Source organism: Hibiscus syriacus, unplaced genomic scaffold, assembly GCF_006381635.1.
Source record: "Hibiscus syriacus cultivar Baekdansim isolate YM2019G1 unplaced genomic scaffold, ASM638163v2 tig00004075_pilon, whole genome shotgun sequence".
In the NCBI taxonomy this organism is placed as follows: domain Eukaryota; kingdom Viridiplantae; phylum Streptophyta; class Magnoliopsida; order Malvales; family Malvaceae; genus Hibiscus; species Hibiscus syriacus.
In genome coordinates this window covers 331,704-475,882 of record NW_024061999.1, presented here as the reverse complement: position 1 = coordinate 475,882, position 144,179 = coordinate 331,704, and the positions used below count along the sequence as shown (strand labels likewise).

The 144,179-nt window shown below is 33.7% G+C and overlaps 1 protein-coding gene, 2 non-coding genes and 2 pseudogenes across 3 annotated transcripts; 4 read left to right on the top strand and 1 right to left on the bottom strand.

Annotated features, from left to right (window-relative positions):
* LOC120190295 overlaps positions 1-1,048 on the top strand; it is a 1,206-nt pseudogene extending 158 nt beyond the window's left edge.
* A 40,729-nt stretch (positions 1,049-41,777) lies between these two features.
* Positions 41,778-41,884, top strand: LOC120190327. The gene has a single exon (XR_005522610.1). It is a non-coding gene; the product is annotated as a small nucleolar RNA R71 (small nucleolar RNA).
* A 17,082-nt stretch (positions 41,885-58,966) lies between these two features.
* LOC120190321 lies at positions 58,967-59,072 on the bottom strand. Its single transcript, XR_005522609.1, has one exon. It is a non-coding gene; the product is annotated as a small nucleolar RNA R71 (small nucleolar RNA).
* A 6,720-nt stretch (positions 59,073-65,792) lies between these two features.
* On the top strand, positions 65,793-131,780 carry LOC120190285 (annotated as a pseudogene).
* Positions 131,781-135,572: 3,792 nt separating this feature from the next.
* LOC120190275 (LOB domain-containing protein 12-like) lies at positions 135,573-136,741 on the top strand. The gene is made up of 2 exons (XM_039193377.1): positions 135,573-135,728; positions 136,478-136,741. Exons 1-2 carry the CDS (start codon positions 135,573-135,575, stop codon positions 136,739-136,741), a joined length of 420 nt encoding a protein of 139 aa, XP_039049308.1.
* The last annotated feature ends 7,438 nt before the right edge of the window (positions 136,742-144,179 follow it).

The following is a 144,179-nucleotide window of genomic DNA, read 5'->3' as shown; positions in this document are numbered from 1 at the left end:
TTCTTTCAACAACTTCTACTCCATCATTATTTAATTTCTTCGCATGATAAATTTGGAAATGGAAATGCATGATTTGGTATATCTTATATTTATTAATCTATTCTGTTTTGTTTTGGTTTTAAAATATAGGGTAAAGAACACAATGACCCTGATTATAGGGTGATATTTTATTAAGTCTCCAAATTATTAAAAGTCATAAACTTTTCCTTTGACTATAGAGTCTTTCTTTGTTGAGTTCTCTGACTATTAAAAGTTACAAAATGAATATATGACTATTCATACGTTCCAAACTCGTTCTTTTCTGTTAAAATATTGATGATCGTTTGAGCTGAACATTAACCTAATGACTGATATATGAACAAATCATATTTTTAATGATGTCTACTGGCACAACCGTTGGTTTCAAGCATTGGCTTGACGACATAATATTTCAAGCACTAGCTTAATGGCTTAATGCAAACAAAGTATCGACCTACAAAATACATCTTAAACAATTATGGGATCAGATTTTATCATTTACCAATGATCAGGTTAGCTTTCATTTGAAACGACCACCAATATTTTAACGAAAAATGACGAGTTTGGAACATATTAATAGTAGGGTGACTATTTTGTAGCTTTTAATAGTTGGGAAACCATTTCGTAACTTTCAATAGTTAGAGGACTCAAAAAACAACACCCAATAACTGAGGGACCATTTTATACTTTACCCAAATATATGATGCATAATATGTTATTTACATGCAGGAGCTGGCGGTTGAGATGAGAGCGGATGCTGTAAGTAGCCTAGTTTATGAAGAAAATGCAAGAGTGAGGGATCCAGTATATGGATGTCTGTGGGACATATCCTACCTTCAAAACGAAATATCACAGTTGCAAATGCAGTTAGCGGTGGCTCACACGGAGATGCTTTGCGTTCAGATGCAACAAGAATCGGCTTTATTTCATCTCTCCATACCTCGACTTTGATTCTTCTTCTTCTACTACTAGCAATGTAACCCAAGATCCATATGCTCTCAACAGAGAGTCTCTTTGGACTTCAAACTAATGGTTTCTTTTTCCTTTATCAAATGAACTACTACACTTCCCCCTCCTTAAACGCCCTAGAACACACGAAACAAGGACACTTGGTCAATGCCCTTTTTCTTCTACTTAAAATAAAGTCGAGTAATGCAAATAAAAGCAATATACGTTAACGTTCTATTGACAATACGATTACCGACTTGAAGTTTTTACTCAGTTATACTATCTTTTTTTTTCTATTTAAAAGAATAGAACATGCATTTTTGTGCCCCATTATAATTAACAATTCAACATTTTAATTTCAAGGGTAAATTACACCATCCTTCACTGAGTTATACTCTATATCCTAGTTTGCTCTCTGTACTTTAAAGTTTTTTAATTTACTCACTGAACTTTCACTACAAGCAATTTCTATTGTTTCAGCAAAATTATTTATCATTAGAAGTACTAAATTTGTCAAGATATATTTATTTTAACCAATTTTATTTGTTACCATGTTTGTTAGAACAACCTTGTCATGTAAAGTATATCGTGACCAAATCGTGTTTGTTACCATTTTATATTATTTATTATAACAATCAAATTTCGTTACTATAATTAACTTATCATGATAAAACATTTGTCAATATCAAATAACTATTTCTTCATGAGAAGTACATCTTTTCATAATTAACTTATATTTTAACATCAAATATAAAATGTTTTTATGACGAAAATATATTGCGAGAAAAAAATATTTTCTCACTGTTTTTATTTTGTCACTAAATGTAACTTATAAAGATAAAATATTTGTTGAAATAAAATATATATCTAATCACAAAAAGTAAATTTTGTCACAATCAACTTAAATTATAACAAAAAGACATGTTACAACAAAATTTTTGTTCTTATTAGTTTTATTTTGTCACTAAATATTTCTTATAATTTTTTTGACTAAATAAATCTGTTACAATTCGTTATCGTGAAAGAATATATTGTTTCATAATTTGTTATATATAGAAATTAACATTTGTTATAAAAAGTTTTTATTTTTGAGAAAATATTGCGATGAAACAAATTTGACATAATTATTTATTTTGACTAAATTTATTATGACATTGTGACTAGATAAATATGCTACTATTTATTATTGTGAAAAAGTATTATTTGTCATAAATTTTTATATTGAGAAATTAATATATGTTATTAATTACTATTTTGATTAAATAATTTTTTCATCATTTATTATTTTGAGAAAAATAGTGTAACTAAATAAATTTGACATAATTTCTTATTTTGACTTTAATATATTATTACGAAATTTGTTACAATTTAGTTACAAATAATTGTTACTATGACTATATAATTTTTTTCATACTTAGTTATTTTTTGAAAATATCTTGATTAAATAAATTTGACATAATTTCTTATTTTGATTTTATTTAATATGTTGTTATGATTAAATCTGTTATAATTTATTATTATGAAAAATATTATTTTCATAATTTTTTATATTAAAAAAATTAATATTCATTTTAAATCTTATAATAACAAAACTAATATTAAATATTTATAAATCTTATAATAATAAAGCTAGCATTTTTTTTGAAAAGAAGGCAGAGCCTTTACAACTTAAAGAGAAGCATTTGCAATGCCCCTAAAATCACTTTGAAGAGCAAGCTAAACAAAGTCAGGAGCAGGAGAAAGCCACGTTTGAGTTTCAGAGGGTCTTTCCAAATTTTGCAAGGGCGTCTGCCGCCATGTTAGAATCATGCCGGATGAGTTTTAGTTCAACAACCCATCCTCCATTCTGAAGCGAATCAATTGCACGGACAAGCGAAATGGGACTGGTATTCGCCGTAGGGTAAGTCACCATTAAAAAGACATCACTGCTATCAATTTAGCAAAGGATTTTTTCGAAACCTTAAGACTAAACAAACTTGAGACCCTCGAATAATCCCCAGAGTTCAGCCTGAGCTATTGTAGTGGAGCCGAGAGGTTTGGAGAATCCACCAAGCCAATTACCGAGGTGGACTCGAATAAGACCTCCGGCTGAACCGGAGGAGGTTGAAGGGTCGACAGCACCGTCAGAGTTAAGCGCAATCCAGCTGATTGGTGGAGCAATCCAAGTTGAATCATCGAGGCACAAGTCATTGGAGGCACGGGGATTATTATAAATATTAGCCCAGTGAAGACACGAGTAAAAAATATTATCGTGCGAAATGCTGGAGCCGCTGAAGATGCGAGCATTCCTACGCTTCCATACTATTCCAAGGTATGTTCGTAGGGCTAATGGATTTAAGATTGGTAAGGATCCATTCAGTAAGAGGCAAGTTGAAGAAGTCACGTATAAAAAATGAAAAAGGTTACTACATAACTAGTGTTAGGAGTGATCATGGTACTGAATTTGAAAATCTTAGATTTTTTGATTTTTTTAATTCAAATGGTATTAGTCATATTTTCAGCACCTAGAATCCCTCAACAAAATGGAGTTGTTGAGAGGAAAAATTGAACTTTAGAAGAAATGGTTAGAACCATGCTTTGTGAAAACAATTTGCCAAAATATTTTTGGGCGAAAGCCACAAATACCGATTGTTTTGTTATAAATCGTGTAATGATTAGGCCTATTTTGAAGAAAACTCCATATGAACTTTTCAAAAATAAAAAACCTAACATTATCTATTTTCATCCTTTTGGATGTAAATGTTTTGTTTTAAACAATGGTAAAGAAAATCTTGGCAAATTTGATGCTAAAAGTGATGAATGAATTTTTCTGGGTTATTCCTTAAATTCTAAAGCTTATCAAGTATTTAATAAAAGAACTTTGGTGGTACAAGAGTCTATACATGTTGTTTTCGATGATAATCCCCTTCCAAGGAAGAATTCTCGTGTTGATGATGACATATGTATTGTAAAAGAAAATGACGTTAGACATGACGTTGGAGAACCATCATCAAAGGAAGAAATGAAAGATGAGGAAATTCAAGATGTTCTCGAGAATCCAACCATTGAATAAAGGGAAGTCTCATACCCAAGATAATACAACTATGTCGAGGATGGTGAAATAATAGGTGATCCATCAAAAGGGGTAACAACTCGATCTTCTCTTAGAAATATATGTAATTATGTTTCATTTATCTCATGCATTGAGCCTAAGAATATTAAAGAAGTATTAAATGATGAACATTGGATTATGGCTATGCAAGAAGAGTTAAATCATTTTGAGAGAAGTAAAGTATGGACATTAGTTGAAAGGCCTAGTAATAAATCTACTGTAGGTACTAGATGGGTATTTAGGAATAAGCTTGATGAAAGTGGTAATATAGTGAGGAACAATGCTTGACTTGTTTCTCAAGGCTATACTCAAGAAGAGGACATAGATTATGATGAAACATACACTTCCATAGCTAGGATGGAAGCAATTAGAATGTTATTAGCATTTGTATGTTTCAATGAATTTAAATTATATCAAATGGATGTTAAAAGTTCATTTTTAGATGGTTTTATAAAATAAGAAGTGTATGTGGAACAACCTCCTGGTTTTGAAGATTCAAAATTTCCATATCATATTTTTAAATTGACAAGATCGCTTTATGGTTTAAAACAAGCTCCTAGAGCTTGGTATGAAAGATTGTCAAACTTTTTAATTGAAAAATGTTTTTCAAAAGGGGAGGTTGACACTATATTGTTTTTAAAGAGAAAAGGTAAAGATTTATTAGTAGTTCAAATTTATGTTGATGATATAATATTTGGTTCTACTAATGATGCTCTTTGCCAAGAATTTTCTAAGCTAATGCAGAGTGAATTCGAGATGAGCATGATGGGGGAGCTCTCATTTTTCTTGGGACTCCAAATCAAGCAAAGAAAAGATGGAATCTTCATCAATCAATCAAAGTACATCAAGGATATGATCAAGAAATTTGGATTGGAAAATGGGAAACCTTATGCCACTCCAATGAGCTCATCAACAAAGCTTGACAAAGATGAAGAAGGTAAATGTGTGGACGTTAAATTATATAGGTCAATGATTGGTTCTTTGCTATATCTAACCGCAAGTAGACAAGACATAATGTTTAGTGTTTGCTTATGTGCTAGATTTCAATCATGCCCTAAAGAATCACACTTACTAGCCGTTAAGAGAATCTTTATATACCTTAAGGACACTTCTAGTTTAGGACTTTGGTATCCTAGAGACTCTAGCTTTAGCTTGCATGCCTTATCTGATGCGGATTATGGAGGATGCAAAAGAGATAGGAAAAGCACATCTAGTACTTGCCAATTCCTAGGAAATATGTTGATTTCATGGTTTTCAAAGAAACAAAATTGTGTTGTATTATCTACCACTGAAGTGGAATACATTTCTGCCGGTAGTTATTTTACACAAGTTTTATGGATGAAACAACAACTTTTATATTATGGAATTGAAGTTAGTACCATACCTATCAAGTGTGACAATACTAGTGCTATTTGTCTTACTAAAAATCCAATCCAACACTCTATTATACATCATTTCATTAGAGATCATGTCACAAAAGAAGATATAGTTTTAGAATATGTAGATACTTTGCATCAATTAGCGGATATTTTTACAAAACCTTTAGATAAAGAAAGATTTTGGACACTTAGGAGAGAATTAAGTTTGACCAACCTATCTTCACTTAGTATTTAAAATAATTTTAGCTCTTTTAAATTAAAATTGAAAAATGCTTGTAAAAATAATATTTTTGATTGCATTCTTTGCTAATAGTTAGGGGGAGTTTATGATCTTTTAGTGAAAATTAATTATATGTTCAAATAAAATTTAAGGATAGTCTTATTTGATTGGACATTGTTAATTTTCGATCTTTGAGTTTCCAATACCACCAGAACTAATTAATTTAACATTTTAAGTGTTAAAACGGATTTTAATATTTTTTTGCTTTGTGCTTCGATACACTATGAAAGTGTACCGATGCATCCCTTGAATATGCATCGATACACTATGAAGGTGCACCGATGCATTCCTTGAATATGCATCGATACACTATGAAGGTGCACCGATGCATTCCTTGAATATGCATCGATACACTATGAATGTACACCGATGCATTCCTTGAATGTGCATCAATACACTATGTAGTGCATTGATACACTTGTCGAGTTTTTGGAATTAAATCCCTAAAATCTTCATTTTTTTTCAAAACCCCCAATCTCTAAACATTCCTGCCGTTCCTCCTCTTCACAGCCCAAATCTCCACTTTTGCTCAAAATCAACAAAATCTAGTCGGAATCCAACTGTTATTCAACTTCTATACTTGTTGGAATCATCAAATTCGTTCAAAACCATCACATTCCTCTCAAATTCGAAAATCTTCAAGGTATTTTTCTAAAAACTACTATTTTATTAATCTTGAACTTAAGACTAGTTTTTATTAGTTCTAGGTTGAACTATATATTGGGCATTGATTATATGATGTTTCTAAACTAGATTCTACAGCTAATTTTATAAAAAATACACAATTTTTCAATTTTTTTTATAAATTTCGAAATAAAAAAAATTGTTTTAATTTAATTGTTGTTTTTGATTTAATTATGTTGTTTTCATGAAAACTATACGTATTATGATTTTTCAAACATTATTTTCAAAATAGTTTTCAAAAATTGCCCATAGGATTTATTTTAGAGAACCTTGAAATATTGAGGACTCATTTGAGTTTTGGGATTGATATTGTTTCATACATATGTCTAAATGACCTTGGAATAGGATTTAATTTTTCAAAAATTAGTTCATATTTTCTATTCTAATGCTGTGTGTGTCCAAAATGAGCGTCGAACTGCAACCATAGGAATTCGATCCTATCTTCTATGTCAATTCATTTATTTTGATTCCGATACTATCACAAACACCTTTGGACTAGACAATGACAGTTTAGATAACGAGAAAGAGATTGTGGCTACACCCTATATAGCTAAGGATAGTGTAAGTGCCTTAAGAACTCATCATGAGCGATTCCTTCACTTGATGATCTCTCGGTGGTTTACACCATCCAGAGGTGGGTACTCCTCCCTTAGAGTCTTAGATTTATGGTGGATACATTGTATCCAACATAACAAGAAAATAAATTTTCCACAGATATTTTCAGCGAATTAGTGACACCGTAAACGTTGTCCCATCCAAAAATGTCAAAACTTTAGTTTACGGTTGTCTCCTTAGTAATTTGTTTATCAAACTCGGGCTTAGGGTCACGGTTGATATTCCAATCCCTTTCCAAAACCAAATAAATCTCACATCTTTAAATAAATCGAGATGGATGGAGGACAAGGGTCAATGGGTTTGATCCATCGAGAAAACATCGAGAGCTAGCTCTTCGCGAGCTCCTCCGGCACCGGCTGCGGATGATAATCCTGAACTTCAACAAATTATACAAGATATTGATGATCGCGTACCCGAGGAAGAGCCGATACAACAAGAGAGTTTGATGCCTCCATACTTTAGTTCATTCATGGAGACATTGGTTAATAACATTATTGTATGTAGACCCTGAGCCAACCACTCTTCAATTATTAAAGAGATGAAGAGTGTGTAATAATACTATTATCTTTAGCTTATAGTTGCCACTGATTTTATTTTTTATTATAATTGTTTACGGTCATATTTTATTTTAAAATAAAGTTGAATGTTGGAAAGAGCTGGGGGTTTTCAGTCTTTTGCTTAGGTTCGGTGCATCGTGAAACAAATAAAACAGATGCTTAAAATCAAGGGATATTCGTTTTCCTGGTGGTGAAACAAATGATGTTTCAACATGATATGCAACTTCAACATGATGCTCCTCTCCAAACCTTTACCGTCGAACAGACTAAGGACGCATTTGATGTAGAAAGAAACATCATCGAGCTTCTTTTAACTGTGTTATCCATATCACCACAACAAGATACTCTTAAGGATTATTTGACAACCACGCTTGTCCAACAATGTCGACAGTCCTAATCCATTATTCTCAGAATCATCGATATTGTTGGAGAAAATGAGGCCCTACTTTTCGAAGCTTTGAATGTGAACGATGAGATACAGAAAGCTCTCTCAAAGTATGAAGAATTGAAGATACCCAAGAATGGTAAATTAACAGAAGCTGCGGCAAAGCAGAGATTGATCGAAGTTTGGATTTGGGATGAGCAACATGAGGCCGTTCAAGCGATGTATTTTGGGTCCCGGGTGATGACCGAAAATGATGGACGATGCGGTGGTCACGACGATCGGTGATGGGCTGGTAGTGAATGCCGTGAAGACAAGATGTGTGGTTCACTAGAGTTAGCAAATGGAGATAGAAGCGATAATGTCTCTTAGACCTCCATGGTGGATTCTTTATCAAGCTTGGATATCTATCCTGATGATGTGGTGGGAATAATAGGTTAGAAGCATTTCTGGAAAAGAGAACAATTATCAATCATACATATGGAGTTGATACGTGGGAGAAGGAAAAGCATTCTAATGGATTTTATTAAAACTACGTAGTTTAGAGGTGTATGGAAAAGGAGGGGCAAATCATGGCTTTAGTTCTCCATTGTTGGTAAGATTCTGACTTTGTCCTCCAGTCTTAGTATAATTTCAACCAAACTTTTATAGTTTAGATTAATTCGTTTTAGCCTTGATTTTAGTAATTAATTATTTTGGTGGTACCATTAGTTTACAATTTTACCAATTGAATCCCCAAATTATTATTTAGATTCTAATAAATTAATTTTCATGGCGAGGGAAATTATTTGGATACGAGTTAATAATTTTGATGGCCTGGATCGTGAGGAAATTATTGGAAGTTGAATTAAAGATCGAGGGCATTCAAATGGAATTTAAATGGTCGATCAATATGACATGAAAATCGAGGTAATACTTTACTACCTCTTTATGCTTTATGGAACATGTTGATATCGGTAAATGCATGAATAAGATAATGTTGATCACTTTTGTGGAGTTGAATAATTTATACACTTGATATGAATGTGGTAGAAATTATGCAACTGAATACGGATCGAATGACTAAGATAAGAGATTGATAATTGTTAGAATTAAATTACAAGTTTGTGATTGGTGATAAAGAAATCAACTTTGGATTTGTAACTTATATTTTATATCATCAAGGGTTAAATGTTAAAGGTACTTGGATGAAAAATTATGAGAATACTCCGATATGGTAAAATTATGAAATTACCCTTATGTTGGAAAATGATAAGAATTATCCCTGGAAGTTAGTTAATAACCCTGAAAAGACATATTGATCCGATATAACTACTGATGTGCATAAGAAATGTTAGTTTTATTTGGAAATTATGGATAACGGTTCCTAGGAGAGTTTGTGAAGGAATCATTTCAAAATCAAAGAATGTTCGGGAAAGCAATCGATCATAGGATCTCTAAATTATAATTATTTTTGTTAAGAGCTAATATTGAAATTATCTAGTTAAAAAATTACGAAAATGCCCTTGAGAGATAAAATACTCTGAATTGACCCTGAATGAGAGAGTACTTTGAGGATTGTACTTAACTCGATTAAGTACGAATTAAATTGTTAAGATCCTGTCTTTGTACAGAAAAATTTTAATATTCCGTTTGTAAATTCTGAGAAGACACTTGACCCGAAAATATTCGAATAAGGAGTAAATACTTGAAGAGTAATTTATCGGAGGTATTCTGCTGACAGAATTATTCGAAAGGACTGAAGTAAATGATAAGATTGAATTAAATAATAAGACCAGATGGAAGGAAATGATTAAAATATTCTAGAATTATAAAATGACCAAATTACCCCTGGAGTGGAAATGACTCAAGAATGTCACCAAGCTCAGGAATGAATGGATATACTCAAGCTTTGAAATGAATAGAAAAATGTTAAGCACCAAAATGACCAAAATGCCCTATTGACTAGAATAGGTAAATGTCATGGATTAATTAAGAAATCCAAATAAACATGGATGTTGTGCTACCAGTAAAAGTTGTGGAATGCAACTTAAGTGATCAACCAACGTTAGTACTATATCATTACCTGAATGATATAAGTATCACTTGAATGTTTGTTCATCTTCTTAAATTTGGATCAATGATAATTCTGGAAGTACTTGGCGCAGCTCAACTCTAGAGCGCATACAATACTAATAAGTGGGTAGTCGTTAGTCAAATCAACCATGAATACCAGAATAAATTTATTATATGAATAAATTGAAATGAAATGAAGTACAACATGTATTTGAAATTCAGAAACGTCTGAATTATTTTGGAAAATTTTAAAGTAATCGGGATAGACTTGCTTACCAAACGAACTAAGTAACATCAATGACTAAGGATTAAATTGGTGATTTGATGGGTTTGGAAACACTGTTGAACTTACATGATGAATTGTCATTATGGGTTACGAGCCATGGATCAAGTACGTCAGTATTTCCTGATATTGTTGAAACGTGGAAATGAAATAAAGACCGTTGAAGATTTATTCAGTGATGATTATGGGGATGATCTATGGATCTGCATTATGGTATTAAAGAGTGAATACACTGGAAGGATAATGAATTGACTTGTTGACATGCATCAGTTTGAGAGTTGTGTAACTCGAGTTGTTTGATAATATGATCGATAGTCGTAGATTGTAAATAACTTGAATCTTCGATTCTATATTTCATCTAAAATCACTTCGGTCATGTTTGAAAACAAAAACAAGTAACGTAGATGGAAAAGATTCTGAATATCTCATTTGGTTCAATTGGGCTAAAATCCTATGAATTTAAACTATATTCCTGAATACCCCTGATTGTTTGGGTAATGGGATCACTCGCAGTAAATTTGAATTTAGAATTATTATGTATAAAGGTTCCTGAACGTTTTCCTAAAGCACACGAAAATATAATGGGATTCTAATGTATCAACCTTAAATGTCTGGCTAGATCGGTTAGTAATCGATTCTCCTCAATAGGACCTTGTTCCTGGAATTCGATCAAATTTCATAAGTTTCATGTTATCCAAAATGATAACTATAATGGCCTCTGAAAATACTTGGATTCTCTAGTGTGTTCCCTAATTATTACTGAATTGTTTATTGGTTTTAATATGAGGTACACTGAGTTCTTTGGTTACTGTTTTATTGATGCACCAATTTAATGTGATGATTTATGGAATTTGTGTCACGGTGCAATTGAACTTTTGGATTGAATTACAATAGTATAGCTCTGATCAAGCTAATAAACAGAATGGGCCTAATGTGACTCTTGGGGCCCCAAGATACATTAGGTTGGCTTCCCTTGCTGTGTGCTTAGGGTAAGCTATATGGACTTGGACTTATGGGCTTAAGGATACAAGCTATAAAGCTTATCCTTAGGTTGGCTTTCTTTTTGCTGTGTGCTTAGAGTAAGCTATATGGAAAATAGTTTTGGAAATTACTGATGGTGTACAAGAAAAGAGTTTAAACTATGATTTTCAAAAGTTAAATTTCATTATGATTTTATGAGATTTACTGAACTATCATTTGATAAGTGTACCTATTATGATTTTATTATACTGTTTGAACACACTAGACATCCTATTCGATCTCCTGAAAATGTCATACTTTGAAAGGTTTCTTATGAACTGAGATTCATGGCTTCTACTCGATGAATTTATAAGGGAACCCCATATTATTCTGCAAGCTGGTATACGTATGATTCAATAAGGAAATTATATGGCTTTCCATTTATCTACATGTCATGTAGCATCATCTGGTAGTTCTGTATTACTGAGCTTTCCAAAGCTCACTCTATTACTCACATTTTCAGGTTAAAAGAATTGTACCAGTGCATCTATTGACTTCAGTAAGGGAGTTCTTCCAGTGTTGTTGCAGAGTATGGTACATGTGATTAGGGGGCATGTAATGTATTTTGATTTATATACGAGTTTGGAAATCTGTTTTATTTTCCGCCATTTTTTTTACAGTGGGTCACTCCGGTGGCCCTAATATGACTTCCCAGATTGGATCGGGCTACCCGCATCGGTCTGGGGGGTTACATGGGTACTCCTCCCTTAGAATCTTAGATTTATGGTGGATACATTGTATCCAACATAACAAGAAAATAAATTTGCCACAGATAATTTTCAGCGAATTAGTATATACCGTAAACGTTGTCCCATCCAAAAATGTCAAAACTTTAGTTTACGGTTGTCTCCTTAGTAATTTTTTATCAAACTCGGGCTTAGGGTCACGGTTGATATTCCAATCCCTCTCCAAAACCAAATAAATCTCACATCTTTAAATAAATCGAGATGGATGGAGGACAAGGGTTAATGGGTTTGATCCATCAAGAGCTAGCTCTTTGCGAGCTCCTCTGGCACCGGCTGCGGATGATGATCCTGAGCTTCAACAAATTATACAAGATATTGATGATCACGTACCCGAGGAAGAGCCGACACAACAAGAGAGTTTGATGCCTCCATACTTTAGTTTATTCATGGAGACATTGGATATGAGGTTTACGTCATTAGAGTCCCACTTGACTGCTATGGGGACTCAATTAGAGAAAAAACAAGAGATTCGAGCTAACCGTGAAGTAATAGATAATCGATTCAATTCTATGAACGATAGACTCGATGCGCTTACACGAGATGTGGCTAATATATGGGCACATCTATCTCCTCCGATCCTCCTACGGATGCTTAAACTTTGCTTGCTAGTTTTCTTATCTTGAAGCATAATGGATCCTAACATTGTTTTAAAACATTTTGATGTTTTTGGATTAATATAGATGTTTGGATGTTTGAACTTGAATGCTTATATTTATATATTTGGTTTGGTTGAATTTTTTAATTTGAGCTTAATGTTTATTAGTTTTTGCATCATTTACATATTAGTTGAAATATATCCAATTTACCATCTCACATTTGTTTATGAATATTTATTTATGGAACTAATGACTAATCTTTCTCATGATTGTGATCTTAGCATCTTAAGCTTTATATAAATATCAATTGGCTAATTTTCAAAAACCTTGTTTAAAAATGTTTTTAGAGTCTTTTTGATTTAACAAAAAGGGGGAGAATATAGTAAGGGGGAGTAATTTTCAAAATTGATTTCAAAGATGATTTTCAAAGAAAATCTTAAAAATTATTGAAATGTTTTGTTATATCAAAAAAGGGAGATTGTTGAAAACATTTTGATGTTTCGATATAACAAATTAAGTGTTATTGAATTTTAACAAATTAAGTGTTATTGAATTTTAAGATTTTATAATCATTTTAAAATATATTCGATTAAATTATTCGAATACCAAAATATTACTCCAAGCTTTTCAAAGGTCAATTTCAAACCTTACTAAAGTGTAAAATTGTGTTTCAAACTTAAAATATTTTTAAAACAAATTTTGCAAAGTATTTCGAACCAAAATGAGCTAAAAATCAATTTTATAAATGGATGTACTGATGAACTATTTGGTGTATCGATGCACAACCTAATTCGAATGCATTTTGTGTACCGATGCACAGCCATGAATCGATGCTCTTCCTTTTTTACTTTCTCGCAAAGAGGAGTCAATATTTTAGTTTTGTCCTTCTTGACTTTCTCACGAAGAGAAGTTTTTTTTATGTGGTCTTTTTTGACATTCTCGTAGAGATGAGTCGACTTTTCAGTAGCATCATTCCTCAACTTGATTTTTTCATATAAAGAAGTCAATCTTTCTGTAATGTTGTCTTCAATCCTGACTCTCTTAGGATTTGTATGCTAGAAAGTTCACTTTGGTCTTTCTTGAGATAGTTTCCCTAGAAACCTCGACCTCATCTTCCATAAGACTATGGAAATTAACCTTATCTATTTTTGGATTGGTTTTCGAAATTTCTATTTTTTTTTCTCAAAGACCTTTTCTCTTTCTCAAAATATTAATGATAAAAAAATTGCATCACTACATTCGTTATTCATATATGTTGCACTTTCAAGATGAATGATTTATAGGTTCTTCAAGAAAACTACATATTTATAACAAGTAGAGTCATCAACAAATTCAAAATCCTAAGAAGAGGGATGTTCAAATGACACTCGAGCCAAGGCAGATTGCCATATTTGATGGCACAAGAGAATTTGATTTTCAAAGATTCTCTCAAATTCTAAAACCCCCAGATTTTTCTTCCTGAAGAGCAGCGAAGCAAATCAAGTTCAATTCAATCTTTCCTAAGAGCAGCGAAGTGGATCAAAATATTTCTCGAGTCTGATATTCCCTAAAGAGTAGCATAGTAGATTATTCTTCTTTCAGATTTGGCCTTCTTGAAGATCAGTGAAGCAAATAAAGTTTGATTCAATGTTCCCTGAAGAGCAGTGAAGTGGATCAAATATTCTCGAGCCTGATCTCCCCTAAAGAGTAGCAAAGCATATTCTTCTTCTTTCAGATTTCGTATTCCTAAAGAGCAATGAAGCAAATCAAGTTCAATTAAATCTTTCTTGAAGAGCAGAGAAGAGGATCAAAGATTTCTCGAGTCTGATCTCCTCTAAAGAGAAGTGGAGCATATTCTTCTTCTTTCAGATTTGGTCTTCCTGAAGAGCAACGAAAAATTTCAATCTCGATTCAATTTTCCCTGAGAACAGTGGAATGAGTCAATGTTTATCGATCTAATTTTCCCTGGAGAAATAGTGGAACAAATCTCTTATTAGATTTCAAAGCATGGAGTCGACTGGACAAAAGCTCATTGTCTCTTCGTCTTTGCCCTATTCTTGTTCACACAAGAATAAGTAAAGAGGGGCAGCTGTCGATAGTGGTTTTCACCTCGATTGTTTTTTAGTATTATTATTATTATTACCAATTTATATTTATACTATTTATATTATTTTATGTACGTTCAAATACAAACAAAAATTGGACACGTTTACAAAGGGGCCAATCGATCCAAACTCGAATCCCAAATGAGCCATCCGACCCAATGACAACTGATCCACGCCCAAACCAACCAATTACAAATGGGCCAAGCCCTAGCCCAACATATCAACTAGGGTTTCAAACCCTAGTGTGTCCAACAGCCACCTCCAGTGGGGGAAGAGTCACGTTGTCGCCCCGTTCCGATCATTTTCTCCCACCGATTCCAGCCGACATTCAAACTACACCATCGTCATCATTTTAGCTAATAGTGATAACCAAATCAACAAGTCAAGAAAATCAATTAAACTCCATTAAAATACCATCGATCCTAGCATCAACCAAACACGCAAAGAAGGACCATAAATCAAGCATGGAAATAAAACCGAAAGAGAAGGGAGGGATTTGATTCATATTCGATATGGAAAAAAAGAGAAAAACATGAAGAAGAAAAAACAACAAAAAAAAAGGAAAGAGAGAAATGCTTTACCTTTAGTTCGAGAACATCACCGACATTAAAAACAAAGTGAATTGACCTTCGAAGATTTTTCCTTTTTTGTTGTTTTAGGTTATAGTTTAAGGAGCTTAGGGTAAAAAGAAGGAGTTTGGGGGTGGTGTTTAGGGTATTTTTGGGGAAGGTTTGCCCCTCGTTTGGACTATTTACAATGGTGGCACAGTGGTTTATGAGTACAAATGGGTTTTTTAACTTAAACAAAAAAATGAAATAGTGAGTGAATGGGGAGAGGGTCGGCCGCATAGAAGAAAAATGAGAGAGATAAATGGCCAAAAGCCTATAATAGGGTATTTGTGGGCCCCTAAAATGACTTTGTTTTGGGGGGGTTAGGGTTTCACCAGTTTTGTGCATGGGTAAACCACATGGAGGGTCATTTTGGGTTTGAGAAATTTTAATTTAGTCACTAAACAAGAGTTTTCAATTTTATGTTTTAAGCTCTTTATTTTCCTGGATTTATGTTTTAGTCATTGTATGTGTAGTTGATATTGTTTGGGTAAATTATTTGAAAGAGGCTTTGAATATGTGAAATTGTAAATATTATGAATGTTTCTGATTTTGCCCTATGTTCAGTGCGTGTTACATTTTGGTCACCATAAGCTATTCACTTTTGATTGTTTTAATTTCCAGCATATAATATTGAATTATTTCATTTTGGTCCCCAAACATATGTGTTTATTACACTGTCAGTGCTTGTAATATTTGATTCTTGTATTATCTGCTTTGTTAATTAGTTAATTTGAAATAGTTTTCATACTCTCTTTTTAGTTTTATAGTTTAATCCCTAAAGTTATCATATTTATTATTTTAATCCATAATTTACATCTTTGTAAAATTCTTGCTAATTGAAATATTTTCAAATATTATTTTATACGAGGAATTTATGGAAACACCCCTTAACTGATAAGGAGTGTGTCTTTAAGAATTGCTCGAATAAAATAATATCTTTTATTTTTAAATGAATTTGTTTATTTATCTATTTTATATATTTGTTGTATCTAAAAAATTAGGGTAATATTATTTTGTACGAGGAATTCATAAAAATACCCCCTTAACTAACTAGGAATGTATTTTCGAGGATTGTTTGTACAAAATAATATCCCTTTTAATTTTCCTAAAAGGATCAGAACTTAAATGTATATTCAAGTTTGCCAATTTCAACATTCAAATGACGTATAATTGCTTAAGTATCGATTTAGGCCACTTTGGGGGTTTTAATCCTTCCCCACGCGTAATCGTCTCCCAAACTTTTTTTTAAAACGAGTTTCTAGTTAAACGTGGATCACTTTTTATCTTTTAAAATTATTTTTCTTAAAATTATTTTAAAAAGTATTTTTAGGTATTCGACCGATCTAGCCCAAAGGTCGATGGCGACTCCAAATATACATATTTTTACATTTATTTTAAAACCCAACATTTTCCAAGATTAAGTTTGATCGCTCTCGCCATAGCCATAAAAAGCTTAAGGACCGTTCTGACAATACTAAAAAGATTTACTTGATCTAACCCATAATGTCTATTAATTTTATGCAAATATGAGCCGTCGATTTTATAAAAAAGAGTGCATATCTAAAATTACAATAAAATTAAACGTAAATCAAACATAATTAGGACATTTCCTAACTATTGACATAAAAACTAGCTATTTTTTTTATCATAAATGGACCATAAAAGGAAAATGTTAAAAACTCATCAAAAATATAAATAAGAATAAATCTAATTATATCAACAAACGAACCATAACATGAGATCAAACTATTGAAAAACATAAAAAATCGCAAATCAGAATTGAGCAGCGTGAGAAAACTATCTTCGTACACAAATTATGTATCCAAATCAAGTTCAAGGGTCCAACACTAGAAAGACAAGTATGAGAACAAATAAGAGTTATCTTGATCAGTCGAGGAAACACCAAATCTAACCATCGGGAAAATTAAATTAACATAGATAACGACCAAAATGACCGATAAAGAAAACTAAAATTTTGTCAAAAGATAAACAAAAACATGCCATAAAGGTAGATGAAAGTCTGCCATAAAAATGAAGTTATTAAACATTAAAAAGAAAAATAAAGAAAAAATCAATGAATTTTGGTAATTGATAATAGCATTAAGGCTAGTGTTACCCTCAACCAACAAAGATTAAGATGAAAAAAGACTAATGAAAAAAGGAAAAAAAGAAAACTAAGTATAATATCAGAATTTCACCTGACTTACTGTTTTTCAATGCCCGAACATTTTTATTGAAGTTGATTTTGATGCCCGAGTTATCGATCAACTTACAATGAATTTTTTAACAGACTTCAATTATTTCCAAGTGAAGATTTCTTCTTGAAATAGAGTTGACTTTTTGTTAACTTTCCAACTATTTTGAAACACCTCAATAGGATATCAAGAACTCAATATATGTTTATTTTAGTGGATACAGTGTGTCAAATAATGAATATTAATCTAGTACAGAAATTTTAATTTATTACAAATTAATTATTTTATTAATTATTTTTAATTAAATTCAACTTTCATTACTCAGTTAAGTAACTTGATTTAGGTAATTTGGGATCTTATTTTTTATTTTAAAATATATTTTCTTTTAAATGTGTGCATCTAGTATTAATATAAAATATATTAGAAATTTTCTTATTAGAATTTTTTGGAGACCATGGATAACAACTCTTATGCAATAAAAGTGAGAGATAAAGAGAGAGAGAGAGAGATCCTAAATATTGTAATTTGGAAGATCCACAAAATAAAAAAATATTTTTTCTTAAATGTAATTCTTTTTATTCTTGTTTCTTTGGTCAATTTCAACATTTATTTTTTTAAAAACTCTATTGAAAGAGAGAAAATCAATGGGAAAAGAAAATACTTTCGAATATAGTTTTTAAACCTTACATTTCTTGAGGTTCGTTACTAAAAATTAATAATTTTTTTATTGCTTGCATGCTTGTTGTCTTGGTCGATCTCGACCATGATTTTGTTAGAAAACTTTATCGAAAAGAGAAACCCAATGAGTAATAAAAATGGTTTCAAATAAAACTTCATAAGATCTAACACTCCTTTATGATTCCCGACCAAAGCCAGTGGCGACTCTTGAATGAAGAAATAACTTTTTAAACCAAAAATTGGAAGAAATAAAACGAATTGTTATTTTTAATTTGAAATTTGTATTTATTTAAATGACTCGATGACCCAATCAAGATATTTCTTGGATTTGAGTGTTTTCACATAGGTAGAGAATAATATTTCAACCATTTATCGCTTTTGTTATGAGTATTCAATTTAATTTTATCTTAACAAATTTATTTCAATTTCTCATAAATTAAAATTTTAATATTATTTTTTTTTTAACTCTTTTTTCTTTTTTTGCTTCATCATCCACTTTCTTAATTTATTTTGTTTTTTCTTCATGATTGGGAATGGAAGCGGAGTGGTGAACGTTCTCGAAGTTGAAGAGTCAAACCTAGAGAGCTCTAGAGTCAATCAAAGAATGAGAGAAAAAGAGTGGATGATATCGGCGATAATTAGGGTTAAGGGATTTTAAGTTTGTTGGAAAATTGAACAAAAGAAGAAAAATAAAGACAATTAATATAAAATAAACATACTGAAATAAAATAAAGATAATGAATGTAATAAGATGGGAATAACTTAGCTAAAATTAGGATTTTGGTGGTGATGGACGATAATGGTGAGTTGACGATGACGATGATGGTGATTGATAGATAGCTGTCCTACAAACCCTCATAGCCGTAATTAACTAGGCAAAGTCGAGAATTGGCTCTAAGTAGCCCTTGTAATTATAATGAAGAGACAAACCAAAATGTTAAGATCTCTCTCATGAAAAACTTGAAAGAACTTGATGATGACGAATGGTTCGAAGGCACAAGACAACCAACACTTACAACAACAAACTCCCGTTGTATTATTGATCAAAGAAATCTAATTTGCAATGGTGAATGGAGCCTTCTTTATATAGAGTGAGGAGTTTTATGAATCTAGGTAACTACTAAATAAAAATTAATAATAAACTAAGGATAATGTTGTGATTCTATTGTAATTCCTAATAAAATAATAATAAACTAAGGATAATGTTGTGATTCTATTGTAATTCTTAATAAAATAATAATAAACTAAAGAAAATGTTTTTAAATCTATCTTAATTCCTAATAAAATAATAAATCTAATCCTAAAAGATAATGTATAATCCTATATTAAGTTATATTACAAATAATCAATAAAAATTAATAATAAACTAAGGATAATGTTGTGATTCTATTGTGATTCCATGTGTTGTCTTCACTAAAAATAAGTATATCTTGGTTCTCGATATCAGATTGATGTGACTTTAGAACCTTTGGAATGATAAGAGATAGTCGATTGTATATATAAAAGACACGTGGACAAAATATCACCTAAATCCCATTTTAAAAGTCATCGTAAATATCATGTTATTTTGGTCTTATTTTCCTGGGCTTGGTCTTCCATATTCCTATGGATTTGAGCTCAAATTTTTTTCTTCTAATAGGTTCGAGTATAATCATTAGTCCAAAGTAGAATACATTGTCATCATTATAGATTCTAGTATATGTATCATTCCACCTCCCCTTAAAAGGATTCGTTAATGAATCTAAAAATCCAAGAGAAAAATAATTAGATGTGTTGAAAAGAAAGCTTGTAAAAATACTTACTTGGATCAATGTTATGTGTCTTTATGTGCTTTAGTAGAGGTTTCTTCCTTGTTTAAACAAATTTGTTGTTATATTGAAATCCTCTTTTGCATACAAGTCTTGTGCTCCGGTGATAAGGGGTAATTCAACATGGCGTTGTCCACAATTGGATTTTTTGTTATTGATTGATATGTTCTCTCAATGGTTTTACTCATGTGTTACTAGAAAAAGTGTTTAAAAACCATGTCAAGAGGTTTATTAAAGTAATATATGAAGCATCCTAAGTGTGGTTTAGGAACTAATAATTCTCGTGATGAGCTTTGTAGACTACATAACTTGTTCAATTGAAAAGGAAACACATCTACAAAATAGAACCCTTTAAAAGCAGTTGTAAAAGAATGGTGACCGCTTGTGAATGTATATGCTAAGGCAAGCAAATCTATGCAAGTATACATAATTGATGCAAGTAATATTGTAGTAAGTAGAGTTATCGTCTCCTCATGAATTGGTGGGAATTATTGATGTTTTTCTATAGCTAGAACTAGATGTCACGAGCTAGTCTAGAAATTCTTGTCGAAACAGAAAACAATTAGTATCGAAGGATATAAATAATGGAAAAATACTATCTATGCAATAAATATTATGAAGTATAGTGTGCAGAAAAGTTTGGTCGAGGCAAGGAAAATTTGAAAAAGTAAACAAATAAAAATTGTGAAGGAAAATAAAAGTGTTGAGTTCAATATATTTAGAAAAACCTCACACAATCAGACTTCTTACAGAGCACTTAGGTTGGTTTTTTATGGCGGGAGGTTATTCTATGTGTTGAATGACTTAGTGTGTATGCTTAGGTTGTCTGACAAGATTACTAGAGTATTCAAGAATGGTTGCTACAACAATATTACTCGGCATAAACTACAACTCTTTGTTTGTCAAACTGTTGTTGTGGCAATACCTCTTAGTGTAAACTGTAGTCACTGCCTATCCTACTCAAGTAATTACCTCTTTTAGTCGAATTAAACCCTCTCCTTATCTCTAAGGTCGATTAGAACCTCACCATCACAGATCAGCTTCGTTGTTCAGGTATATCTACCCTAACTCTCTCGATATTAGGCATATATTCCTAGAAGAATGGCAATCTCTCGACACCTATTGTCTAGGAATATTTTACCGAGGCACCATGAATCTTCAAAAGCACTTATAGTGCCAAGGCAAAATATTAAAATAATAAACAAAACAACAATAAGCATAAGCAAACTTCTTCATTCAATAACATCCAAATAATGTTTCATCAAAACAATAACCAACACCAAGTAAAGTGATAACTCCATAAAAAGACAATTTATAGTCTTTTCACTTAAGTTATTTCTTGTCTAAACAAAGTATGCACAACATTTTAGTTGTATTTAGTTACATTTAGATTATAATTGCTTGTGGTGGATAAGTTTTGCTTCAGCAAGATTTATTTGGTTTAACTGATGCTGCTGAGGAGGAAGGGTTTGTGTGGAGTGTGTATGTAAAGGAAACTCACCCAGGAAGAACATTTCAGTCACGACAACGTAATTCGCAAGGGCCAATGGAATAGAGAAGAACGTGAGGAGAAGATTTATCCTGCCAAGGCAAGGTGTATCTGTAAAGTTTGAAGCGGATATGACGAAATCGCCTATGTCACATGATAGCTAGATGACCTCCTTTACGTGCAAGCAAGCCCTAAATATTATGAAAGCCGCCAGCTGCCTTTCCTTTTTTAGTCTGGACAAATAATAACGGTTATTTAAGGAATCTCCAATCATGCGAAACCCTAGGAGATTCCTCTCTATAAATATCCAACCGTAGCCGCCAAAGAAGAAGGCAAAAAGGAAGATAGAAGAGCTTTATTGAAGGTGTGAGCAAGCAACTGCAATGCTTTCCCACCATTACCAACCAACCCTCCTTGGTGTCCTCCATAGCCAGAATGTAGCAGAGCAGTGGTCAGGTCTCGAGAGAAGCTGATCACCAAGGTAGGCGTGGTGCTGATCAGAATTGTCACGACAGAGCCCCCGGTTTTTAGAGTCGTTATTCCTTTGTTCTTAATTTCTTTACGAAATTAGGGTTGTATTAAACGATGATACTTGGATGACTTTTTGATAGAACCATGATTATCTTGGTGTTAATCTTTCTTTTGCCTAAAAAATTATTTTTTACTTTATGAATGATGAATTATCATGTTGCTCATGACAGTTTTGTTCATTGTTTGAATATTTTACCTTGACACTGTAAGAGCATCGAGAGATTGCCTGGGGCTTTGGTAAAACATGTCTTGGCAATGTAAGAGCATCGAGAGACCCCCTTTTGTGTAGATAGTGATTATTAGATTCGAGAGAATTAAGATAGATCTACGTGAATAATAGAATGAATCCGGGATGGTGATATTCTAACTTGTCTACCTTAGAGATAAGGAGCAGGTTTTAATCGACTAAAAGGGAAAGACGCTAGAGTAGGATAGACAAGGACTATAGTTCATGCTGAGAAGTATTGCTACAACAACAGTCTGACAAACTAAGGGTTGTAGTTAACACTGAGTAGTATTGCCATAGCAACTGTCTAAGAATACTTAGTAATCATGTCGGGCAACTTAAGCAAGTCATAATAATTCAATCTGGACATCAATGCAAAATATTAGCATGAGTTCTCTGTTGTAAGTCTAAATATGTGAGGTTGTTTGCATTATATTTAAATCAACACTTGTCTTTGTTTTGTTTTATTTCAATAGTTTGCATATTTATTTTGTCTCGACCAAACTTTTCTGCAATCATACATTATAGTATTTCATTGTTTTATTAATATTAGATTTTTAGTTTAACAAGATAGTAGGAATTAGCTTGTGACAACTAGTTCTAGTTGTGGAGCAGGTTAAAATCGTAGACCAATCCTTGAGGAGACGATAACTCACTTACAACTAGTTCTAGTTGTCAGGGATTGACAACTGACAAAATTTTTATTTGCTATAACAAGTTTTTCTTGTCACCATATATAGTCTAACGTAGTTTATTATTTTTTTTGTAGTTTTTTTATTATTGCATGGCCCTGAGATTTGCTGGTAAACCATTGGAACCATTCGACCTTGAAGTTGAACAATCGTTCAGACAGAGACGACGTGACCAACAAACCAGAGAACATTTAAACCAACTACAATTACAAGGCAACAACATGAGAAATCATGATGATCCCGATGTGGCAATTATTCTTCAAGTTGCAAGACCAAGAGCAATACGAGATCATTTGAACCCAATTCTTGATGATCTCAATCCAGGCATCGTGGCACCTGAAATACAAGCAACTCATTTTGAGCTTAAACCATGATGTTTAATATGCTAAATTCTATTGGCCAATTTGGTGGTTCACTCAATGAGGATGCTAGACAGCATATTCGTGCTTTCTTGTAGTATACGACTCGTTTCGACAACAAGGAATGTATGAAAATGTGAATAAACTAAAACTTTTCCCTTATTCCCTACACTATAAAGCTAGAGCCTGGCTCAACGGAGTTCCTTTCGGCTCAATGGAGTCATGGGAAGATTTATGCAAGAGTTTCCTACTTCGATATAATCCGCCCAATATAAATACACAGCTTTTCAATGACATTGCAAGTTTTTGCCAAGCAGATGATGAATCAATGTATGAATGTTGGGATAGATATAAAAGTCTACTTCGTAAATATGTTAACCATGAATTTCATAACTAGTCTCAAGTAGTGATGTTTTACAATAGAGTTAATGCACCCACTCGAATGATGTTAGATGCCTCAGAAAACGGCACCTTACTTGATAAATAACCCGAGAATCCTTTGATATCCTCGACAGGATAGCAATTAATTACTATCAATTCCCAAATACAAGGCTGGGAACCAACATAAAAACATATGGAGCATATGAATTAGAGGGTAAGGATTCGGTAGCTGCTCAACTTTCTGCCATAACTAATATGTTGAAAAATTTGCAACGTCCAAATGAGGTAAGAGAAGTCAAGGTGACTAACAATGCATGTATATTTTGTCACGGCAACCATCATGAGAGTGAATGTCTGGAAAACCATGAGTTCACAAATTTGTGGTCAATTACAACTGGAGCAATAATAACCCCTATTCAAACACGTACAATCCTAGTTTGAGACAGCATCAGAACTTTTCATGGATTAATCAAGGGAACAATAACAATAAAGCAGCAAGTTACAATAGGCCACAGTAAAGCAACTCAGACCATCAACATTTTTAGAATCAACATCATCAGTTACCCTGGCAAAACAATAAAGATATATTTTCTTCCTCAAACACTAATTCCAATACTAACTCCTTGGTGTTGTCTTTGTAAAAATTTATGGCCTTGACAAAAGATTTCATGGCCTCAACAAAGACCTTAATAAACGAGCATTCTGCAACAATTAAAAATCAAGGAAACTTGCTACAAAGCCAAGCCACACTTTTGGAAAGCTATAGTTCATCTTTAAGAGCATTGGAGAATCAAGTGGGCCAAATTGCTACGATATTACATTATCGCCCACAAGGAAATCTCCCTAGTGATATTGAAATCACTAAGAATCATGGAAATGAGCAATGCAGTGTACTTACACTAAGGAGTGGAACACAAGTCAACCAAAATGACAAGTTTGGGGGAGAACACCTAAACAGTCCTCGCCATGGCATAACATAACCAGAGGATAGAGATGAAAATGAAGAACATGATGAATCGCACGAAGAGAAGGAAAAGGATGAAGGCTTATTGGTTAAGGCCAGAGATTCCTCAACACCAACAATAGATAATGTGAGAGCTCCACCACCGTTCCCTCAACGATTGAAGAAAAATAATGATGACATCTAATTTAAGAAATTCGTTGATGTTCTGGACCAGTTGTATATCAACGTGCCCTTACTTGAAGCCATCGAGTAAATGCCTTCCTATGCCAAGTTTCTTAAAGATATCATTACAAAAAAAAGGAAGGTATAACATGTTGCCACGACAATAAAAATATGCTCTGCAGTGACCAAACTCCCACAAAAACAAAAAGACCCTGACAGTTTTATAATACCATGTTCAATTGCTGATGACTTTGTAGGACGAGCTCTTGTTGATTTGGGATCAAGTGTAAACTTGATACCAAAGTCCATATTTATGAAACTAGAAGGGTATCACGCTTTTCCAACCATAGTTATCCTACAGCTGGCCGATCGGTCTTATGTGCAGCCCGAGGGCAGAATAGAAGACGTCATGGTAAAGGTGGACAAATTCATATTTCCAGTCGATTTCCTCATATTGGACTGCGAAGCCGATGAAAATGCACCTATCATTCTGGGACGACCCTTTTTAGCCTCTGGAAAATACTTATAGATTGCGAAAGGGGAGAGTTTACAATGCGAGTAGGAGAGCAAAACATCACCATCAATGCATATATCTCCATGAAATATGTGGATTACTCAAAGGAATGCCAATGCATTATTAATCATCACAGAAGCCTTAGAATTAATCTCCAATATCACAAACATCAAAAATCTTTCATCAATCTTTCAAAAGCAATGGTATTTCAGCCTAATGGAGGAAGATGGCTGAAAATATGTTTAACTTCTTGATTATTCTATTTTTTATCCACTAATACACTTGGCTACTATATAATATAATTGAATTCAATAGAAGAAGAGGAAAAGAAAATCCTTGTCCCTAATGGATCTCTAAATCTAGACGAATACAACTCTTGTTCCATGACCCTATGACCGAGATGCAAAAATAATAAAAATTTGGCCCAGACAATTATTTTCAGAAGACGATTATGATAATTATGGCACTGACAATAGAAATCTGAATAAGGCACACAATGGGTTCCCTTAAAATGACACCAAGGCAGAATATGAAGGGCATACAAAGGAACAATCGAGGCTCCTTCATAATAGACCAGGTACGAAATTCAACCTTAGATTTTGATGAAGTTAATTCTTCAGAATCATCTTTACAACATGCACCCAATTTGGAAATTAAAACCTTGCCATCACATTTTAAGTAGGCATACTTACGAATTAATGAAACTTTACCAGTAATAATCTCTGTCAATCTAACATTTGAATAGGAGAAAAATTTGTTGAATGTTTTGTCACATCACAAAAGGCTCTAGGATGGATAATGACAGACTTGAAAGGAATTAGCCCTACTATATGCATGCACAAGATCAATTTAGAAGATAGCTGTAATACTTTGGTAAAACCCCAAAGAAGGCTCAACCCGATCATAAAGAAGGTAGTCATGAAGGAAATTATAAAATGGCTGGATACAGGAGTGATTTATCCTATATCCGAAAGTTCATGGGTCAGCCTGGTGTAGTGTGTACCGAGAAGGGTGGTGTGATCGTGGTTAAAAGCGAACATGATGAGTTCCTCACTACCATAACAGTCATGGAAGGAACATATGTATGGATTATAGGAAGCTTAATAAAGCCAAAAAGAAAGACCATTTCCCCCTCCCTATTATAGACCAAATACTCGATAGGTTACTAGGAAAAGCATTTTATTGCTTTCTCAATGGATACTCAGGATATAATCAAATAGCCATATGGTACCTATGCATTTAGACAAATATCATTTAGGTTGTGTAACACTCCAGCTACCTTCCAAAGATGCGTGATGGCCATCTTTTTAGATATGGTAGAAAAATTTATGGAAAAATTTATGGATGACTTCTCCGTCTCAGGTGACAATTTCAATCGATGCCTCGGTAATTTATCCAAAGTATTGAACGATGTGAAGAAGCAAACCTAGTACTAAATTGGGAGAAATACCATTTTATGGTAACCGAGGGAATAGTGTTGGGTCACAAAATTTCATGTCGAGGCATTGAAGTTGATAAAGCCAAGGTGGAAGTAATTGCAAACCTTCCCCCACCCACCAACGTAAGAGGTGTCCACAGTTTCCTTGGACACGCAGGCTTCTACAAGCGGTTCATAAAAGATTTGAAGGAAAAACGTTCAGCAACACCTATCATTGTCCTACCTGACTGGAACGAACCTTTTGAGCTCATGTGCGATGCTAGTGATTATGCAATTAGAGCAGTGCTAGGGCAATGAAAAAGTAAGATCTTTCATGTTATTTACTATGCAAGCGAAACTCTTAATGATGCACAAGTGAACTATACTACCACTGAAAAAGAGCTCTTAGTAGTAGTATTTTCATTCTATAAGTTTAGGCAATATCTAATAGGCACTAAGGTAAATGTGCATACAGATCATTATGCCATTAAGTATTTGATTAATAAAAAATATGCAAAGCCTAGGCTAATTCGATGGATATTATTACTACAAGAGTTCGATTTAGAGATCAAGGATAGAAAGAGTACAGAAAATCAAGTAGCAGACCATTTGTCTAGACTAGATAACAAATATGATTGTCATGACATAACATAAATTCAAGAGAATTTCCCTGATTAGAATATATTATTTTTCTCGGTTGCGCCATGATATGTTGACATAGTTAACTTTCTTGTTAGTGGTATTGTTCCTCCTAATTTATCTAGCCAGGGCCGAAAGAAGTTTCGACATGATATACGACACTATTACTGGGATGAACTGTTTCTATTCAAGAAATGTGTAGAACAAGTAATTCAAGATGCATTCCAGAAGAAGAGCACAAAGAAATTCTACTTCAATGTCACTTGTCACCTTATGGAGGGCACTTTGGTGGAATGAGAACAACGGCGAAAGTACTTCATTACGAATTCTATTGGTCAGCCTTGTTCAAAGATACGCATGAATTCTATAAGTTATGTGATAGATGCCAACGAATAGGGAACACATCCTTTGGAGATTTCATGGAGATTTCATGGACCCTTTCCCATATCCTTTGGAGATTTATACATTCTTTTGGCAGTGGATTATGTATCAAAGTGGGTTGAAGCCATAGCAACACCTAAAAATGATTCCAAGATGGTGCTAAATTCTTGCAGAAAAACATATTCACACGTTTTGGAACACCACGAGCTATCATTAGTGACGAAAGCACTCATTTTGATAACAAAATGATTGCTAATGCATTGAAATGATATGGAGTGCGACATAAGATCGCTATGACATACCACCCTCAGAATAATGGACAAGCCAAAGTGTCTAACCAGGAAATCAAACAAATCCTTGAGAAGGTGGTCAATCCTAGTCGAAAGGACTGGTTGCCAAAGCTAGATGAAGTACTCTGGGCTTATCGCACATCATTCAAGACACCGCTGGGAATGTCCCCTTTCAATATTGTCTACGGAAAAGAATGTCATCTACCTATGGAACTTAAACATAAAGCCTACTAGGCCATCAAAAAGTTAAACATGGATGATTAGTTTGCTGGAGAAAGAAGACTCTTGGAACTGAACGAGATGGATGAATTCAGAGCACACACATACAAAAATGCCCACCTATACAAAGAGAAAACAAAACGATGGCATGACAGAAAAATATTGCCTAGGAAATTTTATTTTGGACAACAAGTATTGCTCTAAAATTCAGGTCTTAAGTTATTCCCAGGCAAGCTAAAGTCATGATGGTCAGGACCGTTCATCGTGCATCAAGTTCATAACAATAGGGCAATAGACAAAGAACCAAGATGATGGTTCCATTTTTAAGGTGAACGGGCATAGGTTAAAGGAGTAAAAAGGAGTCCCAGTCATGCAAGATATATCAGCATTAAAGGCACATGATGCCCAAGAGTTTGCCTTACTTACTTGAACAAATATTCGTTGCCTAGGTTACGAAAATTTGAATTTTTTACATCAATAAATTAAGTTATTTTATGCACACATTATCAGTTTTTCTTTATTTTATATTTATTCTTTAACTACAGGCATGCACGTACATGTGGCAACATTGAGAGATAGTTCACGCATGAAAGGAGAGAAAACCCTAATACAAGAAGTTTGGGTGGCAGAATTAAAGAGGGAAAGTATTCTTTTTCTCAACTTCACGTCCAATCAAGGATATTGCATTCAATGCAAAAATCATTTCCCCTCGTGTTTTGACCAATTTACCTCAAAGAAACCACCTATTAATTTCCAAAAAAAAAACACCCAAACTCCATCTTCTTCATCGTGCCTCACACTCTCTCTCTACAGCAAGAAAATTTTATTTTCTTTCAACAAAATTTCCCCCATCGCCACCGCTGAACTCACTGCATCAAACAAATATCATGGCCAGGTCAAAGAAAAACCCAACCCCAACACCAAGCTTTGAGCATTTCAAACAGCCGAAGCTGAAGCACGCTTTAAAATCCTCAAAAAATGACAAGTGTATTTGGAAGATTGGTTTGTCTTTACATCAGAGGATGAAGTGCCATTTGGACTGGAGGTCATGGACATGATTCAGAAGCACAAATGGGAGAAGTTTGCTCGCCACCCCAAAGCAGTAGCACCAGCGATGATTAGAGAGTTCTACTCCCATCTCAAAGACCCATCCAACCAACGGTGTATGTCCGAGGGAAGCTCCTTCGATTTTTCCCTTCGTCTCTCAATAAATACTTCAAGTTGGGGAAAGTGGAGGAGCAGTATAAGAAATTTGTGGCTGAAGCAAACCAAGAAACCTATGATGGAGTACTTGAAGATCATTGTTTCGGGTGGCCAAGTTCGAAGGGAATGCTCCAACGAGGAAGAGAATCGATAATCGAGCCCTTAAATCAATCGTTAAGTTATGGAACCATTTTCTCAAGGGTAATCTTATGCTAACGTCTCACAACACAACTGTGCTCGTTAAAAGATTGATGCTTTTACACTCGATAATATACGGGGAAAAGATTAATGTTGGAGAACTCCTCTTCAAGCAAATCCATGAGTGTGCCAAAAGAAAATGGGGTAATTTATTATTTCCTAACTTGATATCTGTTATGTGTAGGAAAAAGAAGGTCCCCAAGGATCCCTTTGAGGATTTCATAAGTCCAAGGAGGGTATCACCAAAGAGAAATTACCCAAGTTGATGAGTTTCGATGACAACGCCCCGCATGAAGGACTGGAGAGGGAAGAAAAATCTGTTACCGTGGCCAAATGGCAGTAGTGGTCCCATACACGCAAAAAACGCGTGATAAAATAGGGTGCCTAGAGGATCACATGGAGATCTTCTTTGAGTACGTCAAGGCACGGACGCGTAACTAAACACCTTTTTCAAGGAGTTGCTCTTGATCACAACTGACAATCTACCGCCTTTCCCCAACATCATTCTCAAACACACTGCTGGTGACAGAACATTCAATACCTCGATATCGAATGTCCCGCAGAAGTCCCCCCAGAAATACCCATAGATGTGCCACCATTGGCCACCCATATCTCGCCTGTACCAAAGGAAGGCTATGGCGACCCAGACGAGTTCCTTAGCTCTTCATCCTTATAAACCTCCGAGAGAACTCATGAGACTCCATCCAACTTCTTCTCTGATGAAGATTTCACTCCGCCCCGAAGTAACCCGAGCAAGGTCCCTTACAGTCCCCTTTCTGTAAAGCAACGCCAACCCTTGAACCAACTCAAAGTCCAGCTCAAGTTCCTGCACAACCGACTCTCGTTGCTGAGCAACCGACTCCCGCTGCTGAGCAACCAACTCCAGCATAAGCCTCGACAATAGTAGCAATAGACTAGGGATCCGAGAGTCCCTCTCCTCCCAAATAATGTCGAACGAGGGTGTCCAGTCCAGCCACACCACCACGGTAAGTTTGTATTTTAGTTTTTTTATTTTTCATTTGTATATAGATTCATGTAGTTTTAGTTCTCATGCATTGAGGACAATGCATCCCTCAAGTTTGGGGGAGGTATTGTGCCATATTTTTCCATACTTTGTTAAAAAGCAATTAATGATACTTAGTTGAAAATTTTGGTTGTCATGACAAAGCATGTTAGGTTTATTGTTTTGAATGGATTAGGGATGCCCAATGATGAATGCATAATTTGATTGCCTAGGTCAGAATTATTGTTAAGACTGTCTAAAGAAGAGAACCATCCCTATGCCTGATTCTTTGAAAATTTTCAAACACGGTTGTAGGTTGTCACTACTTAAGGTATTCAGTAAAATTTTTAGGAAATAACTTTCTGCTTGTCGAGACTTCAAAAATATGTTAATGTTAAGGTGGAACTCCGTAGTGTTTAAAACTTGAAAAATAAAAGGGGAACTCCTCTATGCAAGGGCATAAACAGGAAAACTCCATAAGAAATTACGAGTTACCGAGGTATATGAATGAATGAAAGTAGTCACAGGATGACTCTACCCGACTAGCTTGGGGTGGAATGTATACTCCCTTTCTCCTAGAGTGTGGAATGGTAGGTGTGATGAGCTGACTCCCAAAAAAAGTTGATAAATAACTTGGAGTATAACTAAGCCTGAAAAATAATTTGATGCCTTAACAAACCAGAAACACTTACTTTAAGTTTTCTAATTACCTTCATGCATAGACTGATTACAATCATGCACACACAATAGCATCCTGACTAGGGAAGGGACTTGACTGATATGACTGTCGAACATGTTGAGGCCAAATTTTATTTTTGCTGAGGACTGAAATCTCAAACCATATGATTTTCTTAACACTCCTTTCCCATGACAATTTAAATGTTCTTCTAGCTTTTGTACATTGCTTGAGGATAAGCAATAACTTAAGTTTGGGGGTGTGATAACTCCGTAAAAAGACTGAATTTCTAGTTTTTTCACTTAAGTTATTGCTCGTCTAAACAAAGTATGCACGTCATTTTAGTTGTATTTAGTTGCATTTAGGTTATTTTTGCTTGTGGTGGATAAGTTTTGCTCCATAAAGATTTATTTGGTTTAACTGATGCTGCTGAAAATAAAGGGTTTGTGTGGAGTATGTATGTGCAGGAAACTCACAGAGGAAGAACATTTCAGCCATGATAACTTAATTTGCAAGGGCCAATGGAACAAATAAGAATGAGAGGAGTAGATTTATCTCCTCAAGGCAAGGTTTATCTGTAAAATTTGAAGTGGATATGACAAAACTGCCTATGTCACATGCCAGCTGGATGACCTTCTTCAAGTGCAAATAAGCCCTAAATATTCTGACCGCCACTAACCATCTTTCCTTTTTAGTCTGGAAAAATAATAATGGTCATTTAAGGAATCTTCAATCATGTTAAACCCTAGGAGATTCCTCTCTATAAATATCCAACCGTAGCCGCCAAAAAAGAAGGCAAGGAGGAAGATAAAAGAGCTTTACTGAAGGTGTGAGCGAGAAAATGTAGTTCTTTCCAACCGTTACCAACCTACCCCCATTGGTGTCCTCCATAGCTGGACTATAGCAGAGCGGTGGTCAGGTCTCGAGAGAGGCTTGATCACCAAGGCAAGGCACGGTGTTGATCAGAATTGTCATGACAGAGCCACTGATTTTGGGAGTCGTTCTTTCTTTGTTCTTAATTTCTTTACGTAATTGCGGTTGTAATAAACAATGATACTTGGGTGACTTTTTGATAGCACCATGATTGTCTTACTTGGTATTATTGTTTGTTTTGCCTAGACAATTATTTCCTGCTTTATGAATGATGAATTATGAGTTTGCTCATGACTATTTTGTTAATTGTTTGAATATTTTTTCTTGGCATTTTAAGAGCATCGAGAGATTGCCTGGGGTTTTGATAAAACTTGTCTTGGCAATGTAAGAGCATCGAGAGATCGCCTTTTCTCTAGATAGTGATTCTTAGATTCGAGAGAATTAAGATAGATCTACGTGAACAATAGAATGGATCTTGGATGGTGATATTCTAACTTGTCTACCTTAGAGATAAGGAGTTGGTTTCAATCGACTAAAAGGGATAGACGCTAGAGTAGGATAGAAAATGACTATAGCTCACGCTGAGAGGTATTGATACAACAACAGTCTGACAAACCAAGGGTTCTAGTTAACGCTGAGTAGTATTGACAAAGCAACCGTATAAGAATACTTGGTAATCCTTCGGAAAGCTTAAGCAAGTCATAATAATTCATTCTAGACTTAGAGTAATTGTTGTCAATGCAAAAGATTAGCATGAGTGCTATATGGTAAGTCTTAATATGTGAGGTTGCTTGCATTATATTTAAATCAACACTTATCTTTGTTTGTTTTATTTCAATAGTTTGCATATTTATTTTGTCTCGACCAAACTTTTCTGCAATCATACATTATAGTATTTCCTTGTTTTATTAATATTAGCTTTTTAGTTTGACAAGATAGTAGCAATTAGCTTGTGACAACTAGTTCTAGTTGTGGTGAAGGTTAAAATCATAGACCAATCCCTGAGGAGACGATAACTCACTTACCCTATATTACTTGATTCAATTGTGCATACTTGCACAGAATTGCTTACCTTATCATATACATTTAGAAGTGATCATAAAGCAGTTCATGGTGCGACAAATATCATACAAAAGTTAAACATTCTGTACAAGCCATTTAAGCGAATTAGAAATTAAGAACAAAGGAAGAAACACTCCCAAATAGAGTTGTGCCGTGACATTCTAACCCCTCCACGCTTGCTCCAGTGGCCAGCCTCTCTCGAGGGCCTAGCCACTGCTTCGGCGAAGCCCAGCTATGGAGGACACCATGGACGGCTGAGTAGGGGAACGGTGGAAAATAAGGTGCTGCAGCCACTTATTCCAAACTTAGGGTAAATCCTTTCCTTGATTATCTCTCTTTTGGGCGGCTATAATGTGGTATTTATAGTGGGAGTTTCTAGGGTTTTGCGTACTTGGAAATTTACTAAATACCCTCATAGACTTACCCATTTTACATATGGCATAGCGACTGGAAGTGGTCAATTTTCTTTATGAGGGTGTGATTGTACGTGAGGATGAACTGGGCAAATGACGTCAGCAGTTGTTGAGCCACGTCAGATATGCAAGATAAATCTTGCATTAGCAAGAAAAATATGTTCATCGTTGTCGTCTTCTTATGTTCCGCTAGCCCTGGGAAATAGTTTTGTCTTGGCAAATAAATTCTTCCTTAGTTATTTCATGCATCAACACAGCCAACAAAGAACATTCCTCCTCTACAGCATCAGTTAAGCCAAATAAATCTTGCATAGGCAAAACTTATCCATCACATGCAACTATGACCTAAATGCAACTAAACGCAACTAAAATGCTATGTCAACGACTTTTATACACACAATAACATAAGTAAAAGACAGAAAAACATAGTCTTTTTGCAAAGTTATCAAATTGGTGTATATATCAGAAATCTTTGAGTCATTATGATATACATCTTTGATATGATCATTTCTCGAAATAGTAGTATGCATTTGAGAGGTAAGTGTGTACCTTCGGGATAGTGCATCTTCCACTATATTTTCCTTACCTCTGTCTTTTGACCACTCAAAGAATTTATCGTTATTATGGATGATAACCTTTGATAGAAGCATGATGTATTGCCAAACTTCAAGTGCTTAAACCTTGTCAAAAGAAAATAAGTAGATAAGAATATCATCAAAATAAATAACATCATATTTATGAAGCGGTTCAAATTGTGGGTCAACAATGAGACAACAAAATGACTAAGACCTAGATGGAACATGCCTGATCCAAGAATCCCATTGACTTATTTCCAGAATCGACCGAAATGTTATTTTAAAATAATATTATTAGTTAACCCTCGTATTTAACGATTTAAAAATTCATCAAACAACTGAAAATAAATCAAGTAATAATTAGAATACAAAACAACGAATATCAAATCCAGAATTTAATTTTAAAGTCCAAAAATAAGCTTATGTCCAATACCCAAAATACATAACATGATAAATATTTTCCAAATAAAATACTAATGAAATGGAGAGTAAAAAAAAGGGACTAATGTCATACTATGAAGATAATGAAAATTTTGAAATGTCATAACTCCAAGTACTGGTTCCCCTAACTCGAGTATTTGAAATAGAGAAAATAAGGGGTGTAAGCTAATAAGCTTAGTGTGTCTCTAAAGTGCACAGATAGAAGTCAAAACGTCGACAAATACACTGTGTGATTCAATTATAAATATTCATGATCCGAAGTCAATCAATAATAAATCATAATATGAGTCAAACTGTGATATACATAATTTAAATGTTATGCAAATGCTTATGTAGTCACCCATACTCCTGTCACACCATTGGAAGATTGGGCTCCTCAAAACTATTCTATCTACAATCAAACCATATGAAGTGGGGTCTATAACAAAGGCAGGGGCACAAAATCCAAAATGACATTCAACTCGTCAAGTGAATGCACTGGACATCCCTATCAAAATTCGTCCCAAAATGACATGCAAATGGCGTGCATATCCGAATAGTATTACTGGAAATATTTCATAACCAAATATTCTGAAGTACATATTTTGATTCCAATAGTTCAACACAATCAGATATCCTGAATGCACAACATATGCTTCAATTCGTACAAATCAACATACATCACATGACATTTATTCGAGTCACATTTAACGGAGTAAATTTTCACAATCAAACATGCTTCCAAATAATTTCTCAATCAATCATATAGGAAAGCTATCACTTAATAAAAATATAGCACTGAGCATAGACACACCTCGACAAAAGTAGCTAACATTAGTCGTAACGATTATCACGATCAGCTCGAGCAGTGGATTGACCCAAATCAGTTCCTACATAATAATTAAATAGGTAAATTAATATTCTAAAAAAATGACGGTGCCAAAAGCAACAAAAATTATCAACTAACACACACAGTCTATACGAGTAATAAGGGTCGGATCAAAATTAGCGGGTAATGGTGGAGGGATCGGTAATTTCGATTTAGTTCGATTTATCTTGCATAGATTCAACGTCCGATTAAATTCTCAACTCAACATTTTTTAATTAACGAAACAATTAATCATCGTTTTAATTATTCGATTCGAAACAATGTAACAGACAACGAGGATTTTAGTTCTACCATGGGAGCTATCGGTTTTGCAAAATGGGTTATTCACGAGTTCCATTAAGAAACACTTAAAAGACATGTATTCATTCTTCTTTGTTAACTTGGGTACAAGAATATATGTAGTGGAAACATTAAAACTAGATTTGTCAATATACGTGTATATATACATAAATATTAATGTAAAGCAAATATATTACTTAAGAGGAATGAAAAGGAAATCAAAGATTGAAGTAGGTAGCATATCATAATTCGGCAGATCGTACAAATGCTTTTAAAATCGTACTATATACTACTGTTATTATTAAACAAGTGGATGAATTAAAGATGATGTACAAGGGGATGACTCAACTTACTTTGCTCTAAGCACGAGCCACTTCAGGTGGCTGATAGGTCCCCACACGAATCTGTTTGGTTTTGCAAAATCAAGGAAATAAAAGAAGTGTTTTTGTGAAGTTCTTGAAAAATCGAGCAGCCAAAAAGAACAAGAAAATAAAACGAAATTCTGATTTCTATACGAGTAAAAGGTTATGTGATGCTACGAAAATGCTATAGCATACAACACAAATGTACGCAAAGCAAAGCAAGTAATAAAGTGGAAAATACGAGAGTTCGGATGTCGAACCCACAGAGAGCATATTGTTGTCATTAAGTTTTTAGTATAAAAATGTATCAAGGAAATGAGATGCTAGATAGAATGTAATGAGATCAATTACGGGAAGTATCAGTTCATGATACAACATTCCTGAAAGCAATTGGTCAGCTATCAAATCAAAGGATATGATATTATGACTTCCAAATTTTATGCAAACATGATATACTTAGTTGATGTGATTAGCATTGATTATAACCATTTGAATTACTTTAATAAATTTCATTAATTAAAGATTCAAACTATTAACAATGCTAATCTAACGGTCGCATAATTTTCAGTGTACTTACGCTACTCAGCATCATCAACGTTGTAACACCCCCAAACCGAAATGAATGAGCAGATATGATTCGAATTGTCACATTAGAGCCATCGAAGTGACCCACAATAAAATACCTGAAAAATAAAAATATTACCAAACACAATTTAAAATCGTAAAACCATGCCAGAATAATTACAAAGTTCATTAACATAATAAATAACAAAACAAATCATCGACTCTCATATACAGAAAAAATATAGCCTACATGTCCCCTAATTATACTACTACCGTACTCTACAAGCGATCCCGAAGAAACTCCATTACTGATGTTGATAACTACACAAGATTGATTTTTTAACCTGAAATGGTGAGTAACAGAGTAAGCTTTGGGAAAGCTCATTAATACAGAACTACCATAAGATGCTCAAGGACAAGCATATAAATGGAAAAACATAAAACTAGCTTATTGATCCAGGTATATACATGTTCTTGTGATGAGTTAAGTTCTACTAATATTTCTTTCGTTAATAGACAGAAAGCTCACAGTTCAGAGAAAGAGATTCAGGAGATTCCCACAAAACCATAGTAAATAAAATTGCAATTTAAAATAATAGTAATTTATTTTGTTAAATCATATTTCTAAAAACACAGTAATACCATCCACCCGAACACTCCATATGTAGTTTCCCATAATTGCATCCATAAGGACTTACCCTACACACATTGGGTGTAGGAGCCAACCTAAGGGAACACCTTGGGTCCATAAGGAGTTACCCTAGCCGAAGCGTAGTAACCACCTGAAGGGAGTGCCCCAAGGTCTATAAGGACTTACCCTAAACACAAAGCAAAGAGCCACCCTGTGGAAGTGCCATAGGGTCTAGAAGATCTTACCACTAGGCCCATTAAGCTAAGGAGCCCACCCAAGGAATTACCATCCTGATTGGGGATGAACCTGCATAACTCCATAACAAATCCTAATAGTAACCCCATATAAATAAGATCATACAGATAGTAAACAGTAACCAGTAATTCTAGAGATTAGAAGCCAAATATAATATATATTAGAAAGCAGATATCATACTCATACATTTTATAAACATAGAAACATCTTAGTGCATGGGGAGAACATTAGAGAATTTGGATATTTTTCGGAGGCACTTGGAAATTATCGAGAATAAAAAAACATGAACTTATGTAAAATTGATCGGATTTCATAAATGAGTTTCATATTTAAATAGTTCGATTACTAACGGAGCTAATCATACTTTTAGAGATTGATTCTTCTGGATCATATAGGATTGAACTGTATAAGAAAAATATTCCAGAACATTTACATCAGAATTATTCCAAGATTTCAGATATAACTAGGGTGATTCCATTATTTAGGCCATCAGGGGTATTTCAGACATTTTGATTTCCTTAAGAATTCATAGTAACTTAATCCAATAAGGGTAAAACGATGATTTAAGGTATTCAATATTCATGTCGATTTTCTCAGTATATCGAGTCAACTCAATATGAACAAACCCCATCACTATGATACATGGTAATTATTCGGACTGAGATATCTTACAAATATTTACTTTCTAACACTAACTGTGATAACTGATCTCATCACCTCCAGAGTCCTAGCTAAACAGTTCTTCAAGAACTGAACTAGTATTTTGATGGTAGTTATTCCATTTATGTATTGTAATAATTTTCATGGTGACCAATATGCTTGGGTCGTCTCAATAATCTTTATTGGTCATTACAATATTTAATGCTTTACTGGTACTTTGAAAACTTATCCACAAACATTTCCTTAAGTCCAGATCGTCAAGATATTTGGGTTAATTCAGGACTCGGGGTAATTTTAGTCACTTTCAGACTTGAGGGTATTTCAATCATTTAAGGTCCAAAGGCAATTTGGTTATTTCATTCAATTCTACCCTTAGCATTACTTACGATAAGTTAGTCTTCATGTTGTTTATTCAAGAACCATATTTCTATATCTTTTTACAACACAAGGGTATTTTTCATAATTTCTTATCCAAGTATTATTGGCACTTAACCTTTAAAGAAAATAATCTAAATTTACATATCTTGGAGTCGATTACTAATCCTGAAATTCTTTCTTATCGGAATTCTAATTCCTTTTGCAAGTCATTGAGTCTTATTCAATATACCAACTTTATACCATAATCAATTCGAGTCTTAACCACTTTAATATACTTTTACCATATTTAGTACAAATTTAAGCATATTAATCAGAATTTACATGACTGGACATTTTAAATCATGCATCAGTCAATTACTAAAATGTATCGTAAAGTGTGCATAGGGTAGTAGAGTATTAACTTGGTATTAATTTCACATCCACTGACCAATTAAATTCTATTTGATCACCCTTGAACTTAAATTCAAGATAAAATATTCAAGATAGTCCTCAATCATATCAGAGAAAATGGTCGTCATACAACGGTGGAATGTTGTTGGAGCATTATATAACCCTAATAGCATTCTATGAAAAACAAAAGTGTCATACGGGCATGTAAAAGTTGTTTTCTCTTGATCTCTAGAGCTATAGCAATTTGGTTGTAATCACTATATCCATCCAAAAAATAATAAAAAACATTGACAGCAAGTTAAACTAACATTTGACTTATGAAGGGCAATAGAAAATGGTCTTTCCTCGTTGCTTTATTTAGCTTTTTATAGTCCATACACATCCTTCAACCAGTGGTGGTTCTTATCGGCACTAATTCATTCCTATCATTTGTCGCCACATTAATGTCACCCTTATTTGGAATGCATTGCACATGACTAACCCAATTGTTGTCCAAATTGGGTATATAATCCTAGCATCTAACCATTTCATAATCTCCTTTTGAACTACTTCTTTCATGATTGGATTTAATCTTCGTCATGTTCGATAGAGCTACTATTGGGATCATCCAAAAGAATTTTGTGCATGCAAAATGATGGACTAATGCCTTTTATATCAACAATGCTCCATGAAATAGCTTTCTTATATTGCTTCAACACATCAATAAACTGAGTTTCTTGTGATGATGTAAGTTGTGTTACCGCAATGACGGGCAATGTCTCATTTTTCCAAGATAAGCATATTTTAAATGCTTCGGTGGTTATTCAATAGATGACTTCAATTCTAGAATGATATAATCGTGTACTTGCAAAGGTTCTATGCACTTGAGATACTTTCTACAATATTCGGCTTCTTCATCAATCAGAAATTCTTCAAATGCTTTGAAATCACATAAATGTGTAACTATGCTATAACATTCCTCCAAATACTCATATACAAAAATATCTATCAAGTCAAGTGAAAAACAGTCAACATTTTCATTGATGTAAGAAATATTATTCAAGACATTAAAAGTAATATATTCATCATTCAAATGCATAGTCAATTCTCCCTTTTTAACATTATTCAAATCTCGGCCTATAGCAAGGAACATGAAGCCGAGAATTATTAGAACATCTTTGTCCGCTTCACAATCGAAAATGAAGAAATCCATAGGAAATATAAACTTATCTACTCGAACAAGCATGTTTTCCACAGTGCCACTAGGATGTACAATGGAGTGATCATAAAGTTTTAAAGTAACCATATTGGCCATTGCTTCGCTACTCCCAAATTTCCTAAGATTGACAATGGTATTAGATTTATGCTAGCACCTAAATCACATAATTCTTTACCAACAAATGTGTCACCAATGCTACAAGGAATAGTGAAACTCCTTGGATCCTTAAGTTTTGGTGGCAATTGACTTATAGCCATGGCACTATAGCCTTCAGTAAGAGTGATTGTCTCAAACTCACCAAGTCTTCGTTTCTTCGAAATAACTTCCCTCATGAATTTGATATAATTTGAATTTTGCTCTAAAATATCAATCAATGGAATGTTGACTGTAAGTTGGAGAATTATATTAATGAAAAACTTTGTATTGCTTGTATTTTTTCCCTTTATAAAGTATTGTGGAAAAGGTTGAGGTAATTTTGTTTGATGTTGCTGAGACAATGGAGTCAAATATGCATTAGATGCATCAGGGATTATTGTTGGCAACGAGTCTGTTTTACTGCTCTGCCCCATATTTGTTGCTATAAATTGACTCACATGCGGTTCAGGTCCTGTATCTTTGCTCTTCCCTTTACTATGTTGATGAGGATCTCATTCTTTCTATGTGATTCTTCAACTGAATTGCCAATATGACTTCCACTTTTTGTTGTAATGGCAGTACAATGTTTCTTACCATTTTGCTTAGGATTCTCAGTGTCGCTAGGCAACGATCCTGGCAATCAACTATTTAGAGCATTAACTATTTGTCCCATCTGATTCTCAGTAGCCCTTACTGAGGCAGATTGGCTAGCCATATATTCTTTCATCATGGCTTCAAAAGTTGTCAAGGTTGAAGTTTGGTTTGAAGATTGGCCTTGGTAGTTCTACCTTTGCTTGACTCTGCTGACTGTAATGTAGTGACTAATATTGTTGATGATGTGGATTGGCAACATTCTAACTTCTCCTCGAAAGATTTTGATGATTTCTAAAATTCAGATTGTATATATTTCCAAAAGCATTATCATTCCTTGGATAATTCCTCATAGTAGATAGACTCCATATTTAGAGGGAATTCATCAAAATTGTGATCATCACCGTAGTATACACAAGTAATAAGGGATGCTTCTTTGACTTCATACATTCCTCTTGGATTATGCAATTTTTTCACCATTTCAGTCAATATTGAAATATAAGATGCCATAGAGTTACGAGCTTCTTATACTATTACTACAGCAACGCGCCCACCAAATGTATTACATGTATTAGGGTATTGGAATCATTGGTGGAAATTCTCTAAGAATATCATATTCTTTATTGTATGTTTTATACATCAAAGCTTTGTTTACTGAGGTATCAACCACCATTCGAGTGTGAATACTTAACATATTATAAAACATCTCCATTTGAGTCCAATATGGGAACCCATGCATAGGACACTTTCGCAAAAAATCCTTGAATATTTCCCATACTTCATTCAAGCTTTCATCATCCATATGCTTCAATGAGGTTAAGTTATTTCTATGCTTAGCATTCATATTCGGTGGGTTGAATCGCAACAAAAAATTCTACGCTAATTGATTCCAAGATGCTATAGAACAAGGCGACAATGAACTCAAAAAAGCTCGTGCTTTATCACTAATGCATAGGGAAATAACTTTAGTTTCAGGGCCTCCTCTGAAACACCTTATTGAATAAAATAATTTCAAACCTCCATGACAGCTTAAAAATGGGCTCTAGGATCTTCAACAAAAGAACCTCTATATTGTCACAAAGATTGTAACATTTGGAACATACTTGGCTTTAATTCGAAGTTTGTAGCATTAATAACTGGTCTCACAATGCCCAAATGCAAATCATCCAATGTCGGCACCACATGCTCACGAATAGGGTGATTTCCATCATCTACATTTAATATGGTTTCTCAGCTCCAATGTCATATAGCAACTCATCATTCTCTCCATTCTGTAGTTGGGGGTAAAATACCATTCCCTTGCCTAGCCATACAAGCTTCATGGCGATGTCTGCGAAATGTTTTCTCAACTATGGATCAAACGGCTCTAAGTCGTCGTCACTTCAGGACAAACACTAGTAAAAACAAAGACTAAAAAATATATGAAAGAAAAAAACGCAAGCAATATTAAAAAAATCTAAATCAAACTGATGCTCCTCGACAAAGGTGCCAAAAACTTAATGCTACGAAAATGCTTTAGCATACAACTAAAGTGCACGCATCACAAATAAAGTAGTAAAGTGGAAACTATGAGAGTTTCGGATGTCAAACCCAAAAAGAGCATATTGTTTTCATTAGAGGTTTTAGTAGAAAATGTATCGAGGAAATGAGATGCTAGTTGAAAATAATGAAGTCAATTACGAGAAGTACCAATTCATGCTAAAATATTCTAGAACGCAATTGGTCAGCAATGAAATCAAATGATAAGATATTATAATTTCCAAATTTTATGAAAACATGATATACTTAGTCGATGTGATTAACATTAATTAAAACCACTTGAACAACTTTAATAACTTTCATTAATTAAAGATTCAAACTATTAACAATTCTAATCTAATGGTTGCACATTTTTCAGTGTACCTATGCTACTCAGCAACACCAAATCTCACAAATGTATATATTAATTCGAATGAAAATATTTCCAAATTCAAATAAAAAACACTATATATTTAATTGCAAAATATTTATACTCACAATCATGAATTTTAAAGCTCGTATACTAAATACACGAGTAAAAACAAAATACGAAGTTCATAATAAATATCCAAAAAGCGTTTAATTATTCAAATCACTCCCTTTCTCTATATAACGAATTGAACATGATTTGTTGAGTGCTGAAGCTCCTTAGTAAGCTTTCTTTGTGCTGCAACAATCCCTCGCAAAGGATTTAGACTTCCATACTTGAGAAGAAATAACGTGGAAAATGGTACTTTGGATCTCTCTCATCGTCACACTTTTTGCACCAAAGTACTCCTCTTTTATAGTTGAAGAGAATTCCATTGCCCACTAGGAAAGGTGCATATTTTAGGTATTATCCATCCACATGAAAGCTACCTGAGCCAGTTATCCCCATCCAGAAGGTTCTAGAGGTTAGACGACTGCTGCAGCATTCAATCAATATTTTCTGCAGTGCTACAACATCAGTTAAATAGTTTGCAGCAACAAAAATAAATTTTAACCCTTAACAGCCCACGATGCTCTTATCATGCAAAATGTGCATTAAGTGAATTTAATCCTAATACACTTCTAAATATGCTTTAGTTCAAACTAAACCTATACAATTAAGGATACCAAATAGAACTCTTTTAGAGAGTTATCACTATGGCATAGAAACATTAAAGGCGAGGGTAGCTTTACAAGATAGTAGCGAGATGATTATTACACTGACGACCTTGCTTCATCGATCTGTGATGAGTGAAGAAGAATGGGAGAAAAACAGTATAGGGAAGTAAAAAGGAAAAAGAGAAAAGAGAAAGAAAAGAAGAACATGTGACTGAGACATGAAATAGAGCCATGGAATCGTAACGTAAAAGAAATTGGGAAATTACACACAAACCCCTATACTCTTTAGGGTTTTAAAATGGCCAAAAGATTTTATTCTTTACACAATGGTCATTAAATTATTTTCATTTCAATTTAACAACTAAAATAAATTTCGAGATTCGAATGAAAATTCCTAAATTCTATGGTTTTAAATTTAGGGGAAAATTAGGATGTTACAACTTTTTTGGGTGTAGCCTTTTTGTATCAAATCTAACTCTTTGGTTTCTTTAGGATTTTTTGTCTGATTAGGTATGAAAGAACCTCAAATTAGATTGTTTTAGTGTTGTTTCCCTCTTTCTAGTGGTAATTTTTCAGGTAGATCACTTAACACTTCTCAAAAATATTATAAGAAAATTAAACACACTAGGCAAACTTGTTAGATTAGTAGAAATAAAAAAAGTGGTCATTGAAATGGATAAGGACACACTACTTGTTTTAAAAAAATGTGTCTCTTAATTATTTTGTGCTCACATAAATATTTTGTGATGCTATTTTTTCTCACAACTAGGTTCACTCACCTCCCATGGGTTATTTATTTCGCTTTTATGGGTTGTGACCTCTTTTGCTTTTGCCTCTTCTTTGAAATTCCCAACCTCCTCACAAATAATCTTTTGATCTAGTAGGATATATTTCCAGTAACATCGACTCAAGACTGTAAGTGATATGATCGCCAATAGCAAAGACCCGAAGAAGTATCCAAGTGGCCCGATAACACGAGCAAGGGCTAAGGAGTTTCAAGCAGATATGGAGAGTATGTTTACATCAAGTTTGGAACGTGATGAATGAGGAATAGTAATGGAGGAACACTTTACGTTGCTTATGCATGAATTTGCATGAGAATTTAAAGTTTGCATAACATTCATTGCATTTAATAAGTGTGTTGTTCATTCAAGCATGTGTTGCATTTAAATCATCTGGTTCATTTAAGGAAATAGTTCATTAATTAAACTAGTTCGTTTATTAAATCAACTCTTAATTTTTTTATGCATGTTTTCAATTAAATATTGAATAAAGTTCAACTTTGTGCCTAGGTGCATGAGAGAAGTTGAATGGTTTCATCATATGCAAGAATGCCAGTCAGAATGTCTTCCAACTCTGGATGCGATACACATGTGTTTGGTTCTAGAAATCAATTTGAAATTATTCCTCTATCTCTTATCTTTCCAACGCCTTTTGAATCACCTTAATCCGATATCGGAAGCTTGAGATATGATTGATTTATTGAAGACAATGCAGGCTAGAATTTTGTTACGTGAATTTTATGCATGGATGATTTGGATGAGTTTGAGCCAAGGGAGAGTCTTTTCAACTTCATCCAAGTGACAAGACATTGAACGACTATTAATTCACCCATTCAAGGAATTCAAAACTGATTCTTATCATCTAAATTCAAGGGTTGTTCATATTCTTCAAGGGAGCATGAAATGAATGGTGATTTAACTCACTTGTTAAAACAATTTTCAGCATGGAATGGCAAGAGTCTTCCACCCCTTGGAAGAATTTAAGGCCAAATTCATCTTCAAATTGTCAAGATTCATCCCCAAAATGATCTAGAATATTCAGCCAACCTTTAAGATAAGAAGACAAAGCATTCAAGTGCATTTTATTGCTAAATTGATGAGAATGTTTTCATCTTTTGAGTCTTTTCATATGCTACTTAGAAACACTATAAATATGCACCTTTGGGATCCTTTGTAGACAAACATTTGAATATATAAAACATCTTTGAGAGGTTTCTTTCATTCTTGTTCTCTTGTAGAACTTTATCGTCTTCAAGATAATCTTGTAGTCTTCATCCATTTCATTTTGTTATAGTGTTGGTTCCTAGCTCATGTATAGCTAGTGGGTCACGCTCCATACCCTACCATTTCGATTCCATCTTTTTATATTTTTGGTTCTTAGCTCCAAATAGCTAACGGGTCACAATTTGCTTTAACCTTACAACACTTACCACGACAACACCATTCATACTTCACCATCTATTTTCATTATCACTAAACCACAACAACAATTACTCTTCCATCACGTTCAAACAACTTCCTCATTCTTTCATTCCATCATTTCAATTATTATTTCATATCATTTCGTTTTTATGTTTATATTTATATAATTTTAGAGTTCAAGCTATAATTATGGGTTTCTTACCAGAATCACGATCGGGCATTCACATATATGACACGAAATATATAATCGAGATCATATCATTTGACATCAGAAGTAGCCCATTCAGTAAGCGTATCAATTCAATTTCCCTCTCCCGAGTTAGTACAAAATAAAAAAATAAAAAACAAAAAGAACAGAAAGAAAAAAAAAGTTTACAGAGGGAGAGAGTAATTGCTTTCATATTTAAAGAAAAAAATTTACTTCATCTTTATATTCAATTATTCAATTTTATTAGCTTTACTTACATCTCTTTTCCTTGTAGCCAATTTTCTTTCACTATCCTTACTACCAAGCCACAATTATTTCAGCCGAAGTCCACTAGACCTTGTAACCCTTGAAGAAGTTCCCAAAAGGACTTGAAATCAAAGCGCGAGTGGTAAAACGCAAGAGTGATCATTAAGGGTAAAAGCCATCCCGAGTGAAACACGAGTGGGAGTGACTTTTCTTGAAGTGTTTGGTGAGGTTTTTTTTGTGAGGTTATTTTTTTATTGCTAATTATGTCTCATCATTCGGGAGACAATTCTCAAGTTATAGGTAATATTGAACCAAACCTACAAATGCAAGCCATGGTGCATGAATTGACTAGGATTTTGAGGTAAGAGTTAGAACCTCTCCATGAACGTATTGACCATATTGAAGAGGAACGTACTCAAGGATTCTGAGAGCATGAAGATGCCAATCAAGGAGGAAATGAAGAAGTGGAAAGACCAGAAGAAGATCGTGCATCACAATAAATAATGGGAAATCGAGGTATAAGGCCCCAAAGGTTTCATCCATTAATGGATGATAATCTTGTAAATATCAAGATTTTCATTCCACCTTCCAAGGCAAGACGGATCTCGAGGCTTACCTAGCATGGGAAAAGAATGTAGAGCACATCTTCGAGTGCCATGATTATTCTGGACATAAGAAGCTAAAACTCGCTGCCCTTGACTTTATAGATTATGCACTAATATGGTGGGATCAATTGACATCAAGTAGGAGATGCAATGGAGAACATCCTATCACTACATGGCATGAACTGAAAGCAGTGATGCGAAGGCAATTCATTCCAACCCACTACCATAAGGAGTTATTCAATCATCTTCAAAACCTTTCACAAGGTAACCGAAGTGTTGAAGATTATCACAAAGAGATGAAGTGGCCATGATTCGAGGCAACATCGATGAGGATCGAGAAGCCGCAATGTTTTATCAAAACCTTCAAAATCATTCTTGTGACAGACAATGTTTTAAGTGTTTGGGGTGTGGACACATTGCAAACCAATGTCCAAATAACAACACCATGCTTCTTCGAGACGATGGAGAAGTTGTATCAGAATAAGAAGAGGATGAGAATGAAGACGCTACCATTGATATGGAAGAATTAGAGCATTCATAGAAGGAGAGGTTCTTGTTGTCAAAAGGAGCCTAAACGTGTAATCCAATGGAGGAGATGAACATCGTGAAAATATCTTCCCTACTCACTGCCACGTTGGAGGAAAGGTATGCTTTGTTATTATTGATGGAAGTCGTTGCACTACTGTTGTTAGTACCTTAATGGTAGATACACTTGGCTTGGCAACAACAAAGCATCCACAGCCTTATAAACTGCAATGGCTCAACGATGGAGGAGAACTCAAGGTGACCAAACAAGTTCGAATTGTTTTCTCCATTGGGAGGTACAAAGACAAGGTGTTATGTGATGTCGTTCCAATGCACGCAATCCATTTACTACTTGGAAGGCCTTGGAAATTTGATAGGCAAGTGATCCATGATAGTTATACTAACCGGTATACTTTCAACCATGGGGCAAGGAAGATCACTTTAGCTCCACTTTCACCAAAGCAAATACATGAAGACCAAATTCAATTGAGAGGAAAATTTGAAAGAGAAAAAGAGAGAGACACCAAAATGGAGGTAAAAGCAAAAGAGTGTGATCCAAATGAGGGAAGGAAAATCATCATTGTTTCTAAACTGAGAGAGTTGAAAAAGTGTTTAATGATGGCAAATGAAGCACTTGTGCTCATGTTCAAGGAACATTTTTTGAATACTAATTACCTTGATCAAAATTTGCCTGCTTTTCTTGTGTCTTTATTGCAGGAATTTGATGGCCTATTTCCGGAAGAAATGCCAAGTGGGTTGCCACCTATTCGTGCATAGAACATCAAATATACTTTATTCACAGATTTGTTATTCTAAACCGACCAACTTACCGAAGCAACCCGAAAGAAACTAAGGAATTGCAAAGACAAGTATCTGAGTTAATGAAAAAAGGCTACGTGAGGGAAAGCCTTAGCCCATGTGTCGTGCCGGTTCTACTTGTGCCAAATAAGGATGGAACTTGGCACATGTGTGTGGATTGTCGAGCGGTAAACAAAATTACGGTAAAGTATAGTCACCCTATTCCTCGCTTAGATGACATGTAGATGAGCTTAGTGGTTCTAACCTCTTTTCCAAGATTGATCTTAAGAGTGGTTACCACCAAATACGAATACGGTAAGATGATTAGTGGAAAACAACATTCAAAACGAAGCAAGGTCTTTATGAGTGGTTAGTTATGCCTTTTGGCTTAACTAATGCACCAAGCACATTTATGAGGTTAATGAATCATGTTCTTAGGCCATTCTTGGGTAAGTTTTGTATGGTTTATTTTGATGACATTTTAATATATAGTAAAACCATGGAAGAACATGTTCAACATTTGACGTTAGTTTTACTTGTTTTGAGGAAGGAAAAATTGTTTGCTAATTTACAAAAATATACGTTTTGTACTGACAGAGTTATTTTCCTAGGTTTTGGAGTGAGTTCTGAAGGTTTGTAGGTTGTCAAAGAGAATGTTAAAGCCATTTAAGAATGGTCACGACCAGAAAACATTTCTCAAGGTAGGAGCATCCATGGACTTGCAAATTTTTAATCGAGATTCGTCCCAAACTTCAGCACCATAGCTGCCCACCTAACAAATGTTATTAAGAAGAATTCTAAATTCTTTTGGTGGGAAGATCAAGAGAAGTCCTTTAATAGCATTAAAGATTGTTTAATTTATACCCCTTTACTTGCTCTACCTGATTTTAATTTAACTTTTAAAATTGAATGTTATGCATCAGGTGTAGGAATTGGAGTAGTCTTATCTCAAGGTAGATATCCTATAGCCTATTTTAGTGAGAAATTAAGTGGAGCTACGCTTAACTATTCTACCCATGACAAAGAAATGTATGCTCTTGTGAGGGCAATGGAAACATGGAAACACTACCTTTGGCCTAAGGAGTTCATCATTCCCACCGATGATGGGGTGTTGAAACATATTCGGGGGCAGCATAAACTTAACAAAAGGCATGGCAAATGGGTAAAGTTTCTTGAAATGTTTCCATATGTTATCAAGTAAAAGAAAGGTAAGGAGAATATAGTTGTCGATGTATTGCCACAAAGGTATGTTCTTTTAAACACTTTGGAATCTAAGTTATTGGGTTTCACTTTTATTAAAGACTTATATGTTTCTGACTCTGATTTTGGACAAATTTACACAGAATGTGAGAAAGGGACGATTGATAAATACTTTAAGTGATGGTTTTCTATTCAAGGAAGGGAGACTATGTGTCCCTCAAGGTTCCATGCGAGAATTACTCACTAAGGAAGCCTTTGGAGGAGGATTAATAGGACATTTTAGGATAGCAAAGAATTTGGCTATACTTTAAGAACATCTATATTGGCCCAGAATGAAACGAGATGTGGAAAGGTTATGTTAGCTCTGCATTACTTGCAAGAAGGCCAAATCTAAAGTCATGCCACATGGACTTTACACACTACTACCCATACCGAAATTACCATGGATAGATATTTCAATGGATTTTGTGCTAGGTCTTCCACGCACAAAGAACAACAAAGACTCCATCTTTGAAGTTGTTGATAGATTTTCCAAAATGGCTCATTTCATTCCCTATGACAAAACTAATGATGCCTCACATTTTGCTACTTTGTTTTTCAGGGAAATTTTAAGGCTACATGGTATACCTAGAACTATTATGTCTGATCGGGATGTGAAGTTCTTAAGCAACTTTTGGAGAGCCCTATGGATTAAGATTGGTACTAAGCTACTATTCTCCACCACTTGGCACCCTAAAACGAATGGTCAAACTGAAGTGGTAAATCGAGTACTTTCCATGTTACTTCGATCCATTATTTGGAAGAATTTGAGAACATGGTATGAGAGTTTACCACATGTGGAGTTTGCATACAATCGTTCAATCCATACTACTATGGGGCATATACATTTCGATGTGGTGTATGGGTTCAATATGTTAACACCGATAGACTTGTTACCATTACCCACTAATTAAATTATTAATAAAGATGGACTTAAAAAAGCTGAGTTTGTTAAGAAGCTTCATCAACAAGTGAGGGTAAACATTGAAAAAAGAAATAAGTAATACGACCAACAAGCAAATAAGGGTCGTAAGCAAATTACTTTTGACCAGGGGATTGGATGTGGCTGCACACGAGGAAAAATGTTTCTGGCTCAACAAAAGTCCAAATTAATGCCTCGGGGAGTTGGACCATTCCACAAATTCAAGAAGATCAATGACAATACCTATTAATTAGATCTTCCAGGTGAGTTTAATGTCAGTGCAACCTTTAATGTTTTTGACTTGTCTCCTTATGATGTAGGTGATGATTTGGGGACAAATCGCCTTAAAGAGGGAGGGACTGATATGATCGCCAATAGCAAAGACCTAGAGAAGTACCCAAGTGGCCCCATTACACGAGCAAGGGCTAAGGAGTTTCTAGCGGCCATGGAGAGTATGTTTACATCAAGTTTGGAACGTGATGAAGAAGGAATAATAAGGGAGGAACACTTTACGTTGCTTATACATGAATTTGCATGAGAATTTAAAGTGTGCATAACATTCATTGCATTTAATAAGTGTGTTGTTCATTCAAGCATGCATTGCATTTAAATCATCTGGTTCATTTAGGGAAGTAGTTCATTAATTAAACTAGTTCATTTATTAAATCAAATCTTAATTGTTTCATGCATGTTTTCAATTAAATATTGAATAAAGTTTATCTTTGTGTTTAGGTGCATGAGTGAAGTTGAATGGTTTCATCATATGCATGAATGCCAGTCAGAATGTATTCCAATTCTGGATGCTATACAGATGTGTTTGGTTCTAAAAAACAATTATAAATTATTCCTCTATCTCTTATCTTTCCAACGCCTTTTGAATCACCTTAATCCGATATCGAAAGCTTGAGAAATGATCGATTTATTGAATACAGTGTAGGCTAGAATTTTGTTACAGGAATTTTATGCGTGGATGATTTGGATGAGTTTGAGCCAAGGGAGAGTATTTTCAACTTCATCCAAGTGACAAGCCATTGAAGGACTCTTATTTCACCCATTCCATTCAAAACTGATTGTTATCATCTACATTCAAGGGTTGTTCATATTCTTCAAGGGAGCATGCAAATAATGGTGATTTAATTCACTTGTTAAAACAATTTTCAGCATGGAATAGCAAGAGTCTTCCACACTTTGGACGAAATTAAGGTCAAATTCAGCTTAAAATAGTCTAGACTCATCCCTAAAATGATCTAGAATATTCAGCCAACCTTGAAGATAAGAAGACAAAGCATTCAAGTGCATTTTATTGTTAAATTGATGAGAATGTTTTCACCTTTTGAGTCTTTTCATATGCTACTTAGAAACACTATAAATAGGCACCTTTGGGATCCTTTGTAGACACACATTTCAATATATAAAACATCTTTGAGAGGTTGTTTTCATTTTGTTCTCTTGTTGAACTTTATCGGCTTCAAGATAGTCTTGTAGTCTTCATCCATTTCCTTTTGTTACAACGTTGGTTCCTAGCTCATCTATATCTATTGGGTCACGTTCCATACCCTACCATTTCGATTCCATCTTTTTATATTGTTGGTTATTAGCTCCAAATAGCTATCAGGTCACAATTCGCTTTAACCTTACAACACTTACCACGACAACATCATTCATACTTCACCATCTATTTTCATTATCGTTAAACCATAATAACCTTTACTCTTCCATAACTTTCAAACAACTTCCTTTTCTTTTCATTCCATCATTTCAATTATTATTTCACATGATTTCCTTCTTATGTTTATATTTATGCAATTTCAAGTTCAAGCTATCATTATTGGGTTTCTTACTAGATTCACGATCGGGCATTCACATATATGACTCGAAACACATAATCGAGTCATATCATTTGGCATCAGAGCTAGCTGATTCAATAAGCGTATCAATTCATTTTCTATCTCCCAATTTAGTACAAAATAAAAAAAATCAAAAACAAATAAAAAAGAAAAGAAAAGAAAGAAAAAAAGTTTAAAGATGGAGGGAGTAATTCTTTTCATCTTTAAAGAAAAAATTTACTTCATCTTTATATTCAATTATTCAATTTTGTTACCTTTACTTACCATCTCTTTTCCTTGAAGATAATTTTCTTTTACTATCCTTACTACCAAGCCACAATTGTTTCAGCCGAAGTCCATTAGACCTTGTAAGCCTTGAGGAAGTTCCCAAAAGGACTTGAAATCAAAGCACGAGTGGTAAAAGGCAAGAATGGTCATTAAGGGTAAAAGCCATCCCGAGTGAAACACGAGTGGGAGTGACTTTTCTTGGAGTGTTTGGTGAGGTTTTTTTTTGTGAGGTTATTTTATTATTACTAATTATGTCTCATCATTCGGGAGACAATTCTCAAGTTATAGGTAACGTTGAACCAAACCTACAAATACAAGTCATGGTGTGTGAATTGACTAGGATTTTGAGGGAAGAGTTAGAACCACTCCATGAACGTATTAACCGTATTAAAGAGGAACGTACTCAAGGATTCTGAGAGCAAGAAGATGCCAATCAAGGAGGAAATAAGAAGTGGAAATACCAGAAGAAGATCGTGTATCACAACAAAGAATGGGAAATCGAGGTATAAGGCCCCAAAGGTTTCGTCCATTAATGGATGATAATCTTGTAAATATCAAGATTTCCATTCCACTATTCTAAGAAAAGACAGATCCCGAGGCTTACTAGCATGGGAAAAGAAGGTAGAGCACATATTCGGGTGCCATTATTATTTCGAACTCAAGAAGGTTTAACTCGTTGCCCTTGAGTTTATGGATTATGCAGGAATATGGTGGGATCAATTGACATCAAGTAGGAGACGCAATGGAGAACATCCTATCACTACATGGGATGAAATGAAAGCAGTGAAGCGAAGGTGATTCATTCCAACCCACTAACATTGGGAGTTATTCAACCTTCTTTAAAACCTTTCACAAGGTAACTGAAGTGTTCAATATTATCACAAAGAGATGGAGTGGCCATGATTCAGCCAACATCAATGAGGATCGAGAAGCCATAATGGCAAGATTCCTATCGGGACTTAATTCAGACTATGCAATGTGGTTGAGTTGCAACATTATGTGGAGATGGATGACTTGGTGCATATGTCCATAAAGGTGGAAAAGCAACTCAAAAGCAAGGGCCACATGATCTTATGGGAATGCAACTTCAAATTGGGGTAAAGTTCATACAAGAAGACTCCTCCATTACAATCCCACGAAAGAGGAGACCACCCAAAGGAAGTAAGACCATTACCGAAACTAGCAAGGGTAAGACTACCGTCACTCCAAATCGTTCCCGTGACATATAATGTTTTAAGTGTTTGGGGCGTGGACATATTGCAAGCCAATGTCCAAATCGCAACGCCATGTTTTTTCGAGATGATGGAGAAGTTGTATCGGAACAAGAAGAGGATGAGAATGAAGATGCTACCATTGATATGGAAGAATTACAGCATGCCGTAGAAGGATAGGTTCTTGTTGTCAAAATGAGCCTAAACGTTCAACCCAATAGAGGAGATTAACAATGTGAAAATATATTCCACACTCGCTTCCATGTTGGAGGGAAGGTATGCTTTGTTATTATTGATGGAGGTAGTTGCACTAATGTTGCTAGTACCTTAATGGTAGATACACTTGGCTTGGAAACAATAAAGCATCCACATCCTTATAAACTGCAATGGCTCAACGATGGAGGAGAACTCAAGGTGACCAAGCAAGTTCAAATTGCTTTCTCCATTGGGAAGTACAAATAAGAGGTATTATGTGATGACGTTCCAATGCACGCAGGGCATTTACTACTTGGAAGGCCTTGGCAATTTGATATGCAGGTGATCCATGACGATTATAACAACCATTATACATTCAACCATGGGGCAAGAAATGTCACTTTAGCTCCACTTTCACCAAAGCAAATCATGAAGATCAAATTCAATTGAGAGAAAAATTTGAAAGATCCAAAGGGAGAGAGACCAAAATTGAGGTAAAAGCAAAAGAGTGTGATCAAAATAAGGAAGGAAAATCATCATTCTTTCTAAAGGGAGAGAGTTGAAAAAGTTTTTAATGATGACAAAGAAAGCACTTGTGCTCATGTACAAGGAACATTTTTTGAACAATAATTACTTGATCAAAATTTTTATGCTTTTGTTGTGTCTTTATTGTAGGAATTTGATGACCTATTTCTGGATGAAATACCAAGTGGGTTTAGACCTATTTGTTGTATAGAACATCAAATAGACTTTATTCTTGAATCCGTCATTCCAAACTGAAGCTTACCAAAGCAACCCCGAAGAAACTAAGGAATTGCAAAGTCAAGTATCTGAGTTGATAAAAAAAGGCTATGTGAGGGAAAGCCTTAGCCCATGTGTCGTGTCGCTTCTACTTGTGCTAAACAAGAATGAAACTTGGCGCATGTGTGTGGATTGTCGAGCGGTAAACAAAATTATGGTATAGTATCATCACTCTATTCTTCGCTTATATGACATGTTAGATGAGCTTAGTGGTTCTAGCCTCTTTTCCAAGATTGATCTTAAGAGTGGTTACCACCAAATACGAATGCGGGAAAGTGATGAGTGGAAAACAACATTCAAAATGAAGCAAGGTCTTTATTAGTGGTTGGTTATGCCTTTTGTCTTAACTAATGCACCAAGAACATTTATGAGGTTAATGAATCATGTTCTTAGGCCATTCTTGAGTAAGTTTTGTGTGGTTTATTTTTATGAAATTCTAATACATAGTAAAACCATGGAATAACATGTTCAACATTTGAGGTTAGTTTTACATGTTTTGAGGAAGGAAAAATTGTTTGCTAGTTTACAAAATTGTACATTTTGTACTGAAAGAGTTGTTTTCCTAGGTTTTGTTGTGAGTTCTGATGGTTTGGAGGTTGACAAAGAGAAGGTTAAAGCCATTGAAGAATGGCCACAACCAGCAAGCATTTCTCAAGTTCGGAGCTTCCATGGACTTGCAAGTTTTTATCGGAGATTCATCCCAAACTTCAGCACCATAGCCGCCCCACTAATAAGTGTTATTAAGAAGAATTCTAAATTCTTTTGGGGGGAGATCAAGAGAAGTCCTTTAATAGCATTAAAGAGTTTTAATTCAAGCCCCTTTACTTGCTCTACCTGATTTTAATTTAACTTTTGAAATTGAATGTGATGCATCAGGTGTAGGAATTGGAGTAGTATTGTCTCAAGGTAGACATCCTATAGAATATTTTAGTGAGAAATTAAGTGGAGCTACGCTTAACTATCATACCTACGACAAAGAAATGTATTCTCTTGTGAAGGAAATGGAAACATGACTACACTACCTTTGGCCTAAGGAGTTCATCATTCACACCGATGATGAGGCGTTGAAATATATTCGGGGGCAGCATAAACTCAACAAAAGGCATGTCAAGTGGGTAGATTTTCTTGAAACTTTTTCATATGTTATCAAGTACAAGAAAGGTAAGGATAATATAGTTGTCGATGCATTGCCACGAAGGTATGTTCTTTTAAACACTTTGGAATCTAAGTTGTTGGGTTTTACTTTTATTAAAGACTTATATGTTTCTGACTCTGATTTTGGAGAAATTTACAAAGCATGTGAGAAAGAGACGATTGATAAATACTTTAAGTATGATGGTTTTCTATTCAAGGAAGGGAGACTATGTATCCCTCCCATGCGAGAATTGGTCACTAAGGAAGCCCATAGAGGAGGATTAACAGGACATTTTGGGATAGCAAAGACTTTGATTATACTTCAAGTACATCTATATTTGCCCACAATGAAACGAGAAGTTGAAATGTTCTATGAGCGCTGCATTACTTGCAAGAAGGTCAAATCTAAAGTCATGCCACATGGACTTTACACACTACTACCCATACCGAAAGCACCATGGATGGATATTTCAATGGATTTTGTGCTAGGGCTTCCAATCACAAAAAAATAACAAAGACTCCATCTTTGTAGTAGCTGATAGATTTTCCAAAGTGGCTCATTCCAATACCTGTGACAAAACTAATGATACCTCACATATTGCTACTTTGTTTTTCATGGAAATTTTAAGGCTACATGGTATACCTAGAACTATTGTGTCTAATCGGGATGAAAAGTTCTTAAGCCACTTTTTGAGAGCCCTATGGAGTAAGATTGGTACTATGCTACTATTCTCCACCACTTGCCACCCTCAAACAGATAGAAAAATTGAAGTGGTGAATCGAGTACGTTCCATGTTACTTTGATCCATCATTCTGAAAAATTTGAGAACATGGGAGGAAAGTTTACCACATGTGGAGTTTGCATACAATCGTTCAATCCATACTAGTACGGGGCGTATGCCTTTCGAAGTGGTGTATGGGTTCAATCCGTTAACACCGATAGACTTGTTACCATTACCCACTGATCAAATTGTGGATAAAGATGGACTTAACAAAACTGAGTTTGTTAAGAAGGTTCATCAACAAGTGAGGGAGAACATTGAAAAATGAACTAAGCAGTACGATCAGGAAGAAAATAAAGGTCATAAGCTAATTACTTTTGAGCCAGGGGATTAGGTGTGGCTGCATATGAGGAAAGAAAGGTTTTCGGCTCAACGAAAGTCCAAATTAATGCCTCGGGGAGATGGACTATTCCAAATAGTCAAGAGGATCAATGACAACGCCTATCAATTAATCTTCCAGGTGAGTTTAGTGTCAGTGCAACCTTCAATGTTGCTGACTTGTCTCCCAATAATAGGTTATGATTTGGGGTAAATTGCCTTAATGAGGGAGGGATTGATATGATCGCCAATAGCAAAGACCTGGAGAAGTACCCAAGTGGCCCCATCACACAAGCAAGGGCTAAAGAGTTTCAAGCAGCCATGAGAGTATGTTTACATCAAGTTTGGAATGTTATGAAGGAGGAAAAATAAGGGAGGAACACTTTATGTTTCTTATGCATGAATTTCCATGTGAATTTAAAGTTTGCATAACATTCACTACATTTAATGAGTGTGTTGTTCATTCAAGCATGCATTGCATTTAAATCATCTAGTTCATTTTGGGAAGTAGTTCTTTAATTATACTAGTTCATTTATTAAATCAACTCTTAATTGTTTCATGCATGTTTTTAATTAAATATTGAATAAAGTTCACCTTTGTGTTTAGGTGCATGAGAGAAGTTGAATGGTTTCATCATTTGCAAGAATGCCAGTCAGAATATCTTCCAATTCTGGATGCGATAAATATATTTTTGGTTCTATAAATCAATTGGAAATTATTCTCTATCTCTTATCTTTCCAATGCCTTTTGAATCACCTTATTACGATATCGAAAGCTTGAGATATGATCGATTTATTGAAGACAATGCAGGCTAGAATTTTGTTACGAGAATTTTATTCATGGATGATTTGGATGAGTTTGAGCCAAGGGAGAGTCTTTTCAACTTCATCCATGTGATAAACCATTGAAGGACTCTTAATTCACCCATTCAAGGCATTCAAATCTGATTGTTATCATCTAAATTCAAGGGTTGTTCATATTCTTCAAGGGAGTATGCAATGAATGGTGATTTAATTCACTTGTTAAAACAATTTTCAGCATGAAAAAACAAGAGTCTTCCACCCTTTGGACGAAATTAAGGCCAAATTCAGCTTCAAATTATCTACATTCATCCCCAAAATGATCTAGAATATTCAGCCAACCTTGAAGATAAGAAGACAAAGCATTCAAGTGCATTTTAATTCACTTAAAATTCTTTATGCTTGTAGACTCTAATGAAAACATATTATTCCCTGTGGGTTCGACATCCGTAACATTAGATTGCTACCACTTTATTACTTGGTTTATGATGCGTGCACTTGTGTAATTGCTTTGGAATTTTTGTAGCATTAAGTTTTTAGCATCGTTGTGGCATCAGTTTGATTTAGGGTTTTCTTTATTTTACTTACACTGCTATTTTCTTTTGTAGGAACTTTTTAGTTTTCATTTTTTCTAGTGTATGCCCTGAAGCGACAAACAATTAGAGACATTTGATCCAAAGACTAAAAAGACTTTTAGGAGATGTCATCGTGAAGATGCAAAGAGAAAAACAAATATCGCTAGACGAGGGATTGATATTCTACGTTCGTTGCATAATGGAGAGGTCGGTGCATTACCTGCTGGAAATGGATCGGGACAACCATTTCAAAACATGGATGATCTTGATTGCCCTGTCTGCGAGTATGTTGTACCGACACTAGATGATCTTCATCTGGGAATAGTAAGGCTAGTGATTAATGTGTAAACTTATAATTAAATCTAGTTATGTTTCAAATGTTACAATCTATGAGACAGTATGGAGGATCTATTACTGAAGGTTGTAAGGCTCATTTGAGAGGTTTCATGGAGGTTTGTGACTCAATTATTCGGTAAGGTGTTCTAGAGGCGGCACTGAAGATGAAGTTATTTCCTTATTCGTTGTGTGACCAAGCACGAACTTGTTTGAGTTCACTACCACTAAGTGCAATAACATCCTGGAATCAGTTAGCGCAAAATATTTTGTTACGATTCAACCATATAAATATGAAAGCCAAACTCTGAATGATCTAACTTTATTCAAGCAAATGGAGGATGAAAGCTTGTATAAAGCATGAGAAGGATTCAAGGATTTGCTACAAAAGTGTCCTCTTCATGGGTTTCTGTTGCGTATTGTGAGTACTATAACATTATACGCAAATAATGTGTAAGTATACACGATAGCAAAAGTAATAAAGTAGTGAGTGAGTATCGTCTCCACAGGGATTGGAAGGATATTGAGTGAAGTTTATGCACTATTCTATCTAAGTATTGTTAGTCTTGATATATACAAATATCACGACAAATGAAAAATATATGGTGGTGGATATGAATTAATGGTCTGATGGTTTAGTAAATGGAAATGCAGTGGCAAGAACAGATGTTTAATGTTGAGTATGGTGAAATGTCATGGCAATGAAAAATGGTAAAAACAATAAATAAAAAAATGAAATAAATAGTAGATAATCCTCACGTGACAAGCTTCCAATGGAATGAATGATAGGGATTGATTTAAGGATGCTAAACTTATTCCTCAGGCATATTTAAGCTATCTAATCATTAATTGCTCGAAAGGGCTTTCCTAAAATGTTCTCAAAGCAACCTACAGAATAGGATGCCAAACTCATCGATGTTGGCCATCCAACCCTATTGATAAAGACACCCTTTTTAGTCGTTGAAACCATATCCTAGTCTCTCCCGAGATCTATGGGATTAAGTTATAATATCCCTAGGTCGGTTCAAAGCCCCTTGAAAAGATTATAACCCATTGCTTATGAAGATCTTATCTTGTGGTTCTCTCGAATACTTACAAGTATTTTTAGCTTAGATTTCTCCCAAATACCTAAACTTCATCTAAGAAATGGACATTTCCATGCCTCTTACAATCCTAGATGGTGAAGCATTCATAAGCAAAGCAAATAAAGAGCCAAGATAATCTTAAATATACCATTAAAATAAAGTTTAAACAACCATAAAACCAACCACCACCAAATAAGTTAGTATAAATGGTGGGGTTCGAAATATCCAAACACAAAGTCATGTAAATATTCGTTCCAACAACCCACAAATAAATAGAAAAATATTAGGAAAAATGGAAGTGAGAAGTAGCATTCGACGCACGCCACCGGAGGTCTCCTCGGCCACCACGAACCACTTTAGCTCGCTAGCTCCTTTCGGCACCTAGCTCGCCACTCCTTGGAGCTTTATTAATAGAGGAAATCCCAAGGAAGAAGAAAGGGAAAAGGAAAATAGATATGAGATTTTTTCGCTCTATGCGTCTCCTTTCTTTCACACACACTCTCTCTCTTGTGAGGTGTAATATATAATAAAAATATCTAGGGGTAATGATGAGGTTGTTGGGTGATTGTTAGGTGCAAAATACCCCTCATACCCCTAGAGTCACACCTTGTGTGTGAATCTTATCCTCCAGGCGGTAGTGGTCCCATAGCAGGTGGTTACATCTATCATTTCACGTGCAGAGCCAGCTGTCTCATACAGCTATATTTTTTGTCATTTTCTGCGCCAGAAATACCAAGGCATTTCAATCTGCTTCAGCAACGTGTGATGCCACGGCATTACATCCCAGCTCTCCTATTTTGCTTGTTATTTTCTGCACATCACTAAAAACCACACCTTCATCCTCATATAGCACCTTAATAAAATAAAATAACACAACCACCAAAAATGCAATTATATACAGCTACATACATCTAAAATGACCTATATGTACCCTTAAACAAACAATAACTTAATTCAAAAAGGCCTTATAAATAGTCTTTTTACGGAGTTATCACACACCCAAACTTAAGTTATTGCTTGTCCTCAAGCAATGAATAAAAATTAACACAATCAAAATGTCATGGCAATTTTCATTAAAAAGACAACAAGACAAAAATTGAATTTCAACCCTCAGAAAAATTAACTTCAACATACTAGACATATAAAGAATTCAAGTACTTTTCCCTAGGTCAAGATTCTTTATGGTGTTGTGTGTGCGTGATTGTATCTAATCTATACTTAACAAATTTAGGCAATTTCTAATTGAGTTCCCTAGTTTTGCCATGTCATTTACTCATTCATTAAGCACATTTACACTCCCTTTTCACTTACTACACATTTTTTCTATTTTTTCACTTCTTTTTTTTACGCTGCTACGAAGGGAGTCAGCTCATCACACCTACCATCCCACACTCTAGGTGAAAGGGAGCATACCTTCTACCCCAAAGCTAGTCAGGTAGAGTCATCCCATGACTACTTTCATTCACTCGTATGCGCATGGTTGCCATTTATTAAAGAGAGTTCCAGGCAATGCCACGGCAAAGAGGAGTGTCCCTCTACAGCTATGCATAAGCATTTATTCTTGATTAAACAAAATTCATACATAAGGGAGTTCTTTAACAGTGATTTATCATTTAAGCATAATACCATATTTTAAAGCCAAGGCTAACCAGAGTTCTTTTATAAAAACTTCCTAAGTTCCTTAAGTATAGAGAACATACAAATCGTGTAAGAATAATTCATAAAGCGTCAAGCCCTAGAGTCATTTCTATCATTCTCAACAGTCATTTACATTCAATTTCTTCCCTAAAAAATTCATCATCATCGAGTATCATTAAAACATTTCATCTAACTGTCCTATCATTTAATGATGCCATGGCATAACATTATGTTAATATTATCATGCACATGTTCTACAAAGAACACTACTTAGAACTTGTTGCATATTGTGAGTACTATAAAATTATACGCAAATAATGTGCAAGTATACACAATCGCAAAAGTAATAAAGTGATGAGTTAGTATCGTCTCCACAGGGATTGGAAGGATATTGAGAGAAGTTTATGCACTATTATATCTAAGTATAGTTAGTATTGATATATACAAATGTCACGGCAAATGAAAAATGTATGATGGTGGATATGAATGAATGGTCTGATAGTGTAGTAAATGGAAATGTAGTGGCAAGAACAGATGTTTAATGTTGAGTATGGTGAAATATCCTTAAGCTCATCTTTTTCTTCTTCATCGAGCTTCAAGTACTCATAAGTGCCTACAAAATTGTCGTGGCATGATTCTGCAGCTTCCCTTTGGTCATCAACTCCTTCTAGTGGAGGTTTTTCTTCTGTTGTGCCATTATTTTGCCTGCCATCATTGGGTTTACTCATTAAACCTTCAACTTTATTCTCCAGCGAATGTGAGTCCTCTTGCAATTAAGATTCTTTATACATAATCTTATAGTTGGATTCTTCGAGTGTTTCCCCCCCAAACATAGCATCTTCGTAGATCTGGGTGCCACTCGCTAAGGTGAATGTACTAAATTGCTCACTACTTTTAGCCTTAGTGACTTCAGTATCACTAGGCAATCTGTCTGGTTGGTATTCTTGTATCCCTTGCCAATTTGATTTTCCCATGAGAAATTGGGATGTTGAGTCCATCCATTAAAGCTTCCCACATAGTTGATGGATTTTTTATTGTTCAGGCATTCACATTCATGGTGATTGCCACGTTGGGTCGATACTGAATCTTCAGTTTCTAACTTGAATGTCCTAGATTCCTTTCTTCTAGTTTCAAACCATAAAGAGGGAAATTGGTAATCATGGTTAGTAATTTGATCAAGAATGTCAAAAGCCTCTTCAGGTGATTTGTCAAGTAAAGTGCCATTTGTCCAGGCATCTAGCATCATCCTCGTGGGTGCATTGGCTCCATTGTAGAACATCATGACTTGAGTCCAGTCGTGGAATCCATGGTTGGTACATTTATGAAGCAATTCTTTGTAGCGGTCCCAACACTCATGCATTGGCTCGTCATCAGCTTGGTGAAAAGATGCTATGGCATTCCTAAGATGACTGTTCATATTGGGCGGATTATATCGTAGCAAAAAATTTTGCACAAGTCAACCCAATACCTTATCGAGCCAGAAGGTAATCTATTGAGCCATGCTCTAGCAAGATCTTTCAAAGAGTATGGAAATAACTTCAATTTCAGCACATCTTCATGCACACCTTCTTGTCGAAAGGAGTCACAGACCTCCAAAAATTCTCGAACATGTTGCCTTGCATCCTCATGAGGAGCATCACCAAACTTTCAAATCAAGTCCAACATGTCGAACATAACCGGTTTGAGTTCAAATTGGGTTGCCTGAATCTTGGGAGCTGTAATAGCAGGTTTTAGGTCATCCAAGGTGGGAGCTAAGTAATCTCTAATAGTTTGTGGTCGAGCAGCATTCCCAGCATTTGAAATTGTCGTTGCATTTAGAATTGCAGGATCCTTCACTTGATTTTGAACAACATGAGCCTCAGGTTCAATATGAAATAATGGTTCTTTGGGTCTTTTTCGTGTCATGCGACAATGTAACACCTGAAAAAGGTAAACACAAAAACAAGTAACTATGTACAAAGAAAAGAAATAAAATGGTACAACAACTAAACTCAACATCATCAATTGCCAATCCCCGGCAACGACGCCAAAAACTTGTTACGTATTGTGAGTACTATAAAATTATACGCAAATAATGTGCAAGTATACACAATCGCAAAAGTAATAAAGTGTTGAGTGAGTATCGTCTCCACAGGGATTGGAAGGATATTGAGTGAAATTTATGCACTATTCTATCTAAGTATAGTTAGTCTTGATATATACAAATGTCACGGCAAAAGAAAAATATATGATAGTGGATATGAATGAATGGTCTGATGGTGTAGTGAATGGAAATGCAGTGGCAAGAACATATGTTTAATGTTGAGTATGGTGAAATGTCAAGGCAATGAAAATTGGTAAAAATATAAATAAATAAAAAAATGAAATGAAAAGTAAATAATCCTCACGTGACAAGCTTCCAATGGAATGAATGATAGGGATTGATTTAAGGATGCTAAACTTATTCCTCAGGCATATTTAAGCTATCTAATCCTTACTTTCTATACAGGGCTTTCCTAAAATGTTCTCAAAGGAACCTAACATAATAGGATGCCAAGGTATCTGCTCCCACTCAACGATGTTGGCCAGCCTACCCTATTGATAAAGACACCTTTTTTAGTCGTCGAAATCCTATCCTAGTCTCTCCCGAGATCTAAGGAATTAGGTTATAATATTCCTAGGCCGGTTCAAAGCCTCTTGAAAAGATTATAACTCATTGCTTATAATGATCTTGTCTTGCGGTTCTCTCGAATACTTACAAGAATTTTTAGCTTAGGTTTCTCCCGAATACCTAAACTTCATCTAAGAAATGGACATTTTCATGCCTCTTACAAGCGTAGATGGTGAAGCATTCATAAGCAAAGAAAATAAAGAGCCAAGATAAGCTTAAATATATCATTAAAATAAAGTTTAAACAACCATAAAACCAACCACCACCAAATAAGTTAGTTCATGGTGGGGTCTGAAATATCCATACACAAAGTCATACAAATATTTGTTCCAACAACCCACAAATAAATAAAAAAAATAGTAGCAAAAAGGGAAGTGAGAAGTAGCCTTCGACGCACGCCATCAGAGGTCTCCTCGGCCACCACGAACCACCTTAGCTCGCTAGCTCCTTTTGGTACCTAGCTGCCACTCCTTGGAGATTTATCAATGGAGGAAAACCCAAGGAAGAAGAAAGGGAAAAGGAAAATAAAAATGAGATTTTTCTGCTCTATGCATCTCCTTTTTTTCACAGACTCTGTCTCTTGTGAGGTGTAATATATAATAAAAATATCTAGGGGTAATGATAAGGTTGTTGGGTGATTATTGGATGAAAAATACCCCATACCCCTAGAGTCACACCTTGTGTGTTAATCTTATCCTCCATGCGGTAGTGGTCCCATAGCAGGTGGTTACAGCCATCATTTCACGTGCAGAGCCATCTGGCCTCATACAGCTGTATATTTTTGTCGTTTTTTGCGCCAGAAATGCCAAGGCATTTCAATCTGCTTCAGCAACGTGTGATCCGACGGCATTATTTCCCAACTCTCCTATTTTTCTTGTTATTTTTGTACATCACTAAAAACCACACCTTCCTCCTCATATAGCACCTTAATAAAATAAAATAACACAACCACCAAAAATGCAATTATAGGTAGCTACATACATCTAAAATGACCTATATGTACCCTTAAACAAACAATAACTTAAGTCAAAATGGCATTAAAAATAGTCTTTTTATGGAGTTATCAGTTCCCATATTGGAACCAAATGTAGATGTTTTACAATGGGTTAAACAAACATACTCGTATGGTGGTCGATGGTTCAATGAACGGAGCTTTGTTAGATAAGAAATATAATGAGGCTTATGATATTATGGAGATAATCTTAACAAATAATTGCCAATATTATGGAGAAATATGTTTAGTAGTCGCAACACTACAACAATAGATTCTGAAGCTTTCAATACTATGGCATCTTATACTCCAGTATTGATTGATATGATAAAGAAATATCAAAAACCATGAGGAATGTATGAAGTCAAAGCTGCATCACTCATCACATGTGTTTACTGTGGTGATAATTACAACTTTGATGAATGTCCCCAAAATCTAAAATCTATCTATTATGTGTTGAATTATCAAAGGAATAACAATGCTTTTGGAATCACATATAATGCCAATTTCAGGAATCATCCCAATCTTTCTTGGAGAAGTCAAAATGTTGCTAATATACAGTGACAACATTATCTGCAGTAATAATATAATCAATAGAACTCGATACTGGCACCACAAGTACAACATCTAGTTGCTCAACCACAGCAAAGGAAAACATATCAAGCTCGATCTTCAATCGAAACTTTAATTTTATCATCTTTTAAATCTTTGATGAAAAATATATGGCGAGCCAATTAGCCTTATTAAGTGCTCTAGAGAGATAGATGGGGCAAATGGCTAATGCTCTTAACAATCGGTTGCAAGGAACGTTACATAGCGACACTGATAATCCAAAGCCAAATGGTAAAGAGCATTGCAAGGCCATCACTACAAGGATTGGAATTCATATTGGGGAGCCGGTTGAAGAGTCTAAGAATAATGATATGGATATTCCTAAGCATGGTATAGGAGAAAGTAAGGAAGTTGAGCATGAACCGCCTATGAGTAATACCATATCATAATATGCAGGATAATGTAGTAATTTAGAGACAGTGCTGACAATAATACCTATTATATTTGATGCTCTGTTAACTTAGATGCCCTTCATATACCACTACTAGTTGGAGAAATGTATGAACTATAGGAAATTTAACAAATTGACAAGGAAATACCACTTTCCAATGTCATTCATAGACCATATGCTAGATTGTCTTACCGACAAAGCTTTTTACTATTTTTTTTTATGGATATAGTAGGTACAACCAAATTGATATAGCACTGAAGGAAAAGATAAAACAACTTTCACATGTCCATATGGTATTTTTTCTTTCTAAAGAACACTCTTTGGGTTATACAATGCTTTAATGACATTCCATCGCTACATGATGGTCATATTCACTAATATGATTGAATATTATCTTGAGATATTTATGGATGATTTTTTGGTGCTTGTGAAATATTTTGAGAATTGTTTGAATAACTTGGCTATAGTCTTGAAAAGATGTGAGGAGACCAACTTGATTTTGAATTGGGAAAATGTCATTTATGGTCATAGAAGGTATAGTGCTTGGGCATCGAATTTCCTGCCATGATATTGAGAAATTGCCACCTCCATATAATGTAAAGACAGTTCAAAAGCTTTATTGGTCGTGCTGGTTTTTATAGAATATTTATTAAGGAATTTTCTCAAATAGCTAAGCTATTGTGTTCATTGCTGGAGACAATAGGAAGTTCATTGTTGATGAAGAAGTGTTTAATTCCTTTGAGGCAATCAAGAAGAAGCTAGTGAATACACATGTCATTGTAGCATCAAATTGGAAATTACCCTTTGAGTTAATGTGTGATGCTAGTGACTTTCTTGTAACTGCAGTGCTAGGGCAACGAAAAGATAAAGTGTTTTCACACTATACATTATGCAAGCATAACATTGAATGATGCTCAGCTTAATTATACCACAACTAAAAAAGACATGCTCGCAGTGGTGTTTGCCTATGAATTTTATTCATACATGGTGGCTGATCACTTATCTATGTTATAACCTGGCAGTGAGGATGATAGCATTTTAGTAATTCTATGACTTTCTGGACAAATAACTACTTGTTGCTACAACATTACCATGGTATGTTAATTTTGCAAATTATCTAGTTATTGGAATAATGCCACCCAATCTTAATTATCAAGGCATAAGAAAATTTATGAGAGATGTAAGGCAATACCATTGGGTCGTGTTTATTTAGACAATGCAAACAACGATGTATTCTTGAGTGTGAACAACAAAACATTCTAGAATATTTCAACAGAGCCTCTTACAGAGGTTATTTTGGTGGTACGCATACAACAACAAAAGTGATTTAACGTGGATATTATTGTCCATCACTTTTTAAAGATACCAATAAATTTTTCAAGCATTGTGATCGATGCCAGCAAATGGGTAATATTTCTCGGTGAAATGATATGCCAATGCAACCTATCTTGGAGATTGAACTTTTTTATGTCTAAGGATTATATTTAATGGTCCTTACACATCTTCATATGACAACCTTTTTATTCTAGTTGTCGTTGATTATGTTTCCAAATGGATGGAAGTTGTAACCTTTCCAAATAGTAATGCTAAAGTGGAGTTATGTTTATCAATGATAAAGGATCTCAATTCAATTGAAATCAAGTTGTTAGAGCATTGAACAAATATGGTGTCAAGAATAAGTTAACTACATCATATCATCTTCAGACTAACGGTCAAGCTAAGGTATCCAATAGGGAAATTAACCTAATTCTTGATAAGGTTGTGAATCCTTCTAGAAAACATTGATCTCAACGCCTTGAAGAAGCATTGTGGGATTATAGGACTACTTACAAGACTCTATTAGGGATGTCTCCCTACCATCTTTTGTATGGAAAATTTCATTTACCTGTAGAGTTGGAGCACAAGGCTATGTGGGCATTAAATAAATTGAACTTTAAACTAGATGTTGCAAGTGAAAAAAGAATTCTAGAGCTAAATGAGCTCCAAACACGTCTATGAGATTTCACGCATCAACAAAGACAAGAGAAAGAAATGGCATGATCAACATATTTTTTTAGGATAATTCATCGCTAGACATGAAGTTCTGCTATTTAATTCGCGATTGAAGTTATTTCCTTGGAAGTAGCATTCTTGTTGGTCAGGCCATTTTGAAGTTCTTGACGTTTTCCCTCATTTCGCGGTGTTACTGAAGAATTTAGTGGATGGAAGAACATTTAAATTCAATGGACAATGTCTAATACATTTTTGTTAGCAACAACGCCCTGGAATTGCTTCAATCACACTAAGTGATCATCCTCCTTTTTAATATTTTTACATTATGAATAAGTCAATTTCTTTGACATCTATTTTTCTCAAGTTCTTATTTTTGTTTTATTTTTATAGATTTTTTTTTGTTGCATCCATAATCTTAATCACCCTTTGTCAATATATCTTCCTTGCAAAACTATCTATGGCATAGTGTACATCCAACGTTGTTATTAAAGGTATAGTAGTACTTGGCTGAAAATATCTCCTTTATGGTGAAATTATTGTGATATGTATACTATTTACCCTTTTTAACTTTTTCACCATCCACCTTGGCAAATCATAACCGCCCATTCAAAATATAACTTATCCCTCAACACTTTAATTTTAAATTTTAAAAATTTGTATTCTTTATTCAAGCAACCCATTTTCTCCCATTTACTTTAGTTTTTCTCACTCTCCTTGTATTTCTAAAAATCTTTGATATCCCTCTTCAACATTTTAATCATTTACTCGAGGTGTGCCATGGCACCAATGAAGAAAGTGAGTTCGAAGCTGTCTAACCACACATCCACTCCATCTCCGGCTTTCCTTGTAGTGCATAAAGTTCCTCTGTTAGAAGATGTCACGAGATTTATGGATGAGGAAAAACAACGACGTTATGAAGAAGAATTTTCTGATCGAGAATTTTATGAGCAAGGTTTCAATTTATCTATGGAGGAGGACTCTAAGATTTTTACTACATATCCAAATGATCACACACCGAGGATGGGAAAAATTGTGTGAGCACCCTGATGATATTAAGCAACCAGTGGTTAGGGAATTTTATAGTAACCTTACCGATTACACTAAATGATTGGTGTTTATCCGTGAAAAAAATGGTTCACTGGTGAGCAAAAGCCATCAACACTCTGTTAGGTATCGTTTAAGAGTTCTGCAAGCATTCAACGTTATGGAAAATTAATTGATGAAGGATTAAAGTAAGTGGGTCGAGATATTTTTCTACCCGTGCACTCTTAGACAAGATCAACAACTGGAGTTAAAATTAAAAAGGGACTTTATCTTCATCGAGACACTAGGGTATAGTTTATTTTTCATTGAACATGTTTAATGCCAACTATTTATTTTTTCCATAATTACTAAGGATAGGATTTTGCTTATTCACTCTATTTTATCGGGAGAAAAACTAATGTTGGAAAATTATCTCGGCTAAAATGTTTGCTTGTGCCCGTAAGACTTTAGGCTATCTATATTTTCCATCTTTAATTATTACAATATGCAATCAAGTACAAGTTGTTTCATTGTCTTCTGACCAGATTATAGAGATTCTGAGTTAGATTACCCTCGCTGAAGTGAGAAGAAAGTTATTTTGTGGCATTGTTTTGTTCTTACATTTCATGCATATTTTGCTTGATGGCAAGAAAACATCTAGTTTTAGGGGTGTGACTCTCCAAAAGAGTTATCTTTAGTAGCCTTTTTCACATAGGTTTAGTTTGGACTTGGGCATTTTTAGGAGTATTTAAGGATCATATTTGTTTAATTTTATACATTTCATATATTAGGAATTTTGTGAGTTACCTAGGGTTTAATTTTATTTTTGTTGATGTGAAGTTGTTACACTGATGTCGTGGCATTGCAGGAAATGCTGAGAGGATGTTGCAGCAGCCGATGAATCTCCAAATGGTTATGAGAACTTTTTGGATAGGACAGCTAGCTTAGGCAAGTGTCAATGAGCTAGAAACCACTTGAAACGTGGGAGAATTTTATTGGAGGATGAAAACTTCCTTATAGTTATAAATGGTCGTACTTGCAACCTTGAAAAAATATGATGATTGGAAGCCATTTCAAAGTACCCATTTCTCACGTTTATCCTTTGTACGCCATAGAAGCTTAAGCCCCTTTCCAAGAATTGTTGTAGCATAAGGAGGGCTCGCTGAGAAGCACTGGCAGTTAACAGATCATCATTCCAAGCCTTCTATTGAGATAGGGATTGATTTGGATGCTTTGTAAACTTTATTGATTATATTGTGAATTTATTATTTTATGTTTATTTTTCTACTTCTTTTATGGGCTTGATACTTTATGATTATGAGTAGAAATACTTATGATTACATGTATGGTAATTTCAATTATTTCTATAAATAGATTTGGATGTTTTGTTTTATGCTTGTGATAGCGTTGATGTTGCTGAGTAGCAATGTGTGTTGATAAGCATGTGTCCAATCGATTGGCTTTGTTAATGTTTTGAACCTTTAATTAATGAAATTAATTAGAGAATTTCAAAAGGTCTTAATCAATTCTTATCACATAGATTTAGTGTGCTCTTTTACAAAGGTATGATGTTCACAATATCATTTTTATCGATTGATAGCTAACTTAGTGCTCTTTGAACTGTTGTAGCATGAAATGGTCTCTTTTATTGATTTTATTATTATTTTCTTAACATCTATTCCATAGTCAAATTATTTATTTTTACCAACTCTAATGAAAACATATTACTTCATGTGGCTTCGAAATCCATAGCATTAGCTTACTACCACTTTATTACATGGTTTACGACATAAACACTTGCATAATTGCTATAGTATTTTCGTAGCATCAATGACCATATTCTTTTTATTCAAATATCTCTCATTTGGGACTTTTTAGGGTTTTTGATCATGTTTTTATTATCCACCTTAGGCCTTTTATCCCTTTTTATCGTGATAGAAGATGGGATAGAAGAATAAGTGGAAGGAGTAGAAATACCTTGGTAACTTTCCCCTAGGTGACACTTCCTTTGAAATTGTTATTTAATCGTCATTGTATTCTTGAGTGTCTTCAAGACTTTCAGAGTCATGTACGTCAAGAAGATCAATGATGTTCAGATTCAAGCCAATGATAAATCTTATGACTGTGTCTTAATCTTCTTAATAGATGTTAGCATGATTCATTAGGGATTGCATCTCTTTATAGTAGTCTCCAACATAGCTTCTACCTTGTTGTAGTCTTTGAATTTGCTTCTTAACATCATAGATACAGTGTTTCATGAGAAAATGATCTCTCATAACTAATTTAAGTGCTCCATTATTCAATTACTTACGTTCGATGTTTTTGAATAACTTTTCTTTTTTGTACCACCATGTGAGAGCATATTCTGAAAAATCCATGGTGATCGGTTGTACTTGTTGTTCGGTGGACAATCGTGGTAGGAAAACATGAGATCAACTTTGTTTTCACAATCAATGTAACCATTTGGATCATAAACTCCATTGAGTGATGAAATTCTAAATTTTGGTTTAGTAAACAATTCTAGAATTTTAAGTCGAGGTTGTGTGTGTCTAGCTTGTATTGGATTATGTTGTTCATCTCATACGACTCCTCTTGGCGGATTTTTAGCATTCAAATTTGATTGTTGTTGTCATTCAATGGTGAGAACAACCATTTGTGATTGAACTATTTTGTTTTTGTAGAGATGTAAGTATTATCGTTCTTAAGTTAATAGTATCCACGAATGTAATATCCCAAAATTTTAGCTAGTGACCAAAATATAAATTTTAGAAATTTAGTGGCAAAGTATAAAGTTTAAAAATGTTTAGGGACCAAAGTATACTTTTAAAATGTTATGTATTTTTGCCCCATAAATGAACAATTTATCCCCAAGAATGACATTTACGTGTTACTATGATTTTTCATATGGAGTTTGTGTAAAAGACTATAAAGCGATAAAGTTCAAGAAAAACTCGTATAATCGGATCGAATCAGGTTTTTGAAAATTTTGAAGGATGGTAGTAAAAGGGTAATAATGTTATTTATATATTTTAAATTGGTAGCATTTAATATGGGCCATTAGATTTAAGTTGATTTTTCATGTTAAATCGGGATCGTTTGATAAATTGGTAATTATAAATTCGAGAAAACTACAAGGGTAAAGTTGGAAAATATGAATATATTTGTTCATAATTTGACTTAGGATGATGTAAGAATGATGATATGAAAATGTTTCATGGTAATTATCATAAAATTTTAAGTGTAAAAAGTTCTCTAGACATTAAACTATATTTTTAATTCATGAAATTGTTTATCTACTTTGTCCTTGGTTGTTATCTCCATTAATAATGTGATAAATTTTATTTTTCATTTTCAAGTCAACTTACTTGAATTTTGGATGAAAGCATAAAATAGGAAATGAATGTACATTAAATTCTCTATCATTTGTTACCAATTATTCATGTCTTCCTTGCTTGAATCCTTAATTTTCGGAATAGGGTGGATCAAGGGGAGATTTTATTTTAATATTTCATGGATAAATTTTGATGTAGTTGATGATGTCGAAACATTTCCATGATTGTATGATGATTGAAAACATTTGGAGAATGTTAAATTTAAATTTGGCCAAATTAGGGTTTTGGTATGAAATTGAATTTGGATTGATTTTTACATGGGAATGATGTTTAGAGGTTGAATTCATGCCTTAATCAAAGTGAAAACTATGCCTAAAATCACATGTTAGGCTCAACCATTGAAGGAAAAATAGGGAAAATTTTCACTAAGGCTAGAAATGATGTATGAGTGATTGTACAATCTTTAGAATGTTGTTTGAACCAAATTGGAAGTTTGTAAAGTTAAAGGATTCTATTCGTATTGAAATGGAAATTATTCAAAAGTTGATGTACTAGGTTTGAATGCATTGTTGGAATACTTGAATATGATATTAGGCACTTTAATTGAAGTTAATGGCAAATGACCTTTTTTAATTATTTGGAAATATTGAGATGAATTCTAAAAGAATTCGTTTTAATGGTTGATATGTGAAAATAAAAATGGCATGGGAAACTAATGATCAATATAAATAGTAAATGACTTGAAATGTCATTTTGAAGTATTAAGGTCAACATTGATGTTATAAAATGGAATTAGTATTGAATTGTTATCATAAGAATTTTTAAAAATTTTATTCCTAATACGTGCTTATGTTAGAATGATACTAACATATGCTTTAAATTATGTGTTTGATAAATGATCTTTGTGTAGATTATGATTGAGATCGATATACAAGCAAGCTTAGAGTAAAAGAAAAAGTTCAAAAGTAAACCTAAAATAAATACTAAAGGTTTGATAGCGAGGTGTATAAGGTGAGGGCATTCTTACTTATTTTATAAATATATATGATATGAGGAAGACTTGTGATGAGTCAACCTTGAATGATTTAGAAAGAAAAGGATTTGAATTGTAATATGATTTTTTCATATATACGTATCTATAGATACTTTTGATAAATAAATCATTCATGATTTTTATATAAGTATCAATGTTGATACTTATAAAATATTTTCATGTGGTTTTATTAAATGATATTTGAACAAGATCTAAAATGGCTTTGTGGATGATTTCATGTAACAACCCTAATTTAATTGCTTTTAAATTTGATTTCTATAAGTATTTTGGGGACCAATTTGTAAAAATCTAAAAACTAAAGGACTAGTTTTAAAAGTTTCAAGAAACTCAGGGATTAAGGCTTAAATTTCTCCATCAACAGTCTGTTATGAAAATAAAAAAGAGGGGATAATGTGAGGTTGTTAGGCCTTGAACCCGTGACCTAGGGTATGGTTGGCCATGCCTCTACAATTTATAATAGGCCAATGTTTGGTATTAAAATATTCAAAATATCTTTTTGACTTTTAGATCAGGTTTTAAAACCCAAAATCCATTATTTTTCCAAGAGAAATATGACCTCAATGTTTTGACCTTTATAAAATTATCCCTCCAAGCATATTCTTCACTGACGAGCTCTGGCTATCACTTTTCGGCTAGCGGTGGCATACACCATAACCACCATCAGAACTTTAGCCATTCACGACCTTAGCCCCGACCGGTAACCACTCAAATAATCCATTATTTGTCGTAATTCAGAGGAAATCTTTTTGACAATTTCCATCACTCATCTACGACACCTCCAGTCGTGGTCGTCTTCGTTACCAACACGAGTGTCTGCCCATTACGATCAAAACCCTAGTGGCTGATTGTCAGGGCTCGTCGTCGTTCATCGTAGGGATGCGTATGAAACTTCACTGGAGAACATAACTTCTGCTTCAATTATCATCATTTTTGACTAATTGGGATGTTCGTTTGTCCCATCATTGTTTGTGTTCGAATCCTTATTACAATCCGAACAAAACTCAACCGGTGTTACCCCACCGTTACTGTTTTCTCTTACCATCATTGGGTAAGAACTTCGATGGATTTTTCCATTTATTTTACATTATTTTTAGCTCATTTTTGAGTCAATGTGAGTTTAAAATGGTGTTTAGTAGCATCATGAGTGTTCAGAAAACCATGGCCTTCGTCCTCATCGTCTCACGCGTCTCCACACACCATCGTCACTCGTGGGGCTTCTCGACTAAGAAGGACTTTTTGGAATCTAATCAGGTTGGACCGTTCTAATTAGACTAAACCACGTTGAACTCGAACCGACTCACTAAGTAAACTCAGACTGGCAAGATTGTTGACTTTGACCGAGGTTGAATGTTGACTTTGACCGAAAGTCAAATTGTTCTGAAAAGTCATATTACATGTTTTTTGATGTCTTGGGTCCATATTTTGGGTCAATTTCAATAAATTTGAACCTAGTAAGCTATTTTCATCATTTTATTTGTCGATTTGATTCGTTTAACCCGATTAGGTTTTGTTTATGACATAATTTGTTTTGTTATGTATCTAAGACTTTATGGAATGTCAAATTCAAGATTAGTGCATCAAATGGAGTTTAATTGATAAATAGATATGGTTCAAAATTTGAGGTAATACTCTACTACCTTTCTATGATTTAAGGAACTTGTTAATTATTGGTGAATGCATGAATGAAAATAATTGGTTATTCGATTAGCTTCAGGATCCTTAAATTCTTATAATTTCCGTAAGGACTCTAATACTAAAAGTTCTTAGTTATAAAAGGACGAATATGTCTTTGATACAAAAATATGATATGATTTACCTTAGACAATGGAAATGACATTGAAATGTATATTGGACCAAATATAAGCCCAGAATCATATGTTTAAGTTCTTGATCTATTTGAAAAGGGACTCGGATAACTCTATAAAGGACTAGAAGAATGTTAACAAATAATTCAAGTTCAGTAGTTATTAGATAAAGCCATTAATCCCAGAATTCTTTGATATTGGTATTCCTCGTTAAATAGTTTTAATACAAAAAATACGAGGATAAAAAGAATACAAAATTACCCTTATGAGATAAAAATGACCCGAATTAACCCTAAAGGTAGAAATAACATTGAAAAAGCCATTATTGGTTTGATAAAATTCTGATTCACCTACTGAATACTCGTTCTTTTGTGAAAAATCTATTAACCGATTTTTAACCTCGGTGATGGCAAAGAGCTTAGAATTTTTTATTTTTGACATAATTAGTCGGAGACTAAATTGCTGGAAATGAAGCATACAATTGAATAAGAGAAAATGAATGAATTACCCTTGAGCTTCAAAATTATCAAAATAACTTCAAGTACTAAAATGATCAAAATACCCTTGAACTCTAAAATGGTCGGAATACCTTGAACTCCAAAACCGAAATAACCTAAAGTATTGAAATTAACTAAATATCCTCATAAATTGGAACAAATGAATTCCTTAGATAAACTTTGAGAGTGCCATTAAACTTGAATGTGGTATCATTCCTAAATGTTAATGGCATTGATTAAAATGGTTTGCCTTTTCTTATAACGCTACAGTGCTGGAAAAAAATAAATATCACATGGATACATGTATGTCCCTTCGAGACTCATTCACTGATGATTTGTGATGGTGATTTGTTCAACTATAACATGTCGTTGCTGTTATAGAATAAGAATCTGTAATATATCTATATCTAAATATTTGGAAAATATTATATTGTTGAGATTTGTTTAGTTTGGTGTTCTGAAGGATCGATAAGTCGTTAGAAGTCAATAATACTATAATTTATTATTTTATCCCCATTAGACCAAATTATAAAGCTTTCTTTGGTAGTAAATGACTAAAATGTCCATGATAGGCTGAATAATGGAATTAATCTGGTTATATTCGAGTCTTAGTAAGATTCGATATAATAATTTCCTAAATACCTTTATGGTGTAATGGAATCCTAAACGTTTATGTTATTGCAAATTCTAAAGGCATGATTAAATCTTTTAGTAACCAAACCCCTTTTTGTAAGGATCTCATTTCTAAAATCTGGTCAACTTGTAAAGGGGTGTATTTTTCTTCCTAATAATTACCTAGTGCTTCCAAAAAAATATAGATCCCCTAGTGTCTTACTATGTACGAAGATGTTTTTTACTATTTATAAAAAAAGTATGACTCTGATATCTAAAATAAAAATTCGATCTTTGATCTCTGTTTTCTTATGTATATTATATATGGCCCCTGATCTTTGATATTGCTATTTATTATTTACTATAAATGTTATTATGTGATTTTTATTGGGTACTTATGGATCTATTATGGAGTTCTGCAGATTCAACTCTAATCAAGCTGGTAATTCTCTATAGACCTTAGGCAACCCTTGGGTGGGCTCCTAGGCTCAATGGGCTTGGTGGTAAGACCTTATAGACCCTATGGTACTCCTATAAGGTGTCTTATTTTCTTTATGCTTAGGATAAGTCCTTATGGACCAAATGTACTACCCTAGGTTGGTTCCAACACCCAACGAGCCTAGGGTATGTCCTTATGGATGTAGGTTTGGGGAACTTCATATGGAATGTTCGGTTTGAGGGTATTATTGTGATTTTTAAAATCTGTTTTACTGAAATTAACTAGTACTGCTATTTTTAAACTATGTTTACATTTATTATTGGTTTCTTGGGAACACACTAGACACCTATTCCAATCTCCTGAATTTGTTATGTTGAATGTTTTCTCTAAACTTTAAGATTCTTGTCTATTACCTGAAGAAATATTACCTCAAGAAATATTAGTGGAACCTTAACACGTCACTAGAACCTGCATATGCCAGGATTAATAAGCAAGTTTTATGCCTTGTCATTTATCTGTATGTCTTTCAACATTATCTGGTAGCTCTGTATTAGTGAGCTTCCCAAAGCTCACTGTATAACTCACTATTTCAGGTTAAAGGATTTGATCATGTGCAGTTGCCGACATTATTTTCGAGTTATTTTGGCATCACTTGCAGGGCATGGCACATATAAAACTAGGGGCATATGAGTCATGGTTTTTTATATCAGTGTATGAAACTTGTTTTGATATTTAAATATTATTAAATTCTATTTTTAATATATGAATGATTTTTGAAATTATATTGTTAGTTATAAGTTGAGATTGTTTTATGATTTTAAAATTTTATTAGTTAAAGTTTTATTTATTTAGGGTTTCTAGAGTGTGTCACTTCAGTGGCCCTAATGTGACACCTCAGATCGAATCGGGTCATTTGTATCGGTTTGGGGTGTTACATTTAGTGGTATCATATATTAGGTTGAGTTGAGTCTTCTGGGTAGATCGGCTTATCCATTGTCATAGGATGTCTGGTCAGTACATGCCCCTAGATTATAATTATACTCTTCTGAGTTGGAACTCCGATGTCGAGTCCTCTATCTGTAATAAATATACCTAAGTATTTTATTTGTTAGGGCTCGGTCTTTGCATAAATGAATATCATAAATATTCATCCAGATCCTGTAAAACACACTGCGAGTAACGCGAGAGTTACCTGTTTGAGAACTCATGACCTGACTCTTTATATGAAATTTAATTATGTTATTCAAGCGTTCCATGATGATAAGCTCAAAACCAAACCTTATAAGTGAAGCTTCGAGATTAAGAATTACTACCAAAGTGGATTAAACAACAAGGTAATTTTTCCAAGCGCTGACATGGTGATTCCTTCATAAGTTATGCATCAATGAACTAGGCTGGAGAATTTATTAAATCATTCTTATTTTAATTTTATAAGCTTAGAATTTCATAAATGTTAAGCCAAGTACCTCAACGATATGATCAATAAGAGATTAAAGGAAAACGTTCATGTACTTGGTCAAAATGTAAACTTCGAGGTGATTACGTTATGTCTCAAAGAAAATAATTATGCATGCATGTTGTATTAACGGTGAACAAGTGTTATTCTAATTAAGTATTGGTAATTAAGGTTTGATTGATTCTAGAAAAAGAAATATGCTCACAATCTGGAGTTATGCTAAGGAAGAGTTTTGGATAAGTAAATTCATATTAATGGATAAGAGAAATATGCTCAAAATCTGGAGAAATATGATCATGTAAAAACTACCTGCAAATACTGAAGAATTGATGAAAGCTCCATTTTCGCATTTCTTTGATTTGAGTAAATTTCGAGGACGAAATTTCTTTTAAAGAGTGGAGAATTGTAACACCCCTAATTTAATTGCTTTTAGATCTGATTTATTTATAAGTATTTTGGGGACCAAATCGTAAATCTCTAAAAACTATAAGATAATTTTCAAAAGTTTTAAGAAGATTGGGACTAAATCTTGAATTTCTTCATCACTCATCTTCTATAAAAATAAAAAAGTGGGGAGAAGGGGAGGCCGGTAGGCCTGGAACCAATGACCTAGGGTATGGCTTCCCATGCTTCTACCATATAGGATATGTCACAGTTTGGTATTAAAATATTCAAAATATTTTAGTGACACCCCAAAAAAAATTTTGAAAATAAAATGTACATTTTGAACATTTAGTGGATAAAGTATAAAGTTTAGAAAAATTTAGAGACCAAAAGTGTAATTTCTAAAAGTTTAAGGACCAAAAGTTTAATTTTCAAAAGTTATGTATCTTGGCCCCGTAAATGAATAGTTCACCCCAAGAATAACATTTTGGTGGGAATAAGATTCTTGATCCACAATTTTTGTCGAATGTTAAAAAGTGTTAAAAGTCTGATTAAAATTCGGTAAATCGAATCGAATAGAAATTTGAGAAAATTTGAACGATTTTAAATCAAACTTAGAAATATTATTTCCACATTTTAAAATTGTGGAAAATATTATGGATCATTAGATTTGAGAATTTATTTTCATCTTTAATTTGGATTGTTGGATGAAAATGAGAAGATTGAAATTTTTGGAAAATGCTTGGGTAAAGAGGAAAAGGGTAAATTAATTTGTTTATATTTGACTTTGGGAGATGATAATCAACATGTGACTTGGTATGGATGTAATTATCAAGTTTCATTAACGGAAATGTTGTCATTTCCTATTAAATGAATTTAAAATTCATTTAAGCTTAATATATGACAAAAGTACATGAAATTAACTACAACTTTAAGGACAAATTCATATTCAAAAATCATCCATGGATGAGAACTTCACAAGGTATGGAGAAAAAAATTTATTTTTCATTTTGAAGTAATTTCCTTTGGTTTTTTTATTAAGACATGAAATAAAAAAAATTTTTATTCGAATAACTCTATCATTTGGTACCATTATTGCATGCTAATCTTGCTTGAATGTTAAGTTCCCAAATTTTAGGGTTTATGTTCATGTTAGGGTTTTATGAATTGTTGTTCGATTTTAAGGTTATTGAGAATTTAGAATCATTCCTATGCTTGTTTGATTATCAAAACCTCCTAAAAATGAATTTATAATTTTTGGCCTAAACCCTAAATTAGGTGAAGTTTATGATTTCACAAAGTTATGTTAGTAATTTAATTCTAGAAGATTGGAAATGTTGATTTGAGTTTGATTTCATGCTTGAATCAAATTAAAATCAAGTGAAATCATGAAACCCTAGCCTTAAATCATTCAACCTAAGTATTTTAAATGATGTAAGAAGGATTCTACAAGACTTAGAAAGTTATATGGACCTTTTTGTAATTTTAGGAAAGTTTGGGGACCTATTTGAAAATTATGGAAAATTATGCGATCAATTTGCAATTGTTCAATAGTTGATAGAATATGCTAGAAATCAATGTTAGACTGTTGAAATTGATGTTAGGGAGTGAAATTAGGCCATTTTGGAAAGTTGGTAAAAGTTAAGGATTAAATCAAAAATATGGAAAATTTGGGAACTTAAGTGAAAATATTATGTGAAATTTGGATAGAGTTGGATAAAAAGGAACTTGAATTGTCAATTAGAAGTTTTAAGGTCAAAATTTATGTTGTGACATGGAATTTGTATCGATTGAGCACCGAAATATTATTAGAAATTTATTTTTTAATGTGTGCCTATGATAATAAGATTCTAACATGTGGTTAAATTGTATATATTTTGTAAATGGTGTTCATTTAGATTATGATTGAAATATATTATGATTGAAATAAATATCAAACAATACTAAAGCTATGGAGAAGCTTAAGGATGAATGTGAATTTCGAAGGAAAGTTTGCAAGCTAAGGATACTAGGTTAGTGCATATTTAATTTGTACTTTGTTTTCAAACAAACATTTTCTTGCGATGAGCCAGTGACGGAATTACTATGGAATGAAGTGACTCCTAATGTTGTGTGACTTTGTGATTCATGCATATATGTTCACGTGGTAAGTTAATCGAAATATTGAATAAGCTAAAGGTGCAAGGTAAGGAAATTTGCCTAGAAATTATGGTATAAACAATAAGTTTATAAAATCACCATAAATTATACATAAGTGATTAGTGAATTATTTTTATATCATTCGATTTGTATATCAGTCTAGTTCTGTAAAAAAATAAACGAATACTGATTTTGAGGATTATACAACAAGAAATGAATTTTTAATCGTGGATAGGTCAGAATTAATGCAACAGATTTTGCTCAAAACAGCTTATGTAAGTAAACTTTGAAAAATTACTATAAATTGTACAAATTGAACTAGAAGAAGTGCCTTATATGGTTAGATTTGTATTCAAGTATAGTTAAACGGAATAAATGTTATGATATTAAAATATTTTTAAATATTAATTAATTAGATTTTAAATAAGACAGTTTTATTTAGTTTAAGTAACAAAGCAAACCTACCTTTCATTGCTTGAAATCAATCTTGATTTAGAAGTCAAAATATTATATTTGATTTTTACTAGTTAGCTATTTTATAGTAAATGTTAAATTTTGGAAATTTATAAGGAATTTTGTTGAAAACATTTTGATGTTTCGATATAACAAATTAAGTATAAATGAATTTTAAGATTTTACAAATGATTTTCTAAGTATATTCGCTTTAATTACTCGAATATCAAAATATTACTCCAAGTCTTTCAAAGATCAATTTCAATCCTTACTAAAGTGTAAAATTGTGTTTTAATCTTAAAATATTTTTGAAACAATTTTCACAAAGTATTTCGAACCAAAAACGAGCCTAAAATCAATTTTTCAAAAGAGTGTACCGATGCACCAATCCTTGCATCGATGCACCATTGAATAAATTGAACATCAAATGCATTTTATGCATCGATGCACATACAATGCATCGATGCACTCAGTTTTTATGAAAACATCGAATGCATTTTATGCATCAATGCACATACCATGAATCGATGCACTCAGGCTTGTTTGAAACATCGAATGCACTTCATGCATCTATGCACTCTTAGTGCACCGATGCACTAAGGGTCAAACGGTCGAAATATTTGAATTTTACACATAGTGTACCGATGCACTAGCCTTATGCATCGATGCACCAGATGCTCCCAACTGTTTTATTAATTGTTTTCACACTTAAACGGATCTATTGACTCCACTAATCATCCCCAACATTCAGAATCAATTGAAGGAGTATTTAAATAAGCTTAGAAATCATTGATCAAAAAACAAGAAATAACAAGAATCGAGAATTAAGAGAGAATCAAAGAGAAATTATCAAACCTCAAGTTTGAGCATTTCAAGCCTATTTTTCATTCAATATTCATCTACTTGTACTCAATTGTATTCATTTTTAGTGTTATTTTCTTTGTTCTAGAATTGTGCAAACAATCTACTCTGTGAGGATATCCTTGTAAGCTTGGAAATTTATAATATTCTCTTTGAGAAAGATTGTTCTCAAGAATTAGGGTATATTCTTGAGGGAGTTGTAAGGTTATCTCTTTGGCTTCAAAAGAAAGAACAAATTAGTGAATTTGTTGGAAGATCCTTAGTGTGGATAGCTAAGGTAGTGGACGTAGACTATGGTTGAGAAAGTTGAACCACTCTAAATCATTGTGTAATTACTTTCAATTTTCTGCAAAAGCTTCTACCAAAATTTTAATTGCTAATTCACTCCCCTCTTGGTCGATTTTATCGATCGATTAACTCAACAATTGGTATCGGAGCCTCACTCATTTGAATATTTAATCGCCTATTGAGTCAATTCGGGAAGAGTTACATCGATTATCAAGTCATCAATGGCCTCTACTTCAAACTTCGACTCTAGTCTTGATTCGATGCCCGTCAATAAACCTCCTTTCTTCAATGGAACTAACTATTCCTATTGGAAGAATAGGATGATGTATTTCATTCAAGCAAGTGACATGGGAGCATGGAATGTTGTAGAAGACGGATATATCAAGCCTCTCACTCATCCAAGATTGGGGAGTGAGGGAGAGACAAAAATGTTCCAGCTCAACTCCAAAGCCATCCATATCATATTTTTGCACTTGGACCAGATGAATACGGAAGAGTTTCATCTTGTACAACCGCCAAAGAAATATGGGATAAACTACAAGTCACTCATGAAGGCACGGACAAGGTAAATAAATCTAAAATTAGTCTTCTAACATATAGCTATGAAAATTTTAGGATGAAACCAAATGAAGATATGAAATCTATGACATATAGCTTGAAAAGCTAATCGGTTCCCTCCTCACTCATGAAATGATGCTTGAAGATGAGATGGGCCTCGATAAGATTGAAGAGACACCAAAGGATAAGGATAAGAAGAAGAACATGGGAGTTGCTCTCAAATCAACAAAAGATGAGAGTGATTCGGATGAAGATGACGATGACGAAGAGATGGCATTGTTTGCCAAACAGTTCAGAAAAATGATGAGGCCAAACTGAGGAATAAAATTCAAATGAAATGAAGGCTTCAAGAATGAACCAAAAGAAAAGGACCCGATCATTTGCTATGAATGCAAAACATCGGGGCATGTCAAATATAATTGTCAATATTTGAAGAGAAAGGGTGAATCAAACAATAAGCACAAGGCTCACGTGGCTACATGGAGCAATGAAGGAGGTTCCAATGAAGAGGAACAAGAAATAGCAAACTTGTGCTTGATGGCATTCGGGGAAGATTCTAAGGTAACCTCTAACTCATTTGATTTAGATGATTTATCTTATTATGAGTTATTAGAGGAATATACTGGGTTGGCTTCGGATTATGAGAAATTATTTTTAAAATATAAAAATGATATTTAAAAATTGAAAAATGAAATAATCTCATATCCAAAACCAATAATGATATTGAAAGTAAAATCAAAGATTTACAGATCAAACTAGAATAGTCTGAAAAGAAAAATTCTGATTTGCAAAATTTACTTTCAAGAGTCAATGATGATCATCAAAAGAAAATTGATGATCTTAAAGCTTCTTTTGATAAAGTTGGATCAAAACGTTTTGAAAAAGGAGAAAATTGAAAAACTAACTTTGTTAGAAAAAGTTTTAGAAACTAAATCATAGAGGTCCTCAATGAACCTTAAATAGAAAAATAGTTAGAAGTATATGGGCTCCTAAAGAACTTATTACTACTAAAGATAAGGTTATCCTACACAAATGGATACCTAAGGGGAGTAGGATTTTGGAAACTAATGAATTTGGATCCAAAAGAATTTGGGTACCAAAAATCAAAAATTAATCTATGTTTGTAGGAAAAGGAGCATTGCTACATGGCATGGGAAACAAATTCAAACTCATGGTACCTTGATAGTGGATGCTCAAGACACATGACTGGTGACAAAAGCCGGTTCATAGAGCTCAACGCCAAAAATGGAGGAGAGGTGACTTTTGGTGATAACTCAAAAGGTCACATTGAAGGTATAAGAACTATAGGTAATACCTCTTCCATACAAATTAAGAATGTTTTAATGTGAATGGATAAAAGCATAATCTTTTGAGTATTAGTCAATTGTGCAATAAAGGATTCAATGTCATGTTTGATACTAATGGTTGTAAAGTTATTGATATTGTATCTAATCGGATTATGCTTGTTGTTCATAGAATAGAAAACATATACATGGTGCATTTGGACTATATAGATATGACTAATTTATGCCTAGTTGCTAAGGATGAGCATGATAGTAAGTTATGGCATAGGAGACTATGACATGCTAGTATGAGTGTTTTGCAACGACTAATTCAAGGAGATTTAGTTCGAGGGTTGCCTAAGCTTAAATTTAATAATGAAAAAATATGTGATGCTTGTGCTAAAGGAAAACAAAAACGAATATCTGTTAAATCCATTAATGACGTATCCACTAGTAGAGTATTGCAATTGATCCACTTAGATCTTTTTAGACCATCTAGGACTACTAGCTTGGGTGGAAAACAATATGCATTTGTCTTGGTAGATGACTATTCTAGATATACTTGGGTTTTATTTTTAAGTACTAAAGATGAAGCATTAGAAAAATTCATCACTTTTTTAAAAGTAATCCAAAATGAAAAATGTTACTCTATAACTAGTGTTAGGAGTAATTATGGAACTGAATTTGAAAATCTTGGATTTACTAAACTTTGTAATTCTAATGGTATTAGCCATAATTTTTCATCACCTAAAACCCCTTAACAAAATGGAGTTGTTGAGAGGAAAAATTGAACTTTAGAGGAAATGACTAGAACCATGTTTTGTGAAAATAATTTGCCAAAATATTTTTGGGCGGAAGCCACAAATATCGCTTGTTATGTTGTAAATCGAGTAATGATTAGGCCAATTTTAAAGAAAACTCCATATGAATTTTTCAAAAATAAAAGCCTAACATTAGCTATTTTCATATGTTTGGATGTAAATGTTTTGTTTTAAACATCGATAAAGAAAACCTTGGAAAATTTGATGCTAAAAGTGATGAAGGAATTTTTCTGGGTTATTCCTTAAATTCTAAAGCTGATCAAGTATTTAATAAAAAACTTTAGTTGTAAAAGAGTCTATACATGTTGTTTTCGATGATAATCCCCTTCCAAGGAAGGATTCTTGTGTTGATGATTATATAGGTATTATGCAAGCAAATGACGTTAGACATACGTTGGAGAATCATCATCAAAAGAAGAAACAAAAGATGAGGAAACTCATGATCTTCTCGAGAATCCAATCATTGAAGAAAAGGAAGTATTTTATCCAAGAGAGTACAACTATGTCAAGGATGGTGAAATTATAGGTGATCATCCAAAGGGGTAACTTCCCGATCTTCTCTTGGAAATATTTGTAATTTTGTTGCATTTATTTCATGCATAGAGCCTAAGAACATCAAAGAAGCATTAAATGATGAACATTGGATTATGGCTATGAAAGAAGAATTAAATCAATTTGAGAGAAGTAAAGTATGGACATTAGTTGAAAGGCCTAGTAATAAATCTACTGTAGGTACTAGATGGGTATTTAGGAATAAGCTTGATGAAAGTGGTAATATAGTGAGAAACAAGGCTAGACTTGTTGCTCAAGGGTATACTCAAGAAGAGAGCATAGACTATGATGAAACATACACTCCTGTAGTTAGGATGGAAGCAATTAGAATGTTATTAGCATTTGCATGTTTCAATGAATTTAAACTATATCAAATGGATGTTAAAAGTGCATTTTAAATGTTTTATAAAAGAAGAAGTGTATGTGGAACAACCTCATGGTTTTGAAGATTCAAAATTTCCAACTCATGTTCTTAAATTAACAAAAGCACTTTATGGTTTAAAACAAGCTCCTAGAGCTTGGTATGAAAGATTGTCAAACTTTTTAATTGAAAAAGGTTTTTCAAAAGGGAAGGTTGGCACTACATTGTTTTTAAAGCATAAAGGTAAAGATTTATTAGTAGTTCAAATTTATGTTGATGATATAATATTTGGTTCTACTAATGATGTTCTTTTCCAAGAATTTTCTAAGCTAATGCAAAGTGAATTCAAGATGAGCATGATGGGGGAGCTCTCATTTTTCTTGGGACTCCAAATCAAGCAAAGAAAAGATGGCATCTTCATCAATCAAGCTAAGTATGTCAAAGATATGCTCAAGATGTTTAACTAGAAAATGGGAAACCTCATAACACTCCAATGAGCTCATCAACAAAGCTTGACATAGATGAAGGAGGTAAATGTGTGGATGTTAAATTATATAGGTCAATGATTGGCTCTTTGCTTTATCTAACTGCAAGTAGATCGGACATTATGTTTAGTGTTTGCTTATGTGCTAGATTTCAATCATGCCCTAAGGAATCACATTTACTAGCTGTTAAGAGAATCTTTAGATACCTTAAGGACACTCCTAGTTTAGGACTTTGGTATCCTAGAGACTCTAGCTTTAGATTGCATGCCTTCTCTGATGCGGATTATGAAGGATGCAAATTAGATAGGAAAAGCACCTCCGTTTAGGGTTTTAAACACGGTCGCGGTCGCGTTTTCGGCTATTTCAGATTTACCGTGATTGTGGCCGTCGCGGGCGATATTACGGCTATTGCGGACGCTATTGCGATCGTCGCGGGTAACTCGGACGGCGGCAAAATCGCTATATCACGGTCGAAATTGCGGTCGCATACCGTTTTTTAAAACCCAGCCTCCGGTACTTGTCAATTCCTTGGAAATATGTTGATTTCTTGGTTTTTCAAAGAAAAAAAAATTGTGTTGCATTATCTACCACTGAAGAGGAATACATTTCAGCCGATAGTTGTTGTGCACAAGTTTTATGGATGAAACAACAAATTTTTGATTATGGAATTGAAGTAGGTATCATTCCTATGAAGTGTGACAATACTAGTGCTATTTGTCTCACTAAAAATCCCATCCAACACTCTAGAACTAAACATATTGAAATTAGACATCACTTCATTAGAGACTATGTCGCTATGGAAGATGTAGTTCTAGAATTTGTTGATACTTTGCACTAATTAGCGGATATCTTTACAAAACCTTTAGACAAAGAAAGATTTTGGACACTTAGGAGAGAATTAGGTTTAACTGACCTATCTACACTTAGTGTTTAAATTAATTTTAGCACTTTTAAGAATAAATGAAAAATGCTTATAATAATAATAATATTTTTTGATTGCATTCTTTGCTATTAGTTAGGGGGAGTTTATGATTCTGAGTAAAAATTAATTTTATGTTCAAATGTAGTTTAAGGATTAAATTGATTGATTGAACATGATTAATTTTCAATATATGAGTTGCCAATACCACTAGAGCTAATTAATTTAGCTTTTTGACTGTTTAAAATGGATTTTTTGACATTTTTATGCTTAATGCATCGATACACTATGAAAGTGCATCGATGCATCCCTTTGAATGTGAATCGATACATCATGAAGATGCACTGATGCACTCCTTGAATGTGCATCGATGCACAAGGACATGCATCGATGCATCCATAGGGTTTTTGGATAAAAACCCTATTTCTTCTTCATTTTCTCAAAACTCTATTAAACACTCTTACTGCCGCCGCTCCTCTCCCTCTCTTTACTCTCAAAATTGCTTCAAAACCTTAGTTTTTGATCAGAAATCTTTCATTCTTCAACTCCTAATCCTGCTTTCATCATCAAATCGTGCAAAACAACATCACATTCCTCTCAATCTGAAATTTTCAAGGTAATATTTTAAAACCTCTTTTTAATTGATTTTTGAACTTAGAACTAGTTTTGATTAGTTCTAGGATTAACATTATATCGGGCATTGATTATATTATGATTCTAAACTAGATTTTGCAATCAATTTCGTCAAAAACAAACAACTTTTCAACATTGTCTTTGAATTTTCGAAATAAAAAAATGTTATTTTCAAAAATTATTGTTTTTTATTTAATTGTATTGTTTTCATGAAAACTATATGAATTATGATATTTCTAAATGTTATTTTCAAATAGTTTTCAAAAACATTGCCCATTAGGATTCGGTTTAGAGAACCTTAAACTATTGTGGACTCAATTGAGTTTTTGGTTGATTATTTTGCATACATGTGTTTCAAAATTACAAGTTATATTCCTAATTCCGATTCCTTAAACCATGTCCAACCCAAAACGCCCTAGGTCCTCTTCGAGTCATTCTAACCATCCTCCTAATCCTATTCCTCCTCAACCTCAAAATCCAAATCCGAATAACCAAAACATGACCATTATAAGTTCCTGTTTTAATATGCCTGAGCGGCGTAGAGAAGAACTCTACCATAGGTACATGGATTCCTTCCAATCTTACAAAATCCAGGAAAAATGTATTCCCTTTGTTCAAGCCATGGTAGATATCAACTTTCAATACCTACCGACTCTCAATTCCTGGAAGTTTGATAAACTATTTCACCTTAAACTAATTGTCTATCATCAGTTAGTCCGCATTTTCTACTCTAATGCGACATGTATTCAAAATGAGAGTCAATGTGGGACTATAGGAATTAAATCCTACTTTTAGGACAATATATTCATATTGACTCTGAGTCTATCGCTAGGCAATTTGGGCTAGATGACAATGGTCTATACAAGGAGAAAGAAACTATGGCATATCCCCATATTCCTAATGCTAGTGTTAGTACCTTACGTACTCATCGCGATCATTTTCTACATTTTATGATCTCTTGGTGGTTTCGACCATCCGGAGGTATGTACTCTACTCTTCGTGTCAGGGATTTATGGTGGATGTATTGTATCCAGCATAATAGAAAGATAAATTTGCCATATATTATTTTTAGTGAATTAGTAGATACCATAAATGTTATCCCTTCTAAAAATGTCGAAACTGATGTGAGCACACCAATGCCATCTTCAAAAGATATGGAAGTAAAGCCACAAGGACCAATCACTTGATCAAAAGCCAAACTTTTCAGGGAAGCTCTTACAACCAGATGCATTAAAACCTTTGAATCATTTAGAAATGCATCCCCAAACAATAGATTATATATTATATTTTGTGTTAACATATAATATAATCTATGAACCATATATTTATATGATTATATGTTATATTATTTAGCTTATTATATGCTTTCTTTGTAGGTATATGTTTGGTCACGTCATTGGAGCTGTTTTAAAGCTAGCATTGGAATCATTGAGCTAACGAAACTTGACTAGGACAACTCCGGAACAGCTCAAGGACATTTTGAGATAAAGTTGTCAGCTAACCACTAAGCTCATAGCTCACTTGAGCTGGACTTTTGAGCTAGCTAGAGACCTTTTTTCAGCTGGAGAGTTGCACCATCATCTTCACCACACAGAGCATTACAAATATGGTCTAGGTCGAATTTTTTGAATTCGTACCTTTTTCGCGGAGAGTTGCCAATCCGAGAAGTGACCTTTCACAAGGAGCTGTCCTAAGACTCGTCTTCATGTATTTCATCTATGGCAATCTCATCTTCAGCTCAAACACATGGAAGTAGCTCAAAATAATGAAAGGATGCTTCACACAAATGTGCCCTTTCATAATTAGTTGCTGCCCCATTGATGCCATGTCACCAAGATACAAGATGAAAGCCAAGTCACACCTAGTTGCTGCTCAACTTCACGCCAAGGAGAAGCCACACCATAAGCATCCTATGCCGCCCATGTGAGTGTCTCATGCCAGCCCACACATGTGCTATGCATGTGGATGAAATAGGTGCCAAAATGAAGAGGGTTCTCTCCATTCGGCTAAATCATCATCTTGCTTCACGTTGGTGCCAAGATGAAGAGACAAGGGAACCATTCGGCCAAAGACATCTCCCCTCATCCAAGCATCATCTATTTTCGTTTTTAAGATATGTATCTAGCCGAATAGACACCTAATTATTCGGCCAAACCTATGCAAGCCTATAAATAGGCTTTGGCATTTCATTTGTAACTCAACCATTTGATAATATAAAAACTCTTTGTGAGATTATTCTCTCTTCGAGTTCTTTTTAGAACTATATCGATTAAGCAAGCTTTCATAGTTTGTGGTGTCAAACCCCTTTCCTTGATACTTCTGGTTCCTAGTTTATATAACTAGTGGGTCAAAGTCCTTTCGTACCATCCCTTATAAGACGTATAATAAATGGGTCTTTGCTCCTTTATAGATTGGTTCCTTCTTAGTTTTATAAGATACTACATAAACATCACCATCTTCCATCAACATTTTCACGCCTATAACATCACCATCTTCCATTACCATTGCACGCCTATATCATTACCATCTTCTATCATCATTTCAAGCCTAAATAACCACCAATCCCTTACCATTTATTCATCATTCAATCATCCTTCAATCATCATCAAGGAATTCGTCCATCAACATTATTTGGAGGCCGAATTCATCAATTCTTGAAGGATTCTTCTATAATACTTCCGCAACCATCTTTGATAACATTTCTTTCCATTTCAATTCTTTTCATTTCTATTTTTCCTTTCTTAATTATCCATTTATTTAACAACTTCTTATTCTTTGCGCAGATTACTTTCAATCAAAGTGTAGAATTTGGTGTCTCTCCTAGATCGAAAATAACAAGGTTGCCATCTTCTCCATTATTGAAGAAGTTTGGTTAGCCTTACATCAGAAACTTTAGTTTATGGGTGTTTACCTAGTAATCTTTTTATCAAACTTGGCCTTAGAGTCTCTCTCAAAATCCCATCCCTCTCCAAAACCAAATCAATCTCACCTCGTTAAAGAAAGCTGATTGGAAAAAGGACGAGGAAACTGGCCAATGGGTCTTTCTGTTAGGACCATCGGCGCACCCCATGGTGCAGCGGAAACAAAACTCGACGGTCTCACCAGCGATCCAAGTATGAAAAAATGAAATCGGGAGGAAGAGATGTAATACTTACAGCGGGTTCCTTGAAAAACAGCAAGGAAAGCAGTGAATTCTGGTGGTGTAGATCGGTTCGAATCATAAGTCTCCACGAAATCACGTCTCGGCCTCTACTCAGTTCACCCGATTGAGAGCAATTTTGTTTTCCCCCAAAACAATTTGAGAGAAAGTGGCTGAAGGTTTTGTGTGTGTTCTCCCCAAAACGGTTGCTAGACCTAAAACACCCTTTTATAGCCAAGTTACCCTAGTCATATTAGGGTTTTTATTATTTCAAATTAATTAAATTTATATTTAATTAATTGGAATTTAATAATCCTTTTATATCCAAGTTACCTTATTCATATCAAGGATTTTATTATTTCAAATTAATTAAATCTATATTTAATTAATTGAAATTAAATATTCGGGATTATTAAAATATATATACTTAATTAACTCTAGATATATTTTAGTAACGTACAACAAATTGTACATTTTTGCTCGTTTCAATCTTAGGGTGTGAACCTGTAGGTTCTTGTAACATTAGAAGTAATTATTAGAACAATTCTAATATTACAAACAATGAGTGACATCTAGCAATATATCATTGTCACCTAAGTTACAAGAAAATATGATTCGATATATCATCTTGGTGATTAACTCTTTTATGTATTATATCCTTATGTCCTTTATATCTAGAATAGGCACAAGTCTTGGAATAGTTACACTTGTATAGCCCATCTATTGTTTCTTGATTTCTAGAGTAGACTTTAATTAACGAATAGTTTATGATATCTCATATCAACTTATTCGAGCATGGCCATGCGTTTCTAGTCTTACTCAATCAAGTGGCCTATGATATATTTCCTATTATGTAGGAAGGACATATCCTATCTTAATCATACACACCCACTACATATATTGAGATATATTCAATAACAGTCTTTATAGAGCAACCAGTTACGAAGCTTGTTTAGCTGCATCAAAACAAACAACAATATATGTTGGGATAGTATTGATCTCAAGTCTGAGGATCATACATATAGTCATCACCATGAGCAATGTTATGACTGTCACATAATAATCCAAGACATATGCACATGGTGGGTCAATCCAATACATTGTTCTCTAACAATATAATCATGTATTAATTCTGACATCTCTATGTCAATGACAACTCGTTGTCATCAATCAATAACATGTTAGTCTTGAGCGTATTATTATTTTCCATGCCCATAATAATACTTCACTAGGGATTTTTTAATAATAACAATTATGTCATTATATGGACTTTATTATCTTCCAGTTTATGTTAAACACATATATATAACTGAAAATATGCCTTTATTCAATAAAATCGGTAAATAAAAGTATTATTACAATCATCATATGAATGCTCTTTGGGCATACTCTAACAATCTCCCACTAGCACTAAGACCAATCACTCACATATCTAATACCGAGTGACTCAGTGTGACGATCATGCCTCTGCTTTGTAAGAGGCTTCGCCAGGGGATCAGCAATGTTGTTATTCGTGTACTCTACATATTTCCACATCTCCTTGATCAATGATCTCTCGAATGAGATGAAAGCGCCTAAGAATATGTTTGGATCGTTGATGAGATCTGGGTTCCTTTGCTTGTGCAATGGCTCCATTATTGTCACAACGGAGTTCTACAACATCTGATATGTTGGGAACAACCCCTAATTCCATTATAAATTTCTTGATCCAAATAGCCTCTTTTGCTGCTTCACTAGCTGCAATGTATTCATCCTCTGTTGTAGAATCAGCTACTGTGTCTTGCTTCGAACTTTTCTAGCTCACAGCACCTCCATTAAGACAAAACACAAAACCCGATTGCGATCGTTAGTCATCCTTTCAGTTTGGAAGCTGGCATCAGTATAACCTTTTATACAAAGCTCTTCCTCTCCTCCATAGACAAGATATTTATCCTTAGTTCTTCTTAAGTACTTAAGGATATTTTTAACCGCAACCCAATGATTTTCACCAGGGTTCACTTGATACCGACTTGTCATTCTTAAAGCATACGATACATCTGGTCGAGTACATATCATGGCATACATGATAGAACCAATAGCCGAAGCATATGGAATCTTATTCATCCGTTCTCTTTCTTGTGGAGTTGAAGGACACATTTCCTTCGAAAGAGAAATGCCATGTCTCATAGGCAAAAATCCTTTCTTGGATTCTTCCATACTGAACCTTTTCACCACTTTGTCTATATATGTACTTTGACTTAGACCTAGAAGTCGTCTTGATCTATCTCTATAGATCTTAACTCCTAATATATAAAGCTGCCTCACCCAAATCTTTCATAGAAAAATAACAACTTAACCAAGTCTTAACAGACTGTAAAGTAGGTATATCATTTCCTATGATGAGTATGTCATCTACATACAAGATTAGGAAAGAAACAATGCTCACAATAGCCTTCTTATAAACACAATGCTCATCTTCATTTCTGATAAAACCAAACTCTTTGATTGCATCATTAAAACGAAGATTCCAGCTTCGAGAAGCTTGCTTTAGTCCATAAATAGACCTCTGTAACTTACAAACCTTTCCAGTATTTCCAGGAAAGACAAAACCTTCTGTTTGTGTCATATACACATCCTCTTCAAGTTTTCCATTAAGGAAGGTGGTTTTGACGTCCATTTACCAGATTTCATAATCATGGAATGCAGCTATTGCGAGCAGGATCCGGATGGACTTAAACATAGCTACAGGGGAGAATGTTTCATCATAGTCTACACCACGAGCTTGTCGAAAACCTTTAGCGACTAATCGCCCCTTATATGTTTGTACATTACCATCTATGTCAGTTTTCTTCTTGAAAACCCATTTACACCCAATAGGTTTTACCCCTTCAGGTGGTTCAACCAACGTCCATACTTGGTTTACTGACATAGAATCCATCTCATATATCATGGCTTCAAGCCATTTCTCGGGAGTCTGGGCTAGACACTGCCTCTTGATAAGTCATGGGCTCATCTTGATCCATAAGAAGAACATCTCCACGTGTCGTAAGGAGAAATCCAAATCTCTCAGGTGCCGATGTTCTCTTGTGGATCTACGTAGTGATTGTATTTCTAAATCTGTTGAATGCTCCTCAACAACTTGTGAAACATGCTCAACTTCAGGTTTATTTATTTGTTGTTCTTGAACTTCTCCAAGTTCAATATTTCTACCATTCCCTTTCTTTGAGAGAAATTCTCTTTTCAGAAAAAACTCCTGTTTGAGCAACAAACACTTTGTTCTCATTAGGGTTAAAGAAATATTATCCCTTAGTTTCTTTAGGATATACAACAAATATACACTTATGAGATTTAGGTTCGAGCTTTGTAGACATCTGATGTTTTACATAAGCTTCACAACCCTAAATCTTCATAAAAGACATACTCGGACGTTTCCCAGTCCATATCTCGTATGGTGTCTTTTGAACCGATTTAGATGGAACATGATTTAGTGTAAAAGCGACTGATTCAAGTGCATGTCCCCAAAAAGAAGTCAAAAGATCACTATGACTCATCATCGATCGAACCATGTCTAACAGTGTTCGATTTCTTCTTTCAGAAACTCCATTCCACTGTGGCGTACCAGGTGGTGTAAGCTGTGAGATAATCCCACATTCTTTTAGGAGTTCATCAAACTTTATACTTAAGTATTCTCCACCTCGATCTGATCGGAGTGCCTTAATACTCTTTCCTAGTTGATTTTGTACTTCATTTTTAAATTCCTTAAACTTTTCAAGGGCTTCAGATTTATGGCGCATAAGATAAATATACCCATACCGACTGAAGTCATCGGTAAAAGTAATAAAGTAAAGGAATCCACCTCTGGCTTGTGTATTCATTGGTCCACATACATCACTATGTATTAACCCCAATAAATCAGTTGCTCGCTCACCTTTACTATTAAAAGGAGCTTTAGTCATTTTTCCCAACAGGCAAGATTTGCATACATCATATTGTTCGAAAACAAATAAATCTAAGAATCCATCTTTATGGAGTTTTTATATGCGTCTCTCACTTATATGGCCTAAACGACATTGCCAAAGATAAGTTTAATTCGAGTCATTTTTTTTGATCTCTTAGTATTTATGTTATAAATGGTGTTATCTTGATACAAAATATAGAGACCATTAACCAATTGTGCCTAACCATAAAAAACACTATCGAGATAAAAAGAACAACAATTATTCTTAATAATAATCTCAAAGCCAATCTTGTCCAAACAAGAAATAGAAATAATGTTCTTAGTCAAACTAGGCACATAATAACAATCCTCTAAATTTAAATCAAGTCCACTAGGCAAAGATAAAACATATGTCCCTATAGATAATGCAGCAACTCTTGCTTCATTTCCCACTCGTAGATCCACATCTCCTTTAGCCAGATTCCTTCTCTTTTGCAGTCCCTGTACAGAAGTACAAATATGAGAACCACAACCGGTATCTAATACCCAAGAAGTAGATGTTGACAAATTAACATCAATAACATAAATACCTGAAACAAACGTTCCGTTTGCTTTTGCCTTCTTGACTTCTTCAAGGTAAACAGGGCATTTCTCTTCCAGTGTCCGGTCTTATCGCAATGGAAACATTTTCCTTCTTTGCTAACTCCCCCTTTGGGTTTCAATGCATTTTTCCATTTTGGTTTGGTCTTACCATTTCCCTTAGACTTTGCCACTACCTTTTTCTTTCCCTTTCCTTTGTCCTTGTGGACCATCAGAATGGGCTTAGGTCCAACCTTTTTCATGTTACTTTCAGCAGTTCGTAACATGCCAAGTAATTGTGGCAAAGTTTTGTTAATTTCATTCATGTTGAAAATAAGGACAAATTGGCTAAAGCTATCTGGAAACGATTGTAGGATAACATCGGTAGCCAATTCATCTTTGAGAGGAAATCCTAACTTTTCCAACGTTTGGATGTAGCCCATCATCTTGATGACATGAGCTCCTACAGGAGTTCCCTCTACCATTTTGCATTGAAATAGAGCTTTAGAGGTCTCATATATCTCTGGACATGCTTGCCCTTCATATATTTCTTTGAGATTTTGAATCATCTCATATGCAACCATGTCCTCATGTTGCTTCTGAAGCTCAGGAGTCATGGTGGCAAGCATTAGACATCCAACATCTAATATATCATCCATATGTTTCTTGAATTTGTCTTTGTCAGCTTTTGAAGCATTAGCTGTCGATTCATCAAGAACAGGTTCCTCAATGACATATTTTCTTCCTTTCCTGTTTGAGAACAATTCTCAAATTACGAAACCAGTCAAGAAAGTTTATGCCATTAAGTTTATCCTTCTCAAGGAGTGATCGCAGTGATAAAGTGTTGTTTGCCATTAAATCTACAACAATGGAAATATTAAAGTAAGTAAATTTACCGAATTAAAATTTATAAATAGGACTTTATTTACAAATTACTCCCACTATTTTATTCAAAATTAAAAACCCTCTTTGTTTTAATTTCGGAAAAAATCAACGAAAATTTTTCTAGTGGGTGAGGATCCATAATACATCAATTTCCTAAATCAGCTTTGGCTTTTCTTTTAGGATAGTGATTGTTTAGGTAAGTAACACTTCACTAATTACATCTCATGTAACTCCTCATTTTTGGTGAACAACTTTTGTTCAAGTCATCTCATGACTTATCCAAATATTTAACCTCTAGGTTTCTAATCCTATTAGAATAACCTAGCTAACTTATTACCAATATTTCAACCGGAGAATATCACTTGCTTATTCTTCGCGTTTAACAAAAGATAGATTTATGTGCCAATGCTTTGGCAAAGCCCACACAATATCGATCAAAGCCTTAACGAGGGTAAATATTGGACGGTTAAGTTAACTTAGATTATAAAGAGGGATTTGCGTAATTATCTCATCATTGCTCGTTTTAATATTAGGCCCTTATTGATCTCATCAATATTTATTCTTATTATATCATTTGATGCATTGCATACATAACAAATATAACAATAAATAAGATGCAATGGTTATAGCCCAAAACAATGACTAAGGTGGCCCATCCCAAGCCAATGGGAGAACCAAGAACCCTAAAGCCTAAGACTACTCTATAGGCATCTTCTCGCCATTCTTCTGCTCCTTGTGAATCTTCATAGATTTACAATTTTAAAAGAAACTCGTTTTACATACGAGGGAGTAAGATGAGAAGAGAAATACAACAGAGATATAGAAAGGCACGGCTCGCAGACCGTATTTCAAAATAAACCATTGTGAATTGAACAAGGGCTATAACCATGCATATCAAACACCGTGCAAAACAAATATATCATATATATATATACACGTTGTTACGCCTTTGTTAAAATATTAATACGGGCCTTCAATTTGTACTGCTGATAAGGGGTCAAGGGGCTTCAATCTGTTTCCATGGAAAAACTTCACGATTTGATAACAATTATCAACAGAATCGTTCTTTTGGGATTTTCAATCGCGAAGGTTTTCTGCATCGGAACAACCATTGTTCCACTGTTAAACGCGATCTGATATCGCACTCCCATAGATCATCCAGTAACAAATCGATTGATAAACATATTAACAAATTAATCGTTATGGGTATCGATTCGAACAATGATATCAACATATTTACAGAAATCGATAAAACTAGAACATGCATCTCATACATATCGCATCAACCAAAACTTTAACCCAAAATCAGATCGTACAAGTGGCTCTGATGCCACTGTTAGGACCGTCGGCGCACCCTATGGCGCAGCGAAAATAAAACTCGACGGTCTCACCAGTGATCCAAGTACGAAAAACTGAAATCGGGAGGAAGAGATGTGAATACTTACAACGGGTTCCTTGAAAAATAGCAAGGAAAGCAGTGAATTCTGGTGGTGTAGATCGGTTCGAATCCTAAGCCTCCACGAAATCACGTCTCGGCCTCTACTCAGTTCACCCGATTGAGAGCAATTTTATTTTCCCCCAAAACTGTTTTGAGAGAAAGTGGCTGAAGGTTTTGTGTGTGTTCTCCCCAAAACGGCTGCTAGACCTAACACACCCTTTTATAGCCAAGTTACCCTAGTCATATTAAGGTTTTTATTATTTCAAATTAATTATATCTATATTTAATTAATTGGAATTTAATAATCCTTTTATATCCAAGTTACCCTAATCATATCAGGGATTTTATTATTTCAAATTAATAAATCTATATTTAATTAATTGAAATTAAATATTCGGGATTATTAAAATATATATACTTAATTAACTCTAGATATATTTTAGTAACGTACAACAAATTGTACATTTTTGCTCGTTTCAATCTTAGGGTGTGACCCTGTAGGTTCTTGTAACATTTGAAGTAATTATTAGAACAATTCTATTATTACATACAATGAGTGACATCTAGCAATATATCATTGTCACTTAAGTTACAAGAAAATATGATTCGATATATCATCTTGGTGATTAACTCTTTTATGTATTATATTCTTATGTCCTTTATATCTAGAATAGGCACAAGTCTTTGAATAGTTACACTTGTATAGCCCATCTATTGTTTCTTGATTTCTAGAGTAGACTTTAATTAACGAATAGTTTATGATATCTCATATCAACTTATTCGAGCATGGCCATGCGTTTCTAGTCTTACTCAATCAAGTGGCCTATGATATATTTCTTATTATGTAGGAAGGACATATCATATCTTAATCATACACACCCACTACATATATTGAGATATATTCAATAACAGTCTTTATAGATCAACCAGTTACGAAGCTTGTTTAGCTGCATCAAAACATACAACAATATATGTTGGGATAGTATTGATCTCAAGTCTGAGGATCATACATATAGTCATCACCATGAGCAATGTTATGACTGTCACATAATAATCCAAGACATATGCTCATGGTGGGTCAATCCAATATATTGTTCTCTAACAATATAATCATGTATTAATTATGACATCTCTATGTCAATGACAACTCGTTGTCATCAATCAATAACATGTTAGTCTTGAGCGTATTATTATTGTCCATGCCCATAATAATACTTGACTGGGGATTTTTTAATAATAATAATTATGTCATTATATGGACTTTATTATCTTCCAGTTTATGTTAAACACATATATATAACTAAAAATAATAGTTGCAATTCCTTTATTCAATAAAATCAGTAAATAAAAGTATTATTACAATAATCATATGATTGGTCTTTGGGCATACTCTAACACTTTCGACCTAAAAAGCAAACTCCGGGAGAAAGTTCTTCACGAGCTGCTCCTAGCTCTTCTCGTGCTCCTCCTCTCCTCTGGCACCGGCTGTTGACAACGATCCCGAGCTTCAACAGCTTATACAAGATATTGACAATCACGTACCAGACGATGAGCCTACACCGGAACCAGCACAACAAGAGGATCAAGTGCCTCCATTTTTCTGTTCATTTTTTGAGACATTTGATCTACGGTTTGCTTCCATCGAATCCCATTTAAATGCAAACAACGAAGCGGTGAATCATCACTTAGACACTTTAAAAGCTCAACAGATGGAGTTTCAAGGGGAGATGCTTGCACGTATGGATGCTCTTACTCTTGAGATGCAAGCACGATTTCCTCCTCCTCCCGATCCTTCTATGGACAAGTAGACCTTGCTTTGTTTTTGTTTTGGTTCAACTTAGAATTTACTTGCTAAAACATTTTGAATGCTTTTGGCTTGTCTTACTTTGATTGTTGGATGTTTGAATTTATTTGGATTTATATTTTGGTTACTTTGGATATTATATCTTATAATATATATATGTTTGTTTTGAATTTTCTTTTTGATATTTATACTTATTTTTGCATCATTAGACATATATGACCAATTATCCATTACATGTTTATGAATATTGATTATGAAAACTAATGGCTAATCTCTCTTTTGTTTCTGATCTTAGCAACTTAAGCTTTAATTTTATAAAGAACAATTGGCTTATTTTTTTTAACTTGTTTAAAAACGTTTTTGAGTCTTTTTGATTTAACAAAAAGGGGGAGTAAATTAAATTTTCAAAATTGTTTACAAAAATTATGTTCAAAGAAAATCTTAAAATTACTCAAATGTTTTGTTATATCCAAAAGGGGGAGATTGTTGAAAACATTTTGATGTTTCGATATAACAAATTAAGTATAAATGAATTTTAAGATTTTACAAATGATTTTCTAAGTATATTCGATTTAATTACTCGAATATCAAAATATTACTCCAAGTCTTTCAAAGATCAATTTCAATCCTTACTAAAGTGTAAAATTGTGTTTTAATTTTAAAATATTTTTGAAACAATTTTCACAAAGTATTTCGAACCAAAAACGAGCCTAAAATCAATTTTTTCAAAAGAGTGTAGCGATGCACCAATCCATGCATCGATGCACCATTGAATAAATTGAAATCGAATGCATTTTATGCATCGATGCACATTCCATGCATCGATGCACTCAAGTTTTATGAAAACATCAAATGCATTTTATGCATCGATGCACATACCATACATCGATGCACTCGGGCTTGTTTGAAACATCGAATGCACTTCATGCATCGATGCACTCTTAGTGCACCGATGCACTAAGGGTCCAACGGTCAAAATATTTGAATTTTACACATAGTGTACCGATGCACCAGCCTTATGCATCGATGCACCAGACGCTCCCAACTGTTTTATTAATTGTTTTCACACTTAAACGACTCTATTGACTCCACTAATCATTCCCAATGTTCAGAATCAATTGAAGGAGTATTTAAACAAGCTTAGAATCCATTGATCAAAAACAAGAAACAACAAGAATCAAGAATTAAGAGAGAATCAAAGAGAAAGCATCAAACCTCAAGTTTGAGCATTTCAAGCCTATTTTTCAATCAATATTCATTTTGCTTTCAAGAACACTAGTTGTACTCAATTGTATTCATTTTTAGTGTTCTTTTCTTTGTTCTAGAATTGTGCAAACAATCTACCTTGTGAGGATTTCCTTGTAAGTTTGCAAATTTGTAATCTTCTCTTTGAGAAAGAGTATTCTCAAGAATTGGGGTATATTTTTGACGGAGTTGTAAGGTTATCTCTTTGGCCTCAAAAGAAAGAACAAATTAGTGAATTTGTTGGAAAATCCTTAGTATGGATAGCTAAGGTAGTGGACGTAGACTTTGGTTGAGAAAGTCGAACCACTCTAAATTGCTGTGCAATTACTTTCAATTTTCTGCAAAAGCTTCTACCAAAATTTTAATTGCCAATTCACCCCCCCCTCTTGGCCGATTCCATTGATCGATTAACTCAACAAATTTTTTACCCATTTTGATTTAATAAATGTTTTGAATATTTGATGTAACATCTTTAACTCATAATAGTACACATTTATAGGTTAATGGTGTTACAATCTTTTATGTTTTTAGATCAAGTTTCCAAAAACCCATTCTTTTTCTAAGAGAAAAATGATCCTAATTTTTTCCTTTACAAAATCGTCTCCCCAAACATGTTCTTCACTGACGATCTTCGATCGTCACTCTCTCACTAACGGTGGCGTACACCGCCATAACCATCTGAACCGACATCGTCTCGCAAATTTAGCCCTGACCAATAACCACCCAAATCATCCACCATTTGTTGCAAATAAGAGGAAATTCATTTGACGATTTCCACCGCTCGTCTCTGCCACCGCCAGCTGTGGTCGTCATCGCCTTAAAAACATGACGCTTGGCCATTGTGATTAAAACCCTAGTAGCTGATTGTCGAGGCTCAATATCATTCATCGTAGGGAAGCTTTCGAAGCTTCACTAGAGAACCCAACTTTCTCTTCGATTTTCACCATTTTTTGCTAATTGGGACGTCCATTTGTCTCACCGTCGTTTGTGTTGGATTCCCCATGCAATCCAATCAAAACGCGACCGATGTTGCACTCCACCATCACTATTTTCTATGATCGTCTTTGGGTAAGAGCACCGATGATTTTTTTCGTTTATTTTGTGTTGTTTTTAGCTCGTTTTTTGAGTCAATATGAGTTTGAAATGGTGTTTAGGAGCATTCTAAGTGTTTGAACCATTGTGGCCTCTGTATTCATCCTCTCATGCATCTCCACACTCCACCATCGCACATGGGATTTTTCAACAGGTAAGGAATTTTTCTGGAATCTAGTCTGGCTGGATCGAATCGAGTTGAACTGGTCTGATTAGACTAAATCAGGTTGAACTTGAACTGGTTGACTGAGTTAACTAACTGAGTCAACTAAGACTGGTTAGACTGTTGACTTTGATAGGGTCGACCGTTATCTTTCAGTAAAAGTCAAAAAAATTTCAAAAAGTCATATTATATGTTTTTCGATGTTTGGAGTCTAGTTTTTAGGGTTTGTTTTTCCAAAATGAAACCCAATAAATTATTTTTCAACTTTTTCTCTCGATTCGATATGTTTAACCCAATTAAGTTTTGTTTCTAATGTAATTAGTTATGCTATGTATCTGAGACTTTAAAAGACGTTGAATTTAGGTTCAAAGCGATCAAATTGAGTTTAAATGATTGATCGATATGGTTTGAAAATTGAGGTAATCCTATACTACCTTTTTATACTTTACGAAACTCATTGATTGTTGGTGAATGCATGAATGAAAATAATTGGTTATTCGATTAGCTTAAGGATCCTTAAATTCTGATAATTTTCGTAAAGAACTATAATACCGAAAATTCTTGGTTATAAAAGGATGAACATGCCCTTGAGACACAAATATGATATGATTTACCTCAGATAATGGAAATGGCATGGAAATTTATATTGGACCTAATATAAGCCTGATATCATATGTTTAAGTTATTGATCTATTTGAAAAAAGGATTCAGATAACTCGTATAAGGGACTAGAAGAATGTTAAGAAATAATTCAAGTTAATTAGTTATTCAATAAAGTAATTAATCCCAGAATTCTTAGATATTGATATTTCTCGTTAAATAGTTTTAATACCGAAAATACTAATTTAAGAAGAATACAAAATTACCCTTGAGAGATAAAATGGCCGAATCAACCCTAAAAGTGGAAATAACCTTAAAAAACATTCTTTGGTCTGATAAACTTTTGATTCACCTATTGAATACACATTCTTTTTTTTTTTTGAAAAATCATGTTAATTGATTTTTAACCTCCGTGATGGAAAAGAACGAAGAGAAAATAACCAAATCGTGGAAAATAATTTTTTATTTTCAAAATAATAACCCGAAGATTAAATTACTGGAAATGAAGCATACGAAAGAGAAAATAACTAAATTACCCTAAAGTTTCAAAATCAAAATAACATCAAGTATTAAAACGATCAAAATACCCTTGAACTCTAAAAGGGCCGGAATGCCTTATACTCCAAATTGACCGAAATAACCTAAAGTATTGAAATGAACTAAATATCCTAATAAATTGGAACAAGTGAATGCCTCGGATAGACTTGAAAGTGTTGTTAAACCTGAATGTGGTATCATCCCTAAATGTTAAGCGCACTAATTGAAATGGTTGGCCTTTTCTGACACCACTGCTATGCTGGAAGTAAAATAAATATCTTCTGGATACATGTATGTCCCTTCTAGACTCGTTCACCGGTGATTTGATATTGTGATCTATTCAGCTATAATATTTCATTACTGCTATAAAATGAGCATTCGTCGGATATATATGTCTGAATATTTGGAAAATATTACATTGATGAGATTTGTTTAGCTTGACTATGCTAAAAGATTGATAAGTCGTTAATATTCGACAATATTGTAAATTATTATTTTATCCTCATTAGACCAAATTATAAAGTTTTTTCTTGGTATAAAATAATTAAAATGTTAGTGATGGTCCGAATATTGGAACCACTCTGGTTATATCCGAGTCTTAGTAATATCCGATATAATAAGATCCTAAATATCTTTCTAGTTTAATGGAATCCTAACATTTATGAAGCATAAAATTCTAAAGGTATGATTAAATCTTTAGTAACCGACCCCATTTTTTGTAGGGATCTTATTTATGAAATTTGATCAACTTGTAAAGGTCATATTTTCCTTCCTAATAATTATCTAGTGATACGAAAAAATATTTGGATCCCCTTGTGTGTTCTCTATGTATAAAGATGTTTTTCTCTATTTATAAAAAAAAAGAATGACTCCGATATTTAAAATAAAAATTCAATATCTAATTTCTATTTCTAATGTATATTATATTTGGCTCCTGATCTCTGATATTACTGTTTATTATTTACTATATGTATGATCCGATTTATATTAGATACTTTTGGGTGCTGTTATGGATTTCTCCAGGTTCAGCTCTGATCAAGCTAGGGTGTTTTGGTTTTTTTGACCATCGATGGTGATGGCTGACGGTGGTCGGCACAGCGGGGCTTTGTCGGAATGGTGGTCGGCCATAGATCAATGGGGAAAAGGGGAGAGAATTTAAAGAAAGGGGAGAGTTCGGTTTAGGGGTAAGGTGAGAAATGAGAGAATTTTTTTTTTGTGTGTTTTGGGTATTTATAGGAGGACCATTGTGTAATTATGAAATAGTTAAATCATTTCCGTAATCCCTGATGTTTTGATGTGTAATTTATTTTGGTCACTTACCTCATTTTTGTCTCTGAATTTTCAATTAATTCTATTTAGTCACTATTTATAATTTATATTTTTTGCAATTTAACCCCTCTAACTCTTATTTTTTTCATTGCAACACGTCTTTAGTATTAATTAGGTCCCTCAACTTTAATTTGTTTCAATTTAATCCTTTCATTTTTATATTTTTTTAAAAACTTTTTTTATTTTTTTTATTATTTATATATTTTATTTCACGATCTAATAATTTTTTATTTTTAGGGGTACTTCTAATCGATCAAAAGTAAGTAGTTCAAATCGAATTTTTAAATTCCAATTTAACTTTTAATTTTCACAATTAAGATAACCGAGAAATTAAATTAGTATAGACAAGGCAGTATAAGGGTACTAATCCTTCCTTGATTATAAGCGACTCCTGAACTCGACATATTTCTGGTGAAACGCAAATCAAGTAAGATGGTCAATTGAGGTGTCTGGTCAACCTAATTATTTTTAAAAAATATAGAACTGATCGGTGGCGACTCTTGCATATTTTATTTAAGTCAATGATTCTAGACCTACCCGAAAAACGGTTACGACACAATCAATTCCAATGATATAGCAGCCGCAAATCTTGGCAAATCTTTAGGAAAACATCCTTGGGCACCCAACGACAAAAAGGAAAGAATATTGTTTCTCAAAGCAAAAGGTCAGCAGGATCTATTTTAGAAACCAAAAAATCAGGTCCTCTTAACTCCAAGACTCTGATTGCTATTTTATCCACTGATAAACTTTCTAGCGGCGTTTTGAGAGTAAACGCCACTAACTTTAAATATATAGCAGCGTTTACATTCCAAACGACACAAAATGGTAAATTTAGTGGTATTTTTTTACAAATGCCGCTTTATTGTTCATCTATAGTGTCATTTTTTCAATAAAAGCCGCAATAGATTAATATTTTAATGGCATTTTTATACAAATGCCGTAATAGGGTTCACCTATAGTGGTATTTTTTAATAAGCGTCGCAACAAATTATAACTTTAGTTGCGTTTTGGTAACAAACGCCGCAAATGAATCGTACTTAAGTGGCGTTTTTACAAAAACGCCGCAATAAAATTATATATAGTGGTGTTTTTCAGTAAATTCCACAAATATTTTTAACATTAATGGCGTTTTTAATTAAAACCGCCACAATTAATTACACATCAGTGGCGTTTGTACTGTTAAATGTCGCAAAGCCAGTTTTAAATCTCCTCTAGCCGTAGCCATTTTTGATCTTCTTTTTTTTGTCTACTTTCCGCCCTAGTCAGTTTTAAATCTCTCTAGCCCTAGCCATTTTACTCACTCCCAGTCTGCCTCCAAATCCATTTCGTTCAGTTTCAAATGGAAAGTCCATAAACAAGACAACCGAATTTGTCCCACAAACAACAAAGTCATGGAAGATTAAAACCAGCGTTGCGTCTTCTTCGTCATCAGTTGTTGGGTCTTTTAACCAAACAGTTGGTGAACAAGTTTTGCCGGTAAGAGAATGTCTTGAAAATGAAACAAAGAGCAAAGGAAAGAAAAGGGTATTCTTCTTGGACGTTAATCCTCTTTGTTATGCTGGAAATAAACCAAGCTTACAATCTTTTGGTCACTGGGTTTCTCTTTTGTTCTCTCAAGTCTGCCTCGCCGACCCTGTTATTGCCGTAAGATTTTTATATCTATTTTACTTGGAAACGAACTTTTCATTTTCTTTTGTTTCCAATTACAATAGAAATTTTTGTTGGGATGTGAAGGAAATTACTTTTATTCTTGAAGAATTGAAAGTTAAAATATATATCATATGAATAGTAAAATGATAGCTTTTACTTATATATGATCAATTATGTTTGAATTTGTGTTACAATTTGCATAATTGTTCAGTTTTAATAAATATAACAGTGATGATGATGCTTTTGCAAATTATTATTCGTGTTGCATGTCATAATTTTTTTAGGGCTGAACGGTTAAATGTAAAAAGCATATTAGAAGAAGTACAAACGAACCATTGTCTTATGTTTGCAGACGCAATAACTTGGTTGTGGTTAGACATTTCACCTTCTTTTATTTATTTTCTTGTTTCAGGTTTTTGATGGTGAAAACTGTAATGAAAAGCGGAGACAATTGTTACCTTCATATAAAGCACATAGGAGGAAATTCTTTCCACGGCCAACAACCTCAAAAAATATATGTTAGGAGTCGATTTGGGGGATCACAGCAACTCATCATGGATGTTCTTAGAAAATGCAATGTGCCTGTAAGCGAACCTCTTTAATTTCATTTTCTTCTGAAAAGAGTTTAAGAAGCTTAGATAATAAAAGTAATGTGGTTTATAAATTTATGGAAGAATGTTCTCACTTACAATGGCGGTGTGTTGGTTGCTAGCATGACCTGTCTAGGTTTTAAAGAAATAAATGCAACGCAAACTGCCAAATCAACTTGTGTTTACATTAAAAATACTTCAGGATGGTAAGGATGATTGGTTTTATTTAGTATATAGCCGAAGAGAATAGTAACTAGCTCAGTTCAAATAATTGTTAAGAATCCAAATAGATCTTTTTAGAAGAATATAATATATATTTGTTGGCCAGAAAGTTGCATTACGACTTCAATTCATTTGCGACCATATTCCTCAATGTCAGTTGTTATGAGAACATTATGCAGATGGACATTGATACTAAAATGTTGGTTGATCCATCCTTTTTGTTTTATTGGTTTCATCTGTGTGAACCTAGATCATGCATGTCCTAAAAGTTGAAGGAAATGAAGCTGATGATGTCATAGCCACACTGGTGGAACAAGTATTAGAAAGAGGATATCGTGTGGTTATTGCTTCTCCTAATAAGGATTTTAAGCAGTTGATTTCTGAAAATGTTCAAATTGTTATGCCTCTGGCGGATTTAAACCGGTGGTCTTTTTACACTCTGAAGCACTACATAGCTCAATATAATTGTGATCCGCACTCTGACTTCAGCCTTAGTAAGTATGCGTGCCTTTTTCTTTTCGGTGATAGTAAGTGTAAGACTGCAATTATATAACTTCTGATACCGTTTTAATCTTATTTGTATGCATATTAATGAGCTGTGTTCAGTGCTATAGTTTATCGGCAATTCTGTACATAATTTTAATTGTGTTATTTTACTTATTTTGGGCATGCAGTAACTAGTCAAATAAGATAATATAACCTGAAAATCTCACTATATAATTAAAATTTATTTACTAGGGCTATTTTTGTTGTTGTTTTAGAGAAATAAAGATGTGGGAGTATGGCATGACATCATTCCTGTTTCATTACAACTTGACAGTTTCTTACTTTTGGTCTGGTGTCTACTTGTGGTTATCTTTATGGGGGGAGTGCAAAGTGTTTGGTTCTTTCTTTTTACTTTAATATGCTTCAAGTGTTGAATTGTTTTCCTGCTTTGGATCACTTTAAATCCTTCAACTTTGAAAAGAAGAATGGCTTCAAATGAAGTTAAACAAACTAATTATTACACAGGGATTGGCTTATATGGTGCTAGTTGTGTTGCAGGTGCAATGGCAATTTGAAACTAATAAACAATATTAAATTTTGTTCACAGGCACCATATTTGCTTATGGAGTGACAAACAGCGGGAACACTCATACGAAGGAGCAATGAAGACTAAATTCTAGTGAATAATATTTTTTAATTGAAAGTGAAAGTACATAGACTGAATTCTAGAGAACAATGTCAAACAACATTACATTTAATTTTAATGTTTATAAATTTTAATTTATTTTGTTGTTTAAATTTATGGTTGATGTTAATTAAATAAAGCTACATGATATTAAATTTAGGTGATGTAGAGAAGAAATGAAATATGCAAAACAAAAATTAATCTTAGAACAAGAACAGTAATTAGCGGTGTTTATTCCAAAAACGCCGCTATAGATTCGACTTTTTGCTCGTTTTCTCTAGAAACGCCACTATAGATCTCGACCTATTGTGGCGTTTATTTCAAAAACGGCACTATAGATCTGACCTTTTGCGACGTTTGTTCAAAAAATGCCGCTATAGATCTCGACCTATTGCGGTATTTGTTAAAAAAATGCTGCTATAAATCTCGACCTATTGCGATGTTTGTTCCAAAAACGTCGCTATAGAACTCTACCTATTGCGACGTTTGTTCCAAAAACGTCGTTATAAAACTCTACCTATTGCGACGTTTGTTCAAAAAACGTTGCTATAGAACTCTACCTATTGCGACGTTTGTTCCAAAAACGCCGCTAATTTTAGCGGTACTGGTTTGACCAACACTTCTTGCGACGTTTTTGCTATCGTCGCGAGTGCTTTTAGCGGCGTTTAAAAACGCCGTTATAGAACTAAAAACGCCGCTATAAAACAATTTTACTGTAGTGATCCCAAGAGCTTTGATTCTTGCCCTTTTAAGCATCGGGTTGTAATTCACCCAGATATTCCCCCCAAGAATGATTGTCTGCTGTGGCTCCTTCCCACTCCATTTGGTTATCCATGAATATGAAAGTTTTTATGGTCTCGTAAAATCAGAATACTGCAACGATGGATCTTCATGTATCTTTTCAACAGCCCCACCTGCTATAAAAACGATTCTATATATTGTCTCAATAACTTCACCTTCTTTTCAAACGTCTCTCACACGAAATATTTTCGGTCTACCCCATCATAGGGCCAGTACCTCTATAATGTAAAGGGGTTTTTGCCTAATTTATTATTAAAAAAATAGTATTCTTTTTTTGCCATAGATGCTATTTTAATTATTCAATTAATAATTTAAAATTTAATTTAGAATTAATAGTAGAGTATTGACTTTAGATTTAGTTCAATTAAATACTTAATAAATAATTTTCTCTTGCCTTAAACTAAGACTTTTATTTTAGATTTAGTCCGTTTTAATTCTTTAATTATATTAAATAGGGGTTTCTTTTAAAGTGGTTTCTTCTTTTATCATGATGCTATTTTAACTATTCGATTAATAAAATTTAAAATTTATTAGAGTTTATTATTGGAGCTTTAATTTAGGTCTAGTTCTTTAATGTATTAGAGTATTTTAAACTAGATTCAATAATATATTGTTTGATTGCATATCATTATTTCAAAAAATTATCAAGGCAATATTCATTTATTAAGGGGACGTTTGGATGGGAAATGTGGGATTCCCATAGGAATGAAATCTACATTCCCCCGTTTGGTTAGCTTAGGAATCCCATTCCCGGTAATGTAAGATTATCAATAGTGGATTTTTTGGGGTATATTACCGGGAATGTCATTACCTCCATTTACTTAGGTATTGTTGGATTACCGGCATTTTGACTAAAATACCCTTAATTTTTTTCAAAAATATTTTTTTCTGTCATTGAATAATAAAAATTCTACGAAGGTTAAATTATAAATTTATCCTTAAACTATTTTAGATTTACAAAAAAAATCTATAATTAAAATTTTATATGAAGTTCAGGGGTTAAAATAAAATTTTACCCTTTTATTAAACCTTTTTATATTTTCAATTCTGTAAAAAAAATATAAATTTTATGAATTAATTTTTTTAAATAAAATATATAAATATTTTCTAACTTTTTTAAAAAACAAATATATAATAAGGACAATTTGGTCAAATATACATTCTAATAGTTTTTTATTCCTTTAACCAAATACGGTAATCTTACATTCATGCTAAGTGAACCAAACACAAAATACAATATTCCCAGTAATCCAATTACCTGATAATCTTATATTCACACTGGTAATCTTACATTCCGTGAACTAAACGCACTCTAAGGATTAAATGATATAATCTTCGCTTTTACATGGGTGATACGGAAGTAAAGTGAATTAAAAATATATCAATTTAAAGAAATTACAATCACGAGAGAAGAAAGAGCAAAATGAAGCAAATGATAAATCTGGAATTTGTGTAAATCTATAAAATGATGTGATGTAGATAGTTTGATGGTGAAGATTGCATGATGTTGATTCTTTTATCCTAGGAACACTCTTGAACGTTGTTATTCAAGCAAACTTTGTCAAAGGCTCTAATCGACCCTCCAATGATAGATTCTTATCAATTCAAAGTGTGAAGATGAAAATCACCATGGAAACTAAGAGAACATATTGAAGAACAACTTCGAAGGAACAAGTATCAACACTTGTAGAAATATGCTCTAAAAGCATATGTACTTAATAATAGTTATTTAATTCTAAAAATCAGTACATGAATAATTAATTAAAAGAGATTAACAATTGTTTAAGAAAATTTGCAATCAAGCACATATAAAGCTTATTAAGATAAAACCCCTATATCAACATATGGAGTTTAACATTTTAACTTTGAATTATTTAATATAAAGTCTAATCGGACCTCAAATATGTTTTAGGCGTGTGGGCTATTTAGACAAGAAACTTCATGTTTTGAGATCCAAGTGTTTTTAAATTTGAAGACATGGGCTTTCTTTTATAAAATTCTTGATTTGTAAGAAGGTTTATAAACCCTTGCTTAAAAAAATCTTGAATTGTTGAATGCATCTTATCTTTGAGTTGCCTTGATCTTGTTCTCATAATTGGGCCAAGTGGGAAAGTAAGCCTATCATCTACATGGGCCTTAATGCATGCATCATTCTCTCACTCATTAAAAGGATTCGTCATCGAATAAAAAAAGCGTAGAAAAAAATATTAGAAGCACATGGATCCTATTTAAAAAATTATCGCATGTTTGTTGAAGTTTTGATCTTGCAAAATGGCGTTAACTTCTTATCCCTATTCGATAATTTGATCATTATCATGCTCGTATCACCAGTGATGCAAAACTATGTTAACTTCTTGTCTACGATGGATAATTTGACCCCTCTCATACATGGATCATCAGAGGTAACAATTGTTAATTAATGAAGTAAATCAATTTTCTTTTTAATTTTGTATACCAGTTTTTAAAAATTAAAACAATTATTCATTTATTAGGATTTAATGATATACATTCACTTTTGTTCGGGACAATATTTTAATTCTTAAATTAAATTGATACTTTTTCAAAACTTACATCATAACGGATTATAAGTTAAATAAAACCTCAAATTTGTAAATTTAAAAAAAATGAGTAATCGGTTATGTATCAAATTTTGGACTTAGTGAGATACTAATACTTCCTCACACGTAATCAACTCCTGAATTAATGCGACACTCATTTTAAAACCCGCCATACTTAAAGACCGTTCCAATGATGTGCAAGGAAAAAGTGATTTGACTATAGTAAATTTTTAAGTTTTAACAAAGTTGTTTTTTATAATTTTAAATATATTTATAATTAACATATTACTATTTTACAAAATATCAATTTTATTCTTCATTTTTGTTCCTGGAAATAATAACCCTTTTGCTTATAAAATAAATCAGTCGATAGATTTTTTTATAAAAAAAATAACTCAGAAAATAAAAAAATAATATTTAAAATATATATATTAAATTATAATTTTGTCTTGATCATGTTCTTAATTACTGCTTTACCCATGTCTTGTTATTTTCAATTCTAGAGTATGTGTATATTTTAAAATTCCGACACTGCACTCTGTTCAAACAATTGAATTATAGAGGTCAATCATTCCCAGTAATGCCCTTCACTTGGGCAACGTTTCTTTTGTTAAACATTGATTCTATTCTCCAGCGTTTGTTTTCTTCATGATTTACAGTAAACTATATAAACATGTACCAATATTTATATGTAAATCAATAACCGAATCTTCCAAATCAGCAAGCTCATTAAATGTCATGCTTCATTGGCCTCTATGGTTGTGAAAAGATGTCTGTTTTCCCCTTAAAATTATTACAGTATATCATGGTTTACAATGTTCTGTCCGTCTAGAGTCCAGAGTTAGCTAAGGGTAGGGGTTTTAAATAAGAATTAAAATGGTAAATTATGTATTTAGTCATCTAATTATCATCTTAGTTTTGTTTTGGTCATCAAATTTATTTTTGAAGACAACACCTAAAGTTACGTTTTGATCCTCCAATGTTAAAAAATGAACAGTCATGCTGATGTGTGACCATAATTTAATGTTATTGAAAAAAATAAAAAATATCACAAGTTCTATTTAATTTTTAACGACAAGTGACCAAAATAAAAATCAAAATACAAAATTAGATATAATTAAAAACATTATGTGAATAAAACGGAATCAAAATAAGAATTGAGTTACTAAATAGAAGAAATTCAACTTAGTTTTTAAGACAAAGGCTTATAAAAAAATTATTTTTGGTGTCTTAATAGGAATAGAAGATTAGAATGGGTTGGAGTCATGTGGAAGACATTTAATGCAACCGTCCGAAATAGGTCTTTGGGTTTCTACAAACTTTCACATAAATACATTGTTTTTGGTGTCAATTTCTCTCGAAACGGATTCATTTTTATTTATCTTTAAACACCAGCTTCTTGTTGGGTCTTCGTTACTTAATTGATTGTACTAATATATGCTTTTTTGTATTTTTTTTCTTTCATTAATGTGAAATTAATACTACTAGTGCTGTATAAGGACTTCAAGTTCCATAATGTGAAATTAATTTGATGCCCTTATATATGTAAGACTACACTCTTGTTCAAAAATTTAAGGACAAAGTATAAAAATTATTTCTGGTTATATGACATTATTTTATTGAGTTCTCCTATTAGTAAAAGTTATAAAATAGTCTTTCAACTATTGGATATTATTTTATTGAGTCCCCCAATTATTAAAAATTAAAAAATAGACTCCCGACTATACGACGCTATTTGTTGAGTCACCGACTATTAAAAGCTACAAAATGATCAATCGATTATTTATATGTTCCAACTCATCATTTTTCTATAAAAATTTAACGGTCGTTTGATTTGGACGTTAAATTACCGACTATATATGATAAAAGTATATTTTAATGATATGTATTGGCATCGTTGTTGCTTTCAAGCACTGTCTTGATAGCATAATATTTCAAGTACTATCTCGACAACATAATGTTTCAAGCAATGGATCGATAACATAATGTAAACGGAGAGTCAAACTACAAAATATAGCTCAAACGATGATAGATCATACTTTATCATTTCTCGTCAACATGTTAATGTCTAGATTAGACGAGTGTCAAATTTTTTTTACGTAAAAGGATGAGTGTGGAATAGTATGAATAGTTGGATGATCATTTTGTTGCTTTTTGTCGACACCGTTGTTTTTCGCTCGGGCGGGGAAAAGACTGACACCGACTTGGGTGGTTTTCTCTTTGAAAAGTGTTTCTTCGAAATGTGAGGAGTCACCACCAATCATTTAAGGTGTGATTGGGACACCATAAAAACCAAGTGATTTTAATAAAACATTTCATTTCTATCAAAATACTGAGTTTTGAGGCCTTCGAAAATCTAGAAATCAGGTTTGGCAGTCAGTTGCGCGTGGGGAATGATTAGCACCCCACAAGCGGCCAAAAATTGGTACCTAGTTGATTACCCTATATTTAAAATCAGAAATTTTGAGTTTGAACTTTATTTAATTTAAAATCATTACGAATGCAAAGTTGAAAAGAGTATTCGTTTATTGATACCGATAGCATTCGCTCCCAAGCGTAGATCAGCTATTGTTCCTAATAACTGAATATTGCCTCATTTTTAGAAAATCGTGATGCGATCTTTGAAAAGGTGGTCGACCTATTTCGGGAATCACCAGTAGTCATCCCCTGAGCATATTTCTGGGAGATATACCATTAATTCCTTAATACGCGAACATTGCCTTAGGTTTAAAAAAATAATGCAATCAAATAAAATTTTATTTAATCCTAATTAAGCTAAGGTAAATTAAAGGCTTTTTCTAGCTTAAGGTGTCAAATTATGAAAATTAAAGAACCTATGGGACTAAACCTAAAAGTGTAGGCTCTAATATTAAACCTATTTGATTTTAATCAATTATCGGATCGAATAATCGAGATGATCCCTCGAGCATTTAGGCGAGGGCCAACTCAATTATTCCCTAAATTAAAAGACTAGAGTGAAATCTATTCTAAAGTAAAGGTTCTAACATTACCTTAAATTAATTTTAATAAATATTATTTCAAATAATTAAATTGGAACTTCGAGCAAAAACGAAGACCAAATTAAGAATTCACCTAATTAAGGGACTAAATGTCAAATCAAGTCTAAGATGGAGGCTCTAATATTAATCTTAATTAATTATGTAAAAAAATTCTAATTGAAGTTCGGTACTAAAAGGTCAAGGTCTAAAAATACCAAGTTCTAAAAGACTTAAAAGAATAAGGACTTAAATCGACAATTTTTAAAGTTGGGGGACTAATTAACAATCTAAATTCTAGATATTATCTAAATTAATAAACCTAAAGTAATTTTAAAAAATATTAATTACTAATAAATTTTAAAAATAGAGCAATCGGTTCGACTAATCGGGCATTATATGTGAAAACTCGACTTGAATTGCTCCCTAATTAAACTAGAGTGTCGTCCTAACTTCTAAATTCAATTCGATTGTTAATATACTCTAAGAACAAATCATGTAAAAACTAACTAACTAAAACTAAAATAACCAATTTAAAATAAACAATAAACATATAAAATAAATAATAAAAGGCAAAGATATGTGGATTAGAATTGCAATAAATTAAAAACACAGAGCAGAAATTAAAGCATAAAGAAAAAGGACCACAATGCAAGAAATCATAATACAATGATTAAATAAAATCAGTACAAAATTTAAAAGATGAAATTTAAAGGACTGTAATGTAAATGCTGAAAATAAATGCACAAATAAAAATAAGGAAAAATGTAAATAAGTGACTAAAACAAAACAAAATGAAATTAATAAGTCAAATTCACAATAATAAAAACGAAGGAAAATAGTGACCAATCTTCAAATTCGCACCTAAAGTAGGGGGATCTTAACGTTAGTAACCCATAAATTTCAACCAGCAACATTAATAAAATGTAAAATTACAACCTAAGTACATGCATTTAAGTAGAATAATAAAAAGAACGAACATGTGACTACTTTGTAAAAACACGAGAAATATACAGGGACATGAAAATAAATAAAACAAAAGTTAGTATAAGATCATAAAATGGAAAAATAATAGAATAAGGACAAATATTCCAAATAAGCTAAAATCGGAACCAAATTGCACACGATAAGAAGGTTTAGGGGTTATGTGTGATTAGACCAAACGCAAAGCACCAGGGGATTAAATGGTGTCGTTTGCTTTGGGTATAAATACCTTAGCTTACCCTTTTTCCTCATTTCTGTTTCCCTACTCGCTATCTTCTTTTTCAAAGACTCTCCATTCTCTATACTTTCCAAGAAACCGGTGACGAGTGCCGTCACTGATAGCCGTGCCGGCCACTGTTTCTGGGCTTAGTTTCAAGATTGGGGCTAAATTTTAAGGGTTTGTTCTCCTTGGTGCCGTGAGGTTAGATCTAGGCTTAGTTTTGTGAGATTTGGCCCATAACTTCACGAAAATGGCCAAGAGAGTTTTAACTTCTTCTTTTCCGATCTCATCCGTCAGCCGTTGGATCGACTCCGTTTCAAGATATATTACACGCCGACTTCTCTTCTTCTTTTTGAACGTTCTGATTGGGCAACCAAAACCTCTACCGCCGGCAATAATCCCACTGAATGTAAGCACTCTCTTTTCCTTTTTTTTAGTTTGTATGTTTAGTGAAAGAGAAATATCAAAAATAAAATATAAAATGATACTATTTTTTATTTCATTTAAAATTGAAGTTATCACCCCATTACATTGTTCATTTGGGTTCTTATAAAACCCCCAAATTATTACAAAAATTTGAAATGAACGAATGGTTGCTTACATGTGTATTGGGTTTGCTTGTTGTAGGAGTTTCTAACATGGCAGGGGATGGATTGGTGGAACATTTGGTGGCTAGGGAGTGGCTGGGCAGAGGGGTGGTGGCCATTGAGTGGGTGAAACGGGCGGCTAGGGAAGGGTTAGGATAGACCCAGGTTGTGCTAGGTTTTGGGCCTTGGGTCAGGTTAGATTTGGGTTAAGGGTCTGGGTCTATTGATTTGGGTTTTAGTTTAGGGCCTTGTGTGGTATTGGGTTAAGGTATTGTTTGTAAAATTGGTTGGGTATTGGTTTTAGGTTGGGTTATAAATTAAAAAATTGTGCTCACATCTGTCCCTCTTTGCTCATTACTATGAAACAGGAATGAAGCAAAGATAATAGAGTGCTATTTTTTTACTCAATCTCTGTTCTTCAAGTCGCGGGTTCTTCTCACCATGATTTGTCCACAAAAAATGTTGATCCCTCAAGCGAGGCATTGCTAATTCAAAATGTCATGAATCGAGCAAAGGAAAAGTTAACCCCTCTGGTGTGGTGTCATTGATTCAAAATGTTGTGAATCAAGTGAAGGAAATGTTAACCCCTCTAGTGGGGCATCACTAATTCGAAATGCCATGAATCGAGTGATAGGTCGAACAATCTCTTCTCATTATGAACTTCTTATCTCTCTATCGAATGTGTTCTTCTCATTATGAACTCTCCATATGAAATGTTAATCCCTCAAACGAGGCATCACTGATTCAAAATATCGTTAATCGAGTGATAGGTCAAACAATCTTCTCATTACGAACGTTTTCTCTCTCTGTCAGATGATTTCTTCTCATTATGAACTCTCCATTTGAAATGTTAATCCTTTAAGTCAGGCGTCACTGATTCAAAATACTGTGAATCGAGTGATAGCTCGAACAAGCTCTTCTCATTATGAACTTATTCTACCTCTTTTGGATGAGTTATTCTCATTACAAACTCTCCATTTGAAATGTTATTCCTCAAGCGAGGTGTCCCTGATTTGAAATGTCATGAATCGAGTGATAGGTGAACAAACTTTTCTCATTATGAACTTCTTCTCCCTCAGTCAGATGAGTTCTTCTCATTATGAACTCTCCATTTGAAATGTTGATCGGTTTATCTTCTCTCTGAAGATTTTTATACCTGCAAGAGATTATCATGTGTCAGTGATTTAGTATTTGAAGTACCCAAAGGTATTGACCCAAAGGTTCTCGAATCTTTGTTGAGATCCACTTCTTTAAAAAATGAAGACGTGAATTGTTTCTTTGTTGAAATCTTCTTCTTCAACATGGAATTGTGAAATGAAATCTCTGCTAACTTTGGAATTCTTATCAAATATTCAACATCTGGATGGAAATAAATAAGAAACTTGTTTTAAGAGAAGCTCTTTCGGGTGAGATAAATTTTGTTTCGAATGAAAACTGTCTTCAGTGAGACAAAGCTAATTTTTTTGAGGAAAAACCTGTCTCGAGAGATTAGAAAATTTTGTTTCAAGGGAAAATTATCTCAAGCGAGATGAAGTTGGTTTTAAGAAAAACCATCTCAAGTGAAATTTTGTTTCAAGCGAAAACTTTCTCAAGCAATACGAAGTTGGTTTTAAGAAAAACCATCTCGAGTTGTTGGGACTCTCGGCTCACCCCATGGCGAAGCAGAAACAAAAATTTGATGGTCTTACCTACGATCCATGTACGATAAACCGAAATTGGGAGAAAATGATGCAAATACTTATAGTAGGTTCCTTGAAAAACAACAAGGATAACAGTGGCTAATGGTGGTGTCTATCGGTTCAAATCGTAAGCCTACACGAAACCACGTCTCCACCTCTAGTCAATACACCCGATTGAGAGCAATATTTTCTTTTCCTAAAACTGTTTTTGAGAAAAACGGTTGAAGATAATGTGTGTTAAAAAACGACTGCTAGACTTTACACATCCTTTTATATCAAAGTTACCTTAACATATTAGGGATTTTATTATTTCAAATTAATTAAATCTTTATTTAATTAATTTAAATTAAATATTCGGGATTATTAAAACATATGTATATCAAACATAAATATATTAAATCTAGATATATTTTAGTAACGTACAACAAATTGTACATCTTTGCTCGTTTTAATCCTAGGGTGTGACCCTGTAGGTTCTTTTAATGTTAACAGTAATTATTAGAAAAATTCTAATATTACATACAATGAGTGACATCCAGCAATATATCATTGTCAACTAAGTTACAAGAAAACATGATTCAACATATCATCTTTGTGATTAACTTTTTATGTATTACATCCTTTTGTCCTTTATATCTTGAATAGACACAAGTCTTGAATAGTCACACTTGTATAGCCCATCTATTGTTTCTTGATATCTAGAGTAGACTTTAATTAACGAATAGTTTGAGATATCTCATATCAACTTATTTGAGCATGGCCATGCGTTTCTAGTCTCACTCATTCAAGTGACATGTGATATATTTCCTATTATGTAGGAAGGCCAAATCATATCTTAAATATACATCCAGTACATATATTGAAATATATTCAACAACATTCTTTATAGAGCAACCAGTTACGGAGCTTGTTTAACTGCATCAAAACATACAACAATATATGTTCGGATAGTATTGATCTCAAGTCTAAGGATCATACATATAGTCATCACCATGAACAATGTTATGACTGTCACATAATAATCCAAGGCATATGCTCATGGTGGGTCAATCCAATACATTGTTCTCTAACAATATAATCATTTATCAATTCTGACATCTCTATGTTAATGACAACTTGTTGTAATCAATCAATTACATGTTAGTCTTACGTGTATTATTATTGTCCATTAAGGAAAACAATTTTGACGTCCATTTTGCCAGATTTCATAATCATGGAATGCAGCTATTGCGAGCAAGATTTGGATGTACTTAAACTAGATATAGGGGAGAATATTTCGTCGTGGTCTACACCATGAACTTGTCAAAAACCTTTAGTTACTAATCGCCCCTTGTATGTTTGTACATTACCATCCATGTCGGTTTTCTTCTTAAAAACTCATTTACACCCTATAGGTTTGACCCCTTCAGGTGGTTCAACCAAAGTTCACACTTGTTTTACTGACATGTAATCCATCTCGAATCACATGGCTTCAAGTTATTTTCATTGTATGGGCTAGACATTGCTCTTGATAAGTCCTAGGCTTATCTTGATCCATAAGAAGAACATCTCTATGTGCAGTAACAAGAAATCCAAATCTCTCAAGTTCACGTCGTTCTCTTGTAGATCTGCGTAGTGGTTGTATTTCTAAATATGTTAATTGTTCCTCAACAACTTGTGAAACATGCTTAACTTAAGGTTTATTGATCTGTTGTTCTTGAAAACCTCCAAGTTTAATATTTCCACCCTTCCATTTCTTTGAGAGAAATTATCTTTTGAGAAAAACTCTTGTTCGAGAAACAAACACTTTGTTCTCATTAGGGTTGAAGAAATAGTATCCTTTAATTTCTTTAGGATATCCAACAAATATACACTTATGAGATTTAGGTTCGAGCTTTGTAGAACCCCAAAAATACATACTAGGATATTTCCTAGTCCATATCTCATATGGTGTCTTTTGAACAGATTTAGATGGAACACGATTTAGTGTGAAAGCGGCTGTTTCAAGTGCATGTCCCCAAAAAAAGGAGAAAGATCACTGTGACTCATCATCGATCGAATCATGTCTAACATTGTTCGATTCCTTATTTCAAAAACTTCATTCCACTTTGTGTACCAGGTGGTGTAAGTTGTGAGACAATCCCACATTCTTTTAGGAGTTCATCAAACTCTATGCTTAAGTATTATCCACCTCGATCTGATCAAAGTGCCTTAATACTCATGCTTAGTTGATTTTGTAATTCATTTTTAAATTCCTTAAACTTTTCAAGGGCTTCAGATTTATGGCGCATAAGATAAATATACCCATATCGACTAAAGTTATTGGTGAAAGTCATGGTGGCAAGCATTAGACATCCAACGTCTAACATATCATCCATATGTTTCTTGAATTTATCTTTGTTAGCTCTTAAAGCATTAGTTGCTGGTTCATCAAGAAAAGGTTCTTCAATGACATATTCCTTCTTTTCCTATTTGAGAACAATTCTCAAATTACGAAACTAGTCAAGGAAGTTTAATCCATTAAGCTTCTCATTTTCAAGGAGTGGTTGCAGTGATAAAGTGTTGTTTGCCATTAAGTCTACAACAATGGAAGTATTGAAGTAAGTAAATTTACCAAATTAAAAATTTATAAATAGGTCTTTATTTACAAATTACTCCCACTATTTTATTTAAAATTAAAAAACCCTCTCTGTTTTAATTTCAAAAAAATCATGAAAATTTTCTAATGGGTAAGGATCCATAATACATCAATTTCCTAAATCAGCTTTGGCTTTTATTTTAGGATAGTGATTATTTAGGTAAGTAACACTTTACTAGTTATATCTCATGTAACGCCTCCTTTTGGTGAACAACTCTTGTTCAAGTCATCTCATGACTTATCCAAATACTTAACCTCTAAGTTTCTAATCCTATTAGAATAACCTAGCTAAGTTATTACCAATATCTCAACCGGTGAATTTCACTTTCTTATTCTTTGCTTTTAACAAAAATAGATTTATGTGCCAATGCTATGGCAAATACCACACAATATCAATCGAAGCCTTAATGAGGGTAAATATTGGACGGTTAAGTTAACTTAGATTATAAAGAGAGATTTACGTAATATCATCATTGTTCGTTTTAATATTATACCCTTATTGATCTCATCGATATTCATTCTTATTTTATCATTTGATGCATTGCATACATAATAGATATAGTAATAAATAAGATGTAATGGTTATAGCCCAAAATAATGACTAAGGTGGCCAATCCAAGCCAATGGGAGAACCAAAAAACCCTAAAACCTAAGACTACTCTCTAGGTATCTTCTTTCCTTTAGTTCAGTCCATTCTTTTGCTCTTGTGAATCTTCATAGGATTACAATTTTAAAAGAAAATCGTTTTACATATGAGGGAGTAAGATGAGAAAAGAAATACAACTAAGATATAGAAAGGCACGGCTCACAGGCCGAATTTCAAATTCAACCATTGTAAATCGGACAAGGGTTATAACCATGCATGTCAAACACCGTGTAAAACAAACATATCATATATATATATACATTGTTACGCCATTGTTAAAAAATATTAATATGGGCCTACAATTTGTGCTGCTGATGAAGGGTCAAGGGACGAAGGTTTTCTATAGAAAAATTGTATTTATGTTTCTATAGAAAACCTCATGATTTGATAATACTTATCAACATAATCGTGTTTTTGGGATTTTCAATCCCGAAGGTTTTTTGCATCGAAAAAACCATTGTTCCACTGCCAAATGCGATATGCTATCGCACACCCACGGATCATCATGTCAACAATTGACATATAGATTTCGTAAAATCCTTGTAGCAACACATAGATTGTAAAAATAGATTAACATATTAATCGTTGCGATTATCGAATCAAACAATGATATCATGCATATTTGCCAAAAACGATAAAACTAGATCATGCATCTCATACATATCGCATCAACCAATAATTTAACCTAAATTCGAATCGTACAAGTGGCTCTGATACCACTATTGGGACCGTCGGCTCACCCCATGGTGTAGCGGAAACAAAAATTTAACGGTCTCACTAGTGATCCAATTACGATAAACTAAAATCGGGAGGAAAGGTTGCGAATACTTACAGCGGGTTCCTTGAAAAACAGCAAGGACAACAACGACTAATGGTGGTGTCAATCGGTTCGAATCGTAAGCCTCCATGAAACCATGTCTTGGCCTCTACTCAGTACACTCGATTGAGAGCAATATTTTCTTTTCCAAAAACTGTTTTTGAGAAAAACGGCTGAAGATAATGTGTGTTAAAAAACGACTGCTAAACCTTCAACATCGTTTTATATCCAAGTTATCCTAACATATAAGGGATTTTATTATTTCAAATTAATTAAATATTTATTTAATTATTTTAAATTAATTATTTGGGATTATTGAAACATATGCATATCAAACATACATATATTATCTCTAGATATATTTTAGTAACGTACAACAAATTGTACATCTTTGCTCGTTTCAATCCTAGGGTGTGACCCTGTAGGTTCTTGTAACGTTAGCAGTAATTATTAGAACAATTCTAATATTACATACAATGAGTGAAATCTAGAAATATATCATTATCGCCTAAGTTATAAGAAAATATGATTCCACATATCATCTTTGTGATTAACTCTTTTATGTATTACATCCTTTTGTCCTTAATATCTTGAATAGGCACAAGTCTTGGAATAGTCACACTTGTATAGCCCATCTATTGTTTCTTGATATCTAGAGTGGACTTTAATTAACGAATAATTTGTGATATCTCATATCAACTTATTCGAGCATGGCGATGCGTTTCTAGTCTCACTCAATCAAGTGGCCTGTGATATATTTCCTATTAAGTAAGAAGGACAAATCATAACTTAATCATACACACTCACTACATATATTGAGATATATTCCATAACAATTTTTATAGAGCAACCAGTTATAGAGGTTGTTTAACTGCATCAAAACATACAACAATATATGTTGGGACAGTATTGATCTCAAGTCTAAGGAACATACATATAGTCATCACTATGAGCAATGTTATGACTGTCACATAATAATCCAAGACATATGCTCATGGTAGGTCAATCCAATACATTGTTCTCTAACAATATAATCATGTATTAGTTATGAAATCTCTATGTCAATGATAAGTCGTTGTCATCAATCAATAACATGTTAGTCTTAAGCGTATTATTATTGTCCATGCCCATAATAATACTTGACTAGGGATCTTTTAATAATAACAATTACGTTATTATATGGACTTTATTATCTTCCAGTTTATGTTAAACACACATTTATAACTGAAAATAATAGTGGCAATGCCTTTATTAAATAAAATCGGAAATAAATGTATTATTACAATCATCATATGCTTGGTCTTTGGGCATACTCAAACATGAGTGGGATAAAATTTCTTATTTCAAGTGAAACTGTCTCTAGTGAGACGAAACTGGTTTTAAGAAAAACCATCTCAAGTGAGATAAAATTTCTTATTTCAGGGGAAACTGTCTCCAGTGAGATGAAACTTGTTATGGAAAAAAAATCTCAAGTGAGATAAATTTTGTTTCAAGGGAAAACTATCTCTAGTGAGACAAAACTCGTTTTGAGAAAAACACTCTCAAGTGAGATAAATTTCTGATATTTGCTTGAAAAATATTAAATATGAAGATGATTGTTCCTTATCGCTAAAGATGTCTGGTTATCTTTAATTTTACTCTTTTCTGAGAGATCTGTAAAAATGTGTATTTGAATGTAACTATCCTGAATATTTCTACGAAGTACTAATGAATTTTTAAATTGTCCTCGTGAGAGGAGAAAATATCTTTAAGAAATACAAGATTTCAAGTGAAATTTTTAAAAGTAACCCCATGAGAGGAAAAAATAAAAATCTTTATTTCACATGATGATAGATGCTTGATGCCCAGATGAAAAATCATGTTTGTATATGCCGATGCATGTTTTTCTTGATGAATGGCAGTGAAGAGGTGCTCAAACAATCTGATTCTCTTCTTGATTTGTTTGTCTCTATTCTCTTTTCACACCAAAGTGTACCCTTGCATTTTGCAAAAATATGCTCTTCTTGCCCCAACAAATAATTCCCCTACCATTCCAATTATTTGCCCCTGTTTCTGACTCTAAGCTTCTAGGCTTGATAGATATTTGTTGAATTCCAAGATACATTACCAGAGATATTATCTTGTTTGAAAATGCTTTTTCTTTGAAAAGTTTGATAATTTTTTTTGAAAAATATATTAATTTTATTGTTGAAGAACATAAAATAATGTCCCATCTTTGGGCTCACAATTGAAGAAAATTATAAAACATGAGTTCATTCGATATCAAATCAATTAATTATTCTTTTAATTCTTCAAAAAATTGTAGCACTTTGACAAGTGTCAAGAAAAATGTCAAATTTGAGGTATAGGTCAATTCAGGAAAGGTAAGGGGTTCAAGTTGACTTCTTTGTTGAAGAATTTCTGATTCTTCGACGCCCGCTGATTCAAGGAAATGGTTGTCATGTTCATCTTCTATAAATATTCACTGGTTCCCAGCTCTTGGAAGAACATTTGGGATGTGTGATGCTTCATCAACCTATTTGTAAGATCACCTTTTATGTAACAATTGCCAAATCTTCATATTCGAGTCGCCCTTTCAGGTTTTCAACTCGAATCCTCCTTTGGTTTTAAGATGTCATTTGAAGTTTTCATCTTAAACCCCTTTGTTATTTTTCCTATTATGAATTAAATATTTTCGAAAACATTTTACAAATAAAAATATTAACCCTGAGGATGTAATAAAATATGATAGTCTCTCCCACTTAAATCCATGTACAATTAGAAGGACTTTTAAGGCACGTAATGTAGGCCATGGCTCATGGTTGTGAAAGAAAAGGATAAAAAGACTCAAACAAGTGTTTAAAGGTGGATATAACCAAGGATCAATTCGTTAAGATGCCTTTGACCTTGTTTCGCACGAATTGAATCTACCTTCACATACCTTTTATTATTTTCTCTTGGATCCCTCTAAACTGCCCGCTTGTGGGTTTTCACCCTAGAGTTCATCTCATTTTTTGTACCTAGGGAATTGTTTAATCTTCCTGTGAACTGAATCTAGATCTCTGTACCAGTCACACTTGATCAATCCTGTGGCTTGAGAGTTCAATAAGACGTTTCGTATGTGGAACTCCTTATATGTGCTTCTTGTCCTTTTTTTCTTTTTTTTTCTCTCTTTTTTCTCTTTCTCTTTTTCTTTTTCTTCTCTTTTTTCTTTTTTCTTTCTTTTTCTTTTTCTTTTTTTCTTTAGATGAATCTAGGACTTCCATTGATTTGAGCACATTCTTGTTCTCTTCTTCTGCAGAATTTGACACTTATATATTTGTAAAAGTTATTTATTGTGTTCAAAATATCCTCTTTTACATTTGTTCTCGGTCGAATTTGATCTCCGAACACATTGGATCTGGTCTTATTACGGTACCTTGTTATTACCGCTTTATTTCAGAGTTGATGATATTCACTTTTATAAGCAGATTTCCCTTAGCCTTTCCCCTGGTGTGGAGGGTGATCATTGATTAAGGTTGAATATGAAAAAAAATATTATAGGCTCAAATGGAGACAACAATGGATATATTTTCTCCTTTTGTGAATGGATAATGAAATAAAGTCATTCATCATTTCATAAACAAAAATCTTTATAAAAGAGGTATCCCTAAGGGATGAATATTCAGGTTTAACCTTATTTACATGAAAACAATGTAATTAATGCATGATATAATTATTTCAATTATTCGTTTTATTTTACTTCACTTTGCTCCTAGTATGCTCCAACTGTTCGAATTCTCTTGCAAAAACTTAATCCGTAACACTCCCTCATGTCTTTCTTGGAGAAAAGGTCCTCATTGTGCCCTCAGGATTTATTGAGGTTAGGAAATGAATATTGGTTCCGTGTCTAGGAAGGGAAATATGTGATTTTAAAGTCATAATTCTGGAAAAAAAAAATTGTAATGTTATGGAAAAGTTATTTCCTTATGGGAAGGTAAAAGTACAAGTTTTGGTGCCCCAGGGGACAAGGGCATGACTTTATAGTTTCAGAGGGAAGTGATGTCAAGGTTTGGTATTTTGGTAGTAAACATATGTTATTTAGGGTAATGAACCAAGTAGTGGTTCTTTCGTCTTTGGATGTGGCACGAAAGGTCTAATATTACCACTTGTCAAAGATCTATAATTAATGAAGTAGTAATAGAACCTTTAATTCATTTGATATTTGAAGAACTACAAGATTAATACTTGATTTATTGCTCATGACCTTGGAAAACGAAATAAGTTCAATCAACAAATTTTTTATTGAAAAAATAAAGAAAGAACAAAAACACATTCAAATAGGACCAAGCAGTGCAATAAGGTTTCACGATGGGTAGAAGAACTTCTTTTTAATTGGCCCAGACTATCTCATTACGAGCTAAAGGTCAATACCCTTGGGTCAAACAAAATCTGAGCCTTGCTTATAAGTGCCCCATAGATCTTGATGATATGCCTCAAACTTCAGACGGTGCTAACATCATGTCCATAGCTCTCAATCCTTTTTTTAGTAAGAATTAGGTGACTTCTTCTTACCTTAAAACTTTTATCACGAGATTATCCACAAGATACCCCCAGGATCTGTGATTACTGCATGTCGAGATGCAATATATATCATGTAATGTACAATGTATATATACTAATGAAAAGATGCAAAAATGCACATGCAAATGCGAACTAGGTGTGTAAAATGTGAGATGCAAATGCAACAATGAATTGATCCCAAAAACAACTCTTCCTTGAACAAATCTTAAAAAATTGACAATCTGGTCCATCTGTAAGTTTTCCAGCTCATGCGAGAATATAGGTATTGCATCCTCTTCAAAGCTTATACTTCATCTTTTACTTTCAGAAATCTTTCAAGCTAGTTTGTGATCTTCAGTTGTTGGCTTCAGCATCAAATCTTCTCGAGTCCAACTTGTTACCTTATGAGGCATACGTCTGGCTCGTCTCCTTAGTAGATATACTCTCTCTTGACGCTATTCAATCTACATGAAGCATCTTCAAAATTCTACCGATCCCAATGAAAGACATTGCTATGGCATTGTTTTTCAATAACTTTTAAACGATTAGTTATTTAAGGGATCAATACCTTTGAACGATATGTCATGTTCATGCAAAAATGCAACAAGACCAGACAAAAGGAAATCATTGTTAGTAGAAAAAAAAAATCAAGTCAGTTGAAATGATTAGTCAAATAAATGTAATATTAGCAACAATAAATAAATTCGACTCAAGTTGAGACTCAAAAAGGCATATAAAGAAAATTAATAATCCTAACTGCATGCGTTCTAGTTCTTCTAGGTCATGCACATGGCTCTAGCGGTGTAGGTTTGCTAAACTCTCTATATGAAGTTGGGTTCTAGCAAAGGTTCTCGAGCCATATTTACAACCTGCTAAGGTTGACTCTGTTTCTAGCCCATTACAGACTTACGAATCGGATTCGGCTTAGGGGATCATACCACTAAAAGCAGGCAACTTGGGATACTTTCCAGAGATACTTTGTCAGACCCGCACAAGGAAGACCAATGCTCCTCATACGGTGTGATGTTTCTCCCTACTTAGGTAGACCAGGTTTGAGCTCAAGTTTAGAGCTATGATATACAACAATCCTAAATATTCGCAGAAGTGTAAACTTTAATCAGAGAAAAAATATTTTTTCTTTTGAAATAACATAATGAACTGTAAATTAAAACAAGATCGAACTTGAAATTTTTAAAATAATAAATATAGGGTAACTAACTAGTGGCTCGACTCTCAATTTATTGTAAACACAAATCCCCAGCGGAGTCACTAATCTGTCGACACCATTTTTCGCTCGGGTGGGGGAAAAGACCTATACCAACTCGGGGGATTTTCTCTTATAAAAGTGTTACTTCAAAATGTGAGAAGTCGCCACCAATCAATTAAGGTGCGATTGGAACGCCATAAAACAGGGTGATTTAAAAAAACATTTGAGTTTTGAGGTCTGTGAAAATCCAAAAATTGGGTGTCAGTTATGCATGGGGAAGGATTAGCACCCCCACAAGTTCCCAAAAAATTGGTACCTAGTTGAATACCCTATATTTTAAATCACAAAGTTATTAAGACCGATAGCATTCACTCCCAAGCGTAAATACGGATATCAGCTATTGTGCCTAATAACTGAATATTGCCTCAGTTTCAGAAAATAATGATGCGGTCTTTGAAAAGGATGTCGACCTATTTCGGGAATCACCAGTAGTCACCCCCTGAGCATATTTGCGGGAGATATTCCATTAATTCCCTAATACGTGAACATTGCCTTAGGTTTAAAAAACAATACAATCAAAGAAAATTTTATTTAATCCTAATTAAGCTAAGGTAAATTAAAGGGTTTTTCTAGCTTAAGGTGTCAAATTATGAAAATTAAGAACCTAGGGGACTAAACCTAAAAGTTTAGGCTACAATATTAAACCTATTTGATTTTAATCAATTATCGGATCGAATAATCGAGATGATCCCTCGAGCATTTAGGCGATGGCCAACTCGAATTATTCCCTAAATTAAAAGACTAGAGTGAAATCTATCCTAAAGTAAAGGTTCTACCATTACCTTAAATTAATTTTAATAAATATTATTTCGAATAATTAAATTGGAACCTTGAGCAAAAGTGAAGACTAAATTAAGAATTCACCTAATTAATGGACTAAATTGAAATCAAGCCTAAGATGGAGGCTCTAATATTAATCTTAATTAATTATGTCACCTATTATGAATTTATTAGGTTGCACACATAGTGCCAATACAGAAATTCATAAACTTATTATGAATTTCTTAGGTTATACACATAGTGCCTATACGAAAATTCATAAACTTATTATGAATTTCTTGGGTTGCACACATAGTGCCAATACGGAAATTCATAAACTTATTATGAATTTCTTAGGTTGCACACAAAGTGTTAATACGGAAATTAATAAACTTATATGAATTTCTTATGTTGCACACATAGTGTCTCTTTGGTAATTACAATACATACATTATACAACATACATCTATGACTATCATAACATATAAACACATAATAAATGCACTCACTTGGCTTGCCTTGCTATTATATCCAAAATGTAAATCCGACTACTCAACGACTTTATCTTTGCCTTTTGGTTTGCTTGAATCAGGAGCTTGATTATGATCTACACAACATTCATTAAAGACACGTGTCATACCAAATGTTAGTATATTCCCTAACATTTATACTTTAACAATACTCAAAAGTAATGTCAACCTATCTTAAAATGTGTGGCTCAATAGTATCGGTATCCTTACTATGGTATCGATACTTCTATATTGTGGTACCGATACTCCCTTTCAGTATCGATACCACTTCTACATTCTGGATCCATGATATCGATACCTTTCTCTTAGTACCGATACTTCTATACTATGGTACTGATACTCTATTACAGTATCGATACCATTTCTACATTCTGGAATAAATGGTATCGATACCTTCCTCATAGTATCGATACCCATCTCAGTATCGATACTGTTCAGCTGATTTCTTTCAAATTTAAGCCTATAGTATCGGTATTGTTCTTCCAATACCGATACCCTTGCCCATATTTTCCATTTTCAGCCCAATTTTTACCCAAATTTGGTCAATTTCCCTTATTTTTACCTCCAAGAACCCTATCAAACTCTTCTTTACTTATCCCTACGAACTTTCCTTCATTTAACTTCTTATAACATCTACAATCTCTAAAGAACACTACAATCCAAGAATCATACCAATTTTTCTAACATGTTTTTAAACCCATCCAATGCTTCTAATCTCTTATTTACTTCTTTGACAAGTCAACTATACTAGTAAACAACAATAAAAACTCATATTTTAACATATTATTCAAAAACCCATTTTATTAATCTCAAAATTTCATCCATCTCTTGGTTTTAATCTTATTTTAACCCTACCTTAAGCCTCTATAACAATCAATGTTTCAAAAACCAACCAAAATCGAAAGGAAAAATTAACTAAATGAAACTTTGCCTTTGGCTACGGATGAGAGCCCTTACACTGAAATGAAGAAGAAAAAGAGATGTTTTTCTTGACTTACATTCCTCTTTTCCCTTATAAAATACCTATTAAGGAAATTAATTTTTAATTCATTTATGATCCTTAAAGGACCAAAATGCCTTCTTAATTCCTTTATTGTTACTAATTAGTGTAAAACACTATTCCAAATCATTTTCTCATCTTTTATCATTTATTCAAATAAATCCTCAAATTTTAAATCTTTTCAATAAAGTTCATGACCTGATATTTGGGGTATTACAGACTGTAATGTAAATACTGAAAAATAAAAGCATAAATAAAAATAACGAAAAATGTAAATAAGTGACTAAAACAAAATAAAATGAAATTAATAATTCAAATTCACAATAATAAAAAAAGGAGGAAAATATGACCAATATGCAGATTCGCACCTAAAGTAGAGGGATCTTAACGTGAATAACCCATAAATTTCAACTAGCAACATTAATTAAATGTATATTACAGCCTAAGTACATACATTTAAGTATAATAATAAAAAGGACGAACATGTGACTACTTTGTAAAAACACAAGAAATGTACAAGGACCTAAAAGAACTAAACCAAAAGTTAGCATAAGATCATAAAATGGAAAATAACATAATAAGGACAAACATTCTAAATAATTGAAATCGAGACAAAATTGCACACGATAAGAAGGTTTAGGGGTTGCGTGTGTGATTAGACCATTGGGGACCAAAACGTAAATCACCAGGGGATTAAACGACGTCGTTTGCTATGGGTATAAATACCCTTCCTTCCCCCTTTTCCTCATTTTCCTTCCCCACTCTCTCTCCTTTCTCAAACACTCTCCCTTCTCTCTATTTTCCCATAAACCGACGACAAGTGTCATTCTCGACAGCCGAGCCGACCGTCGATCGCCACCATCTCCAGTGGCTGATGGCTACCAAATTTTAAGGGTTTTCTCCCTTGATGCCGTGAGGTCGGATCGAGGCTTAGTTTTGCGAGATTTAGCCACCAACTTAACGAAAAGAGAAAAAAGTGTTTCCGCTTTTTCCTCGCCGATCTCATCCATCAATCGTTAGATCTCCTTCGTTTTAAGATATGTTGCTCGTCGACTTCTCTTATTCTTTTAGACTGTTCAAATTGGGCAATGGAGACCTCTACCACCGCGATACTACCCCCCTGTAAGCACTCTATTTCCCCTTTTTTAGTTTGTACGTTTAGTGAAAGAGAAATGTCAAAAATAAAATATAAAATGCTACTATTTTTTATTTCATTCGAAATATAAGGGACCGCCCCCATTACATTGTTTATTTGGGTTCTTATAAAACCCTCAAATTGTTACAAAAAAATTGAAATGAAAGAATGGTTGCTTGTGTGTGTATTGGGTTTGCTTGTTGTAGGAATTTCTGACATGGCAGAGGATGGATTGGTGACAGCTGTGGTGGCTAAAGAGTGGTTGGGTAGAGGGGTGGTGGCCATTGAGTGGGTGAAATGGGCGGCTAGGGCAAGGTTAGGTTAGATACGGGTTGGGCTAGGTTTTGGGCCCTGGGTCGGGTTTGATTTGGGTTGAGGTTTCAGGTCTTTCGGTTTGGGTTTTAGTTTAGGGTCTGGTGGGGTATTGGGTTAAGATCTTGTTTGTAAAATGGGTTTAGGTATTGGTTTTAGGTTGGGTTATAAAATAAAAATGGTGCTCACACTTTTAATAGTCGGGGGACTTAACAAAATATCGTCCTATAATCGGAAGATTATTTTGTAATTTTTTATAATTAGGGGACTCAACAAAGTAGCACTCTATTCTCAGGGAGCATTTGTGTAATTTACCCATTTTAATCATTGCAACAAATGAAACTTGGATACTTTTTTTTTGGAAATAATGCGATTGTTTGAAATTTGAGTATGTTCCTGATGTTAGCTCTTTGCATATTGGTCTGTTCTTTGGTCATTACGAGTGGTCCTTGATACTTTCGTCTTAACGTACAAATTGGTGACCACATTCAGCCGATTAAAAAATTGTTGTCCGATCTATGGTTTGGTAATCAAATCTCTTTAAACTGGAAAACATTCTAGAAAGAAAAAGATGCAGCAAATTCGATGTGTTTGCTGCAGCATATATATATATATATGCATGGGAATTGAATAGTAAGCATATGGCTTGGTAGGTTGCTAAACAGTCATTAATGCCTACATCGTGTTTCGCTGGTTTAATAAATCCAAAGATGCATTCATGGGAGGGATGGCTATGTATGTTTGCATGCATGTGAATGTTCGCCAACAGACATTCACGTTGAGCCCATTTCTCATTGAATCCCGGTTTAAGGTGTTGGCTTTTATTTCTCATGTTTCTCCTCATTAATTATATGCTACTATTACCCAAAAAAACCATGTATGATTGTTTATTACAATGTCTAATACAAATTTAAAATTTTTGTTTCATATCAAGTACAACTACATTTGATATACGGTTAAACCTAAAATAGTTTGAAGTCTTCCATGTCTTCTCTCGCACCGAGATCTATAATATGAACAACGATACAATTGAATCCGATTTACAGCATTTATTTACCCAGGAAAAATATGATGTTGAACTAGAGCTGGGTATACGGGCTACCCGCCCGTTTAGCACGCGGGTTTTGACGATACGAGCTTAAACGGAGCGGTTTAAAAAGCCCGCAATCATAAACAGTCTTGAATTTTAAGGTCCGTGGCCCGTCCATTTAACATGCAGGCTAAACGGGCTTACCCGTTTACTTTTTATGTGAAAAAGAGAGAAGTTGGGGAGACAGAGAGAAACGACGGAGAAGGGAAACAAAAAAAAATGAGGCTATGGTTCCTAAAATTTTATAACGGCGTATATATAATATAAGTCACACAAAACAAAGTATTTTAGGGATTTAGGGCAACCATTACAAGTTTTAATGTGTTAATCGTGTAAGGGCTCCACCCACTTTTGAATTAATGCAATATAATCCTCAAATCTAGTTTATTATTTTAATTTTGCACTCCACTTTTATGTATGTTTTTTATCATTGCCTCAAGTTTTATATATTATTTGCATATTTGCATATTATGTTACTTTACCTTTTTAATTTAATTATTATATTTATACATGGTTTAATATTTTGATTTGTTTTTTTTCTATTTTTTTAACGCATATGTATATAATTTTTCTTATGATTAATTATTGGAGTATAATAAACGTTTTATGGCTTATTTATATATATATTGATGTTATTAATTATAAATGGTAAATACGTATATAAAAAGATGGAAACCTTTTTGCTTATGTTATCATATTACGTTACCATAAGTATAATTAATACGTTCAAACTTCAAAATTGGATATCATTAAATTAAAACGTGAATTGGGCTTCAGATTTCAGTGCACATAAAACATGAATTGGACTATGGCTAAAATGCACATAAAACGTGAATTTGGCTAAACGTGAATTGTCTTCTGTAAAACATAAAATAATTAAAAATAATTAAATTAAGCGGGTTACCCGCGAGTATACCCATTAAACCTACGAGTTTAACGGTCCGGTCTAATAAACTCGAAATTTAAATGAGCTTTATTTTTTGAGGCCCGAAGTCTGCACGAGCCGCGGGTTATACGGTAGCCCGCGGGCCTTAACCCATATACCCAGCTCTATGTTGAACTGATCTTTATTCGTATAAATTATATTTTTAACATTTCATAAAAAACTTAATATTATATTTACATTTTAATTTTACTCGGTTTGTCCCGAGATACAATTTATTTAATTTAATTTAGTTTGAGCACTTTTTCCCCTTGTAGGACCAACACTTCGGTATTGGGTATTCAAGGTTTTTAACGAGAGAAAATTTATTTAATTTAATCTAGTTTGGGCATTCGATTCCCCTTGTAGGGCCAACACTTTGGTATTGGATACACGGTATTTGTAATGAGTCCTGTTTTCTTTGAAAAGAATATATATTAATTTGATTTAGTTTTTACAAACATCTAATATTATTATTAACGTAAAAGTTTTGGGTGGCGTATTTCACTTTGCAGTCCTAAAAGGAAAATTTTTGTTTGATTTGGAACTACTTGTATTTTTGCCCCTCTTGGTTTGAAGAAGCTTTCTTTCAAATTAATAAAATTGATTGAGAAAATATATTCAAACTTTGGCAATTATTGTTATTACGAGAGTGACAGTCACAAATTTTAAATATAAATTATGAAATAGATAATAAAAATATTTTTTAAAATATATATATAGTTTTTAAATAAAGAAAACCTTATACACATGTTTTTAAATTATTATTGTTGGGTGAGTGAGAGACATAAGTGCAATTAAAACACCTATCAACATGGATTAATTCAGTTAATTAAATACTCACCAATACTTTGACAAGAATCAAGGTTCGAGTTTTACACTGAGTGCCAGTTTGATATAGTTTTTGAAAAGTAATTTTAAAAGTATTATAGAAACAATCTTCTAAAAATATTGTATAAAAGTGCAGTTTAAAGTTTAATTATTTAGAATTATTGTTAAAAATTGAGTTTGAAAATATAAAATGTCCATTATAGACATTATGTTGTAAATTAAAAATATAACATTTAAATTATATTTACACTTATATATAATCATATCAATTTAAACTATAATAAATTCAAAAATATTATTATTATATATGAATTATATTAATTTAAACTATAAAAAATACAATTAAAAATATAATTACAAAATAAAATATATATTTTATATAACTCATTATTAATATTTTAATATATAAATTTTAAATTTTATTTATTTTTAGTTATTAAAATAAATTATTGAAAGTAATAATTTTTAAGGATGTCAACACTAAATTATTAAAATAAAATGTAAATACATAATTGGGTGGAGGACATGCTAATGTAAGGGTAAAATTATAATTTATTTCCAAACATAAAGTTAAAAATGAAGAAGTTAGAAATCCTAGTTTTTGCGATTGGTTTGAAACTATTATTTCGACCTTAAGTTTTTTTTTTCATTTTTTTTACCTTTTTAGCATTAATTTTAAGGTCAAAACGAATTCTTTAACTAAAAAATCTTTTAAAAAACTTTACCAATCGCACCCTAATCCTATTTGAAAAGTGTAATAAAAATACGTATAACAGGTGTTTGTACTTTTATTACAGCCTTAAAATGAATCCAATACCTTAATTATTTTATAGAATTAATCCCAGCCCCCAACCCCAGCCATTATAAATATAACTCAGTCATCTTCCTTTGTGCATATCTTGAGATCATCATAGAGAGAGAGAGAGAGAGAGAGAGAGAGAGAGAGAGAGAGAGAGAGAGAGATGGGAGGTTCTTCACCATGCGCGTCCTGCAAACTCTTGAGGAGTCGATGCGCAAAGGATTGCATCTTCGCCCCTTATTTCCCATCCGATGACCCTCACAAGTTTGCTATCGTTCACAAAGTGTTTGGTGCCAGCAATGTCAACAAAATGTTACAGGTTTCTTTCAACAATTTCTACTCCATCATCATTTAATTTCTTTGCATGAAAAATTTGGAAATGGAAATGCATGCTTTGGTATATCTTATATTTATTAATCTATTCTGTTTTGTTTTGGTTTTAAAAAATAGGGTAAAGAACACAATGACCCCGATTATAGGGTGATATTTTGTTAAGTCTCCCAATTATTAAAAGTCATAAACTTTTCCTCTGACTATAGAGCCTTTCTTTGTTGAGGTCTCTGACTATAAAAAGTTACAAAATGAACATATGACTATTCATACGTTCCAAACTCGTTCTTTTATATTAAAATATTGATGATCGATTGAGCTGAACATTAACCCAATGATTGAAATACGATCAAATCATATTTTTAATGATGTCTACTGGCACAACCGTTGCTTTCAAACATTAGCTTGATGACATAATATTTAATGCACTAGCTTAATGACTTAATGCAAACAAAGTCTCGATCTACAAAATACATCTTAAACAATTATGCGATCAGATTTTATCATTTACCAATGACCAGGTTAGCTTTCATTTGAAACGACCACCAATTTTTATCGAAGAATGACGAGTTTGGAACATATTAATAGTAGGGTGACTATTTTGTAACTTTTAATAGTTGGAGAACCATTTCATAACTTCTAATAGTTAGAGGACTCAAAAAACAACACCCTAAAACTGAGGGACCATTTTTATACTTTACCCAAATATATGATGCGTAATATGTTATTTACATGCAGGAGCTGGCGGTTGAGATGAGAGCGGATGCTGTTAGTAGCCTAGTTTATGAAGCAAATGCAAGAGTGAGGGATCCAGTATATGGATGCGTGGGGAACATATCCTACCTTCAAAACAAAATATCAGAGTTGCAAATGCAGTTAGCTTTGGCTCACACGGAGATGCTTTGCGTTCAGATGCAACAAGAATCGGTTTTGGCAATGCCAATGCCAATACACCAAGATGACAGTTATATTATCTTTTTTTTTTTCTATTTAAAAGAATAGAACATGCATTTTTGTGCCCCATTATAATTAACCAATTCAACATTTTAATTTCAAGGGTAAATTACACCATCCTTCACTGAGTTATACTCAATATCCTATTTTGCTCTCTGTACTTTAAATTTTTCTAATTTACTCACTGAACTTTCACTACAAGAAATTTCTATTGTTTCAGCAAAATTATTTATTACTAGAAGTACTAAATTTGTCAAGATATATTTATTTTGACCAATTTTATTTGTACCATGTTTGTTAGAACAACCTTGTCATGTAAGTATATTGTGACCAAATCGTGTTTTTTACCATTTTATATTATTTATTATAACAATAAAATTTCGTTACTATAGTTAAGTTATATGATAAAACATTTGTCACTATCAATTAACTATTTCTTCATGAGAAGTACATCTTTTCATAATTAACTTATATTTTAACATCAGATATAAAATGTTTTTATGACGAAAATACATATTGCGAGAAAAAATATTTTCTCACTGTTTTTATTTTCTCACTAAATGTAACTTACAAAGACAAAATATTTGTTGAAATAAGATATATATCTAATCACAAAAAGTAAATTTTGTCACAATCAACTTAAATTATAACATCGTAAAAAACGTTTTCATGACAAAAATATATGTTACAACAAAATTTATATTCTTATTACTTTTATTTCGTCACTAAATATTTCTTATAATTTTTTTGACTAAATAAATCTGTTACAATTCATTATCGTGAAAGAATATATTGTTTCATAATTTGTTATATTGACAAATTAACATTTTTTATAATAAGTATTTATTTTGAGAAAATATTGTGATGAAACAAATTTGACATAGTTATTTATTTTGACTAAATTTATTATGACATTGTGACTAAATAAATATGCTACTATTTATTATTATGAAAAAGTATTATTTGTCATAAATTTTTATATTGAAAAATTAATATATGTTATTAATTACTATTTTGATTAAATAATTTTTTCATCATTTATTATTTTGAGAAAAATAGTGTAACTAAATAAATTTGACATAATTTCTTATTTTGAATTTAATATATTATTACGAAATTTGTTACAATTAATTACAAATAATTGTTATTATGACTATATAAATGTTTTCATAATTATTTATTTATTGAAAATATCATGACTAAATAAATTTGACATAATTTCTTATTTTGATTATATTTAATATGTTGTTATCATTAAATAAATTTGTTATAATTTATTATTATGAAAAATATTATTTTCATAATTTTTTTATATTAACAAATTAATATTCATTATAAATCTTATAATAACAAAACTAATATTAAATATTTATAAATCTTATAATAATAAAGCTAGCAATTTTTTTTTTTTTTTTGAAAAGAAGGCAGAGCCTTTACAACTTAAAGAGAAGCATTTGTAATGCCCCTAAAATCCCTTTGAAGATCAAGATAAACAAAGTCAGGAGCTGGAGAAAGCCACGTTTGAGTTTCAGAGAGAGTCTTTCCAAATTTTGCAAGGGCGTCTGCCGCCATGTTAGAATCATGCCGGATGAATTTTAGTTCAACAACCCATCCTCCATTCTGAAGCGAATCAATTGCCGGACAAGCGAAATGGGACTGGTATTCGCCGTAGGGTAAGTCACCATTAAAAAGACATCACTGCTATCAATTTAGCAAAGGATTTTTTCGAAACCTTGAGACTAAACAAACTTGAGACCCTCGAATAATCCCCAGAGTTCAGCCTGAGCTATTGTAGTGGAGCCGAGAGGTTTGGAGAATCCACCAAGCCAATTACCGAGGTGGACTCGAAGAAGACCTCCGGCTGAACCGGAGGAGGTTGAAGGGTCGACAGCACCGTCCGAGTTAAGCGCAATTCAGCCGATTGGTGGAGCAATCCAAGTTGAATCATCGAGGCACAAGTCATTGGAGGCACGGGATTATTATAAATATTAGACCAGTGAAGACGCGAGTAAAAAATATTATCGTGCGAAATGCTGGAGCTGCTGAAGATGCGAGCATTCCTATGCTTCCATACTATTCCAAGGTATGTTCGTAGGGCTAATGGATTTAAGATTGGTAAGGATCCATTCAGTAAGAGGCAAGTTGAAGAAGTCACGTACATTGCAGCGATTAAATAAGGACTCCCATAAAGTCTTGGTATCGGGAAAATCATGAAGAATATGGATGGTGGATTCTTCGACGTCGACATAGCAATGGCAAGAGGGGCTGTCCAAAAGATGACAACGATAACGATTCAGGTTTGATATTTATCATTCAGAGATAGCCAAATGAAGCATCGTAGTCGCTCCGGAACTCCAATTTTCGAAGGAATTAGCCAATCATTGTTCTGATCATTCCATTTAGATTCCATGAGAGCTTGGTAAGCACTCTTGGTTGTGAAAGAGCCATTCGGAGTAATGGACCAGCATCGTAGTCGCTCCGGAATTAAGAGCTTCTGGAGAAGAGTCCAATTCCAATTCCCAGAACCAGTGACAGCGTCTGTCACACACAAATTTGCATCAATGTTAGCATTCGCAGATTTTCAATTAAAGAGAGGGCCAAGTAAAGGGATCCAGCAATCAGTCCAAAAGAGGGTGTTTATGCCATTGCCAATTGTCCAAAAAATATGAGATCCGAAAGCACTCCATAATCTCGAAAGAGAGCCCCAAAGTGTGGAGGCGCAATTGGGTCTCGAAATGGTGAGTGGACACTTCTCCATGATTTTATATTTATGGCGTAGTATGATAATCCAAAAATCCTCGGTATTATTGATCAAAGCAAAGCAAATTTTCCAGAGGAGGGCAATGTTGTGATGCTGCATTGAACGAATGCCGAGACCTCCACATGAGTGGGGCTGGGCAATAGTGTTCCAATTAACAAGAGCAACATTAGAAGAACCCCAAAGAAATTTGCGGACAAGGCGTTCAATATCCTAACAAACTTGCAAAGGAAACATGCTTGATTGCATAAAACAAGTCAGAATCGCCGCCAAGACTGACTTGACAAGAGTAAGACGCCCCGCAAAAGATAGGGAGGATGTGGTCCAGCTATTGAGTTTCCTTTCGAGTTTGTCTCGGATATATTGAAAGGAACTACATGTAACACGTTTATAAATAACCGGAACACCTAAATAGGATTCAAGATCGGTGACTTGTGTGAACCCAAGGGTCGAGCAAATAGAGTTTGAAATAGCCGAATCAGTGTTGGAGGAGAAGAAAATTTCAGACTTTTGCGGATTAATCTTATGGCCCGAAAAAATAACCGAATTCCTCAAGGACATCTTGGACGAGACGTGCTTGATCCGTTGTGGCTTTGCGATAAAGGATTAAATCGTCTGCAAAAGGTGAGACAAGGTGGGGCAGTTCCGAACAAGAGACAAAGGTGCCCATGATCCAGTAGCAACAGAATGATTAATTCTATGGGCAAGCCTCTCCATTGTAAGAACAAATAAGTAGGGAGAAATGGGGTCGCCTTTACGAATTCCTCTTGAGGGCGAAAAGAGGGCAGTCAAAGAGCTATTTTACTGTATCTGGATAGATGAAGTAGATATGCATTTCATGATAAGATTAGAATGTTGAGAAACCGGATTATTTCCCACACGAACGTAGTTTTAAAATTGATCTAAAATGTCAATATCAAAACCACCAAAGGTTGCACAGCGGATAAACCCGTCAAACTATTGAATATTGAAACACAATGTAAAAACCGAATAAAAACAATAAAGGAGAGAAAACACCAAATTTACGAGGTTCGAAGAAAATACCGTCTACTCCTCGGGCACCACACCGGATGATAACTTCACTATCAACAAAATATTACAACAAATGGAATTCTTTAGAATTCCCAAAGTGAGAGAATGAAGAAAACAAGAGGAAGAGAGAACTTGTTTTGGGATGATTTCTAATGAAATACATAAACCTATTTATAGTTGAGTTTTAAGGACTAAACTTATAAATAACCTCATATTTTAGGAACCAAATATGAAATTCCCATGTGCAAAAGTTTGGCCACCTACCAAAGATGAATTTTCAAATGTGCACAAGTTGACCGCCTACCAAAGATGAATTTTCCAATGTGTACAAGTTGGCCACCAACCAAAGATGTCAACTTGGCCAACTTTCAAGCCAAACATAACAAATCTCCACCTTGGCCTGAAATTACCAAGTACTCAACTTCTTCAACTCCCCAAATTTGATGAAGCTCTTTTAATGTAGTGCCTCTAATTGCGCTCACAAGCGCCATACACCCGAAGGTGCTCAAACTTTTATGATGTTAATCAAGTTCAAACAATGATTGAACTTGATTACTGTTACCGCCTTGGTCATCATATCTGCAGGATTTTCTGATGTCGCAATTTTCTGAAGTAGAATCTTTCATACCTCACGTCGATATGCTTAGTCCTTGAATGGTAGACTTGATTTTTCGCTAAGTGAATAGCGCTCTGACTATCACAATAGAGACTAATGTGAATTTGAACAACTTCCAAGTCTTCCATCAACCCGTTAAGCCAAATTGCTTCCTTTACAGCCTCTGAAACTGCCATGTATTCTGTCCCTATAGTAGACAAAGCCACCGTAGATTGCAAAGTAGACTTCCAACTTACTGGGGCTTTAGCAAGAGTAAACAAATACCAATAGTTGATCGACGTTTATCCAAGTCACCAGTATAGTCGGAATCAACATATCCAACCACACACTGACCAAGTGCTTCATCCTATTCAAAAACTAAACCAACATCCACGGTTTGTTGGAGATACCATAGAATCCATTTCACAGCTTGCCAATATCCTTTTCCAAGATCATGCATGTACATGCTCTCAACTCCAACTGCTTGTGAAATGTCAGGACGTGTGCACACATTGTATACATCAAGCTCCCAACTGCATTAGCATATGAAACTTTTGCCAGATAATCTCCTTCGTTAGTTTTAGGAGATAACTGAGAACTAAGTTTCAAAGGAGAAGCTAGTGGGATACTTACATGTTTGGTATTTTATTCCTCAATGGCGATGCCTAGACCTTGTTGGAATAAAGCGTCTAATACCTTGCCTTGCCACATGAAAAAAATGATTGGATCCATCGAACAACTCTACTGAGAAATTTGCATTTGACATCCTCCTCCTCACCGATCTAAATAAAGAGCTTGATGTCTCAACTGATCTGTATTTTGGCATTTTAATTCAAACAAACAATATTCAGTAGCACGAACTGTATCCTTTCAGCAAAAGGACCACGACGATAACCTCAACCGAAGCTCTGATGCCAATTGTTGTGGAAATCGGGTTATTTTTCAAAATTGACCTAAAATGTAAATATCAAAACCACCAAAGGTTGCACAGCGGATAAATCCGTCAAACTATTGAATATTGAAACACAATGTAAAAACCGAATAAAAAACAATAAAGGAAAAACACACCAAATTTACGAGGTTCGACGAGAATATCGTCTACTCCTCGGGCACCACAACGGATGATAACTTCACTGTCAACAAAATATTACAACAAATGGAATTCTTTAGAATTCCCAAAGTGAGAGAATGAAGAAAACTAGAGGAAGAAAGAACTTGTTTTGAGATGATTTCTAATGAAATACTTAAGCCTATTTATAGTTGAGTTTTAAGGACTAAACTTATAAATAACCTAATATTTTAGGACCAAATATGAAATTCCCAAGTATAAAACTTTGGCCACCTACCAAAGATGAATTTTCCAATGTGTACAAGTTGGCAACCAACCAAAGATGTCAACTTTGCCAACTTTCAAGCCAAACATAACATAGAAATCCGGGGGAGGGGGAACGGGCTTCATGAAGGGTATCATGTATGAAGTTTCAGTTGAGACCATCGAAAGCTTTCTAGAGATCAATTTTAACCGACATCCAATCCGAATTTTCCTCTCTTCTTGCGCATAGAATGGATTTCTTCTTAGTTTATGATTATGTTTTCAATGATGTTCCTTCCAGGTAAGAAAGCAGTCTGGTTAGGGGGAATTAGCCTTCGAAGAATCAGTTGGATACGACATACAATAATTTAGGTGACGAGTTTATAAATGACCGAGCAGAGATCGAGGGGGCGAAAGTCGGGAAAAGTACTCGGAGCAGAGCCTTTAGGGATAATGAAAATAACTGTTTTGTTAATGTCCGACAGAATCGCTTCACCACCAAAGATGCATTGAATGATATTGCATATAGAAGGGCCAACCACAGACCAATGTTTTTTAAAGATTTGCGCATGAAGTCCGTCAGTACCGGGGGCTTGAGAGGAGCCATCAAAAACAGGGCATTCTTGATTTGATCTGCCATGGGAATAGAATATAAAAACATCATCTCATTACCTGGAATTTTAGGGAAAACACCACGTAGAAGAAATCTATCATTATGAATCTGATCAACATAAAAAATATTATGAAAGAAGAGCACCGCCTCATTTTGAAGAATAGATTCATCGCCGCACCACTCGCCGTTTGAAATTTTATACCGGCGCTTGTTTTGAGTAGCACGGCTATGAAACCATTTAGTGTTCATATCTCCGGATTGAATCCACTCAGCCCGAGACTATTGGAACCAGATGAGTTCATCTTGATTGAGAGTTTCTTCGAGGTCGGCAAGTAATTGTTGTTCACGATTAACAAGAAAGGGAGTCATCTTTACATCTAGGGAACGTTGGGTGCTGCGAAGCCTTGCCATGATCATTTCCTTCCTTTTTCCGATAAAGCCATAAATATTCTGGTTTCATTCAGTTTCTGTCGTACAGAAATTATGAAGAGTGTCAGAAATAAAACCGGTGTAGGACCAATTATTTTTGAGGAAGAGCTCAAAATCATTGTGATTCGATCACCCACCGAAGTAACGGCTCTGATGAACTTTAGATTTATTAGAACTATTACCAATAGAGATGAACAAAGGTCTGTGATTTGACTTCATACGCAAAAGATGAAAGATTATCGTGTCAGGATGAGTCTCGAGTCAGCTATGATTGGAGAGGCTACGATCGAGATGAACCGAACAATTGCCCCTATACCAAGTATAATGTGGACCAGAAAACCCCAGGTCTCGCAAACCAGAATCATAAACAGTAGAGGAGAAATCTCTATCGGGTAAACCAGAAGGGCACAACCCGAGCGATCAGATTAATGTATTGTGGCATTAAAATCCCCGGAAATAATCCAAGGCTCATTAATAGCAGAAGCAAGTTGGAGGAGAAGTCCACAGCGGCTTTCGTTTGTTAGCTTGGGGACTTCCGTAAACAAAAGTTGCGAGGAAGAAGCTCCAGCAAGTTTATGATATGCCCCACAATGGAGGAATTGAAATTGAGTAATGAGAACCTCGACTTGAAGAATGTCCTACCAACAGAGCCAGATTCGCTCCCCCCGGCGGGAATAACCAATAGCTTCAATTTTGAAGGAACAGAGAAAACCGAGAGCAACAATGACTTTACTTGCATTATAATTG

Excerpts from the sequence above, each read along its gene's own strand:
- LOC120190275 (XM_039193377.1), top strand. The coding sequence starts at position 135,573 with ATGGGAGGTTCTTCACCATGCGCGTCCTGCAAACTCTTGAGGAGTCGA. Across the intron at positions 135,729-136,477 it reads ATGTCAACAAAATGTTACAG|GAGCTGGCGGTTGAGATGAG; the intron begins GTTTCTTTCAAC and ends ATTTACATGCAG.